Raw genomic sequence first — 144,179 nt, 5'->3', positions numbered from 1 at the left:
GCTTAAGTCCTGATCAATGAACATGGCTGGTCCTGGTAATTTACCCACATATATAAGGCTATTGAAGCTGTGGTTATGGGGGAGAATGTACTGCCCTTTACTTACTTAAGCCAGTATCATGCCTAAAAACAATCAAAGCCATGTGTCCTTATATACAGAATTAATTACAGTCTCTGAAACAAAGATCACAGTAAAAATCTCAGCCATTCAAAATGCAGGATAGAAATTTCAAGCCCAGTCTCAATGGCTCTATCTACAAAATGTCACTTGATTCAAGGTTGAGGAACATTACAGAAGACGGGGCAAGAAGATTGCAAGAGACTAAAGTTTACTATGAGATGGTGTCTCAAAGTAACACCAGAAATTACACTTATAGCATCTCACTAACATGACTGCCTAAACAACAGCTGAGGAAGAGAGGGAATGGGGAAGAATGGAAGTTTAGTTTTCTTTCTGTTTCAATTCCTCCTCCTCCTCCTCTTCCTCCTCCCCCTCCTCCTCCCTCCTCCTCCTTCTTCTTCCTCTTCCTCTTCTTCCTCTTCTTCCTCTTCTTCCTCCTCTTCCTCCTCTTCCTCCTTCTCTTCCTCCTCCTCCTCCTCCACTCTCTCTCTCTCTCTCTCTCTCTCTCTCTCTCTCTCTCTCTCTCTCTCTGTCTCTTTGTTGGATATTTCCTGTTTACATTTCGTTCCCTTTTCCAGGTTTCCAGTCCATAAGCCCCTTAACCTTTCCCTCTACCCTTCTATAAGGGAGTACTCATCTCCACCCACGGCCTCCCCACACCTCCCCACTTTCCCCTACACTAGTATTCCAACCTTGTCAGAAAAAAGTGTTTCTCATTCAATTGTTTTTCAGCAAGACCATCCTTTGCTGCATGCAGTTGGAACCATTGGACAGTCCATGTATAGTCTTTCTGTTGTGGTTTGGTCCCTGGAAGCTCAGGTTAGTTAGCATTGTCATTATTATGGGGTTGCAAATCCCTTCAGGACTTTCAATCCTTTCTCTAATTCCTCCAACTGGGGTCTGATTCTTGGTTCAGTGGTTTGGTGATGCATTGTCTCTGTATTTGACATATTCTGGCTGTGTCTCTCAGGAGGGATCAATATCCAGTCATTGTCAGCCTGCACTTTTTAGCTTCATCCATCTTATCTACATTTGGTGCTCTATATGTATGGGCTATATATGGGCCAGGCTCTGAACGGCAGTTCCTTCAGTTTCTGTTATAAACTTTCCCTCCTTATCCCCTCCCATGGGTATTTTGGTTCCCCTTTTAAAGAAGGAGTGAAGCATCTGCATTTTACTCATCCTTCTTGAGTTTCATGTGGTCTGCATATTACATGATGGGTAATTCAAGGATTTGGATAATATCTACTAATCAATGAAAGCATCCAAGTGTGTTTTTCGTGATTGAAGAATCTCACTCAGGATGATATTTTCTAGTTCTTTCCATTTGCCTATGAATTTCATGAAGTCATTGTTTTGATAGCTGAGTAATATTCTGTAGTGTAGTTGCACCACATTTCTGTATCCATTCCTCTGTTGAAGGGCATCTGGGTTCTTTCCAGATGCTGGCTATTTTAAATAAGACTGCTATGAACATAGTTGAATATATTTCTCTGTTGTACATTGGACCATCTTTTGGGTATATGCCCAAGAGAGGTATAGCTGGGTCCTAAGTTCATGGAATGTCAAATATTCTGAGGAACCTTCAGACTGATTTACCAAAGGGTTGTACCAGTCTGCAATTCCACCAACAATGGAGGAGTCTTACTCTTCCTCCATATCCTTGCCAGCATCTGCTGTAACCTGAGATTTATATCTTTCCATTCTGACTCGTGTAAGGTGGATTCTCAGATTTCTTTTGATTTGAATTTCCCTGAAGACTACGTATGTTGAATATTTATTTAGTTGTTTCTTGGCCATTCGATAACATTCAGCTGAGAATGTTTTCTAACTCACTGTACCCCATTTTTAATAGGATATTTTTGCTTTCTAGAGTCTAACTTCTGAAGTTCATTTTATATTTTGGATATTAACACTCTCAGATATAGGATTGGTAAAAATTTTTTCCCAATATTTTGGTTACAGTTTTGTCCTAATCACAGTGTCTTTTGGCTTACAGAAATTTTGCTGGTTTATGAGGTCCTATTTGTCAATTCTTGATCTTAGAGCATAAGTTAATGGTAATTTTTCAGCAAATTGTCTCCAGTGGCAATGTGTTCAAGACTCTTCCCCACCTTTTCTTCTATTAGTTTGAGTGTATCTGGTTTGATGTGTAGGTCCTCGATTCACTTGTACTTAAGCTTTGTACATGGTCATAAAAATGGGATAATTTGCATTCTTCTACATGATGACTTCTAGTTGAACCAGCACTATTTTTGGAAAATGCTATGTTTCTTCCTTTGGATGGTTTTATCTCCTTTGTCAAATATCAAACGATAGGTATGTGGGTTCATTTCTGGGTCTTCAATTCTATTCCACTGGTCTATCCACCTGACTCTGTACCAATACCATGTAGTTTTTACCACTATTGCTCTGTAATACTGCTTGGGTCCAGGGGTGATGATTCCCCCAGGAGTTCTTTTATTGTTGAGGATAGGTTTAGCTATCCTGGCTTTTTCTTATTCTGAATGTATTTGCAAATTGCTCTTTCTATCTCTATTAAAGAAGTGAGTAGGAATTTTGATGGAGATTGCATTGAATGTGTACATTGCATTTGGCAAAATGGTCATCTTTACTATATTAATCCTGTCAATCCATGAGCATGGAAGCTCTATCTATCTTCTGAGGCCTTCCTCAATTTCTTTCTTCAGACATTTGAACTTCTTGTCATACAGATCATTTACTTGCTTGGTTAAACTTACACCAAGACATTATATATTATTTGAAATTTTTGTGGAGCATGTGATTTCATTATTTTCTTTCTCAGCCTGTTTATCCATTGAGGAGAGGAAGGCTCCTGGTATGTTTGAGTTAATTTTATATTCTGACACTTTGCTGAAGTTATTTATCAGGTTAAGAAGTTCTCTGGTGGAATTTTTGGGATTACTTAAGTATATACTATCCTATCATCTGCAAATAGTGATACTTTCATATCTTCCCTTCCAATTTGTATCCGTTTGACTCCCTTTTGTTGTCTGGTTTCTCTGACTATGACATGGAGTCCAGTATTGAATAAGTAGGAAGAGAGTTGGGCAGGATTGTCTAGTCCCTGGTTTTAGTTGGATTGGTTTATGTTTCTTTCCATTTAGTTTGATGTTAGCTACAGGTTTGCTGTATATTTTTTACAGTATGTTTTAAATGAGCCTTCAATTCGTGATTTTTCCAGAACTTTTATCCACAAGGGTTGTTGAATTTTTTTCAAATGCTTTCTCACCATCTAATGAAATGATCATGTGCTCCTTATCTTTGAGTATGTTTACATGATGGATTACATTTATGAATTTTTCTATATTAAACCATCCCTCCATCCCTGCGTTCAAGTCTACTTGATCCTGTTGGATGATTTTTTTTATGTGTTCTTAGATTTGGTTTGCAAGAATTTTATTGAGTATTATTTCTTCAATATTCATAAAGGAAATTGGTCAGAAGTCCTCTTTCTGTGATGATTTTTTGTGGGGTTTTGGTATAAGAGTAATTGAGGATTCATATAAGGAATGTGATAGTGCTCAGTCTCTCCAATTTTGTGGAATAATTTGGACAATATTAGTATGAGATCTTCTAAGAAGGTCTGATAGAATTCTGGACTAAACCCATCTTGACCTGGGCTTTGTTTGGTTGGGAGATTTTAATATCTGCTTCTATTTCTTCAGGAGTTATGGAGTTAATTAGATAGTTTATTTCTTCCTGATTTAACTTTGTTACCTGGTATCTGTCTACAAAATTGTCCATTTCCTCTATATTTTACACTTTTGTTGAATATAGGCTTTTATAGTAGAATCTGATTTTTTATAGTAGAATCTGATTTTTTTATATTTCTTCACATTCTGTTATGTCTCCCTTTTCATTTCTAATTTTTTTTATTTGGATACATTCTCTTTGAACTCTGATAAGTTTGGCTAAGTGTTTATCTATCTTATTGTTTTTCTCAAAGAAACAGCTCCTGGTTTTGTTGATTCTTTGTATCGTCCTTTCATTTCTACTTCCTTGATTTCAGATCTGAGTTTGATAATTTCCTGATTTCTACCCGTCTTGGCTTTAATTAGTTCTTTTTTTTTCTAGAGCTTTTACATGTGCTATCAAGCTCCTGACATATGCTCTCTCCAGTTTCTTTTCACTAGCACTTAGGTCTATAAGTTTTCCTCTTAGCTCTGCTTTCATTATGTCACATATGTTTGGGAATGTTGTATCTTCATTTTCATTAATTTCTAAGAAATCTTTAATTCTTTCTTTATTTCTTCCTTGACCAAGTTGTCATGGAGTAAAGCATTTTTAAACTTCAATGTATATGTGAGCTTTCTGTTATTATCGTTATTGTTGAAGACCAGTCGTTGTGTGTGGTGATCTGATAGAATGCATGGGATTATTTCTATCTTCCTGAATCTGTTAAGGTTTGTTGAGGGGCCGATTATGTTTATAATTTTAAAGAAGGTTCCCTGAGGTTATGAAAAGAATGTATATCCTTATATTTTAGGATGGAATGTTCTTTAAATATCTGTTAAATCCATTTGGTTCATAACTTCTATTACTTCCTCTACATCTCTGCTTAATTTCTGTTTCCAAGATCTCTCCAAAAACGAGGGTGGGTTGTTGAAATCTCCTACTATTATCATGTCAGGTGCAATGTGTGCTTTTAGCTTTAGTAAGGTTTTTTTTGTGAAACCTCAGGATTTCTCATGAATCATTTTTATTGCACAAATTCAAATGTAAATATAGCATTCTGTGGGTTTACAAGTGACAGAATGCATATATAAGAGTTAGCTAGTGTTAGATAATTAGATTCCGGTAGCTATTTAAGAAGAAAATAAAATAGTATAAAGTTATAATATTGAGTCTTATGAATATAATTAAAGAAAAATATAATTCCATTTAAGGGTGCTGAAAATATGGAAGTCTTTAAAAAATTACCATGACACTAAAACTACAGTATTGTTTTAGGCATGAGTCACCCAAACAGAAAGACAATAATTATATTCTCCTCTGACTCATTATTCTGAGTCTACTTACATGCAGTAAGGACCACTCAGGTCAAAATGTTGGTAAAAAAATGACGAGAAGTTGAAAGCAACGCATAAAGTATTGAAGAGAGACACAGTATTTCCATAGGCATTAAGTTATTCTCTTTTAACTTCTATTACTTTAAAAGGAAATACAAAAGAAAAATATATTAAAATATTTTAACTATGAAAGGAAAATAATTTAAAATAATTTCATTGCTCGATAATTGGGTGTTGATAAGATGACAGGCATCCTCCTAATGTTTAACTGCGTTAAACAAAGCAAGAAACACTTTTTGGTATCTGTGTCAAGTACGTATAATCTCAACCTAAAAGAGAAAAACCACTAGGCAAATCCAAATTTAGAGATATTCTAGCAAAGTTATTATTTATCTTCAAAGGTGTGGCCACAGAAGATAAAAAAAGTAATGAATTATCACAGAATAGAATGACATAAGATATGTAATAACCAAATGTCAACTGGATTTCTGGTTTGCATAATTGCATAGAAAGTGTACAGTTCTAGAAACATTATTGCTATGATTTGGTAAACCTACAAAGTTACTTTTAACATTTTTTTCAATTTTCTAATTTTTTGAGAATTAGTCATTAGATTGATTAAAGTATATAAAATTTAGTAATTAGGTTTCTATATAAAACCACACTGTTTCCTGTCAATTAAATCCGATTTTCCTGTATAGTTTGAATTCTGCTTTATTTTTGTATTTATTTATTTTATTAATTTATTTATGTCTCAAATTCTGTCCTCCTTCCTGTTTTCCCCCACAGAGTACCTTACCCAAAACACCATGCCTTTCTGATTTCTTCTTTCAAAAAGTCAAAAAACAGTAATTATAAGGCATGTTCAGTCCCCGAATACCTGTTCATGTGGCCATCCATTTGAAAATCTACAACAGTGATAATGCAGATATCAGGAAATAGCATCATAAATGATATTCAAAAATTAAATATTCCCAAGTTATCAGCTATCGGCTTGACAAAACTGGAAGAATCCAAGAACAAAAATATCCTTGTAATGTACGTAGAGAAAATTGATCAGACAAAAAGGAAAACAGATAGCAACCTTCCTGGATTCAACACAAGAGGGCATAAGTTCCTGTAGTATATTCTGTATGAGTTTATAGAGTTTATGTGCTAACACCTGGAAATGAAATCCTACGAAAACCAACAACAAACTAACTAGAAGCTGCAATATTTATAAAAGCCAAACAAATATGTGGAAGTATTATTTTCAGCTCTATATGAGAATATTAATGTTTATTAATTTGTATATTAACAAAATATTAATTTAATGACTGCAAATTTTTATTGCAAATTTTTAAATAAATAGATTTTAGGCTACTCATGTGATCATTAACTTTAGTGACTTTTAATGCATTACTGATCAATAAAGTGTTTTTTTGACTGTGATTATCACTATGAATATTCAACAAAATCAAATTATGTGAACCAGGAACTGCTCTTTGTTTTCTATTTTTTGTTGTACAAATGTAAGAGGTTTACCTGCTATTTCCCGTGTGCAACACATCCATGCCTAATGTCCAGGAGGTTGAAGAGGTTGTGAGATTCTGTGATGCTGAAATTACAGCCACTTGTGAACTCTCACTCGGGAGCTAGGGTTCGGTCCTGGGTTCTCTGGAAGAACAGATAGTGCTATTAATCACCGAATCGTTTCTTAATTTTCAGCAAACACCATTTCTTTGTTAATATAGTGCCTAAAGTGTCCTGTCTTCTGCATAGACAACTGTTTTCTCAAATGTGATAATTTAATATTAAACACACATCCACTTGCTTCTTACCTTCATATATATATATATATATATATATATATATATATATGTATATATATATATGTATATATATATGTATATATATGTATATGTATATATATATGTATATATATGTATATATATATTCACACAAACACACATACACACAGAATCACACACACAGTCACACACAGAGACACATGCACTACTGCTCTTACCTTCAAGTTTACTTACATACTTACTTACTTTCTTACACACACACACACACACACACACACACACACACACCTGCTTCTTATCTTCAAGTAGATTTAGTTATTTTCACATTCATTTGTTTATTTATTCACTTTACATGTTGCACACTGCCCCCCCCCAATTCACCCCTCTCACAATTCTTTCCCCAGCACTTTCTCCTCTCAGCAGGAGGGGAACCCTCTGGTATCTCCTCACCTTGCATATCTAGTCTCTGTAATCACATCATCTGACTCTGAGGCCAGACACAGCAATCTAGATGGATAGGGGTGGGGAGGTAGAGGTAATATCCAGAAAGGCAGAGAGCTGGGGTAAGAGATGCCCATGAATCAATGGGGGTTTCCTTAGCTGAGACTCAACGCCTCAGTGATATGGACCTGAAGCAGTCATCTCCTGTAGCCAGAGAGCAAACAAAATGGAGTGATAGAGACACCAACTTTTGACCCAAAATTTATTCTGACCACAAGAAATGAAAGGGCCGTGTATAGAGCACAGAGTGAGGAATGATCATCCAACGGTTAGTGCAGATTAAGGCCCACCCCATGGATGAGCACCAATCCGTGACACTATTAAAGACACTCTGTTATGCTTGGAGAAAGGAGACTATCATGGCTTCCCTCTGAGAGACTCCACTAAGCTGCTGACTCAGACAGAAGCAGACATCCACTAGCAAAACCACAGGTGGAGCTCGGGGACTCTGATGGAAGAAGAGAATGAAAAGAATTATGGACTCTAAGGGCATAGGCACTCCATAGGCTTTGTCTTCATGTGGGTACCGAACAACTAGAATTGGGCTTTCCCAAAACATGTTGTCTGTAAAATGGGATATATGTGCCTTTAAAATTCATTTATTTATTTACTCACTTTACATCCCAATATCGGTGCTCCATCTTCCAGGTACGCCAACACGCATTGTCGGGAAAACCCGTGAAAAGACAAAGCTACACATTTCCTACCTATGTTCTGGGGGCTCAATGTCAGACCATGTTCACTCTCTGGTTGGTGGTTCAGTCTTTGGCAATCCCCAAGAGTCCCGGTGAGTTGACTCTATTGGTCTTTCTGTTGAGTCGCTCATATCAACTGGGCATCAATTCTTCACCTGTTTTTTATTTTTTTTAAAGACTCCCCAAGCTCCAGCAAATGTTTGGTGGTGAATCTTTACACTTCTTTCTCTCAGCTGTTGGGTGGAGTCACTCAGAGGACAGTTATGCTAGGAATCTGTCTGTAAGCATGATAGAGTATCTTTAGTGTGTCTGGGATCAGTGCTTGCCCACGGGGTAGGTCTCAATCTGTGCTAATCATTGGTTGAATGTTCCTTCCATGTCTGCTGTATCTATCTTTGTCTCTGAAGATGTTGTAGGCTGTGTTCATGGTGGATTGAAGGTTTTGTGGGTGTTTTTTTTTCCTTGTCACACCACTGGGAGTCATGCCTGTCTACAGAAGTGGCATATTAAGGATCTGTATCCCCAGTGCTAGAGTCACATCAATAGACACCCTGGGGATTTGCCTTTCCCAGGTCTCTGGCACTTCCTAGAGATGCCCACCCAACACTTGTGTTTTCCATTCCCTTTTCCCTGGATTCACTCTACGTAATCCCTCCAAACCCACTATACCTGATTCCTGCAAAACCACTATACCTATTTCCTCCTACCCATTACTTTCTCTACTTCCCGTCCCATTCAGTTTCCTTCCTCCCTGCATCCACCACAATATCTATTCTGCTAAATGCATTTTAACACAATATTTAGGAAAAAACACTGAGTAAGTATAGAAAGTATCCCATAAGTATTTGCGGTGGATGTTTAGGCAAGTTATGCACATATTAAATTTTATAGAGGTCAAAATTACTACATATATTGTTAGAAGAGACATTGTCTTCATTACATTTACCATGAAGGAAAAGCATTTATATATTCTATTAAGTTATACAAGGGAAACTGTTAAAAGAGTTATACACATCACACAACTTTATTACTTTTAATGCTCTCTTTATTGCAAATATTTACACAATGAAAAGTACAAAGGCTTAAACTCATGGGAGTGTACTTTGTTTCAAAGTTTAATTTTATATATACAGGTTGATGACAACAGTCATACTCAGAGGCGATAAATACATCAGGGAGATCTCTATTACTTTACCTGTCTTCTTTCCTTTATTCCTGATGAAGAGTCATGTCATTTGCAGCCCCTATTGTGAGAGATGGATCATAAAATGCCTGAGAGTCTACAACCCAGAATCCGTCTATAGGAAAGAAAAAAAGACAACATCTCCAAATGGTACATGCAATCAAAACTTTCTTGTAGATCTTAATACTTGAAACAAAATGCAAAGAGAGAACCCATTTCCTAGGATATTACAATATACAGGAAATGATAGCTGTAGGAAGCATTCTCAGGGGATTTTAAACATTTGTACCTAAGAATGAAACTGCCTCCATGAAGTTGATTTATTTCTTTGGCAAGAAAGTCAGTTTGCCTCTTGAAAGTTGTGCCATCTGTCCATCACTAGAGCAATGGCCATCTTTATGAATGTGAACAAATAAACACATACCAGTTTTCACTTCTTCAAACAATTTCAAGAAGGACCTGAAAGAGAATGTATAATGTTTTAGAGATACAATACAGGAATTTAAATTAGCCAGCAAAAATACGTTGTTAAAATTTTCTGCCTTCTATTAATAATTTAGACTATTCTTGCTATGAATAAAAAGATGGCTATGTAATGTCTACCAATCCCCAAAGCCTGAAACATTGTGGAAAACTGTCTTATTCCTCCATAACTTGGTGTCACTCTCATGTAGAAGACCAAGGAAATTTCTGTACTTTAATGTATTTGATATTGGGAGCATGAAAACAAATCTTTCAGTTCCAAGAACAAAGACATGGCCATCCAACGTGACCCATATGAAACAAAATCTTTCTTCCTGACGTCAATGAACTTTAGCACACTGGTAACAATGCAGAGAACAATATGAAGGAATAATCCTGTAATAATAATAATAATAATAATAATAATAATAATAATAATAATAATAATAATAATGGAATAATCCCCTCAAGGGATCACGGAATAAGGATAGTAAATGTTGAGATGTGTTTTTCAAGTGATATTGTATCCAAGAAAGCAAGTTTCAATAGGACAGACTCCTCACACATGAAAATTACTCAACCTGTCATGGCTTCACAGAGAGAGTTGAGAACCAGAGTGGTCTTTTAGGACAAGAGAAACATTCGCCAACCTCCTAAAAATAAAAGCAATCCAGACAGTCTGTGTGAGGATGGTTAGCTTATGCATGACGGACACACACACACACACACACACACACACACACAAACACACACACACACATGCAACACACACAGATACACAGAGAAACACAGAAAGAGACATAGACAGACAAACTGACATACACACAGACACAGACAGACACAGACAAACACACAGACACAGACACACACACATACACAAACACACAGACACATACTCATATACACACATGGAGAGACACAAAAACACATACAGACACACACAGAGACACACACACACATACACACATATACACAAATACAGACACACAGACGATAACCAATATACAGATACACACACACACAAACACACACACACACACACACACACACACAGACATACACTCATCTCTTGTCTCCTTCCTAGAGTGTCCAGGTGCACAACAGGTGTTAAAGGATGGAGTGGACCCAGGAAACAGTCAGCCAGCAGAAGATTGGTCTGCGTGAAAGTGAATTATGGTGTCTTCCAAGGATTTCAGTGTCACAGCTCTGTTAGAAGGTATTCAGGGACACACTATCATTGTGTGTATAATTTCTCAGGGTGAACAATGGCTAAACAAACCTTAGAGTGCAGGAAGGGTTTTCCTGTGCATTTACATCAGTTGCAGGTTTAAAGTACCAGGAAGTCCTCATTTGCTATATCTTTATAATCTCTTTCCCAGCATCAGTCTGTTGTTCAGGGATCTCCATTTTACCTCCTCAGAAATTGACTCCACTGAATGTGCCCCATCCCCGACCCTGAAGTCCTACTTGCTCGATTTCAAAGGATTGCAGGTTCGTACTCTGCATTCTCTGTCAGATTAAATCCTCAGGAACGTGGCCCTCTAGACACCATGAATTAATCAGTGTTTTCATCGAGTTTCCACATTAACTCGTATGTTCCCTATTTCTGGCTGTTTCTCTCTGCACCGCGCTTTCCCTCCATCTTCCCCGCTGACCCTCCCCTTCTGTCCTCAGTCGCCGTCACTCACTCACATAATCTGTTCCAGTTTTCCTTTCAGATAGGTCTATGCTTTTCCCCTCACGGGCCTTCTCCTTTCCTTTGTTCTCTCTGCATTTGTGGATTGTAGATATAATATGATTAATCGCACAGCTGATACAATGCATAGGTAAACGCCTTACATGTTTGTGTCTCTAGGTCTCAGTTCCCTCTTGGGCTGATTTTTTTTTCTAGTTTCATCTATTTTCTCTTAAGCTTCATGATATCATGCCTCGACCACTATGATGTCATTCACCCACCCCTATGATATCATGCCCCAAACCTATGATGTCATGCCCCACCTCCATGATGCCATGCCCCCGTCCCCATGATGTCATGCCTTTGCCCCTTGCTAAAGTGTTTGTACATATTCACCAGGTAACATTCTGAATGCTGCACTGTCAACCACACTCCTCCAGGCTCCCACCATTTATAGTACCTCCTCCTATCCTCTCCCATTCTACACTGAATAAGCAGAGGACCACTCTGGATACATCCCCACCCCGGGCACATCAAGTCTACGCAAGACTAGATTCATTGTCTCCCAGCAGGTCCTGAAAACGCAGCCCGGGTAGGAGAACAGGATCCACAGACTGGCAACGGGTTAGTGAACCCACGTGGTGACCATTGTGCTTCTCTACCTCTCTCAGTCCTTCCCTCAGCTCTTCAGTGAGACTCACTGAGCTCCATCTGATATTTGACCGTGCGCGTCTGCTTCAGTGTCAGTCGTCCCTTGGTGGAGCCTCGCAGAGGAAAATAAACATAAAATGCAAACATAAGAAAGGACCATTAATAATGTCAGTGTTTGTCGTTTGCTCATAGGATAAGTCTCACATCCGGCCACTTATCCTTTGGCCATTCCCTCATTTCCTCTTCCATCTCAGTCCCTGTGTTTCTTACACAGAGGGCAATTTCTGGGTCAAAATTTTGGGGCTGGGTTTGGGTCCTTATCCTTCCACCTTGGGTCCTCTGTGGCTACAGAAAGTGACCATTTCAGTATCTGTATCCCCACTGTTACGAGTCTCAGCTAAAGTCACCCTCATGGACACCAGTGTAGCCTCACCCATCCCAGATTGCTGGTAAATCAGAGATATATCACCCACCCTGGACTGTCACTGATTTCTCTTTATTCTCTTGGCCCTCTTTCCCTCTTGCTCGTCTCTCCCAAGAAATGATTCTCAAACCACATTTCCCTTCCCATCCCCTTAGGCACCCACTCCTTTCCTTCCATCTGCCTCCTCTAATTAGTTTATTCCTTCTTCTGAGTGAAATTCAAGCATTTTTCTTTGCCCTTTCTCCTTGTTTATCCTCTTTGGTTCCGTAAATCTTAGTGTCGGAGGAAGAATGAAGAGGATGAAGAGATTCAAAATGGGGAGGAAGCTGGCCTTCTATCTTGGTATAAAAAACAGGGAAGAAATACATGGTCCTTTGGAAAGCTCAGTTAGTCCTTGGTAGGGGTTGAGTGGTATCGCTGAAGAGATAGCCTTGATCTGAGCCTTCCACATAAGGGACTAAGGAACTGTGAGGCTCTCAGAAGCAAATGAACTTCCCTGTTCTTATGGTTCCTGGAAATTAGAGAGTTTATATCCTTCATTCCTTTATTCCAAAACCCAAGTGTTGTGAAGGGCACGGTTGTTTTCCTGAGAGGTCATGACCTTTACTCTTCTTTTCTTTTTTTTCTTTTCTTTTTTTCTTTTTTTTTCTTTTTTTTTTAACTTGACTATTTCTTATATACATTTCGATTGTTATTCCCTTTTCCGGTTTCTGGCAAACATCCCCCTAACCCCTCTCCCTCCCCTTCTTTATGGGTGTTCCCCTCCCCATCTTTCCTCCATTGCAGCCCACCCCCCAACAATCTAGTTCACTGGGGGATCAATCTAAGCAGGACCCGGGGCTTCCTCTCTTTTTTTCATGAAGAAAAGGTCCTAAGGAAGAAGGGAAAAACAAGTATTGTGTCCCTAACTCACGGTAAACTCCTCCATGCTTTGGATACCTATAGTGAAGTTTGGGTCTGACACTGATATTTGAGAGAGAGAAGTGATTCTAGTGGAGACTTCAATAACTCAGTCGTTCCACTACTATTACTCTGACTACCACTTCAGATTTCCGAGATGTTTCTATATATACATTTTGAATATTATTTCCCTTCCCAGTTTCCTGCACATAAGATTGCTAACTTTTCCATTTCCTTCTACTCTAACCAACCTTTCTGCCTCATGATATTGCCTTGAACTGGGAGACAAACTAGGGATGACAAGAGCTTCTCTTTCCAATGTTGCCGAAAAAGGCCATCCTATGCAACATATGCATTTGTATCCATAAGTCAGTCCATGTACTTTCTATGTACATTGGTCTAGTATTAAAAACTCTGGTTCACTGGCATCGTTGTTCTTATGGGGTTGAAAGCACCTTCAGCTCTTCTAATCCTTTTTCAACATTTACCAACAAGAGGTCCGTTTTCAGATCACTGGTTTGCTACTAGCATTCACTTCTGTATTTGACATGCTGTATCTGTGTCTCTCAGTAAATATCTGTACCCAGTCCCTTGCAGAATGTATTTCCTACCTTCATCAATCTTATCTAGTTTTTTTGTCTGATGTATACATATGTATTTGGTTCCTCTTAAACCTATGAAGTTAATTGGAAAGTTAACATGGATTCTGAACAACTATGTCAAGAATATAGAATTCAAAAATGACAATTTCAAAGAGACTCCCCCTGTTTTTATGAACCTACTGAAGTAGACTTTATTTTTTCTCCTTTTTTCGGAGCTGGGAACTGAACCCAGGGCCTTGTATTGCTAGGCAAGTGCTCTACCACTGAGCTAAATCCACAACCCTGAAGCAGACGTATAACTGGTCCTCAAGCCATTCTTTTCCCTGCATATCACACGGTATGTTACGTTTGGCCTGAAGAAAGAATCATGTAAATCATCCTAAACCCTCATGTCTGGCCATGGGAACATTGGAAGCTAGATAGGGTAGTACAGATATCAAATGGGACAAGAAACAGAATTCAATAGTCCATGTTGTCCTTTGCTTTCCTGATGTCTCGTAATTTTTCGATAAAATAAGAATTTGGGAGATTAGCATTTGAAGTAAGTACACAGAATTTACACTATTATAGTTACTATATAGCTGGGCCCCATTTGTGACCATATCATTGCAGAAAATGGTATTGAAAACAGAATTTTTGTGTGTATTGAGAAATATTTACAAAGTCCCCTAACAAGGAATTTACAATAAGAAATTGAAATACAGGATATTTAAGTTCTTTTTTTTTTCCAGAGCTGGTAAGAGCACCAGTGGAAGGGGAAACCCTGGGTCCTGCTAAGATTGAACCCCCAGTGAACTAGATTGTTGGGGGGAGAGGGGCAATGGGGTGAGGATGGGAAGGGGAGCACCCATTAAGAAGGGTAGGGGGAGGGGGATGTTTGCCCGGAAACCGGAAAAAGGAATAACACTGGAAATTTATACAAGAAATACTCAAGTTAATAAAAAAAAAGAAATTGAAATACAATCAATATTCATTCAATTTTACGTCTGTAGGGAAAATACTGGTCATTGGGAAACAGAGAAAACCTAGAAAATTCAACTGTATGTCACAAGAATGAACCTAGGAATAAAAGTATTATCTAGGAGAATCTCCTACTCTCCATGTTCCTAAATCTTTTTCAACCATGTCAAGCGCCACAGCATGTAACCACTAGTGAAGCAGCAAGAAGTCTCTAGCTTTAGAGAGAAGGAATATATAATGGTTTCCACTGTGTCACAGGAGACATACCTTTAAAGTGCAAACTTGAATCTTGTCAATGTAAGGAAAGTTGTTCATCAGGTAGTCCATGAGAGTTTTCAGTGACATCATCATTAGGCATCATGACCTTCACTCTTTTTGTCAAGTATAAAAGGTCCTAAGGAAGAAGTGAAAAAGAAGTATCTAGCTCTGAGTAAACTCCTCCATGCTTTGGATACCTATAATGCAGTTTGTGTCTGACACTGATATCTGGGAAAGGGAAGTACTTGTAGTTGAGACTTCATCATCTCAGTCTTTCCACTTGTATTATTCTGAATAACACTTCAGATTTCTGCATGAATATGTCTTACTTGGCAACTCTCTTTCTTTTATATCATTCTTTTTTTATTTTTTACCAAAATTTGATTTTTTAACTGAATGTTTCTATACTTACTTTTAAAATATTATTTCTTTTCCCAGTTTCCTGCCCATAAGGTTACTACGCATTCCATTTCCTTCTTTCAAATCAGCCTTTCTGCCGCAATGCATTCCCTTGAACTGGGAGACAAAGTAGGGAGTACAAGGGCTTCTCTTTCCAATGTTGCCCAAAATGGCCATCTTCTGCCACATATGCATTTGAAGGCATAGGTTAGTCCATGTACTTTCTTTTTATATTGGTCTATTATGAGAAAGCGCTGGTTCACTGGCATTGTTGTTCTTCTAGTGTTGAAAGCACCTTCAGCTTTTCGAATCTTTTCAAAATGTACCAACAAGAGGTCTATTTTCAGATCTCTGGTTTGGTCCCAGCATTCACTTCTGTATTTGACATGCTGTATCTGTGTCTCTCAGTAAATATTTATATCTGGCTCCTGGAAGAATGCACTTCTTAACTTCATCATTCCTATCTAGTTTGGTTGTCTGAAGAGTACAAATATAGATTTGGTGGGTCTTACACCTCTTTCGTCAAGTGGAATGTTCACATGGATTTTGCCCAACTATGTCAAGAATGTAGAATTAAAAAATGCCAACGCAAATAGACTCCGCCCTGTTTTTATGAACCTATTGAAGTAGTCGTATAACTGGTCCTCAAGCCATTCTTCTTCCTGCCCATCATCTGGTATCTTCCTTTTGGCTTTAATAAAGAATCATGGTAAAACATCCTAAACCCTCAAGTCTGACCATGGGAAACACTGGAAGACAGATCGCGTAGTACTGATATCAAATGGGTCTAGATAACCAAATCCAATAATCCATGATGTCCTTTGCTTTCCTGATGTCTGGTAATTTTTTGTTAAAATAAGGATTTGGGAGTTTATCGTTTGAAGGAGGTACACAGTATTTACACTGTTATGCTCACTCTATAGCTGGGCACCCTTTGTGACCAAAATCATTGCAGAAAATGGAATTAGAAAACAGAATTATCGAGTACACATTGAGGAATATTTACAATACCCCCCATCAAGGAATTAACCATAATTAATTGAAATACAATATTCATTCAATTAAAGGTCTGTAGGGAAAATACTGGCCTTTGGCAGACAGAGAAAACAGAGAAAATTGAACTGTATATCACAGGAATGAAACTGGGAATAAAAATATTATCTAGAATTATCTCCTACACTCCATGTTCCTAAATCTTTTCTACCCATGCCAAGTCCCTGTCTAATTTTCTCCATTGAAAGCATGTAACCACTAGTGAAGCAGAGAGAAGTCTCTAGCTTTAGAGAGATGGGTTATGTATAGGTTTTTATTGTGTAACAGGAGACATACCAAGAAAGTGCAAACTCGAATCTGGTCAATGTAAGGAAAGGTGTTCAGCAGGTAGGCTATTGCAATTCTCACTGATATCATCATTAGGCCTTCCCTGAAAAAGCTCTTTTATCCTGCAGAGGCCTAGCTTCTTTTGTGATGTCACGAGTGTTGTCCTGACTGCAATTGAATTGATGATATTCCTTCAGTACCTCTAGGGTTTACTAATTCGCTCCAAATTCAGAGTAAAGAGCTATTTGCAAAGGAGAACAAAGAGGAAGATGATATCAGGGATGGGGAGGAGGAAGCTGCCCTTCTGTCTTTGTATAAAAAATGGAAGAAATATGTGGTCTATAGGAAAGCTCGGTGAGTCCTGCGCAGGTGTTTAGTGGATTCGCTGAAGAGATATCCTTGACCTGAGCCTTCCACATATGGGTATTAGTAGTTGGGAGCCTCTCAGAAGCATCTGGACTTCCCTGCTTGTTATGGTTCCTGGACATCAGAGAGTTTATACCATTAATTTCTTACAAAATTCAAGAGTTAGGAAGGGAATAGTTGTTTACCTGAGTGCTCATGACACTTATTCTTTTTGTCACAGATGAAAAAGTTTCTAAGGAAAAGGGAAATGCAGGTATTGTGTCCTCAGCTCACAGTAAATTACTCCATGATGTGGATTCATTTAGTGCAGTTTGTGTCTGACCCTGTTATCTGGGAGAGAGAAGTGATCCTATTCGCCACTTCATTGTCCCCGTCTTTTCACTAGTATTTCTCTGCCTACCATTCCCTGTCAATGACTTTTTAGATTTCTGAGTAAATAGGTGTTATTAGTTGGTTGTACTCTTTTCTTTAATTTCTTTAATTTTTTTATTTTTTACCATATTTTATTCCTTATTATTAATTGGATATTTCTATATTTATATTGAAATGTTATTTCGTTTCCCAGTTTTCTGCCCATAAGATCCCTAACCATGCTCCTGCTCTTGTTCTATTATGCCCCATACTGCCCCTTTACGTTCCAATGAACTGTGAGTCTAACCCAGGGAGAACAAATGGGTTGTCCTTCCATTGATGCTTAAGGAGGACATAACCAGCCATAGTTGTGTCTCTGTACTTACATTGAATATTGGTTTAGTACCAGAGAGCACTGATTCATTTGCATTGTTTTTCATATGAGGTTAAACCCCTTCACCTCTTGTAATACTTCCCCAAAATCTACCAACAAGAGGTCCATTTTAAGTTCACTGGTTTGCCACTAGCACTCATTTATGAATTTTTTCTAAGGAAAGATCTATATCTGGTTACTGACAGAATGCACTTCTTAGCTTCATCAATATTATCAAGTTTTTGTGGCATTCATATATATATATATATATATATATATATATATATATATATATATACAGTTCGATGGCTCCTGCAGTGAGGAAGTAAGGACGAATTTTAACATGGATTCTGCTCAACTAGGTCAAGAATGTAGAAGCCGGGTAGGAGATTTGGCTCAGTGGAAGAGCGCTTGTCTAGTAAGCCCAAGGACCTGTGTTCGGTCCCCAGCTCTGAAAGAAAAAAAAAAGAATGTAGAAAACACAAATGAAAATGGCAAATAGAGTCCCTCCTTTTCTTATGAACCTCCTGAAGTACAGTGTTCCCTGGACTTCAGTCATTCTTCTCCCTGCCCATCCTCCTGAATCTTCTGTTTGGCCTGAAGAATGAATCATGGAAAAGCATCCAAAACCCTCAAATCTGTCACTGGGACACTGGAAGGTTGATACTGTAGTATTGATATCAAAAAGTTCTAGAGAAACAAATTTGATACTCCATGTGGTCCTTTGATTTACTGATGTCTGAAAATTTTTGAAATAAATAAGGACTTGGGAGTTTACTATTTGAAGTAGGTACACAATATTTACACTGTTTTACTCACTCTGTACCTATGCTCCTTTTTTTGCCAAAATCATTGCAAAAAATTGAATTGGAAAACAATTTTTGAGTACACATTCAGGAATATATATTTCCCCTCTCAAGGAATGTAGAAAAAATATTAATACAATATTTCATCAATTGAAGGTCTGAAGGGAAAATACTTGCCTTAGAAAACAGAGAAAACCTGGGAAATTGAAGTGTATGTCACAGGAATGGACCTGGGAATAAAATTATTATTCAAAGACTCTCCTCTTCTCCATGTTCCTAGACCTTTTCTCCCATTCCAAGTCCCTGACTAACTTTCTCCATTCAGACAACGTAACCACTAATGAAGCAAAGAGAAGTATCTAGCTTTAGAGAGATGTAGTATGTAAAGTTTTCCACTGTGCCTCAGGAGAAACTCCTTGAAAAGCCACTTTCGAATCTGTTCAATGTAAGGAAAGCTGTTTAGCAGGTAGTCCATGCAGCTCTCAGTGACATCACCATTAGGCCGTGCCTGAAAAATCTCTTGTAACCTGGAGATCCCTATATTCTTCTGTGATGTCACAAGTGTTGTTGTGTCTGCAACTGCCGCTCAGATATTCCTTCAGTACCTCTAGGGTTTACTAATTGGTCTCTAATTCAGAGTCAATAGCCATTTGGGAGTGAGAAGAAAGAGGGTAAAAAGAACAGTGATGGGGAGAAAGAAGTTGGCCTTCTGTATTTGTCTAAAAAAGGAAGAAACACTTGGTCCATTGGAAAGCTCAGTGTTTCCTGGTTAGGGGTTGAGTGGGTTTGCTGAAGAGATATCCTCTATCTCAGCCTTCAACGTATAGGACTTAAGAACTGAGAGTCTCCCAGAAAAATCTGGACTTCCCTGCTCCTTGAAATCAGAGAGTTTATATCATTAATTTCTTTATTCCAAAAGCCAGGTATTGGAAAGGGCCCAGTTGTTTCCTGAGAGCTCATGGCTTTTATAACTTTTCCGAGAAGAGAAAGATCCTAAGGAAGGAGGGAAAGACAAGTATTGTGTCCTCAGCTCAGAGTACACTCCTCCTTGCTGTGGATTCCTATAGTGCAGTATGTGTTAGACAGTGATATCTGGGAGAGAGAAGTGCTTCTATTTGAGACGTCATCATCTCAGTCTTTCCACTAGTATTACTCTGACTACCATTCCCTGAAAGTTACCCTTTAGATTTCTGAGTCAATAGGTGTGATTTGCTTGCAGTTAACTTTTCTTTTTCTCTCTCTTTTTTATTTTTTAGCAATATTTATTACTTTTCTAATTGTATATTTTTATATTTACATTTCAAATATTATTTCCCAGGTTCCTGTCCATGAGATTCCTAAGCAGTGCCACTAACCTACTTCTATAACCCCCGTTACTGCACGTTGACATTCCCTTGAACTTGTAGTCAAACCTAAGGAGGAGGAAGGGCTTCTCCTTCCATTGCGGCCCAACAAGGCGTTCTCTGCTACCTATGCAGTTGGAGGCATAGGTCTGTCCGTACACAGTCTTTGAATATTGGTTGAAAAAGCTCTTGTATCCTGGAGAGCCCTAGCTTCTTCTGTGATGTCACAAGTGTCGTCTTGACAGCAAATGCCTCACAGATATTCCTTCCTTATATCTAGGGTTTGCTAATTGGCCTATAATTCAGAGTAAACAGCCATTTTGGAGGAAGAACAAATAGGATGAAGAGATCAGAGATGTGGAAAAGGAAGCTGGGCTTCTGTCTTGGTATAAAAGGAAAGAAGAAATATGTGGTTCTTGGGAAAACACCCTGGGAAGATGGCTTTAGTTCTTTTGTTCTCTAGGTGCACCAAGCTCTTGGAGAAATTGCTGAACATCCTAAAGACCTTTGGGCCGATGGTTAAGTTTCTAGATACCCGTTTTTAGATTTCGATGGTCCTGGGGATTGCATGACTGATGGTAAATGTTTCCCAGGAAGAGTTTGAGAGTCAGACTGATTTTTAGATGTTTTAGAAGACATGGAATTTTTCTGATATAAAATAATTTTCTGCATATCCATTAATAAAAAGGACACTAACTGGCAAGCCCCAACACAAGGAGGCAAGTAAAATCATAGATAAAGCAAGAAATTAATCTTTACAACAAAAGAAACAGAAGCACACAAGCATAAACTAACCTCCAATTATGAAAATGAGAGAAAGTGACCATCACTAATCCTTAATATTTCTCAACTTCAATGGACTCAATTCCCCACTAAGAAGACCCATGCTCTCTCTTCCACATGGAGGTAGTCTCTACAAGGTCCCTCTACACACTCCCGGCATTTTACTGAGTCCTGATAGTCTCATACCTCTCAGGTCTCTGGAATATTCTAGAGCCACCAACTACCTCCAACATTTTAGCTCCTGAGATTGCCTGTTTCCATTAATTCTGCTGAAACTCAGGGTTTCAGTCTTACTCCCCACCAATAACTGACCATGTTCCCCTCTTTCCCTTACTGTCTCCTTTCTCACCCGGGTCCCTCACTCTTCCCTCCTGAGGTTCATTTCTTCTCCCTCTCTAGTGGGATTGAGACTCTTCACTTTGGCTGTTCAACTTGTTAAACTTTTATTATTTCTTTTATAAATATTAGATATTTTTGTTTACATATCAAATATTATTCACTTTCCCAGTTTTCCGGTCATAAGAGTCCTATCACTTTGCCCACCAGTTCTTCTATAAAGGTGTTCCCCCTCACCAACCACTCCTTTCCCAGCACCCCCTGACATTCCCCTACACTGGGGTACTAGCTTTGGTAGGTTAAGAGCTTCTCCCCCCATTGATGTCCAACAAGGCTACATATGCAGCTGCAGACATAGTTCTGTCTATGTACACTCTTTGAATATTGTTTTAGTACCAAAAAGCTATGGGTCATTGGTATCGTTGTTTTTATGGGATTGAAAGCCCATTCACTTCTGGTAATCCTTTCTCCAAATTTACTAACAAGAGATTCGTTTACATTCCACTGGTCTGCCAATAACCTTCATTTCTATAATCGGCAGGCTCTACCTGTGTCTCTCAGGAAAGATCTATATCTGTTTCCTGGCAGCATACACTTCTTAGCATCATCAATCTTATGTAGTTTGTGGCAGATCTATCTATCTATCTATCTATCTATCTATCTATCTATCTATTTATCTATCTATCTCTATCATATATATATATACATATACATACTTATACATATATACATACACACACACACATATATATACATATACATATATATATATATATATATATGTATTTATGTATATATTTGGTGGCTCCTACAGCTATGTGGTTAGTTGGAATTTTAGGATAGATTCTGTGCAACTAGTTCAAAAATGTAGAATTAGCAAAGGCCAATGCCAATCAGACTCCCTCCTGTTATTTTTGAACCTACTGAAGTTGAGGTATCTCTGGACATCAAGACATTCTTCTTCCTGCCCATCCTGCTGAGTCTTGTGTTTGGCCTGAATAAAGAATCATGGTAAAACCTCCAAAACCCTTAAGTTTGGCCCTGGGAACAGGAAGGTAGATATTATAGAACTGACATCTAATGGGACTAGACATCCACATTCTATAATCTATGATGTCCTTTTGCTTTAATGCTGTCTCCTAATTTTTGGATAAAATAAGGATTTTGGACTTCATCATTTCAAGTAGGTATACAATATTTACACTGTTATATTCACTCTATATATTGGCATGCTTTGTTGCTTATTAATTGCAGAAATGGAATTGCAAAACAGAATTTTTGTGTACACAATCTGGAATATATATATATAAAGTCTCCTATAAGGAAAGTACAATACGAAAATGAAATACAATACTCAATCAATTAAAGGTCTGGAGGGAAAATACTGGCCTTTGGGAAACAAAGAAAACCTAGGAAATTGAAGTGTATGTCACAGGAATGGACCTTGGAATAGAATTATTATCCAGAATAATCTCCTCCACTCCATGTTCCTAGACTTTTTCTACCCATGCCAAATGCCTGATTAACTTTCTCCATTCAGAGCATGAAACCATTAATGAAGGAAAAAAACTCACTAGGTTTGGAGATGGAATACATAAAGGTTTCCCCTGTGTTACAGGAGAGATACCTGGAAAAGGCACTCTCAAATCTGGTCAATGTAAGGAAATCTGTTCAGCAGGTAGGCCATGGCAGTTCTCAGAGACATCATCATTAGGCCCTGCCTGAAAAATATCTTGCAACCTGGAGATCCCTATCTTCTTCTGTGTTGTCACAAGTGTTGTCGTGACTGCAATTGCCTCTCATATATTCCTTCAGTACCTCTAGTACTTACTAATTGGCCTCTAATTCAGAGTAAACAGCCATTTGGGAGGGAGAATAAAAAGGATGAAAAGATCAGATATGTGGGGAATGAAGGAAGCTGGCCATCTGTCTTGGTACAGAAAAGGAAGGAATACATGGTCCTCGGTATAGCTCAGTGAGTACTTGGTAGTGATTTAGTGGGAATGCTAAAGAGATAGCCTTTATCTGAGCCTCCCACCTATGGGAATCAGGAGATGGTATGCTCTCAGAAGAATCTGGACTTCCCTGATTTTATGGTTCCTGGAAATCAGAGAGTTTATATCATTAATTTCTTTATTCCAAAAGTCAAGTGTTGGGAAGGGCACAGTTGTTTTCCTGAGAGCTCATGACCTTTACTCTTTTTGATAAGAAGAAACATGTCCTAAGGTAAAAGGGAGAGACAGGTATTGTGTCCCTAGCTCAGAGTAAACTCCTCTATGTTTTGGATATCTATAGTGCAGTCTGGGAAGCAGCAGTGCTATTAGTTGAGATTTCATCATCTCATTCTTTCCACTAATATTTCCACTGATTACCAGTTTACTTCTCTGAGTCACTAGGTATGATTAGCTGTCAGTTTTCTCTTCGTTTATTCCTTTCATTTTTTTATGTTTTAGCTTTATTTGTATTGATTTTTTTAACTTGATGTTTCTATATTTACATTTAATGATATTTCGTTTCCCATTTAACTGCCCATAAGATTCCTACCCATATCCTTCCCCTTCTACTTTAACCCCTCTGACTGTGCATTCACATTCCCTTGAACTGGGAGACAAACCTAGAGTGGGCCAATAGCTTCTGCCTCCATTCGTGATGAACAAGGTCATCCTCTACCACATGCAGTTTGAGCCATAGCTCTGTCCATCTACATTCATTGAATATTGGTCTAGTACCAGAAAGCTCTGGGTCATTGACATTGTTGTTCTTATGGGATTGAAAGCTCCTTCACCTCTTGAATTCCTTTCTCAAAATCTGCCAACAAGATGTCTGTTTCAGTTCACTGATTTGCCACTAGCATTAATTTCTGTAGTTGACATGATCTACCTGTGTCTCTCAGGAAATATCTATATCAGGTTGCTGGCAGAAGGCACTTTTTAGCTACATCAATATTATCTAGTTTTGGTGGCTGATGTATATATATATACTTTTGTGGCTCCTACAGCTATGTGGTTAGGTGGAATTGTGACACGGATTCTGAGCAAGTAGTTCAAGAATGTAGAGTTCAGAAATGACAGTGCCAAATAGACTCCCTCAAGTTATTATGAACCTATTGAAGTTGAGGTTTCACTGGTCCTCAAGCCATCCTTCTTTCTGCCCATCCTCCGATATCTTATGTTTGGCTTTCAGTGATAATCATTGTAAAACATCCAACCCTCAAGTCTAGCAATGGGAGCACAGGAAAGTAGATAGTATAGTACTGATATCAAATAGGACTAGAGAACTGAATTCTATAGTCATTATGTCATTTGCTTTGCTGAAAATAAAACTGGAAACAGAATTTTTGAGTACACATACAGGAATATTAATAAAATCTCTTATCATGGAATGGACAATGAGAAAGTGAAATACAATATTCATTCAATTAAGGTCTGTAGGCAATATACTGGCCTTTGGAAATAGAGGAAACCTGGGATATTGAACTCTATGTCACAGGAATGAACATGGGAATAAAATATTATCTATAAGAATCTTCTTCTCTCTATGTTGCTAAATCTTTTCTAGCCATGCTCAACCCCTAACTAACTTTGTCCATTGAGAGCAGGTAACCCCTAATGAAACAAAGAGAAGTCTCTACCTTTAGAGAGATTTAGTATGTAAAGGTTTCCACTCTTAAACAGGAGACTCTTCTGAAAGTGTCACCCTCAAATCTGGTCAATGTAAGGAAATCTGTACAGCAGGTAGTCTACGGCAGTTCTCAGTGACATCATCATTAGGCCCTCCCTGAAAAATCTCTTGTATCCTGGAAGCCCGAGCTTCTTCTGTGATGTCACAAGTGTTATCCTGACTGCAACTTCCTCTTAGATATCCCTTCAGTACATCTAGGGTTTATTAATTGTCCTTTAATGCATTGTATACAGCAATTTGGGAGGGAGAAACAGAGGATGAAGTGATCAGACATGGGGAATATGAAGCTGGCTTTCTGTCTTGGTATAAAAAGGGAAGAAATACGTGGTCAGTGGGAAAGGTCCTTGAGTCTTGGGTAGAGGTCGAGTAGGTTCACTGAAGATATAGCCTTGATCTGAGATTTCCACATATGGAATCAGGAGCTCGGAGTCTCTCAGAAGCATCTGACATGCTTCTCAGAAGATCTGAAAAATAACTTTTTATTTTTCTTGGAAGTCAGATACTTTATATAATTCATTTCTTTATCCCAAAACCCAGGTGTTGGGAGGGGCACTATAATTTTTCCTGAGAGCTCATAGCTTTTATCGTTTTACCTTGAAGGAAAACGTCCTAAGGAAGAAAGATAAGGCAAGTATTGTGTCCTCAGCACAGAGAAAACTCCTCCATGCATTGAATTCTAATAATGTAGTTTGTGTCTGTCACTGATATCTGGGAGGAACAAGTGCTTCTAGATGAGACTTCATCATATCAGTCTTTCCACTAGTATTACTCTGAATACCATTACCTGACAGTAACCCCTTAAAATTCTGAGTCAATAGTTGTGATTAACCGGAAGATTTCTTTTCTTTTATTTCTTTCATAATTTCTTTTTAATTTTTAACAAATTTTATTGCTTTTTTAATTGGATATTTCTAAATTTACATTTAAAATATTAATTCCTTTCCCAGTTTCCTGACTATAATATCTCTTACCAGTCCCCTTAACCTTTTCATTATAACCCCTCTTTCCTGCCCTGGACATTCACTTGAACTGGGAGTCAAACCTAGACAGGACCAAGGGTTCTATTTCCATTGTTACCCAACAAGGCCATCCTCTACAACACATGCAATTGGAGACATAGGTCTGTTCATGTACATTCTTTGAATATTGGTCTACTACTAGAAAGCTCTGTTTCATTGGCATTGTTGTTCTTACAGGGTTAAAAGCACCTTCACCTCTTCTAATCCTTTCTCAACATCTACCAAAATAAGTCTGTTTTCAGTTCACTGGTTTGACACTATTGTTCATGTTGTGGTTTGCCCTGAAGTTATCTGTGTTTGATGCTAATTCCACTGCCCCAAGGTCAGCTGCATAGTCCTGTACTCAGAACTAAGGTTACTTCACCAGATCCACGACCCCATTGAATTTGTAAAGTATATGTGAGTGGCAGGTACAAGATAGAAGGAGGGTTATCATGGGAGGAGAAGGCAGAATGAGCGAGAGAGAAGTTTGAAGGGAGAGGAGGAGACTAGAGGAAAAAAAAAGAGTGAAAGGAAGATGACAGAGTGAGAAGCCATGGTAGGTGAATTTAAGATTCTGTTCTGTGTAATTACACGTCATTATTAATGTTCCTAAGGAATGGATGGTACCTGGTTTGTATGTTTAAATGGACAATTATATCGAATCAACTGGATCAAAGAGTATTGTGTTGTGTGTTTTTTTATGTGAGGGTTTGAGTATTGGAAAATGTGCGGTGGCATGAAACATTGCGCAGCTGAGGAGTGAGGTGTTTCTCCCAAGATATCTAGCAGAGAATCTCAGAAACTTTGGTGCCAGAGTTAGCAGGGTAAAGAAAATTTATTTTTTATTTTTATATTTACAAGAACACATTCACTTCTGTATTTAATATGCTCTAGCTGTGTCTCTCAGGAAATATCAATATCTGGTTCCTGGCAGAATGCACTTCTTAGATTCATCAAAATTACCTAATTTTTGTTATATATATATATATATATATATATATATATATATATATATATATATATATATCCTTTGGGTGGATCCTTCCGCTACATGGATTTTCACATGGATTCTGCACAACTAAGTCAAGAGTGTAGAATCCACAAAGGACAATAACAAATAGACTCCCTCCTGTTCTTGTGAACATATTGATGTTGAGGTTTCCCTGGAGCTCAAGCCATACCTCTCCCTGTCTTCGTCTAGGATCTTATTATTCCTGAAGAATGAATCATAGTATAAGATCCACAACATTCAAGTCTGGCCACGGGAACACCGTAAGGTAGATAAAGCAGAACTGATATCAAATAGTTAGAGAACTGTATTCTATAGTTCATGTTGTCCTCTGCTTTACTGATGTCTGGTAATTTTGGGATTAAATAGGGATTTACGTGTTTATCATTTCAAGTAGGTACATAATATTTGGACTGTTATATTCATTCTATAGCTGGACAACATTTGTTGCCAAAATCATTGCAGAAAATGGAATTGGAAAAAAGAAATTTTGAGTACACATTCAGGAATATTTAAAAAGTCCCATACCAAGGAATGTACTATAAGAAAGTAAAATACAGTATTCATTCAGTTGAAGGTCTGTTGGGAAAAACTTGCCATTGGAAAACAGAGAAAACCTACAAAATTGAACTGTATTTCATGAAAAGTACCTGGGAATAAAATTATTATTCAGAAGAATCTCCTCTACTCCATGTTACAAGATCTTTTCTATCCATTCCAAGCCCTTGAATAACATATTCTTTAGAGAGATGGAGTGCATAAAGGTTTCCACTGAATCTCAGGAGACATACCAGGAAAGGGCACCCTCAAATCTAGTCAATGTAAGGAAAGCTGATTAGCCAGTAGGGCATGGCAGTTCTCAGTGACATCATGATGAGGATCTGCCTGAAAAATCTCTTGCAAGCTGGAGAGCTTTATCTTCTTCTGTGATGTCACAAGTTTTGTCATGATTGCATCTGCCTCTCAGGTATTCTTTCAGAACCTCTAAGGTTTAGTAATTGTCATTTAATTCAGAGTAAACAGCTATTAGGGAGTGAAAACAAAGAGGATGAAGAGATCAGAAATGGGGAGAAGGAAGATGCCTTTCTGTCTTTGTCTAAAAAAAGGAAGAAAGATGTGTGCTTGGAAAAGCTCAGTGACTCCTTGGTAAGGGTTGAGTGGTATTGCTGAACAGAAAACATTGATCTGAGCCTTCTACATATGGGATTCAGGAGCTGGGGTCCTCTCAGAAGCATCTGGATATCTCTGTTCTTATGGTTCCTGGAAGGCATAGTGTTTATATAATTCATTTCTTTATTCCAAAGGGAAAGTGTTGGGAATGGCACAGTTTTTCCCTGAGAGCTCATGGCTTTCATTCTTTTTGTCCAAATGAAAAAGTCCCACAGAAGAATGGAAAGGCAAGTATTGTGTCCTCAGCTCAGAGTAAACTCCTCCATGCTTTGGATTCCAAAAGTGCAGTATCTATCTGACTCTGATATTTGGGAGAGAGATGTGCTTCTAGTTGAGACTTCATCATCTCTGTCTTTCCACTAGTATTACTCTGAATAACACTTTAGATTTCTGAGTCAATAGGCATGATTAGTTGACAGTATTCTTATCATTTATATCATTCTTTTATTTACTTTTTGGGAAATTTTAGTGGTTTCTTAAACTGGATATTTCGATATTTACATGTAAAATAATATTTTCTTTCTCATTTTCCTTCACATAACATCCCTACATATTCACTGTCCCTTCTTTAACCACACTTTCTGTCCCTTGACAATCCCTTGAACTAGAAGATAATCCTAGGTTGGATCAAGGGCTTCTCCTTCCATTGGTGCCCATCAATGCCATTCTCTGCCACATATTCATTTAGGGCAATTGGTCTGTCCATGTAAAGTCTTTGAATATTGTTCTAGTACCAGGAAGCTCTGGTTCATTGGCAAAGTTGTTCTTATGGTGTTGAAAGCACCTTCAACGCTTGCAATCCTTTCTCAAAATCTACCAACAAGAGGGCGGTTTTCAGTTCACTGGTTTGCAACTAGCATTCACTTCTGTATTTGACATGCTCTAGCTGTGTCCCTCAGGATGTATCTACATCCGGTTTCTGGTAGAATGCACTTCTTAGCTTCATCAATTTTTTCTAGTTTTGGTGGTATGTATATATATATATATATATATATATATATATATATATATATATAAATTGTATTTTTGGTGACTCCTACAGTATGAAGTTAGGTGGAATTTTAACATGGATTATGCACAACTAGGTGAAGAAGGTAGAATCCACAAAGGCATTGCAAAATAGACTCTCTCCTGTTCTTATGAACCTATTGAAGTTGAGGTTTCACAGGTCCAGAAGCCATTCTTCTTTCTGCCAATCCTCCTCTATCTTATGTTTGGTCTTAAGAAAGGATCATGGTAAAACATCCTAAACCCTTAAATATGACCGTGAGACACTGGAATGTAGATATTGCAGATGATATCAAAAGCGACTAAAGAAGAGAATTCTATGCTCCATGTGGTCCTTTGCTTTACTGATATCTGGAAATTTTGGATAGAATAGGATTTCAAAGTTTATCATTTCATGTCGGTACACCATATTTACACTGTTATACTCAGTCTGTAGCTGTGCGCCTTTGTTGAGAAATCATTGCAAAAAAATGGAAGTGGAAATTCGAATTTTTGAGTACACATTCAGCAACATTTATAAAATCACCTATCAAGGAATATACAATAAGAAGTGAAATACAATATTCATTCAACTAAAGGTCTGTAGAGAAAATACTGACCTTTGGAGGACAGAGAAATCATAGAAATTGAACTTTATTTCATAGTAATTAACCTGGGAACAAAATATTATCTAGGAGAATCTCTAATATCCCATGTTCCTAAATCTTTTCTATCCATGCCATGTCCCTGACCAAATTTCACCATTCAGAGCATGTAACCAATAATGAAGCAAAGAAAAGTTTGCAGCTTTAGAGAGATGGAGTTCCTAAAGGTATCCACTGTGTCACAGGAGACATACCAGGAAATGTCACCCTTGTATCTGGTCCATGTAAGGAAAGCTGTTCAGCATTTAGGCTATGGATGGTGTCAGTGACATCATCATTAGGCCCTCCTTGAAAACTCTATTGTAACCTGGAGATCCCTAGCTTTTTCTGTGATGTCCGAAGTGTTGTTTCTAATGAAACTCCCTTTCAGATATTCCTTCAGGACCTCTAGCGTTTACAAATAATCCTGTAATTCAGAGTAAACAGCCATTTGAGAGGGAGAACAAAGAACATGAAAAGATCAGAGAAGGGGAGAAGGAAGTTCTGTCTTGGTCTAAAAAAAAAAGGAAGAAATACATGGTCCTTGGGAAAACTCAGTGAGACCTTGGTATAGAATGAATGGGAATGCGGAAGAGATAGCCTTGACCTGAGTCTTCCACATCAAGAGCTGCGAGCCTCTCAGAAGCATCAAGACTTCTCAGTTCTTATGGCTTCTGGAAGTCAGAGATTTTATATCATTCATTTCTTTATTCCAAAACCAAGTGTTTGGAAAGTAAGAGATGATTTCTTGAGAGCTCATGGCATTCATTCATTCTGTCAATTATAAAAAAGTCCTAAGTAAGAAGGGGAAACCAAGTATTGTGTCCTCTGGTCAGTGTAAACTTCTCTATGCTTTGGATGCCAATAGTGCAGTTTGTTTCTTATACTAATGTCTGGGAGAAAGAAGTGCTTCTAGTTGAGATTTCAACATCTCAGCCTTTCCACTACTATTTACACTGACTAACCCTTTAGATTTCTCAGTCAATTGGTGAGATAAGCTTGCAGTTTTCCTTTCTTTTATTTCTTTAATTTTTTAAATATTTTTTAGCAAAACTCTCAAATCTCATCCTGGGTGACGATGTAGATTAGACCCATTAGATGAAATGAAGAATTAAAAAACTCTCCTGATGATGAAAGTGGTAAGGAAATCACATTGATGTATCATAAATGCAGTGCCAAGAGCAATATTCAGACTAGTCTGGGGAGATGCTGCCTTCATCAGAGACCACAGACCTTTAGTGGAGTATGATTCAGTACTAAACTGGGAAGGAAAAATTATGGTTGATATTGTTCTAGTAGATCTCACAACATTAAAAAGTGTTTCTTCCAGATAAATGAATGATTATTGTAAAGCAACTCCCGGAATGAATTTATGAGACCCACAATTAGCCTGTGAAATAATGTGTTAAAGAAGAAATCTGTGTCTCTCCAGGGACAAACTGTTGCTTTCAAACCAACAGTAAAGTGTCCATTCTATGAATGATACATAGATATATACACATTATAACAGGATGGATACAGAGTTTCTTCAGGTCTATGAATGAGGTATTCAGCAGTTGACCTGACTCAGCAATAAAGGTAATTTTTGCCAACACTTGATTCCTGAGCTCCTTCACTAGGAGCCCCATGATTGAAGGAAAGACCAAACTTCAGACTTTTCTCAGATTTTATTTAGTTCAGGTTTCATGGTCTTGGTCCTCAGAAGGAAAGACATCTTGTTTTCCAATTCTTGTTTATCCTATAATCCTTCTCTCTGATGCACTCATGCAAATAAATTACTGTGCATTTCATTGATAGGTTATTATTGCTATTTTAATTCTCTTGCCAAGAACTATAGAAAATAAGAATGACTGTATCAAAGCATCATACGAAAATCAGACTAAGGCAATGTGGCCACTGGAAATTTGTAACTGAGCTGAAACTCTTACTAGAGACAAACTGTTGTAGAAGGTCTTCTATAGATACCTGGTGTAGTACTTGTTGTTCCCCAACAGATACTAAAGGATGAATATCTCTCTACAGAGGAATCAGACTAGTCACAATGATCACAGACTATGGACCACATAATTTAACAATGGCTGACTATTTGTAAAGTCCTAGAATGTTTCATTAGTTTATTAGTCCAATAGGCTAGATGTCTCATCTGGTCATTGGTATATGGATAAATCTTCAGTATGTAGGTTCTAATGTCTGTGAGGGTTTGGTAGCAATGTGACTGCAAGCAGGAAAGGTAAAAGCTTCTTTCTTCCATGTTTTCTATGGGGATTCAAATAGAATGCATGGTTAAGAATACATAGGGATTGCCATTTTCAAACAGACCAGTATCTTCAACTAAACATTCTTTTCTGGGAAGATGCACTTTGTCAGCTTGGCTCATGTGTATGTGAACTGCAAGATCTTGTGTGGGAAGGCAGTCCTGTTCATCAATCCCAATTGCCCCTCTTACAGAAATATCCAAGACTTCCTCAATCAACTCCTTTGCAATCATGGTCTTCTGAGATTTGAAGACATTACATCTACTAACAACACCAATGGGATTCAAGATTACTTACAAAAGCTCACTGGAGTGAGAATAGTTCCTTGGTTCTTTATATGTAGAGAAAGAATGCATAGGCAGACACAGTGATCTAATCTACCTGCAACAGAATGGGGAGCTGATGATGTGCCTGAAGCAGATTGGAGCTCTGCACTTATAAAAGGGGTGGCAGTAAAAGCCCATGCTGACAGGAGACATTCAGCCATCCTGCAGCCAGGCAGAGAGTTGATGTGCGTCACAGAAGATGTCAGCATTTTCTTATGATTGACATTTTCAACAAATTGGCTTTTATTCTATTACTCAGTGCAAAAATCGGTTGCTGTTTGCCTCAAAAATTGTGGTAGGGAAATTTAAGGGGCAACAGAGGTTTGATTATTCAGTCTACATGTGCTGACATGTCTCTACCTCTAAGTCTATGTTCCACAATCCAATGCATTTAAATCTACAGAGAATCAGTTACTGTTTCTCTACCATGCTGATCTGCTGAAGTCATTTTACAGAAGTCCACTTCCTAGTAATTATTAAAGGAATGAATATTGTGAAGTTGTTTATGATCTACACACAGGCCTTTCACACCCAAAGCATGTACCATCCCACTTCTGCATTTGCAGCTCTCAGCCATCCTACAACCCACAGAAGTCCACAATTGTATGAGGATGCTGTTTGAAAAACATATGAATAGATTTATTATAGTTGTTCTTCACTGTACCCATATTAACACAGACGGCAGAGCATATGATGCATTCAGCTCTGTTTGTAGTGTTTAATTGCCCATAAGGTCCCAAACAGTTGTGAGTTGATTCTGTCAGAGTACCAGCAAAGTAAAATATGAAATGCAAAATTTCAGAACTCTCCTTCCAAGACTGTTTGTGAAAGAAGTTGTTTGCAAAACACTGTCCTAATAAAATTATTCCATTCTCAATTTGATATTTTGCTTTGATGTCTTGAAGTGATGTTTATTATTGATATGCAGGTCCCCTCTATTGTCTCCAGTGAGAAGGATTCATTCCTTAAATGAATGTATCTGCAGATGCCTGAAAAAATAAATATAACAATTTGATCTTGATAAAGTTCTAGGTTAAAGATGCAACATCCTACTCCAAAGATCCATATAAGAAATACATTTGACCTTGACCTTATGCAGAAATTTGACACATATTCCCTCTGTCCTTGGAGTTTAATTAATCTCAGATGAATAATTGACAACCAAGAATAGCCTTTAGAATCGTTTTACCCTCTTCACTAATAGTTTTGAGCAAATGGAACACTAAAAGATCACAAAGAAGAAATGGTTATAATCAAAAGATACATGTGGTTCAGCTCTAACTCTCATGGTCTAGGTGACTTTGGACACACTCATTGTGGTCATGGATTGCTCTCATAAGACTCTGCAGAAGGTTGTTCCTACTGCCTCATTTTAAGGTCCAGGAAGACCAAGCCACCAGAGCTGATCAAGTTCCCTTAGAATGCACTTGAAAGCCACATACGCTGAGGAACTTTTGATGTGCTTTAGCTCTATTTTCAGTTTTTTTAAGCCTCTACCAAACAGCAGGCTACCATTTTTACTCCCTACTCAACACCTCTAAATCTGTCCTAGCTCAGTTGCTCAGTTGACATTAGTCATTGCTCACCACCCCAAGTATGCTCTCATCTTACTGTGTTTCTAACATCCTGCCTGCTACACCAATTGCCACTCCATACTAGGTCTCACATGACTGGTAGATCTTACTCCATCTGAAGTACTAAATCCTTTCTCCACCCTTGTGTCTACTAACCTGACTGCAGGAATACTAGATATCCACACAACTGCTTGGCCAAGAGCATCTTTATTGAACTATACAGAATCAATTTGGGAACAGGACATTAAGTGTTCACAGGAAGATTCCCGATCTAAGAATCAAAACGAGACCATACAAGACTCAATCCATGTCTCTGGTTTTGGAAGGGAGATAGAGCAGTTAGAATTTCGGAGTCGAAATTCAAATAATTATAATATATATGTAGTATTAATTATGCCAGGATAAAAGGATCCATGAAAGTGGAAATGGGTAACATTAAAGGCAAAAGAAAAAAAAAACAAAAAAAAACAAAAACAAAAACAAAACAAAAAAAAAAACATACTTTAGCCAACAATGTGGACCTGTCAGAAAGGCTGGGCTTTTTCCGGCCATCTGAATTTGTACTTGAAATTCTTCCGACCAATTATTGATCTCTGCATGTAGAAAAGAATAAAAAGAAAAAGAAAACAAAATAAAATAAAAAAATCAACAAAATGTAACAATAAGCAAAAGCAAATCAACCCCATTTCTAAAAAAAGAGGATCAAGTGAAGATTGTTTAAGGTTCTCATTTTCAACTACAACTACAAGCCACCAATAGCTTTCAATGCAAAAATTATTCATTATTTTATTTGAAACTTCTCTGTCGGTCAAAGAAACAAGGTTTATACGATGCAAAAACAGAAAACAGAAACAAATCATACTGTACAGCTCACCACTGATATTACTATGGTGACTGTGGGCAATGCGGAGAATACGTGTTTGACAACGGGTCTTGTGGTTTTCTATATGCTGGCAATATCTATGACTCTGATATGAGTTAGAGTCATCAACAAATCATCACTAAATGAACTGCTCCTTTTCTTTGGAGCACAAGATCTGGCAAACACTTGACTGACTATGATTTGTAATTTGGACCTAGCATCTGTAGTAAAGCTAAGGCATCTGATGGAAAATCCTCCACCAAAACACTGGATTGTCAATGTTGTTGCCAGCCAAAAACCATGTCCTGAGTCTACCCTGCAATCTCCAGAAGAGGTTTCAAAATGTCAAACTTCACAATATTTTATTTGTGGCTTTGTCTTGTTGTCACTTTTTATTTTAAATAAAGTGTGATTTCTGGCATAATCCTTCTAAATTCTTCCTCATATAGAACTTCACTTTTGATCTCAAATTCCATTCATGAAGGGGTACTCTTATCTTTTGTTGGCTAAGTTTTCTATTTTCCTTTTATGGCTTGCTGTGATTGCTTATTGTGGCTGTCTAAATGATGCATTATTGAGCAACTGACTCCATCAGAATGGCTTGTAGGCATCAGTATTTTGCATTTTCTTGATGGCTAGATGATGTATGGATACATTGCCCACTGTGGATGGTACCAACACTAGTAAGCTGAGGAGGTTATAGAGAAAAGGTAGCTGAGCAGATTAGTAAGCAGAGTTCCTCTTAATTTTCCTGCTGCTTCCGTGTGTCCTTTTCTTGTATTCCATTATGAACTGTAACTTGTGAGGTGAAAAAAACCTTCAATTTCCCACCTTGGCATTTTTATGATTACTATAAATTAGTAGTACTATCAGAAACATTTGGCATTTTCTGGAGATCTGATCTGATAGTCTAGACTCCTGTTGTATGTAACCTCACCTTTTAAATCAATAAATAAATCCTGGACGCTCCAATCCTTTGAAATATTCACTCTGACAACAACATCACACTGTGTATGTAACCCTTACATTTTTTTAATCTGATGATATTTTTCCTCCCTCTTTGTTTCTCTTTAAAATTATCTCCCTAATCATGCTAGCACTTAGCACTTTAAAGTTGTCCTCTGTCCTATAGTAGAATAATTATAGTCAAATTCTTGAGTTTCATATAAGTGGGTGATTTATTGTAGTAAAATTTTCTAATAAATATTTATTGCATTAGATTTATTAATTAATTTACAATTGACATTATTATATTATCTACTTACACTTAAAACTATAAAAGCTTTGATTGATTCAAGTCTTTAAGGTCCTTCAGAACATCAACTGGAACATTTCCTTATATATTCTGGATGGATCTTCATTACTTCATATGTCTTCTAACTAATAGTATGCTTTATAACTTTGCTAATCCAGGGTATTTTGTTATGTATTTTAAGAGTGTTTCAAGTGGAATATTTCCCTGATTTTTCTCCCATTGCCTGAAATTGGAAAACAGTAAAGATAGTGTGTTCTGAGTATTCACTTTGAATTCTACTTTTTATGAATGTATTTTCAACTTTAAGAAACATAATCTTTTAGAGAACAATTGTCTCTATTCAGGATCACTTCTATCTAATTCATAGTGGTCTTTGCATTTTAAATATTTTTATCCACAATATTTAATTTTATATTTTCAGATTATTGTGAGGGGAATTTTACCCATATTTTCTCACAGTATGGTTTGTATTGGCAAAAAGTAAAGCTAAGGAATTTTGTGTGTTCGTATGATGTTCTGCTTTTATGACCCTATTTCTCAGTCTTAAGAGACTGATACATTTTTTGAGTTTTTAAAATGGTATCACAACATCTGCAAATGAGAACATTTTGATTTCTTCGTTTTTCATTTGTATTCCCTGGATCTTCTTCAGTTGTCATATTGTTCTAACTAAAATTACAAATACTTTAATACATAGGTATGAAACCAGTGTATATTCTTGTCTTCTCCTGCTTGTAGTGGAACTGCATTTGATTTTTCTCTCTTTAGCAAGATGATTTTGGTAGGCTTCTTGTACCTTGCCTTCATTATGTTGAACTATATCCTCCATACCTACAGCTTCCCCAGGACTAATCAAACTTGTATGTCTGGGATTTGAAGAAAGCTTATCTGGTTGAAGATTATTTTTAATGTTGACTTGAATCTGTTCACAAGTATTTTATTGAGAATACGTGTGTATAGGTGTAAATTAGTGTGTAATTCTCTCTCTTCCTCTCTTTGTGTCAGTCGTCTGTAACTTTTTCTCCCTCTCTCATTACCTTCCCTTTTGCCTCATTGTCCCATTGTCTCACTCTCTCTCCTTATTTTCTCTGTCATTGTTAGATAAAACCAGATTCAAAAATATAATTTTAATGTATTCAATCCTTTCTCTACTTTATGAAATAGTCTTAGACACTTTAAATGCTATTTAAATGTATATTCATTTCTTTTCAACTGAATACATGTGGTCCTATGATATTTGAGGTGGGAGAAATTAAATACCGATTCTATGTAATTGTTTAGTATAGAGCTGTTTAAATTATAAAAAATGAGCTGATTTAATATTGATAAATGGAATACATCTAGTATTTACTGTCACTTCCAACCCCGACCAGCAGGAAAGGAGTGACACCCCACATTCTTCTCAAAGCAGTATATTCAGGAACCCTTTTGTCTGCAAGCATGAACAATGCCTCCATCCAGCCCCGAGCCCAGTCCCTTATATCCTCCCTCAACCACCTCAACCGTCCAGTCTGCGTGACCTCCATTCATAGGTCCACGTCACATGGCCTGATCTATCGTCATGGTGCGCCTGCGCAGCTCTCACGATTGGGCGTGGCTTAATTTCAGGTGCTAATCTTGAAACTCGGCAGCAGTCCCGGGCTCTGTCTTGGGATTGCCGCTACACCCACTCCCCACAGTAAATCACTAATGCTTTAAAATATATTCTAGATTTTGGACTGTAAATCTAAATAATCTGTGTTTTCTCCATGTTTCCTATATTCTCTTTCATTTTATTAATTCAAACCTTTCATTACCTAACATGGCCAGAGGTTATGACAATCTTGTTAATACTTTCCAGGAGTGACCTCTTCCTTTCATTCATTATATAGTTGTCTACATTTTATTGATTTCAGCCATAACGAGTTGGATATGCATGTTATACCCCAAGGCTAAAAAGCCATCCTGAAACAAGGTGCTAAGAGACTGTAGGTGCCCAAATTGTGGGTGGGATCAGACATAAAGAGCGTCGTCTGGATACAAGAAGTGATACTCTCATGTGACATAGCAGCTGTGGTTTCCTGCTCAGCTTCAAGCCAGTCACAGTCCAGAATGCAGTATAAATGCCTGAAAGCTGTTACTCCTAACTGACACACTGTGGACAGTTAGTGTCTTTTGTTGGAGGATTGAAAAATTTTTTGTAAGGGATTATCATGGGATTATTAAACAGTATTTTACTGTAGAAGTTACAGAAAAGTAGGATTAAAAGAAATAGAGTGATGTTGACAAAATAAATGGGTAAATTGTCCTCAAAATACTTTGGTGGAAATTCTCAGAAAATTAAACAATTAAAGTATATTCTACAATATTATGTACATAGAGTATGTTTTATGATATAGGGATGTTTCATAAAGTGACCTTAATGAATTTTCTTAGCTATAACAGATCTGCCAATTCTGTGAGTTTAATGGGAGCACATTATATGATTTGACCTTAGCATATTTAAATTAAAGTGGCTATTTTCAAAAATACTAAGCATTGGTTACATGTACACGTTGAGCAATGAGCTTCTATAAACCAAAATAAAAAACTAAAGAACTATATATCAAGGAAAAAGAATTAAATTGGGCTACATATCTAAACAAAAAATTCACAATTGAAGAACTCAAATCAATAAGAATCTAATGGCAAATATGTACCATCCATATACATTATGGAAATGCAAAACCAAATTATTCTGAGATTTTTTTCATCATTTCAGAAAACCTAGGTTAATAACACATGAGCCAACTTATCTTTACTGTATAATGGAGAGAGAGGAGCATTCCTATTCTCCTGGTGGGAAGGCAAAATTCTATAACAACTTTTTAAACCAATATGATGATTCTTCAGGAATATGGAAATGGATACGCCTAATGATATAACTCGAGGGTATAAATCCAAATGTTGATTCATCCTAGTATATAGACCCTTCATAATGTGGAAATATTCAAGTTCTTCCTTAACAAATGAAGACATAAAGAGAATGGATGCTTTTACTGATCGGAAAAAGGAAAGCATGGAATTTTCAGGATAGGAATGGATCTTGTGAAAGTCATCATAGATGAGGTAATCCAGATCAAAAAGAAAAAATGGGATACAAATTCGCTATAATCTGAATGTTAATTCTCCAAACTGTGTATCTGTATGACCAGTTTAGTGTAAGTGTCAAGGGACATGGTCCAGACTGTCTCCATTTTGGGAAGTACAAATGTACTTATGGATTGCTGAGGGACACAGTCAGGAACAGGAATGTCAAATGTGAAGAAACAGAGGGCGACAATGGAGGGAATATAGAGAAGTACAGCAAAGACTGAGAGACATTTGAGGCATGGAATGGAAACCTAATGGGATAGAAATACAAAATATGTTTGTTTTTTTTTTTTAATTTAACATCGAGGTAACTAAAGATTTATAGCTATAAGGACAAAAGATAAAACTTTAATTTTGTTTATCTTTGTGAAATTTCAATACTAAGTAATTTATGAAAATTATGGATTTCAACTTTCAGTAAACCTGAAACAGTACAGATAATGAATATAAATCCTTAAGGAGAACAGATGTGAACATCTCTATTGTAAACATAAATATCTTATATTATAAACACTATGTGTGTAAAATAATCTCTTCTTTTTTTATATTTTGAATGTCATTGCTCAAACTGGTCTTTTTCTTGATTCCCCATTCTGATCCTTTGCGTTTCTAATATGGTGCTCCCCCATCTCCTTGCCACTTCACTTTAGCCCTCCAACATCCCCCTTCTCTGGGATATGATGTCTCCACAGGGCCAATTGACTCCCTTCCCAGATATGGCAAATGAGGCAGTTGTCTTCTCCATATGCTCTACGACCTATGTAGCAGAACCCTTTGACTGACCCAAGTATATTCTATTTGGTAATAAATTTCCTGAGCCTCGAAAGTGTAAACTTAATGATCCTGTTGTTATTCATTTTAGGCTCAATCCCCTTCAGATCCTTCAGGCATTCCCCTAACTCTTCATTTCTGGCTATCAGGTTCTTTCAAAAGGTTAGCTGTATCTACATCTGTCATGGTCAGGTGATGGTGGAGCCCCTCAGAGGACATACATATTAGGGTATTATCTGCAAGCACATCTTGAAACAGTAATAAGGCCAGGATTTAGAGTCTGTGAATTAAATGGTTCTTATGGTGGGGAGGTCTCCTAAGGCTCTTCCCTTCAGTCTTTGCTCTGTTTTTGTATTTGCATTTTTGTAGGCCTTGGATATTTATAGGATAAAGATTTTGAACTGTGTGTGCAACACCATTCCTTCACAGGTGTGCATGTCTAGCTATAGGAGGCAGTCTCTAGTGGTTCTACCTCTTTGCTGCTTGGTATTTCAACTACCATTATCCCATTAGGTTTATGGGAACCTCTTGCATTTCTGGCACCTGGGACTTTCCTGGGGATACCCAAGTTCACCACCCACCACTGATATACTTATTGTCATTTATTCCACTTTTCCTCTGGAATCCTCTCGTTTCTCTTTTCATTGTTGCAACTAACCTCACTTTGTTCATCATTCTCTACCTATAAATAAGTCCCGCCATCCCTCTGCCTTTCATGATTATTTTGTTCTCCCTTCTAAGTTGGTTGCATGCATCCACAATTTGACCTTCTGACATGTTACCCTTCATATGATAAATGCTCTGTATAGTGGGCATTCTGAGATATGGGGTTAAAATCGATTTGTCACTAAGTTCATCCCATGTTATTTCCTTTTTGATCTCTGTTACTTCACTAATTTCCAGCTACATCCCTTTGCCTACAAAGTTCTTGGTGTCCTCATTTTTAATACCTGAGTAGTGTTCCTTTGTTTAAATAAAGCACATTTGTTTTCTCTATTTATTCCTCAGTGGAGTTGAGTTAAATCACACTTGTTTCCAGCATTCGACTATTTTAAGTAAGGCTGCTGTGAACCTGTTCAACCTCATGTCCTTGTTGTATGTGGATCAAGTTTGTGTATATGTGTTGAAGTGAGTGGTAAAGCTGGGTCTTCAGGTAAAGCTATTTACAATTTTCTCTGAACCTCCACATTTATATGCAAAGTGGAGTAGTGTTCCACTTTGTCTACATCCTAGCCTACTCTGCTACTGCATCAGTTTTTTTATCTTAGTCATTCTGATTGGTGTAATATAGAATCTCTGGCTCATTTTGATTTGCCTTTTTCTGATAACTATGGATGCTGAACATTTCTTGATGTCTTTCTCAGCTATTGAGATACCTCAGTTGAGAATTCTTGGTTTGGCTCTCTAACCAACTATAAAAGTTTTGATATTTGGTTGTCTGGGACAGTAAGGAAGGGGATATCAATATGGAGGGGACAACCACTATAAAAGGTGAGGGGAAGAGGTTAGGCGTGTGGACAGGAAAGATAAAAACAATTGAAATGCAAATAAATACCCAATTTAGTAAAAATGGAAGAAGAAGTAAACAAATAGAATCCCAGAAAGAGGGAACACAAAAGTACCTTAAAGAACTAATGGAAAAACAAAAAACAAAAAACAAAACAAAAAAAAAAAAACAGGAAAGGAAAATGAACAAAAAAATCCAGGAGTTAAAAATGGAAAAAGAAACTATAAAGAAAGCACAAAGGAAGACAACCCTGGAGATGGAAGACCTAGAAAAGAGACCAGGAGTCATAGATATGAGCGTCACCAACAGGATAAAAGAGATGGAAGACATAATCTAAGGAGCAGAAGATTCCTTAGAAAACATTGACACAACTGTCAAAGATAAAAAACAAAAAACTCCTAGCCCAAAACACAGGAAATCAAGGACACAACAAGAAGATCAAACCTAAGGATAACAGGTATAGAAGAGGGTGAAGACTGCTAACATCAAGGGACAGTAATATCTTCAACAAAATTATAGAATAAAACTTCCCTAATCCAAAGAAAGAGATGCCCATAAACATACACAAAGCCTACAGAACTACAAATAGATTGGACCAGAAAAGGAGACCCTCCCATCACATAATAGTTAAAACACCAAATACACAAAACAAATAAAAATATTAAAAGCAGTAAGTATATGTATAAATAACATATAAAGGCAAACCTATCAGAATTACACCAGAATTTTCACTAGAGACTATGAAAGCCGGAAGATCCTGGACAGATATCATACAGACCCTAAGAGAACAGAAACGCCATCCTAGGCTACTTTATCCAGCAAAATCATCAATTAACATAGATGGAGAAACCAAGATATTCCATGACAAACCCAAACTTACACAATATCTTTCTAAATATCCAGTAATACAAAGGACACTAACTGGCAAATCCCAAAACAAGGAGGCAAGTAAAATCATAAAGCAAGAATTAATCTTTTCACAACAAAATAAAGAGAAGGGAAGCACACAAACATTAACTATCCTCCAATTATGAAAATAAGAGAAAGTGATCATCGCTATTCCTTAATATCTCTCAACATCAATGGATGCAATTCCCCACTAAAAATACACAGATTGACACACTGGATATGTAATGCGGACAGAGCATTTTGCACTAGAGGAAACACATTTCAGAGACAAAGACAGACACTACCTCAGAGTAAAAGGCTGGAAAAAATCTTTCCAAGCAAATGATCTGAAGAAGCAAGCTGGAGTAGCCATTATAATATCATATAAAATTAACTTTCAACCAAAAGTCATCAAAAAGCATAAGGAAGGACACTTTATATTCATCAAAGGAAAAATCCACCAAGATGAACTTGAAATCATAAATATCTATGCTCAAAATAAAAGGGTACCTGCATACATGAAAGAAACCTTACTAAAGTTAAAAGAACATATAGCAGCACGAATAATAAGAGTAGAGATTTCAAAACCCCATTCTCACCACTAGACAGATCACAGAAAGAGAAATTAAACAGAGACATAGACAGACTAACAGAATGAATAAACCAAACGGACTTAAGAGATATTTAGAGAATATTCTATCCAAAACGAAAGGATTTAACTTCTACTCAGCCTTTCATGGCACTTTCTCCAACATTGATCATATAATCAGTCAAAAAGCAGGCCACAAATGATATGGAAATATAGAAATAATTCCATGCACTCTACCAGACTACCATGGGCTTAGGCTGTCCTTCAATAACAATCGGGAAAGAACACCTACATATACATGGAAGTTGAATAATGCTCTACTCAATTATAACTTGGTCAAGGAAAAATTAAAGTAAGAAATTAAAGACTTCTTATAATTCAATGAAAAAGAAGGTACAATATACCAAACTCTTGGAACACAATGAAAGCTGTGGTAAGAGGAAAACTCATAGCTCTGAGTGCCTGGAGAAAGAAACAGGAGAGACTATCCATCAGTAGCTTGACAGCACACCTAAAACCTCTAGAACAAAAAGAAGCTAATACATGCAGGAGTAGGAGAAGGCAGGAAATAATCAAACTCAGTGCTGAAATCAACCAAGTAGAAAAAAGAAAAGTGACAATACAAGGAATCAACAGAACCAATACCTGATTCTCTGAGAAAATCAACAGGATACATTAACCCGTAACCAGACTAACAGGAGGAAACAGAGAGTGTGTCCAAATTAACAAAATCAAATATTAAAAAGGGAGACATTACAGCAGAATCAGAGGAAATTAAAAAAAAAAATCATTGTACTACAAAAGTCTATGTTCAATGAAACTTGAAAATCTGGAGAAAAAGGACTAATTTCTAGACAAATACAAGGGGCCAAAGCTAAATCAGGAAAAGTAAACCATTTAAATAACCCATAACTCCCAAAGGAATACAAGCAATTGCCAAAACTCTCCCAACCAAAGAGTCCATGATCAGATTGATTTAGTGCAGATATCCATCCAAAATTCATTGAAAATAACATAACAATACTGTTCAAACTCTTTAATAAAATTGAAACAGATGGAGTACTACCAAATTGCTTTCATGAAGCCACAAATACTCTAATCACTAAAACACATAAAGACCCAAAAAAGAAAGAGATCGTCAGACGAATTTTCTTATCAATATCGACACAAAAATACTCAATGAAATTCTTACAAACCTAATCTTACAACACATTAAACAATCATCCACTATGATTAAGTAGGATTCACCCCAGGCTTGCTGAAATGCTTTAATATACAGAAAACAAACAACGTAACCACTATATAACAAACTTAAAGATAAAAACCATATGATCCTTCATTAGATGCTGAGAAAGATTTTGACAAACTTCAACATCACTTCATGATAAAAGTCCTTGAAAGTAAAGGAATTTAAGGCCCATACCTAAACATATATAGCAAATGTGTAGTTAACATTAAACTAAGTGGAGAGAAACTTAAAACAATCACACTGAAATCAGGGACTAGACAAGGCTTCCCACTCTCTCACAACTTATTCAATATAGTTCTCGACATCTTAGCCAGAGCAAGCACACACTGAAGGAGGTCAAAGGGATATAGATTGGAAAGGAAGAAGTCAAAATAGCACTGTTTGTAGTTGATATGATAGTATACTTAGTGACCCCAAAAGTTCCACAAGAGAATTACTAAGCCTGATAAACTATTTCAGCAAAGTGGCTGGGTATAAAAATAACTCTGCACAAAAGCTAAACAAGCAGAGAAAGAAACTAGGGATAAGACACTCTTCACAATTGCCTCAAATAATATAAAATATCTTGGGGTGACTTTATCCGAGCAAATAAAAGATATGAGCATATGAGCAGAACCTCAAGTCTCTGAAGAAAGTGAAGGAGATTTCAGAAGATGGAAAGATCTCCCATGTCCATGTCCTGACAGGATTAATAGAATAAAAATGGCCATTGTACCAAAAGCAACCTAAAGATTCATTCCAATCCCCATCAAAATTCCAATCCAATTCTTCATAGAGTTGGACAGAAAAGTTCATAAATTCATCTGGAATAACAAAACACACAGAATAGCTAAAACTGTCTTCAACAATAATGGACTTCCTTGGGAATCATTATCCATGAACACAAGCAGTATTACAGAGCAATAGTGATAAAACCTGTATGCATTGAGACAGAGGCAGCCAAATAGACCAGTGGAATAGAACTGAAGACCCAGAAATGAAACCACACACCCATGATCACTTAATTTTTAAGAAAGGTGCCAAAACCATCCAATGGGAAAAAAGATAGCATTTTCAGAAAATGGTGCTGGTTCAACAGGAGGTCAGCATGTAGAAAAATGCAAATTAATCCATTCTTACTGCCCTGTAGAAAGCATAACTCCAAGTGCATCAAGTACCTCCACATCAAACCAGATACACTCAAACTAATAGAAGAACATTGGGGAATCATCTCGAACACATGGGCACTAAAGAAAATTTCCTTAACAAAACACCAATGGCTCATGCTCTAAGATCAAGAATTGACAAATGTGATCTCATAAAACTACAAAGCTTCTGTATGGCAGAGGACACTGTTGTTAGGACAAAATAGCAACCAACAGATTGGGAAAAGATCTTTACAATCCTACAGCAGATAGAGGGCTAATATCCAAAATATACAAAGAACTCATGAAGTCAGACTAAAGGGAAACAAATAACCCTATTGAAAAATGGAGTTCAGAGCAAAACAAAGAATTAACAGCTGAAGAATTTAGAATGGCAGAGAAACACCTAAATAAATGTTCAACATCTTTAGTCAAAAGGGAAATGCAAAACAAAACAACCCTGAGATTCTACCTCATACCAGTCAGGATGGATAAGATGAAAACTCAGGTGAGAGCAGATGCTGGCGAGGATGTGGAGAAAGAGGAACACTCCTCCATTGTTGGTGGGATTGCAGACTGGTACAACTATTTTGGATATCAGTCTGGAGGTTCCTCAGAAAATTGGACATTGAAATAACTGAAGAACCAGCTATATCTTTCTTGGGCATATACCGAAAAGATGCTCCAACATATAAAAAAGACACATGATTCACTATGTTCATAGCAGCATTATTTATAATAGCCAGAAGATGGAAAGAACCCAGATTCCTTCAATAGAGGAATGGATACAGAAAATGTAGTACATCTTCAAAATGGAATATTACTCAGCTATCAAAAGCAATGCCTTTCTGAAATTCATAGGCAAATGGATGGAACCAGAAAATATCATCCTGAGTGAGGTAAACCGATCACAGTAAAACACACATGGCATACCCTCATTGATAAGAGGCTATTAGCGCAAATGCTTGAATTACCCTAGATGCACAGAACTAATGAATCTCAAGAAGGATGACCAAAATGTGAATCCTTCCCACCTTCTTTAAAACGGTAACAAGAATACCCTTGTCAGAGAATATGGAGGCAAAGTTTACAGAGGCTGAAGGAACACCCATTCAGAGCGTGCCCCACATGTGGCCCATACATATACAGCAACCAATCTAGATAAAACGGATGAAGCAGCAAGGAAGTGCAGGCCAACAGAAACTGAATGTAGATCTCTACTGAGAGACAAAGCCAGAGTATGGCAAATACTTAGGCAAATGCCAGCAGCAAACCACTGAACTGAGAAAGGGATCCCAGCTGAAGGAATCAGAGAATGGCTTGAAAGAGCTGAACAGGCTCAAGAACCCAAGTGCAAAAAAAAAAATGCCATAATTCCTTTTGTTTCTACTTGGTTGATTTCAGTACGGAGTTTGATTATTTCCTGCTCTCTAGTCCTTTTGTTACATTTGGTTTTTATTGGTTCTGAGATTTCAGGTGTTCTGTCAAACTGCTAGTGTACCAGAGCTCCTGTTTCTTTGTGGAATCTCTCATAGCTATGAGTTTTCCTCTTAGCGTTGTTTTTTTTTTTTTTTTTTTTTTTGTGTGTGTGTTCCCAAGTTATGCCTTCATTGTCATTAAATTCTAAAAAGTCTTTACTTTTTTTTCTTTATTTCTTCCTTGAACTAGTTCTCATCGAGTAAATCATTCTTCAGGTACCATGTATATGTGGGTCTTTGGTTGTTCTTGTTGTTATTGAAGACCATTCTTAGTCTGTAGTGATCTCATAGGATGAATGGGATTAATTCAATCTTCTTCTATCTGCTTATGCCGGTTTTGTGATGGATCATAATTTCAGTTTTGGAGAAGGTACCATGTAGGACTGAGAATAAAGTGTCAGGAGCCATAACAGGACAAGCTAAAAACTAGCAGGTGATCATCCTCAGATGGACAGCCTCGGATTATTTTATAATCCACAACTGGTTTGCCCTTATTAAGCAAGGCTGTAAGGGATTCATTTTGGGAAAGTTTCCTGCTATTGAAGTGCTATTGCTGTTGTTATTATTAGATATATATAACAATCCTTGAGTAAGATCACACACATTTGGAGCAGATCTCTGCAGGCCACAAAGTTGTACTGTCCCGCAGTGATGCTATACAGACAAATAGATGAATCTTTAGTCTTAATAATGATCCTACAATAATTCCTAATATTATATCAATGGTCATTTAGCTTTTTATAATGGGACTTCTATAAGTCTCTTTCTAATAGTCAAAATTGCAGTGACAACTCTGCCAGTCTCCCAGGTATCACCAGTTAATTGTTCTGAGATAGTAAACAGTCTTTCCCCTACTTAGGACACATTCCAAGAGGTTGCAAAACAGTTATCAAGAGACATAAAAAGAGAACAAACGATTTGTTACAGGTGCAAGGACAGAGGATAAGATATGACTGGGTTTATCTGTAAATAACTTCTCTATCAACTATGGTTTTGGATATTCAGTGAACCTGTAGAGCTGACACTGGTGATGAAGGTTTAGCCAGATAATTACTCCTGATGGATATTCACGTAAACATTCTCGGTTGTAAAATTGTATATCAATTTATGCTTTGATCTTTAATATGAAATAGTGATAATCATTGTAACACGTGATCATGTATTCTGAAAGATGTTTAGGTGCTGAGGACAAAGAGAAGACACACAGAAGGACTGAGACAGAAGGTCTGAACTGGAAGGACAGAGACAGATGGACTGGGCTCGATAGTGGCTGAGCTGAAAAGTCCGGTTTGAGATAAGGAGAACTGAGCTAAGTAGAGCTGATACAAAAAGATCTGGGCTGAGAAGAAATGTAGAGAGGAATAACTTATGTAACATAAGAGAGCAATCAGCAGAATGCAGAGGAAAAGAGGAAAAAAGAAGAAGCTGGAAAGAAAAGAAGGTGCAGGCAGGTTTGTCCTTACCATGGGACAGAAAAGGTCATTTCTTAGTACTAATGCAGGCTTAGTCTTGTTAAAAGGAAGAAGTCTTTTCTCTTACAAACTTGGGATGAATAAACTTAGCATTAAAAGGGTAGAAGCGATTTCTTTCTCTCTGAAATAAAGATTGGAGTCCATCTTTCTGCACTGGTCCTTGGTCTTTTGCTCAATATGCATATGTAAGTATGGATGTCTGTGTAAGTATGTAATTATGAGTTTTTGTGTGTAAGAATGTAATTGTGAGATTGCATGTAAGTTGGGCCCAGCTGAATTTGAGAGGAAATGTATCAATGCACGTTTATTGAATCCAGGTGTGAAATTATGTTTATGCATATTTGACTATGTAAAAGTTTTACTTCTGTAATTGCTATGCACTTCTCATGGTTTAGTAGAAGTTTATTGCTCCAAGCTTCTCCCTAGCCTGACAAGCAAGAAGCATAAGGACAAAAGGGAAAAGGCTCCAGCAAGTAATCCTCTACTTTATCTCCTGCTGTTTTAGAATGAGGTGGTAAGTGCCAGAGACTGCAGTTTCTGGTCTCAGACGGCAGACCAGTTACAGTAGCAAAGCATAGTGACTGAGACATAGATAAGTAAATCAGGTACAGTAACATAGTAACTTAGACTTAGATAAGTAAACTTATTACTATACAGCAACCAGAAATATCTTGTAAGACAAAAACTTACCACATATATCGTAAGACAAAGTCTCACCGTCCGCTAACACTCTTCCTCCTCAGCTGCCTCAAGAAGAACCAACAGGAGAAAGAAGATCAATCTTAGGGCTGGCCTATGAGGAGGTATATTATTTTTTAAGATGAAATGTTGTATTGATATTTGTTAAATACATTTGGTTCATACCTTGTTAGTTTCTTTGTGTCTTTGCTTAGTTTCTCTTTCCATGATCTGTCTATTTATGAGAGTGGTGTATTGAAATGTTCAACTATTATTGTATATGATATAATATATGTTTTGAGCTTTAGTAAAGTTTCTTTGACAAGTGTGTATGCCCTTCAATTTGTAGCATAGTTATTCAGTATTGAGTTTTTCTTGGTATATTTTTCGTTTGGTGAGTATGAAATGTCCTTTATTACCTTTTTTAATAACTTTTGCTTGAAAGTCTTTTTCATTTGATACTAGAATGGTTACGTCAGGTTCTTTCTTGGGAACATTTGCTGAAAAATTGTTTTACTGCCTTTCACTCTGAGGAAGCATTTGTCTTTGTCATTGAATTGTGTTCAGTTCATGCATCAAAATGATATATATATATATATACATACATACATACATACATATATATATATATATATATATATATATTCAGTTAGTGTTTGTCTTTTTATGTAGAATTGAGTCCTTTGATATTTAGTGTATTTGGGAACAATTGTTGCTCTTTTCTATTTTTTTTGTTAGATGTCAAATTATGTTTCTGTGGCTATCTTATTTAACTTCTTTTGTGTTTTTTAAAAGTAGATTATTTTCGTGCTTTGTGTGGGGTGTAGTTTCCCAACTTGTGCTGGAATTTTGGATCTACTATCTTTTGAAGGACTGGATTAATGGAAATATATTTTGTAAATTTGCTATTTACATGGCATATCTTGGTATCTCCATCTATGTAGTTGAGAGATTTTATAGTAGCCTGGGGTGCCATTTTTGTTCTTTTAGGATTTGTGTGATGTATGCCCAGGATCTGCTAACTTTCATAGTGTCTTTTATGAAGACTGGTGGAATTCTGATAGGTTTGCCTTTTTATGTTACTTGAACTTTTTCCCTTACTGCTTTTAATATTTTTTCTTTGATTTGTGCACTTTATATTTTGACTATTATGTGATGGTAGAAATTTCTTTTCTTGTCCAATTTTTTTGGAGTACTTTATTCTTTTGATATGGTTAAGGTTGTCTCTATCTTTAGGTTAGGGAAGATTTCTAGTATAATTTTGTTGAAGATATTTACTGGCCCTTCAAGGTGGGAGTCTTCATTCTTTTCTATACCTATAATCCTTAGGTTTTGTCTTCTCATTTTCTCTGGGACTTCTGGGATGTTTTGGGTTAGGAGTTTTTTGTGTTTTGCATTTTTGACAGTTGTGTCAATGTTTTCTTTGGTACCTTCTGACCGTGATAATCTTTTCTATCTTTTATATTCTTTTGTTTGATGCTTGCATTCTTGACTCCTAATCTCTTTCCCAGGTTTTCCATATCCAGAGTGTCTCTCTTTGTGTGTTTTTTGTTGTTGTTGTTAATATTGTTTTTGTTGTTGATGTTATTGCTCTTTCTGTTTAAATATTTTTTTCCTGATGGATTGTTCACTTCCTCCACCAGTTTGGTTATTGTCTCCTGTAATTCTTTAAGGGAGTTCTGCATTTCCTCTATAAGGGCTTCTATCTCTTTACATCTGTTGTCCTGTTTTTCTTTGAGGGAGTTACTTATGTCCTTCTTAAAATCCTTTAACCTCATCATGTTAAGTGATTTGAAGTACAAACATTTCTTTTTCTTTTCTGTTGTGTTGAGGATATCCTAACCTTGCGTTGGTGTGAAAACTGGGTTCTGATGATGTCATGTAGCCTTGGTTTATGTTGTTTAGGCTTTTATACTTCCCTCTCGCCATCTCATTATCTCTGGGGTTAGCTGTTTTTACTGTCTCTGACAATGGATTGAACCTCCGGTAAGCCTGTGGGTCAGCACTCGAGGGACACTAAATCTCTCTGGAAGGATCTTGTCTACCAAGAGCTGTGGATCAGGATCAGCTACAAGGAATAGATATAAACCAAAAGTATATTGTAACAGACTGCACCTCTGTTCCTGGTTTCTGAGGGCTCCAGGAAGTTCCCTCTGAAGAGTGTTAATCTCTCTTGTGCTCTTTAGTGTGTCATCACTCCTGGAAGTCCAGCCATTTTCTGGTGGTGTCTGGCCACAGAGAGATGAGGTACAGGTTCAGCTCTGGAAACACAGCTGTATGTCCTCTTGGTTTTTGATCTTCCACTGAAACAGCTCACAAATAAAATTTGACTCCATGACCAGTCAGCCCCTAGGAATGATCATTTCTTTGTATCTTCAGAGATGGGACCACAAATGAATTGCACCTGGCATTTTTAAATGGGTGCTATGAATTAAAATTAGGTATCTTATTCTTTCATGTCAAATGTATTCCTAGCTGAGATAATTGCTCAGTCAACAAAGCATTGCTGTTGAATATGAAATAGACTATCGCTGACAAATAAAAATGTTTAGGCAATGTCATTTAATTCATTGAATTGTAATATATTTATGAACTCACATTATTACTTCATGTTGGTTTAACCAATGCATGGAATGCATATTCATTAAAACGAAGAATAGTATAAAGTTTATTTTTTACAACTTACTAAATCGTGCAATCAATCAATCAATAAATAAATAAATAAATAAATCTCCATTAATGTACCAGGCTCCATAATAGTGGTATAGTTTAGGAATGAATAAAAAGTATTATGAACTTTCTTTTATTAATACTGCTTTATACACAAGGAAAAAGGAAGAAATGAATGCATAAATCAGTATGTTGGAGTCAATATCATGCAAGTAATTGAAGAATCTATTTTAGAAAAAAGGTCATGGAGATTTTCTTAGGGAAGTGACATTTAAGTTAAATAAAATGAAACATAATTGAACTATATTTTGGGCAAAATCACAGTAAATATAAGTTCGATAAAAGGATGAAGACCTTGACATATCCAAAAGTACATATGAGAGAAGTTTGTATTGATTAAGAGATAGAAGAGCAGTCCAAATAAAGCTGATGCTTAGGCAATGTCACATATGGGAATATAGAAACAATATTAGAAATATAATTTTTATTTACAGAAAATGTATTAGAAATCATTGAGTAGGTTTAAATAAGTTTGTTTAACTCTGTATGTATATAGTAAGGGACTCTGGTTACTTATGTATTATGAAATGTTACAGAGAATGATTTGAAGGAAGTTTTTGAAGTCTATCTGGAAGTAGTGTCAATGATAATGAAAAAGAGTCATATCAGAGAGCTATGTTGGAAATTGATGTGTTTTGTAGTAGAATGAGGCTGGGGTGGGCAGGAAGAAAAGAAAGCCAATGTCTTTTTTTTTTTTGAGCAAATGAAAAGATGTTGGTGTTATTTACTAAGATGTGAAATATTTCATGATAAGTGGGTTTAGGAGAATTTTCAAGGAATTTATCTTAGATCGATTTACTTGAAGATGCTTGAAAGAACCTCTAACTCACTAGACATTCCTATTTACTGTTCATGGTTTGGTGATTTAAGTCATTACTCAGACCATAACTAGCTGTTATATAGCAAAAACTTACTTTAATATCTGTATTTTTTCAAGTTATATCCTCATATTTAATTAAGAGGAAACCTATGATTATACTACATGCTTATTTAGTGTATTCAGACAAAGTATTTGCCCATTTACTTATTACAAGCATTTTGGATTGCAATTAGAATTTAATCCAAGTTTATGGGAGCTGACACAGCAGTTTGATTAGAATTTATTAGCTCATGAATGTGAATTTCACCGAAAATAGTCATTTGCTTAGATTTTGTAAATTTGCAAACCCGAGAAGAGTAAAAATAGTAATAAATTCTAGCTCTTATACTTTTTATCTTTAGTATTTTAGTGTGATATGACATACATGCAAAAATTCCTTATCCAGATGATTTTTAACTATAATATCCACTACTATTTAGCATATCAACAGTATTTTAAAAGTATGAATAACATATGCTTTCAGAAAATTTTCATCAAATGAGCCAGAAATTCTTCATGACTTCAAAACATCATGACCATTTTGAACCGAATAAAACACAAATCAGGAAAGGCAGAAAATGATTGACACATGTACTGTTCTTGGTTTTAAATTTAACAATCGTGCGAGTTATAGGATAGAGCTTTGAAAGTAGAATCAATGAGAGGATGAAAAATACTGAGGAAGAGTATTTAAATTGAATTCTTGATACATGAAAGAAAATACTGGATCTGAAGTTAAGGTACATTCTATAAAATGACCCTCTTCTTCTGCCACTATATATTCAATGCTTTGGTATTTGATCGTATAATATGTTCCATAAACCTATCAATGATTCTGGTTATTCTTAATTAAATGAACATGCAGTTCAGCTGATTTAATATTACATATTATCTTAATGTTCTTCTGTATCTTTGGATATTAAAATATAGAGAATTATTTTGATTTGACTAAAATTTTATTGTTTGTTTATCATATAAAGAAGAAATTATTAACAAAGAATGGATACCTGATATTTTCTAAAAAATGTCAATAGAGGTTTAAACCGTATATGTAAGCTCTACCATTTATACCTTCTCCAAATGAAACTCATTGAAATGTCACTACTCATATAGTACATAAAGGGAGTAATATATAGGAATAAAAACATCCCCTATGCATCCAGAACCATCTATTATCCACATGATGAAAGCCAATATTAGGAAGTGAAGATGGTACAGCCACATTGCAGGATAAATCAGCTTCATTCAAAATGAAGATTGAGCTGGAAAGTGATTTGAACTAAGTACAGTTAAGAATATGAAAATGCCAAAAATTGCAATTTTACTAGGTGGTATGTCCTTGTTGCAGGAGGTATGTAGTTAGGGGTAGGCTTTGAGGTTTAAAGGACTGAAGCTATTTCAATCCAGTTTTCTCCACCTTCCGCTTGTGTTCTGAGATGTAATCTTTCAGCAACCTCTGCCTGTGTATCTTTGCTCTGATATCATCCATCACTGATTCTTATATTCTGGAATGTAAGTCCAAATAAATTATTTTTTTATAAAGGAAAGAATAATACAAACGAGTTTAATGTTATGAGAAGCAGACCTGGTTTACCTGATATGGTTGCCTTTTCCCTTTTTGGCTTGGGCCGTCACACTTCTGCTATGTTGAATGAGACGTCTCCACATTCTCTACTCTCACATATTGCAGTTTGTCACCTGGTCCTCAGGACCTCCTTATACCTGGGGCTGTATTTTTTTTCTTGGAAGTTAGAAAGTTTGTAATTTCCTGAATTTGGTGCAGGGTTAAAAGTGAATGGGAAGTGAATGACATACATACCATAACTCTTCTTTATTATTCCCTAAATGGGGGTTATTGGAAGATTTGAATACTGAGGTGAGCAGAAATGAAAGGTGCTGCTTTACTTGAAATGTTTTCTTACCTCATTCTGTGCCCCTGTAAAGGACCAGCCTTATCTCTCAGACCTGGCCATGTTCCTGTCACTGCTCCCCTTCCTTTCTATTGCAGCTCTTAATTCTAGGTCCTGCTTGCCACTCTAGGTTTCATATTGACCAGATTCAGCTCATTTCCCTGTGATCCTGCTCTGAAACATACACAAGTTTGTTTGTTTGTTTGTTTGTTTTTTTCTTTTCAAACTTTCAATTTTTATGTTGGTTTTTGTTTTAACTCTTTTATGGAAGTCTTACAAGAGAATCATTCAGGGATGTCTGTTTTGATTGGAATGAGAAAATAATGAAAAAATCTTTTTTCAAAATTACGGGACATGTTCATGTCTACATTTTTCTCTTACATACACCTGCCATGCTAGTTTATCTCCCTGTCTTCTCCTGAGTTCTTTCCTCCCATTGCTACTTGGATACTGCGTCTTAAGACTTATTGCAGAACCTTGAATGCTGACATACACAAGGAAGGTGTTGATACTTCACAACATTTCTAACCCTTTTTCTTCCTTCTCTCTTGTTTGAATTAATTTGGATCACTGTACTCAATAGTACAGTGCTATAGTGCTTGGGCCTTGAAAATACCTGTTATTATTGCCTTGTCATAGTTTTACAGCTCAGGGTTGGACCTACTTACACTTTGGAATCTTAGTCCAAGAAGTTTGAGAACTTTAATAAAACCTTGTCAGGAGCTACATATGCTTTTAAATGATTCCTTAATAAATTGAGGCATATAAAACCCTTTAGTAAATCATGGAAAAAGGAGTCTGAGATTCTTACTTCTGTAAAGTACTTGAAAAACATGAAAGCGAGAAAGACCATGGCTTGCTCACTCTTGTTATCAGATAGGGCGCTGAAATATGACTTTAGTTTTCCTGCGATTTCTGGTTAGAACATAAAGATGTCTGTTGTAGTTTGCATTAACGGATTGCTTATATTAATACCCCTTTTGCTATTGTTTTGGTTTTCTCTCTTCATTGTTCCCATTAGAGCCTTAGCTCCCCTCTCTGTGTAGATAAAAGGTGGTGCAGTCCAGCTATTATTGTTCTGGCACACAAACTACTTTTTGGGAACAAATGTTCACCATTGTATAGTTGAAAGTGGTTTCAAATTCTTCCCTTGTCCTCACTTTCATGTAACAACATACTTCTTTACATCTTCTTCAATTGACTTTATTTTCCACTCTCTAATCCTATTATGTATCTGTGTGTATGGAAGAAAGTGCTTTTTAAATTTTCTGTGGTTAGTGGGTTTATTCTTCCATAAACTACTACCCAACAGCACATGACCTCAGGCCATTACTGGGAATTATTTTATGCTGGGATTTTTGGGGGAGGATAGTGTGAAATTCATCACTGTCCTTTGTTTCAGAGATTTTTATGTTTGAATAAGTAACCCATACTATACAATTAGCCAACTAACTCTTGTGTTCCCCTTCCTGTATGGCTGCTGGTGTAAATAAATTGCATTTTGTCATTGATAAACAATAATAAAATCACTTAAAGACACAAACACACTTAAAGACAGAAAGTATTCACAAAGAAAAAATCCATTTAAATGGAGATAAAATATAAACAAAATAAAATCAAAAGATTCATTCAGAAATCATGATATTAAAAATGTCATTATCAAACTACAAATTTGTTAGATGAGATAGTAATAATATATATTTAGTAAAGAGGAAAACATTAAATGCACTGTGTGCCCAAAGAATTCATTCAAAATGTAGTATATAACCAAGAATGGAATTTAGCTCTCACTCTTGGTACAATAGAGGCAAAATGGAAGGATTACTGCTAGGCTAAACCCAACCTGGAAGGTGTAGTGCCAAACTATCAAGAAAGATGATGTTTGAAAAATACCACATAAAGAAAATATCGATAATAAAAAAATATATATAAAAATAAGAAAGTATTGAAGACCAGCCCTAGTCCATGGTAATCTGATAAGGTGCATGGGATTATTTGAATATTCTGTTATCTATTGAGACCTGTTTAGTTACTGAGTATATGGGTAAGTTTGGAGAAGTTACTTTGAGGTGCAGAGAAAAAGGTATGTTCTATTGTTTTAGGATGAAATGTTCTTTCAATATCTGATAAATCCATTTGGATAATAATTTCTGTTATTTTTACTGTATCAGTTTAGTTTCAGTTTCCAAAAATGATCCATTGATCTACGTGGAGTATTGAAGTCTCCCACTATTATTGTGTCCGAGACAATATAAGCTTTGAGCTTTAGTGATGTTTCTTTTGTGAATTTATGTGCCCTAGCATTTGAAACATAGTTGTTTGGAATTGATAGTTCATCTTAGTATTATTTTTTTTACAATTATTTTGTCCTTCCTTATCATTTTTGATATCTTTGGTTGAAAGTCAATTTTATTCAATGTTAGAAAGGCTATTCCACTTTGTTTCTTGGGACCATTTGCCTGGAATTTCTCTCCAGCCTTTTACGTTGAGATAGTGACTGTCTGTATAACTAAGGTGTTTTTCCTGTATGCAGCAAAATATGCGGTCCTCGTTATGTATCCAATCCCTTATTTTATATCTTTTTATTGGAGAATTAAGTCCATTGATGGTAAGAGATAATAAATAAAATGTATTGTTTTTCCCTGTTATTTTTATTGTTAGAAATGAAATTACGTTTGTGGCTATCATCTTTTGGGTTTGTTGAAAGATTAATTCCCTACTCTTTCCTAGGGTGTAGTTTCCTTCCTTGTGTTGCAAGTTTCCATCTACTATCATATGTGGGGATGGATTTGTCGAAAGATGTTTTGTAAATTTGGCTTTGTCATGGAATATCTTGTTTTCTCCATCCATGAAGTTTTACCAGATATTATAGCCTGGAGAACCAGAAATGAATGCAAACACCTATGGTCACTTTATCTTTGATAAAGGTGCTAAAATCATTTAATGGAAAAATGACAGAACTTTCAAGAAATTGTGATGGTTCAACTGGAGGTCAGCATATAAAAAAATCAATTGTATAAACAAACTCACAGGGTAGGGGGACAAGTGATCATCTTGTTAGATGCTGACAAAAAATGAAAACAATCAATACCTTTTCATGTTAAAGATTTTGTACAAATCATAAATTCAATGTCCATACATAAACATAGTAAAAGCAATATTACAAAAAATCAGTAGCCAACATCCACTTAAATGGAGAGAAACTTGAAGAAATACAACAAAAATCAGTGAATAGAAAAGGTGGCCCAATCTCCACTTACTTCTTTAATATAGTACTGGAAATCTTATTCACAGAAAGTAGAAAACAAAAGGAGATCAAAGAGAATGCAAGAGGTCAAAATATCATGGTTTGTACATGATATGATAGTATATATTAGTGACCCCAAAAATTCAACCAGAGAATTCATTCAGCCAATAAAAAACTTCAGTAAAGTGGCTGGACATAAAATTAACTCAAACAAATCAATACCCTTCCTCTACTTCAAGCATAAACAGGTTGAGAAGAAATTAGGGATATGACAACTTCACATTAGTCACAAATAATAAAAAATACTACAGTGCCACTCTAACCAAGCAAGTAAAAGGTCTGTATGACAAGAACTTCAAGTCTGTGAAGAAAAAAAAATTGAAGAAAATCTCCGATGGAAAGATTTGACATGCTCAAGGGTTGGTAGCGTTAATATTGCAAAAATGGCCAACTTGCCAAAAGCAATCAACATATTCAAGGCAATCGCCATCAAAATTCCAACTCAATTCTTCATAGAGGTAGAAAGAGAAATTTGAAAACTCATTTGGAAAAACAAAAACCCCATGATAGGGAAAACTATCCTCAACAATAAAAGAACGCTTTGGGAATCACTATCCCTTACTTCAAAATGTATGACAGAAATATAGTGGGGTCGGGGATTTAGCTCAGTGTTAGAGCGCTTGCCTTGCAATTTCAAGGCCCTGGGTTCGGTCCCCAGCTCCAAAAAAAAAAAAAAAAAAAAAAAAAAAAGAAAAAGAAAAGTAATGATAACAATTTAATGGTTATGGAACAGAGGCAGATACCCAGATCAATGGAATAGATTTGAAGACCCAGAAATGAAGGCACACACCAGGCACTTGATATTTGACAAAGGAGCCAAAACCATCCAATGGAAAAAAGATAGCATTTTAAACAAACAGTGCTGTTTAGACTGGAGATTAGCATGTAGAAGAAGGGAAATCAATCAACACTTTTCACCCTGTACAAAGCTCAAGTCAAAGTGTATCAAGGATCTCCACATAAAACCAAATAACCTAACACTAATAAAAGAAAAATGCGAAAGAATATCGAACACTTGGGCAATGGGGAAATTTCCTGAACATAAAACCAATGGCTTATGCTCTAAGATCAAGATTTGACAAATGGAATTTCATAAAATTGTAAAGATTTTGTAAGGCAAAGGGCACTGTCATTAGGAAAAAGGAGCAACGAACACATTAAGAAAAGATCTTTACCAATCCTATATATGATAGAGGGCTAAATTCAATATATACAAAGACTCAAAGAATTATGTTAGAGGGAATCAAATAGTCCTTTCAAAATGGTGTATAGAGCTAAACAATGCATTCTTAACTGAGTAGTATCAACATCCTTAGCCATCAGGTAAATGGAAATCAAGAAAAGTCCTGAGCTGCCACAGCATACAAATCAGAATGGCTAAGATAAAAAATAGAAAATTCAGTTGACAAAACGATGCCTAAAAGGATGTGGAGAAAGAGGAACATTACTCCAATGTGGGAGGGATTGCAGGCTGGTGTAACCACTCTGGAAATCAGTCTGGAATTTTCTCACAAAATTAGTACTACATGGGGTTCCTGCAATACCATTTCTTGGATATATACCCAAAAGATGCTCCAACATATAACAAGGACACATGATGCTATATGTTGATAACAACAATATATATATATATATATATATATATATATATATATATATATATATAAACACACACGTATATATACATATAATATATATACACATAATATACACACACATATATATACATATATATATAATATATATACATATAATATATATACATATAATATATATACATATTATATATATACACATAATATATACACATATATATATACATATATACATATATATATATTCCAGAAGCTGAAAAGAACCCAGATGTCCCTCAACAGAATAATGGATAAAGGAAATGTGGTACATTTACACACCTGTACTTCTAAGCTATCAAAATCAATGTTTGCAGAAAATTCTTAGGATGGAACTTGAAATTATTATTTTGTGTGATGTAAAAACCCAAATAGTATAAATTAATTGGAAGTGTGTATCAACCCAAAAGTGTGGAATGCATAAGAAAGAAGTCACAGGTCATATGAAGCCCAAGCAGAAAGAAGTCCAAAATGTGGATGCTACATTGTTTCTAAGAAGGGAGAACAAAATATTCATGGGAGGAAATACAATGATAAAGAGTTAAGCATGGATTGAAGAAAGGGTCAGCCAGAGACTGCCCCACGTGGGGATCCATCCAATATGCAGCCACCCAATCCAGACTTTATTGCTGATCCCCACAAACCCTTGCTGATAGAAGTCAGATGTGAATGTGTCCTGAGAGGCTCTGACAGATCCCTACTGATATAAAAGGGGATGGTTGCAGCTAAACATTGGATTAAACAAGGGGGTTTCAATGGAGGTTTTAGAGAATATACTTAATCAGCTGAAGGGATTTGCAAAACCCCAGGAAGAACAAAAATATCAACCAACAAGATCCCACCAGAAATTCGGGGGATTAAACAACCCACTAGTGAGTACAGATTGAGGAACCAATGATTCCAGCCACATGTGTGAAATGCACTGTCCAGCATGATTGGAAGGAAAAGCCCTTAATCCTGTGAATACTTGTTTCCCCAGTTTAGTTTAATGCTAGGGCAATGAGGTTGAAGTGGGTGGGTGGGAATGGGAACATCCTCAAAGAAACTGGAGGGGGATTTATGGGAGAGGGAGAAAAGGGGATAACATTTGAACTGAAAATACAAAAAATACTCACGAAAAATTATTAAATAAAAATGACATTTTGTCTCATTAAATTAATAGTAAAATATCATTTCCCATTTCTGATATTGGCACAAATATTAGAGTTTGGCATTAATTTCCTTTGGTCTCTTTTGCTGTCTAGGGCCAATATGTCCCTTTTTATTATGACCTATTTAAACAAAACTATATTTTACTATTTGAAGGAATATGAATTGAAAAAATACTGACTTCATTTTTGATTCAATTTTACTATATTTCCCTTTACTAAAAGTTAAAAAACTCCTTGAAGAAACTGATGGATAATATCAAAATATGTTTATAGGAATGGTACATCAAATGATTTTTGTTAATCGTATCAATCAGGAAATGGTTCTATTATTTATGCATTATGGTAGTTGTTTATGGAAGAAACTGAATGTTCTTAGATTTTGTAATAATGTATATAAATCATTAATTCTTAATGTTTGTTGACAGAAGTTATCAATGAATACATATACATATATATACATATATATTTATGCATATATATATATATATATAAAATGTGGCACACGTTTTTAATATAAATAGACCAAATTAAATATATAATTTATGAATTAAAGCTGAGCAAAAGAATGATATATCATTGAGTCTACCTACAGTTGGTGTTAAGATATGATTCATGCATCCATGAATTTCTTTCTAGACATCTAATGAGATAATATTAGTGTGGAAAAAGCTAAAACTGCAATTAGCAGGTTTGATCTAGTATACATATATAAAAATTGCTTTTAAAAAATACACAGAATATATTTTCAAGGTTATTTATACAGCATATACAAAAATTCACTGCATCCATAAATTATCAATACCACTCAAGCATCTTTCTCTGGTCTTATTAGATTTGAATTATCAAATATACATATATATATATATATGTATGTATACACACACAGGCACACTCACACACACACACACACAAACAAACACACGATATTTCTAAAAATTTAATACAAATTAGTAAATAATAGTCATTCAGAGAAAACTAATGAAAATGAATGACCTAATTTCAAGTATAATGTTCTCCCAAATGTATACTATCTAGCATATAAAACTTTGCCTTATAATTTTTACAACAATACGTATGGGGTCAATATATATAATCAGATCCCATTTGGACTTATCACTCATAATTTAAGTAGAAAATAAAAAGGCATGGGAAAAATATTAAATAACAAGATTTAGCTATACTTTTTCAAGTATACAAAAAAAATCTGAGAAACAGTGAAATGACACAACATGTAAAATTGCTTTCCATTAAGCATTGATATCTAAGTTCAGTCTTCATAGTCTATATAATAGAGAGAATTAAATCTCACAAGTTGTTTCCTGGCTTAAATACAATTTTCTTGGCTTATGAATATACACAGAACCAATCAATAAAATGAAAATGGATAGATGTTGTGTTACAAAAGTAAAAGACATTTTGTTTATTTATTTGGTATAAATTTATTTTTGTAGCATTTATTCCCATGTATCTTTTGGATATTTTATAAATCCTGACTTTGGTGTGGTTGTTGCTTAAATTTAACTGAACATGGCCGAATATGTCAATATAGTAGAAATGGATTCTTGGGGCAGAGAATACCTTTGTGTTAAACCTGGTTAAAATGAAATGGTGGTCACAGTGTGCACAAACAAATAGAAGGTAAGAAACTTTGGCTTCAGGTAGAGGAGTCATTATAAGATTTCACTTTGTAGTATTGGAAGAATTGTTCTGTGATATCATGAGATTGTGCAGTCAGAAGGCCTTTTCTTTATTCCTCTAATGAAAGCAAAATTTTGTTGTTTTCAGTTCCCTCAGAGAGCTTGCTAGGTGACTAGATCAATCAGGAACTCGGGAAGAGGGACTTATATTTGTAAAATACATTTTTGTTATTGGATTTCTTCTAGGTTCTTTAGGGAACTAACTTCATAAGATTTGGAATAAAATCAGACAAGAGCTTGTTAAAGATGTAGAAAATCACGGGGTGTGGTGGCACAGGCCTTTAAACTTAGCACTGGAGAGCAGAAGCAGGCAGAACTCTAAGTTCGAGGCAAGCTTTGTCTACAGAGAGAGAGAGAGAGAGAGAGAGAGAGAGAGAGAGAGAGAGAGAGAGAGAGAGAGAGAGAGGGAGGGAGAGAGAGAGAGAGTTTCTGGTACCTCCAGGGATATAAAAGAAATACTGTCTCAAAAATGTTCAATGATACGTTCTGTACTATACAAAGAAAAAATTCTCATTTTAACTTAGTAAGATGTTAATAATTTGATCTTGATTCTATTGCAGTGTGTTAGCTATAAAATAATGTGAAGGTACCGAAAATGTATGAAAAGTTGTTTTCCATCACTATTCCCCTTAAACTATAAGCTGAATTTGTATTAAATAAACCTATGTAAATACACTTTGAAGGCTTTTCTGTGATTAGCTAGAGGGCTATTACATTGTGATTTAAAAATGGTGGATTTCAGGCCAATCTTGAATGGTCATCACTAAGGTGTAGAAGCATATTAAGCATACAAAATCAAATATAAATTTTGCACAATAAAGAACGAGAACCTTTAATTGTTTTTCTCTAATGTAAACAGCTTCTTTTTGTTGGAGTGAAGATCAGATGATTTGAACTAATTTTTTGAGAAATACCACTTGCTCTCAGAACATAAGAAACAGAGAAACATACGCAATAACATATGCTAAGGAATAAAGAACTGGGAGAGAGTATTCTATGCAATATATAGAACAATAAATTTGACCCGTCTGTTACTGGTTAGCTGGGGACTTCGTTACGCATATCTATGTACTTAAAAATGTTTTCTTTTCCTTCTTAAGTTTGTATGGTTGCTCTGAAAACCCTGGGTTTTGTGTTAAGATCTTTGCATATTTAATCATAGTTTTGAAATATTAGTGTTATATTCAAAGTCCGTGCTTTGTACATACTTTTTAAGCAACAAAATAGAGAAGTGTCTGCTTGGCTTTTATGAAGAAAGTTACTATGTTAAATATGAATTCATTTTTCAGACATATAACTTCTCTTCCTGTACCATGCTAGTTGATGAAACTTAGGACATAGGAATGCATAGTAATCATCTTAGTAGAGTTTCAGGATTTTATTGTATTTTGATTGACATGTGCATTTCTGTTAAAATTCTATCTGTTTTATAAGTCTCTTTATTTAACTGGAGATGTTTTCAATAACTCCTAGTCTGTTGTTTATTCATATAACCAGTCATTGGTGTTGTTATTGAATTTTATGACAGTAACTTCTTAATGTTCTTTATTTTGAAGGTAATATATATATATATATGTAACTAAAATATTTTATAAAAAGATTAAATTTTTAGTGGAAATATCACTTAGTGATGTCCAATTTTATAAGCATTCTCTAAAGTATTGAATATTCTACATTTTTAATTAGTATAAAAATAGTATGAATACCACATCCTTTTTAACTTTAACATACACTGCTCTAGTTCATAGAACCAAAAATATGTTAGTTATTTTTCTCTTTGAAAATTTGTCAGTAATTAATTTTGGCTTTTTTATCTGAGCTTTTTTTTTTTTTTTTGAACTGGGGATAGAACCCAGGGCCTACTGCTGAGCTAAATCCCCAAGCCCTATCTGAGCTTTCACATCATTATTCACAAAGAAATCTATTGCTTTTTTATTGAGAAGAGTAAGGAATGTTTATTGATACGTAGATACATAAGAATGTGAAAATATACACAATGGTATTTCATTCAGCCCTAGGAAAATTAAACTATGATGATTTCAGGAAAATAGATGTAAATAGAAAATATACCGAGTAAGATAAGAAAGACTCAGAATGGCAAAATCATGTGTTCTTTCTCATATATATCAAAGAATCTCTTTTTAATATACTTGTATTTATGTGAAGCTGTGGGTGGATTGAGTTCATTTAACTGGTATAGGTTGCAGAGATTAGAAAGTAGGGTTTTAAACAGTATGGTATGGAAGATATTCAACATGTGGAATACGAGTGTAGAATCAAGAATAATGAAGAGAGACTAGTATAAGTGGTGAGGGACATAGGGCAGGCGGAAAAAAGAACTGAGGAAGCGAGGATGAGGTTGAATGTCTACAAACATAACATAAAGCATCCTATTACTTTATAGGTTAGGTTAAAATAAATATTAAAATTTAAAACTAATACCATAATGTTTAATGCTATATACATGATGTTTGAGGAATAATGCCAGCAAGTGATATCAAAATGAAAACAATATATTTATCTTATTTGATCTTAGTCCTATTATCCATAATTATTTGGTAAAAACATCATTTGTCTGCCAAATTTATGGTATCACTTAAAAAATTGCCTGTGATATAATAATTCCTTACTATAGTAGAGAATTTTTATTATTAAATCAATTTTTATAATCTGTGATTTGATATATGTTTTAAGTTTCTTTTTACTTAAATTTGCTCCTCCTGACATTCACTCATAATAAATTATAATTTTCAATGTTAACATACTACTATAAAAATATGATTCAGCAGGGTTGTTGAAATTGATCAATTAAAAGTTCATATTATCCATAAACTACAGAACATCTTCCACAAAGGTCATAGATACAAAGATGATAAACAAGAAGAATGACCCAAGTGCATATGATTGACTCTCATTTAGAATGGGGAATAAAATAGTCTAGGAGGCAGATTGAGGGAAGGAACTAGATGGGAGATGGAAGGAAGAGGAGAATGGATGCTGTGTGGGAAGGGACAAAAGCTATGACACGATGGTCATGAGAATGAAAGGAAATCTGGAACTTTTAGAGATGAGGAGGTAGGGGAAATCTCCAGGATGAGTAAGAGACCTGGGATAAGGGAGGTACCCACGAATCAATGGGGGTAACCTAAGCTTTGACTTACATTGGTGTTATGGAACATTAAGAGGCCAACTCCTGTAGCCCTGATGGAGCACCAGTGGAGGGATAAAGACACATATACACCCACAAAACTTTCTAGGCAAAATTTTTCAACCCTAAAGGAAATTCAGAACTGAATTTTCGGGTCCATGTTGCCCTTTGCTTTATTGATGGCTGGTAATTTGTGTATAAAATAAGGTTTTGGGAGATTATAATTTGAAGTAGATATACAATATTTATATTGTTATATTAATGCTTTAGTTGGGGCCACTTTGTTCCCAATATCATTGCAAAAAATAAAATTGGAAAACAGAATTTTTGAGTACACATTCAGGAATATATATAAATTCCCCTTTCAAAAAATGTACGATAAGTAAATGTAATACAATATTCATTCAACTGAACGTCTGGGGGGAAAATATTGGACTTTGGGAAAGAGAGAATACCTAGGAACTTGAACTGTATGCCACAGGAACGGACCTGGGAATGGAATTATTATCCAGAAGATTCTCCTCCACCTAATGTTCCTAGATCTTTTTACCGATTCCAAGCCCCTGAACAACATTCTCTATTCGGAACATGTAAGTACAAATGAAGCAAAGAGAAGTCTCCAGCTTTAGAGATATATAGTAAGTAAAGGTTTCCAGTATGTCACAGGAGACACTCTTGGAAAGGGCACCCTCAAATCTGTTCATTGTAAGGAAAGCTGTTCAACAGTTAGACGATGGCAATTCTCAGTGAAATCTTCATTAGGCCCTCCCTGAAAATTCTCTTGTATCCTGGAGAGCCCTAGCTTTTCTGTGATGTCACAAGTGTCATGGTGACAGCAACTGCCTCTTGGATATTCTTTGAGGACCTCTAGGGTTAACTCATTGACCCCTTATGCTGGCTAAACAGCCATTTGGGAGGGAGATAAAAGAGAAGGAAGCTGGCCTTCTGCCTTTGTATAAAAAAAAGGAAGAAATAAATGGTCCATGGGAAAGGTCAGTCAGACTTGGGTAGGGTTTGAGTTGGATTGCTGAAGAGATAGCCTTAATCTGAGCCTTCCACACATGGGAATCAGGAGTTGAAATCCTCTCAGAATCATCTGGACTTCACTGCTTGCTGTGGTTCCTGGAAGTCACAGAGTTTATACAATCAATTTCTTCATTCCAAAAGCCAGTTGTTGGGAAAGTTGTTCTACTGAGAGCTCATGGCTTTTACTCTTTTTGTCCTGAAGAAAATGGTCTGAAGAAACAAAGGAAAGACAAGTATTGTCTCTTCAGCTAAGTGTAAACGCCTCCATGCTTTGGATACCTGTAATGGAGTTTGTGTCTGACATTGATAATTGGGAAAGAAGAGCTTCTAGTTGAGACTTCATCATCTCAGACTTTCCACTAGTATTACTCTGAAAACCATTCCCTGAGAGTGACTCTTCAGATTTCTCTGTCAATGGGTTTGATTAGCTGGCAGGTTTCTTTTCTTTCTTTCATTTTTTTTAATTTTTTATTAAAATGTATTGCTTTTTTAATTGGATATTTCTACATTTCCATTTCAAATATTAATTCCTTTCCCAGTTTCTTTTTCATAATTCTCCTATTCGATTTCGCTTTCCGTCTTCTATAACCCACCTTACTGCCCCTTGACATTGCCTTGAACCTGGAGTCAAACCCAGGGAGTACCAAGGACTTCTCCTTCCATTGGTGACCAACAAGGCTATCTTTTCCACATATGCAGTTGGAGCCATAGTTCTGTCCATGTACAGTCTTTGAATATTAGTTTAGTACCAGAAATCTCTGGTTCATTTGCATTGTTGTTCCTACGTGGTTCAAAGCACCTTCAGCTCTTCTAATCCTTTCTCAAAATCTACCAACAGGATGTCCGTTTTCAGTTCACTGGCAGCATAGACTCCTTAGCTTCATCACTCTTATCTACATTTGGTTGCTGAGTGTGTGTGTGTGTGTGTGTGTGTGTGTGTGTGTGTGTGTTTGTAGAACTAAACAATAAATTCTCAACTGAGGAATATCAACATCCTTAGCCATCAGGTAAATGGAAATCAAAAAAAAATCCTGAGATTCCACAGCACAACAATCAGAATGACTAAGATATATTTTGAGCCTCATTCAGTTATGGTGTTTGGTGAATTTTTAACATGGACTTTGTGCAACTAGGTCAAGAATTTAGAATCCACAAATGACGAAGCCAAATAAACTACATCCTATCCTTATGAACCTATTGAAGTGGAAGATTCACTGTACCGCAAGCCACTTTGCTCCCGTCCCATGTCATGAACCTTATGTTTGGACTGAAGAAAGAATCATGGTAAAACATCCAAAACCCTCAAGTCTGGCCCTGGAAACACAGGAAGGTAGATATTAGAGAACTGCTATCTAATGCAACTGCAGAAGTACATTATATAGTCAATGTTGTTCTTTGCTTTCTTAATTTCTGGTAATTTTTGGATAAAATAAGGATTTGGGAGTTTATCATTTAAGTAAATACAAAATATTTACACTGTTCTATTCACTTTAGAGCTGGGCCCCCTTTGTTTCAAAATCGTACCAAAAAAAAAAAAAGTAATCGGATAATAGAACATTTGATTACACATTCAGCAATATATATATATATATATATATATATATATATATATATATATATATATAGTCCACTATCAAGTAATGTACAATAAGAAAATGTAATAAAATATTCACTCAATTAAAGGTCTTTAGGGAAAATACTGGCCTTTAGAAAAGAGAGATATCTGAGGAAATTGAACTATAGACCAGAGGAATGTAACTAGGAATAAAATTAGTATCCAGTAGAATCTCCTGCACTCCATATTCCTAGATCTTTTCCACCCATGCCAAGCCACTGACTAACTTTCTCCATTCAGAGCATGTAACCACTAGTGATGCAGAGAGAATTCTGTATATTTAGAGAGATGGAGTACGTAATGGTATCCACTGTGTCACAGGAGACATACCTGGAAAGGACACCCTCGAATCTGGTCATTGTAAGGAAAGCTGTTCAGCAGGTAGGCCATGGCAGTTCTCAGTGACATCATAAATAGGACTTCCATGAAAAATCTGTTGTAACTTGGACAGCCCTACCTTCTTCTGTGATGTAACAAGTGTTGTCCTGACAGGAACTGCCTCTCAGATATTGCTTCAGTACCTCTCCCCTTTACTAATTGGCCACTAATTCAGAGTAAATAGCCATTTGGGAAAGAGAACAAACAAGATGAAGAGATCACAGGTGGGGAGAAGGAAGCTTGACTTTTGTCTTAGTATAAAAAAATGAAGAAATAAGTGGTACTGGGGAAAGCTCAGAGAGCCCTTGGTAGGGGGTGAATGGTATTGCTGAAGAGATAGACTTGATCTGAGCCTTGCACATATGGTAATCAAGAGTTGGAAGCTTCACAGAAGCATCTGGACTTCCCAGTTCTTATAGTTCTGGGATGTCAGAGGGTTTTTATCATTCATTTCTTTATTCCAAATCCAAGAGTTGGAGAGTGCACAGTTGTTTTTCTGATAGCTATGGCCTTTATTCTATTTGTCCAAAGTAAAGGTCCTAAAGAAGAAGGGATGGTCAAGTATTGTGTCCTCAGCTCAGAGTAAACTCCTCCAAGCTTTGGGTACCTATAGTGCAGTTTGTGTCTGACACTGATATCTGGGAGAGAGAAGTGCTTCTAGTTGAGACTTCAACATCTTTGTCTTTCCACTAGTATTACTCTGAATACCACTTTATATTTTCGAGTAAATAACTGTGATTAGTTGATAGTTTTCCTTAATTTTATATCTTTATTGTTTTATTTGTTTTATCAAATTTTAGTGTTTTTAAACTGGATGAGTCTATATTTACATTTAAAATATTATTTCCTTTCTCAGTTTCCTGTCCATAAGATCACTACCTGTTCATAATCCTTTCTTCTCTAACCATACTTCTGCCCCTTGACATTCCCTTGAGCTGGGAGACAAACCAAGGTAGGACCAAGGGCTTCTCCTTCCATTGGTGCCAACAAGGCCATCCTCTGCCACATATCCATTTGGAGCCATACATCTGTCTGTCCATGTCATTCTTTGAATATTGGTTTAGTACCAGAAAGCTCTGGTTCATTGACATTTGGTGTTAACAGCACCTTCAACTATTGTAATCCTTTCTCAAAATCTACCAACAAGATGTCCATTTTCAGTTCACTGGTTTGCCACTAACATTCACTTCTGCATTTGACATGCTCTAACTGTGTCTCTCAGGAAATATCTATATATCCAGTTCCTGGTAGAATTCACTTCTTAGCTTCATAAATCTTATCTTGTTTGGGTGGCTGATATATATATATATATATATATATATATATATATATATATATATATATATACTTTTGGTGGCTCCTACTGTATGAAGTTAGGGGGAATTTTAATATGGATTCAGTGCAACTAGGACAAGAATGTAGAATCCACAAATTACAATGGCAAATAGATTCCCTCCTGTTCTTATGAAACTATTGAAGTTTAGGTTTCCCTGGTCCTGAAGTCATTCTTATCACTTCCCATCCTTCTCTATCTAATATTTGGCCTCAGGTAAGAATCATGGTAAAACATCCAAAAACCTCAAATCTAACCCTGAAACAATGGAACAGAGATATTGAAGAACCGAGATCAAAAGGGACCTGAGAACCAAATTCTATACTCTGTGTGGTGATATGCTTTACTGTTATCTGGGAATTTTTGGATGAAATAGAAATTTGGAGTTTACCACTTGAAGTAGGTACACCCTATTTACACTGTTATAATCACTCTAGAGCTGGGCGCCTTTGTTGAGAAAATCATTGCAGAAAATAGTAGTGGAAAAGAGAATTTTTGAGTACACATTCAGGAATAAGTATAAAGTCACCTATGAAGAAATATACAATAAAAATTGAAATACACATGCATTCAATTAAAGGTCTGTAGGGAAAATACTGGCCTTTGGGAAACAGAGAAAACGAAGAAAATTGAACTGTGTGTCAAGGGAATGAACCTGAGAAAATATTATCTAGAAGAATCTTCTCAACTCCTGTTCCTAAATCTTAGACCATGACTAACTTTTCCATTCAGAGCATGTACTAATGAAGCAAAGATAAGTCACTAGCTTTAGAGAGATGGAGTACGTAAACATTTCCTGTCATGCACCCAACCTCTCGCCAGCAAGAACGACGTGCGGACACCAGTATCCTTCTGCAGCAAAGTGTTTATTGCATCTTGAAGAGGAAGAGACGGAGCCACAATATGGTGCTGCTTATATACACCCTAATGTGGTGTGTCCACCCCTGATTGGTCGCTTACCCATGATCTCATTGGCATGCCCTGGGGTGGGCAAAGTCTTGGCATGAACACACTCTTGCACATTCGCACACAGCTAGTTTCCTGAAGGGAAGTCTGGATGGCGCAGCGAAGCCAGCACCATCTTGTAATGGCGAATGCTTTTGCCGCTTTCCACGTGGGGCACAGCGGAAGCCAGAGCTATCTTGTGATGGCGAATGCTATCGAGGCTTTCCACATCTTCCACTTTTTGTTTTACTAGAACGAGGCTTGTCTAGGCCTCTGCAGTTACATTCATCTGTTGTGGCTCCTGTCTTAGGTCATTCCTCTAATGTCACAGCCATATCCGTCGTAGGTTAACCCTTTGGCCACCGGGCTCCATGTCTTAGATTGGTCTGTGCATAAGGAAAGTTGCCTGTCTCTGGATACCGCAGTGCTGTGTGACAGTAACTGCTAAACGACCTACGGCGAACTCTACAATAGAGGTCAGCCAGAAAATGAGTTATTGGGGAAATCATGATCACCTTATCGTGTGCAATGAGGAAACCTCAGCAATGTAGAAGGGCTGATTAAAGAATCATTGAATCTCTCTTATCCTAGTGCAATGGATCCACAAATCCATGGATTGCAAGAGCAGAGAACTCAGACGCTGACTAATTCCTGAGCATAGATAACCAAATTCCAGTGGAGGCCCCTTGCTCAATGGCCACAAGTGCTTGAGTGACAATGACCTTGTCATGTTTCTGTTGAGATCTGAGTTTGTAAACCAAACATAGCATGAACACTAATCCACAGCATATGGCTGTACCAAACAGAGCAACCCCCACCCATTCTTTGAAGTACTAGGAACCCAAATCCAAAGAGGCAGTGTGAGGGCTAGAGGTAGTTTCCGAGGGATCCATCCGCGAGTCATTTCTAGGCGTCAGAATTATTTGTTTCAGTCGTTCCAGTAGCCAGAATGGGTTGTCTTCTTCATGCAGGAAAACACAAACAGCTCCCCTGGATCTTATTAAAATAGGTTCTAGGCCTTTCCATAGACCAGTCAAAACATCTTTCCATTTTACCATCTCTTTTGGTCTATCAGGCTCTGAACAGTGATGTTCAGCCGCAGTATGGCCTTGGGCATCAGTATTTAAAAAATTAAGGGTGAAGAGTGCCATGGAAACTGTTACTCTTGGTACTGGGGGTAGAGCCTCCTTGACTCCCCCTTTTTGTTTAATTAAATAGGATTTGAGAGTGCGATCGGCACTTTCTACAATTCCCTGTCCTTGAGGATTATACGGGAAACCAGTCAGATGAGTCACATCCATCTGGTGGCAGAATTGTTGAAATTTTTGAGAAGTATAAGCTGGTCCATTGTCTGTCTTAAGGAGTTTGGGTTTACCCCAATCACTCCACGCCTCGAGGCAATGTTGAATTACATGCGAGGCCTTTTTCCCCTGTTAGAGGTGTAGCAAACATGATGCCAGAGCATGTATCAATAGAAACATGCAGATACGGAAGTCTTCCAAAAGAAGGGATATGAGTAACATCCATTTGCCAGACCTGTAGCAGTCGGATTCCTTGTGGATTAACTCCCACATGGGGTACAGGCAGGAATTGACAACAACTTTGACATTGGGTAACTATCTCCCTAGCTTCTTTTCTAGTCAAAGCAAATCGGAAGCGTAAACTTTCAACTGTCACATGTAATTGTCTGTGAAATTCTCTTGCTACCTCTAACCGGAGGGACAAGGCTACTGCAATCACTCTTGTAGCTTGGTCTTCTAGGTCATTTCTGCGGGACATTTGACCAGGAAGGCCCGAATGAGCTCTAATAGGTGTATATAAATACAGGGGATCTACTGCCAAAAAGGGTAGATTGGATTTGTTGAAATATCTGAGCAAGTTTACTGGAAGGCCTGAGTAGTCCAGCCACCTCAAGAACCTTAACTGCATTAACCACATAGGAGGAATCTGAAACAATGTTAAGCGGGCCTGGGAAGGCTTCAAGGACCTCCAGCACCACTAAATATTCTACAACTTGGGGTGAGGTTTCATTATATTGCTTATATTCTACCTTATTATTGACCACATAAGCACCTACACCAGTTTTTGACCCATCTGTATACACTACAACCCCATCAACAAGTGGTTCCTGAAACATTATGTGTGGGAACACAATGGCTTGGCTTAAGGCAAAGTATAGGATCAGGTGTTTTGGATAATGATTATCAATCTGTCCAGTAAAGGAAGTAACTAACACTGCCCAAGCATTTGAAGTAGAAGCTAATGTTTGAACCTAAATTGCTGTGTATGATATTATCAAACTTTTGGGTTCTTTCCCAAAATGTGTAACAGCTGGTTTCAACCCACGGAGTGCAAGCTGAGCAACCGCATCTGGATACCAGTCAATAATCTTAGCAGGAGATGCATTGAGATGGATCCACAATAAAGGCCCATTCTGCCACAAGACAGCAGTTGGTAATTGTATAGTTTTGAAAACACATAAATCAAAAGGCTTGGTTTCATCAATGCGCTGTAATTGAGCATCCTGTAAGCCACTTTCTACAACTTGTAAGGCCTGGTTTGCGACTGGCGTCAATGTTCTCGGAGAGGAGATGTCAGGATTCCCTTCCAATATATCAAATAAAGGTTTCAACTCATCAGAGGGAATCTTTAAAAATGGTCTCAGCCAATTTATATCTCCCAATATTTTTTGGAAATCATTTAAGGTATGTAAATGGTCTCTGCGAGTCTCTAATTTCTGAGGAACTATTTTTCAGGATAAATGACCGATCACAGAAATAAGCCAATTTCTGGAATTTGAACCTTTTCTGTAGCGACTTGTAGTCCCCATGAGCCAATGTTTTGATTAAGATGGGATATGAGGTCTGTAAGGCTGTTAAATCTCTATGGCACTTAAGAATATCATCCATGTAATGGATCAAAAGCAAAGATGGAAATTGCTTCCTTATAAGTTCAAGAGCTAGTTGCACATATAGTTGCACATAGCAGGGCTATTGGACATGCCTTGAGGCAGGACCTACCACTGAAATCTCTTATCAGGTTCAAGATGATTAACAGCTGGTATAGTAATTGCAAACCTCTGTCTGTTTTGTGGGCACAAGGGAATGGAAAAGAAACAGTCTTTAATATCTTTAAATATTATCTTCCATTGTTTAGGTAAGGCAGAGAGCAAGGGTAGGCCTCGTTGGATTGAGCCAAATAAACGCATCAGTGCATTAATAGCTCTCAAATCATGGAGAAGTCTCCACTTTTCTGATTTTTTTTCTTTATCACAAAAATAGGAATATTCCATGGTGAAATAGAGGGTTCTAAATGACCAAGCTGCAATTGTTCATTAACTAACTTAGTGGCAGCTTCCAATTTTTCAGAGGATAGAGGCCATTGAGGAATCCATGTGACTTCCTCTGTAAGCCAGGGTATGGGCATAGAACCCTCAATGGCCCCTAGGAAAAACCCAGGCCATGACTTCCTACATTACCTTCTTGTGGGACTGGTTCTAATCTTCCTTGTTCTTTTTTTCCTAATCCCTTCCCTTCCTTGTAACCCATTCTCTTCATAATCTCAACAGCTTGTTGAGAATACTCATTGGTCAATGTCGGTCCTAGATCCTGTAAGATGTCCCTCCCCCACAGGTTAACAGGAAGAGGGAGGACGTAAGGAATTAACCTTCCTGATTGGCCTTCTGGAGCATGCCAGATCAAGGAACGTGAACAGATAGTGGGGCTGGCCTCATACCCTAATACTTGTAAGGAATAGGATGATTGAATGACAGGCCATGCCTTAGGCCACCAGCTGGAGGAGATAATACTCTTATCAGCCCCTGTATGTAGAATCCCCATAAAAGTTTCCCCTTCTATATTCAACTCTAAAGAGGGTCTGGAATTAAGGTCCATCATTAAATAAGCATAATCCGTCCCAGAAGAGCCAAACTTCGCGGTGTCTCTAGGGACGCCAGAAGAAGGAAAATGATCATGTAAACTTGAAAGGATAATCAATTGAGCAATCCTGTCACCTGAGGAGATGGAAAAAATGCCTTGAGGGCAAGAGCAGAGAACTTGAAGTTCGCCCGTTTAATTTTGATATATTCTTCCATAGTGAACAATAAGTCCCTTTAAGGTTAAAGACGATCGACCCAAAATAAGGTCGACACTTCCCACGGATAAGGGGCCTTTGTAGTCAGTGGGGACAGGTTGTACACCCATCTGTGGCTTTAGCTTGTATTGGGTGGTGGAACGGAGGTCCTCTCCTGTTGAGCCTATTGTAGCTCTGTGGACCAAGGTGTCCACTTGCTGTGAGGTGGAATCCCATATGTTTTGGGGCCCTGAGATTTGGGGGCCAGATACTCGTTTTTTCACCCCATTCTGCCTGGGAAGGACCAGGCTGAATTAGCCTGCCTCTGATATCTTTAACTGAGCAACACTCACTGGCCCAGTGATAGCCTTTCACACACTTAGTACACAGTCCTGGTGCTCTCCTCTTTGTGAGGGCCTGACACTCTTCTTTCAGATGTCCTGGTTTCCCACAGTTATAGCAGACCCTCCGATCACCTGTATCTGAGCGCTTTTGGCCCTGTAGGATAGCAACCGCGAGGCCAGCATTAGTAAGCAGGCCTCCAAGTTCTTGGCAAACTCTCAGCCAGTCCTGTAACCCTTTGAAATTACTAGGTGTAATAGCTTCTCTGCATTCCTGTGTGGCTTGTTCATATACCAACTGCACCACTAAAGGTTATTGCCTGTTCAGGGTCTCCAAAGATCCTGCCTGCTGCCTCTGTCATCCTAGCCACAAAGTCTGAGAATGGGCTCCTGGAGGCCTTGTATAACTTTGTTAAGTGTCCCCCAGACTCTCCCTTCCTGGAAAGTGCCTTCCATGCCTTAATGGCAGCAGCGAAGATTTGAGTGTATGCTCCCAGTTATAATTTGATTATTGGCATACTGCCCTTGTCCTGTTAACAGGTCAAGTCTCCAATCTCTCTGATCGCCTTCAGCAATGGCATTGACTTTGGCCTGTCCCTGAGAGTCGTCATACCACAAGGCTTTCCATTCCATATATTGTCCCATATTAGGGAGCGCAGACTTCACTGTTGTCTGCCAGTCTCCTGGAGTCACGGCCAGAGTAGCAAGCCTCTCGACTTGAGAAATGGTGAAGTAGGCACTAACTCCATTGTTATGGATCGACTTGGCAAGTTCCTTAGTTTGAATATATTCTACTGGTGCGTGAACACGGCCTCCATCAGCATCCTCAAACACCAGAAATGCCTGCTGTATCTTTTCTGTTCATCTTTAGTGAGAAAGGAATCTGAGTGAAATCTTTCCATATAAAGTGGAGGGGCGCTGGGGCTTATAGGCCAGAAAACTGCATGGTTTCCACCTCCCACTTTCTTCTGTCTTTTACACAACCTGTTAGCTCATCGTTCATCTGGGTGGTATCTTTCTTCTTCATAGACATCTGGCTCATCTTCTAAATCCTCTTCCTCAGAGGGCCTAAGCTCGTCTGTTTCTGAACTATCAAGCCCCAAAGCCTCTAACTCCTTTACCAGATAAAGGCTTTTCTTTTTCGGGGCTTTCTCCTCCTTTCCCTGTTTCTCTCCCGGGGCGTCCTTTCCCCTATTTCTCGATTCCTTGGATCTAACATCCTAGAAAGGGCCTTTTTTCTTAGATGTACATTTTCTCTTTGAGCTCTTTAATCTTTCATTCCGCTCTATTTGTGACATGCTGTCCTGTAACCCCCCTAATGCTCCCTGTCCTGCTATTACTGTTGAGTGGCATTTCTCAATTTCTAGGTACGACTTCTGACTGTTCCTAGTGGCAGCCGCAAAATTGAAAACCAAAAGAGAAAGAATGAGCGCTGCCAAAACGATAACAAAAGCTTCCACCGCATCTTCTAATGGGGGAGACAGATGAGAGAGATGAAGACCAAACATGCCTCTCAGATCTTACCTTCTCATCCTGCAGTTCTGGACCCTCTCCGCAAACGGAGGGTCTCCTCGGCCCCGGCAATGGTGAGGCATTATCTCCGGGTTTCGGCACCAAATATCGTACGCCCAACATCTCGCCAGCAAGAACTACGCGCGGCCACCAGGATCCTTCTGCAGCAAAGTGTTTATTGCATCTTGAAGAGGAAGAGAACGAGACCCAGAATGGCACTGCTTATATACACCCTAATGTGGCGAGTACATGCCTGATTGGTCGCTTACACATGATCTCATTGGCATGCCCCGGGGTGGACAAAGACTTGGAGTGAACACATTCTTGCACATGCGCACACAGCTAGTTTCCTGAAAGGAAGTCGGGATCACACAGCGGAAGCCAGCACCATCTTGTAATGGCGAACGCTATCGCGGCTTTCCACATGGAGCAAAGCAGAAGCCAGCGCCATCTTGTGACGGCAAATGCTATTTTGGCTTTCCACAATTTCCGCTGTGTCACAGAAAACATACCTGGAAAGGGCACCCTCAATCTGGTCAATGTAAGGAAAGCTCTTTAACAGATAGGCCATGGCAGGTCTTAGAGACATCATCATTAGTTCATTCCTGAAAAATCTCTAGTTTCCTGGAGAGACAAAGCTTCTTCTGTGATGTCACAAATATTGCTGTGACTGCAACTGATATGTAGATGTTCCTTCATTACCTCTAGGGTTTACTAATTGGCCTCTAAGTCATTTGGGAGTGAGAAAAATGAAGATGAAGAGATATGAGAAGTTAATTAAGCTGGCTTTCTGTCTTTGTAAAAAAAAAAAAAGAAAGACATATGTGGTCCTCGGAAAGTTCAGTGAGGCCAAGATAGGAGTTGTGTGGTATCGCTAAAGAGATATCCTTGATCTGAACCTTCCACATATGGGAATCATGAGCTGTGAGCCTCTCAGAAGCATCTGAACTTTGCTGTTCTTATGGTTCCTAAAATTCAGAGAGTTTATACCATTCATTTCTTTATTACAAAAGCCAAGTATTTTCAAGAGCACAATTGTTATCCTCAGCTCATGACCTTTACTGTTTTTGTCAAGAAGAAAGGTACTAACGAAGAATGGAAGTACAAATATTGTGTTGCTAAACAACATGCTTTGGACACCTATAGTGAAGTTTTTGTCTGACACTAATATTACCGAGACAGAAGTGCTTCTAGTTGAGACTTCATCATCTCAGTCTTTCCACTAGTATTACTCGACCACTTCAGATTTACGAGTCAATATGTGTGATTACTTGGCAGCTTTTACTTTGATTTATATCTTTCTTTTTTTTATTTTTTAGCAAATTTTATTGCTTTTTTTAACTGGATGTTTCTATATTCAAATTTCACATATTTTCCTTTCCCAGTTTTCTGCCATAAGATCCCTACACATTCCCATTTACTTCTTCTCTAACCAGCCTTTCTCCTGAATGACATTACCTTGAACTGAAAGATGTACAAGGGATTACAAGGGCTTCTCTTTCCAATGTTGCCCAAAAAGTCCATCCATTGGCACATATGCATTTGGAGACATACCTCAGTCCATGTACTTTTTTGTATATACGTATAGTACGAGAAAGCCCTGGTTCATTGGCATTGTTGCTCTTATGGGGTTGAAAGTACCTTCAGCTCTTCTAATCATTTTTCAAAATTTACCAATAACAGGTCCGTTTTCAGTTCACTGGTTTGCTACTAGCATTCACTTCTGTATTTGACATGCTGTATCTGTGTCTCTCAGGAAATAACTTTTTCCAGTTCATGGCCGAATGCACTCCTTACCTTCATCAATCTTATCTAGTTAGTTTGGCTGATGTATATACATGATTTTGGTGGCTCCTACACCTATGTAGTTAAGTTGAAAGTTAACATAGGTTCTGCAAAACTATGTCAAGAATGTAGAATTCACAAATGACAGTTTCATATAATTCTCTTTCTGTGAACCTATTGAAGTAGATGTTTTACTGCTCCTCAAGGCATGTTTCTCCCTGCACATCATCCAGTATCTTAGGATTGGCCTGAAGAAAGAATCATGTTGAAACATCCTAAACCCTCAAGTCTAGCCATGGAAAACTGGAAGCTACGTAGTGTAGTACTGTTATCAAATGGGACTAGAGAACCGAATTCAATAGTGCAAAATGTCCTTTGTTTTCCTGATGTCTGGAAATTTTTCGTAAAATAAGGATTTGGGAGTTTATCATTTGAAGTAGGTTCACAGTATTTACACTTTTATAATCACTGTATAGCTGGACTCACTCGTGACAAAAATCAAGAAAATGGAATTGGACAACAAAATTTTTGAGTACACATTGAGGAATATTTACAAAGTCCCTCATCAAGGAATGTACAATAAGAAATTGAAATACAATATTCATTCTATTCAAGGTCTGTAGGGTAAGTGTTGACCTTTGAGAAACGGAGAAACCCTAGAAAATTGAACTGTATGTCACAAGAATGAACCTGTTACATATAGATTAAAAATATTATCTAGAAGAATCTCCTACACTCCATGTTCCTAGATCTTTTCTACCCATACCAAGCCCCTGACTAACTTTCTCCATTCAGAGAATGTAACCACTAATGAAGCAAAGTGAAGTATCTACTTTAGAGAGATGGAGTACATAAAGGTTTCCTCTGTGTCAAAGGAGACACACCTGAAAAGGGCACCCTAAAATCTGGTTAATGTAAGGAAATCTGTTCAGCAGGTAGGCCATGGCAGTTCTCCCTGACATCATCATTAGGCTCTCCCTGAAAACTCTCTTGTAACCTGGAGAGCACTGGCTTCTTCTGTGATGTCACAACTGTTGTCATGACTGCAACTGTCTCTCAGATATCCTTCAGTACCTCTAGGTTTTACTAATTTACCTCTAATTCAGAGAAAATTAGAGAGTGATAACAAAGTGGATGATGAGATTGGAAATGAGGGGAAGGAAGCTGGCCTTCTGTCTTGGTATAAAAAACAAGGAAGAAATATGTGGTCCTTTGGAAAGCTCAGTGAGTCCTTGGTAGGGATTGAGAGGTATCTCTGAAGAGATAGTCTTGAAACAGGGAAACAGGAGTTCTGAGACTCTCAAAAGCTTCTGGACTTCCCTGTTCTTATGGTTCCTGTATGTCAGAGGGTTTATATCATTCATTTCTTTATTCGAAAACCAAGTGTTATGAAGGGCACAGTTGAATTCCTGAGAGCTCATGACTGTACTCTTTTTGTCAAGATGAAAAGGTCCTAAGGAAGAAGGGAAAAACAAGTATTCTGTCCATAACTCAAGTTAAACTCCTCAATGCTTTGGAAACCTATGGTGCATTTTGTGTCTGACACTGATATCTGCGAGAGAGAAGTGCTTCTAGTTGAGACTTCATCATCTCAGTCTTATACTAGTATTATCTTGAATACCACTTCAGATTTCTGAGTCAATATGTGAGATTACTTGGCAGCTTTCTTTTCTTTCATATCATTCATGTTTTTTTTTATATTTTAGCCATTTTTTTCTTTTTTAACTAGATGTTTCTACATATACATTTAAAATATTTCCTTTCCAAATTTCCTGTGCATAAGATCCCTAACCGTTCCATTACCTTCTTCTCTAACCAGCCTTTCTGCCGCATGAAATTCCCTTGAAGTGGGAGACAAACTGTGGAGGACAAGGCCACTCTTTCCAATGTTGCCCAAAAGGCCATCCTCAGGCACATATTCATTTTAAGCCACTGGTCAGTCCATGTACTTTTTTTGTATGTTGGGCTAGTACGAGAAAGCTCTGGTTCATTGGCATTGTTTTTCGTACGGGTTTGAAAACACCCTCAGCTCCTCTATCCTTTTTCAACATTTACCAACAAGAGGTCTGTATTCAGTTCACTGGTTTACTACTAGCATTCAATTATGTATTTGACATGCTATATCTGTGTCTCTCAAGAAATATTCATATCTGGATCCTGGAAGAATGCACTTCTTACCTTTGTAAATCTTATCTAGTTTTTTTTGACTGATGTATACATATATACTTTTGATGGCTCCAACACCTAAGTGTTTAAGTGGAATGTTAAAATGGATTCTGCCCAACTATGTTAAGAACATAGAACTCACAAATGACCATTTCAAAAATACTCCTTCCTGTTTTTATAAACTTATTTAAGTAAATGTTTTACTGGTCCTCAAGCCATTCTTCTCCCTGCCCATCATCTGGTATCTTATGTTTGTCTTTAAGATAGAATCATGTTAAAACCTCCTAAAACCTCAAATCTGGCCATAGGAATTCTGGAAGCTAAATAGTGTAGAACTGATATCAAATTGGACAAGAAACCAAATCCAATTACATGTTGTCCTTTGCTTTACTGATGTCTGGTAATTTTTTGAAAAAATAAGGATTTGGGAGTTTACCATTTGAAGTAGGTACACCATATTTACAATGTTATACTCACTGTATACCTGGGCCCCCTTTGTGACCAAAATCATTGCAGAGAATGGAATTGGAAAACAAAGTTTTTGTGTACACATTGAGGAATATTTACAAAGTCCCTTGTCATGCCCAACCTCGACTAACAAGACATGACCAACGAAGATCTTCTTCAAGCAGTTTTACTCAGGACCCTTGATACAATCTTCAGATCCCAGGGAATCCCCGGAGCACACTTAAATAGCTAGTGCTGGCCAATCCTAGCAAGCAATGTGGGTCAATCAGATAGGCTGTCACTATGCAGAAGCTAGTAGGCCAGGCAGGCATAGACAAATAAGGACTTGCTTACTACAAGGATAGTGCACCATTGGGAGGGTGGAAGGCGGAAACCAGTGCCATCTTTGAGGTCCACCACGTCACAGTGGCCTAGAATTCCCCCTTTCTGTTTAATTAATGAAGCGGGCAAAGGCACCACTGATCGTGGTGACCCCCACCCATCCCCCTGTCTTAGGATCATCTGTTCATTAAACCAGTCTTAGTACACCTCATCTCCCACAAGTTTCCATGCCATAGATAGAAGGTAGGTTGCCCATCACTGGGCAGGGTCACTCACACATACTCTGGCATGAGGTACAACAAGGTTTTCTGAGTGACCATAAGAGAGGCTTGAGGGGACTGTCCTGCTTCAATGGCTGCAAATACCTGTACCACCATAACTGTGCCGCCTCTGAACAAACCTCATTCTACATAGACACCACTGGCACACTAGGGAGACTAGCAGCAAGAGTCCAGCTAGGGTTCCCATACCCACCCACTCCCTCAGATGATTCATAGCAGCAGCAATCCAAGGTGACAATCTTGTAGCCAGTCTAGCATCTGCATGTGTGGAGTTCATCTTCAGGATGGCTACATGTAGCTGATCCATTAAGGAATCAAATTCTCCTGGCCAATTGCCTAGAAGATAACTTGACAACTGTTTAACCAAATTAGAAGAGTGGGCTTAAAGTCATGACGTATTGTCATGAGTCTCGGGAACACCGATAGTATCCCCCACCGGGGCTCTGTTTGGACCAGCATTTGGGTCACACCGAGAAGTGTCAGCAACAGCAGGATCATCATTCTTGTAGCACCTCCTTGTCAATCTTTCAGGGACCCACAACGGATCTTGCCGATCCTGAGGAAACACACAAACAGACACTCTTGCCCATGCCAACATGGGATCTGGTCCATGCTATAAGCCAATGATCACATCTTTCCATTTCACATAACTTTCAACGTGCCCGCCCGACACTGATGTCGGTCAGCGGCAGAAAGGCCGTCATCAACCAAAATTAAAAAAAAAAAAAATAAGAGTAAAAGTGTCTAAGGATATCTGTTCCTTGGGGATTCTACCATGGCCTAATCCCCCTTTTTGTTTAATTACGCATTCCTTCAAGGTACAATGTACTTGCTCAACACCACCTTGACGTTGGGGATTATAAGGCAGGTCATGGCACATCCATCCATTTATAAAAGAATTTGAAAGATTTGGCAGTTTATGCTGGGCCATTATCAGTTTTTAAATGTTGAGGCTTTCCCCAAGCAGCCCAGGATTATAGGCAGAGTCCAACATTTCGTGCATTTTCTCCACTCATAAGGGTAGCATGAATGACACCTCAACAAATATCCACAGAATCATGAATGTATTTTAGAGTCCCAAATCCAGATATGTGAGTTACATCCATTTGCCAAAACTTTAGGGGCAAGAGGCCTCTAGGATTAATCCCTACACTAGGGGGATGGTGAAAAGTGATACACTGTTGACATCCTAAAACTATCTGTACAGCATCTTCTCAGGACAGATGAAACTTCTGCTCTAAGGTCTTCGTAGGAACATTAAATTGTTTATGAAACTGTTGGGCTTGATCCAATGATGAGCTAAAGAATATGAACTCCATGAGGGTACATCTATCCACAAGATCATTTCACTAACTGAGAGGAATAGGCAAAGCTTTATGAGCTCTAATATTTTGGACAAAAAACTTGTGACCTCTTTCTCAGATCAATTCCTGAAGTTCCCACAGCAGCTGGCATACCGTGCTCCTAATTTTAATAGGGCCATCCACTTCTAATATTTTAACTGCATTATGAAGTATCATGAATCAGAGAGCAAATTAAAGGCAAAAGAACACTTTTTATACACTTCCTGCACAATCTTGAGTTCAATTATTTGTGGAGAGCTGGGTTGATATTGACACAAAATTGGCTCTTGATGGTTAATCACATAAGCTCCACAGCCATTTTTGGATCCAACTGTAAAAATGTTTGGCGCCCCCTGTATAGGAACACTGAAAGATCACGGGATTTTATTTAAAGAAGGATAGCAAAGAGTGTTAATGGATAATGATTATCTATCTCTCCATGGAATCTACAGCATAATATAGACCAATCATCCACAGTGCCACACAAGATCTTCATCTGCTGACCTGAATAGGGCACAATGATTGAGGATGGCGAAACACCAAATTATTGTATGCACTGTTGGATCCCATTCAGGGCTAATCATGCAACTGCTGAAGGATAATTCTCTACTGTTCTAGCTGGAGAAGCATTGGGATAAACCCAAAGCAGAGGGCCATCTTGCCACAACAACCCTGTGGGCTGCATGTAGGTGCCTAGAATACATAGCACAATGTCTGCCCCCTCCTTTCATCGATGTAAAATTGTGCCTTGTAATCCTTTTTCAACCTTCTTTAAAGCTTCCCTTGCTTCATCTCTCAATTCCCCTACTCAATTGTGTAGGAGAATCACATAAGAAGAAAAAAAAAAAAAACAAAACAGCCGCCACAAATACATAAGAGCACCAGTGGAAGGGGAAGACCTTGGTCCTGACAAGACAGAAGTCCCCATAAAAGGGGATTGTTTTGAGGAGGCACAAATGGGGGAGGAAGGGGAGCTAACACTCATATAGAAGGGGATGTGTAAGGGATTCGGGGATGTTGGCCCAGAAACTGGGAAAGGGAGTAACAATTGAAATGTTATAAAACAAAATAACCAAGTTAATAAATATGGAGAAAAAAATAAATTTTCAACATGTTTAGTCATAAGGAAAATGCAAATCAAAACAACCCTGACATTCCACCACACACCAGTCTGAATGGATACAAAAAAAAAACTTAGGTAACTGCAGATTCTGTCAAGGATGTGGAGACAAAAAAGAACACTCCTCCATTGCTGGTGGGATTGCAGACTGGTAAAAAACATTCTGTGATTCTGTCTGAGAGCTTCTTTAGAAAACTGGACATTGCACTATCTATATACCCAATTAAATCTCCCATGTGCATATACCCAAAACATTCTCCAACATACAACAAAGACAAATGCTCCACTACATTCACAGAAGAAGCTGGAAAGTTCCCAGATGCCCTTCAAGAGAGGAATAGATACAGAAAATGTGATACATCTACATAATGGAATACTACTCAACAATCAAATATAACATCATATAATTCATAGGAAAGTGGGTGGAACTAGAGAATATCAACCTGAGTGAGGTACGACAATCACAGAAAAAACACACATGGTATGCAGTCAATGATAAGTGGATAGTAACCCAAATGCTCGAATTACACAAGATGCACAGACCACAGGAATCTCAAGAAGGATGAGCAAAATGTGGATGCTTCACTCATTCTTTAATAGGGGAACGACAATACCCATAGTAGGGCATAGGGTGGCAAAGTTTAGAGAATGAAGGAACAATAATTGAGAGACTGCCCCACATGGGGCCCATACATTTACAGCCACCAAACTAGATAAGATGGATGAAGCAGCAAAGAAGTGCAGGGCAACAGGAATCGGATGTAGATATCTACTGAGAGAAAAAGTCAGAGTATGGTAAATACTTAGGCAAATGCCAGCAGCAAAGCACTGAACTGAGAAAGGAATCCTGGCTGAAGAAATCAGAGCAAGGCCAGAAAGAGCTGAAGGGGCTTGAGACACCATATGAAAAGAAAATGCCAACCTACCAGAGCTTCCAGAGACTAAGCTACTACCCAAGGACTTTACATGAACTAACCCTGGTCTCCAAAATCATAGATATCACTGAATGCCTAGTAGGGACACCAGTGGAAGGGGAAGTCTTTGGTCCTCCCAAGACTGAACCCCCAGTGAATGGCATTGTTGAGAGTAGGACAGTAATGTGGGGGTGGATCGGGAGAGGAACACACCTATAGAAGGGGAGGGGGAGGTGCTAGGGAGATGTTAGCCTGGAAACCTGGAAAGGGAATAACATTTGAAATGTAAATAAGAAATACCCAACTTAATAAAGATGGAAGAAAAAAAGACACTCTCTCTGGAAGAGTAGAATGGATGATTTTCCATTCAGGATCTGTGGGAAGAATTGTGGACACCTATGCAAATGTGGAATAACCCTAGAGAACATTGGAAACATTTGGTTATTTCTGGATACTCCTGTGTTGGTAGGAACATCTTGGGGAAAATTGGGAGATCCAAGTTCTCCATGTCTAGATAGGGAAGGATGTTGGGAACCTGGAATTTGTGGGGAAAGTACCTGTCCCAGTTTGTCAGTAGAAGAGTCAGCAGAAGGTGGCCCAGGCAGAGTGTGATATTTGAGTCTTTCAGTGTTCTCTCCAGTACAGTGTTTTGTAGATGTTACAGGCACTCTGGCTACCAACTTGTCAAAGTCCATATGTTCTTCAAACCTAGTAGACATAACCCGCTTTTTTTTTTCATCTTCCCAAAAATGGGCACTAAAGATGAGGCCACTCTTTTAGGTAGCAGGCTGTAAACCAGATGTTCTGGTAACCCTGGTCAGTGGGTTACGCAGTGATCTGCTATCCTTGGTCAGCGGATTACTCATGCCCTCAGGAAACATCAGAGGAAGTGGAACTGTCCATTTCTTGTTTTCCGTCAGTTCCCTTCTGGGGTCTTGGACCCCCTTATTGACTGAAGCCTTTATATGATCTTTGAGTTCCTGTAGCTTTTCTGTACCACGAACATCAGGTTTTCTGAATCTCTGGTCTTCATAGGGTTTTGGGCATCTGAACATGTGCCAAGTCCGTCTAAGTAGTCCCGGAGTTGCAAAGTCGCTCGGGTCTCTGCTGTTCAAGTGCTTCCCCCGTTGGGGTAGGATGATGTAATCTGGTTGGGGGACACTGAAGGGGGTCCCCCGCGGCGGAGACTGGGAACCCTTCAAGTGCTTCCCCCATTGGAGTCCGGTGTTATAATCCACTTGGGGGACACTGAAGGGGTTCCCAGGCCATGGGGGCTGGGAAATCGGCGGTGCAAGGTCAGAGGGTAAAATCCGGGATGAAGCTTTTGGCCTCTCTCCACACATCTGGCCTTTTAGTCGTTAATTGAACAAGAAATGGCGAATGGGCTACTACTCATGAAGGGGCAGTGAATGTACTTGGTAGTGGTGAGTCATGGTGAGCATCAGTTGAGCTGTATCATTTGAGTATGGCTCTCTCCCCGAGAAATGTGGACAAGTCTGGAAGGCAAAACAGGGCAAACTCGAGTAACCATTGATTTCAGTAACAACCGAAGCTCGAGAGGGGCTGTCCTCGACTCTGCCCGAGCCATTCGCGAGGTCTGCACGGGGCAATGACGAGGTCTGCACGGGGCAGTTGCGAGGTCTGCATGGGGCAGTCGCGAGGTCTGCATGGGGTAGTAGCGAGGTCTGCACAGGGCAGTCTCGAGGTTTGCACGTGACAGTCGAGAGGTTTGCACAGGGCAGTGACGAGATCTGCACGGGACAATAGCGAGGTTTGCATGGGGCAGTCGCGAGGTCTGCACAGGGCAGTCCCGAGGTTTGCACGGGGCAGTCGCGAGGTCTGCACGAGGCAGTCGCGAGGTGTGCACGGGACACTCGTGAGGTCTGCACCGGACAGTCAAGAGCTGCCTCACTTTACAGTTCAGCTTGTAATAGTGGGCGATCATCCAAGCTTTCTGAATGAGGAGGAACCCTGTCGACTCTCTTCCTTTGAGTCCAGAGTGCTACCTGCTCTTGTGCCCACTGTCAGGAGCCAAGACAAGGGATTCTGGAAGGAGCAACATGAATGAAAAGGGCAAGGTGTGCTTAGGACACTGTGCGGTCAAGCGACTCAGTGTAGATCCCTCTAACCAGAGGTCATCAGTGGTGCAGTGATGTGTCTTGGAGCCTCATAACCGAAAGGGAAAGACTGATCCAGACCCTTGCTCCTCAGAGACTGCAGGGACTAGAAAATCACTGGTGGACTGTGTTAGGGAATGAACATGTGATAGGATTTGAATAGAGCATAGAGTGCATGGGATTGATATTCCATGTGACTTCCAGGTGTTACTGTGATGCTTCTGCCTTGATGTCTCACTCACTATTTTTTCTTGTCCTAAAGCTCTTAATATTCTTTCCATGATGATATTTTTGAAATATTGAGTATGCTACACAATGGAATGTATTTCCTTTAGTCACGTATATTGAAATTCTAAATGTCTCTTTTTTTTTTTATTAACTTGAGTATTTCTTATATACATTTCAAGTGTTATTCCCTTTCCCGGTTTCCGGGCAAACATCCCCCTCCCCCCTCCCCTTCCTTATGGGTGCCCCCCTCCCAACCCTCCCCCCATTGCCGCCCTCCCTCCATAGTCTAATTCACTAGGGGTTCAGTCTTAGCAGGACCCAGGGCTTCCCCTTCCACTGGTGCTCTTACTAGGATATTCATTGCTACCTATGGGGTCAGAGTCCAGGGTCAGTCCATGTATAGTCTTTAGGTAGTGGCTTAGTGCCTGGAAGGTCTGGTTGCTTGACATTGTTGTACTTTTGGGGTCTCGAGCCCCTTCAAGCTCTTCCAGTTCTTTCTCTGATTCCTTCAACGGGGGACCTATTCTCAGTTCAGTGGTTTGCTGCTTGCATTTGCCTCTGTATTTGCTGTATTCTGGCTGTGTCACTCAGGAGCGATCTACATCCGGCTCCTGTCGGTCTGCACTTCTTTGCTTCATCCATCTTGTCCAATTGGGTGGCTGTATATGTATGGGCCACATGTGGGGCAGACTCTAAATGGGTGTTCCTTCAGTCTCTGTTTTAATCTTTGCCTCTCCCTTCCCAGCCAAGGGTATTCTTTTTCCTCATTTAAAGGAGGAGTGAAGCATTCACATTTTGATCATCCGTCTTGAGTTTCGTTTGTTCTAGGGATCTAGGGTAATTCAAGCATTTGGGCTAATAGCCACTTATCAATGAGTGCATACCATGTATGTCTTTCTGTGATTGGGTTAGCTCACTCAGGATGATATTTTCCAGTTCCAACCTTTTGCCTAAGAATTTCATAAACTCGTTGTTTTTGATAGCTGAGTAATATTCCATTGTGTAGATGTACCACATTTTCTGTATCCATTCCTCTGTTGAAGGGCATCTGGGTTCTTTCCATTTTCTGGCTATTATAAATAAGGCTGCGATGAACATAGTGGAGCACGTGTCTCTTTTATATGTTGAGGCATCTTTTGGGTATATGCCCAAGAGAGGTATAGCTGGATCCTCAGGCAGTTCAATGTCCAATTTTCTGAGGATCCTCCAGACTGATTTCCAGAATGGTTTTACCAGTCTGCAATCCCACCAACAATGGAGGAGTGTTCCTCTTTCTCCACATCCTCGCCAGCATCTGCTGTCACCTGAGTTTTTGATCTTAGCCATTCTCACTACTGTGAGGTAAAATCTCAGGGTTGTTTTGATTTGCATTTCCCTTATGACTAAAGATGTTGAAAATTTCTTTAGGTGTTTCTCAGCCATTCGGTATTCCTCAGCTGTGAATTCTCTGTTTATCTCTGAACCCCATTTTTTAATAGGGTTATTTGTTTCCCTGCGGTCTAACTTCTTGAGTTCTTTGTATATTTTGGATATAAGGCCTCTATCTGTTGTAGGATTGGTAAAGATCTTTTCCCAATCTGTTGGTTGCCGTTTTGTCCTAACCACAGTGTCCTTTGCCTTACAGAAGCTTTGCAGTTTTATGAGATCCCATTTGTCGATTCTTGATCTTAGAGCATAAGCCATTGGTGTTTTGTTCAGGAAATTTTTTCCAGTGCCCATGTGTTCCAGATGCTTCCCTAGTTTTTCTTCTATTAGTTTGAGTGTGTCTGGTTTGATGTGGAGGTCCTTGATCCACTTGGACTTAAGCTTTGTACAGGGTGATAAGCATGGATCGATCTGCATTCTTCTACATGTTGCCCTCCAGTTGAACCAGCACCATTTGCTGAAAATGCTATCTTTTTTCCATTTGATCTTTTGGCTCCTTTGTCAAAAATCAAGTGACCATAGGTGTGTGGGTTCATTTCTGGGTCTTCAATTCTATTCCATTGGTCTATCTGTCTGTCTCTGTACCAATACCATGCAGTTTTTATCACTATTGCTCTGTAATACTGCTTGAGTTCAGGGATAGTGATTCCCCCTGAAGTCCTTTTATTGTTGAGGATAGCTTTAGCTATCCTGGGCTTTTTGTTATTCCAGATGAATTTGCAAATGGTTCTGTCTAACTCTTTGAAGAATTGGATTGGTATTTTGATGGGGATTGCATTGAATCTGTAGATTGCTTTTGGTAAATTGTCCATTTTTACTATATTAATCCTGCCAATCCATGAGCATGGGAGATCTTTCCATCTTCTGAGGTCTTCTTCAATTTCTTTCCTCAGTGTCTTGAAGTTCTTATTGTACAGATCTTTTACTTGCTTGGTTAAAGTCACACCGAGGTACTTTATATTATTTGGGTCTATTATGAAGGGTGTCGTTTCCCTAATTTCTTTCTCGGCTTGTTTCTCTTTTGTATAGAGGAAGGCAATTGATTTATTTGAGTTAATTTTATACCCAGCCACTTTGCTGAAGTTGTTTATCAGCTTTAGTAGTTCTCTGGTGGAACTTTTGGGATCACTTAAATATACTATCATGTCATCTGCAAATAGTGATATTTTGACCTCTTCTTTTCCGATCTGTATCCCCTTAATCTCCTTTTGTTGTCTGATTGCTCTGGCTAGAACTTCAAGAACTATATTGAATAAGTAGGGAGAGAGTGGGCAGCCTTGTCTAGTCCCTGATTTTAGTGGGATTGCTTCAAGTTCCTCTCCATTTACTTTAATGTTAGCAACTGGTTTGCTGTATATGGCTTTTACTATGTTTAGGTATGGGCCTTGAATTCCTATTCTTTCCAGGACTTTTATCATGAAGGGGTGTTGAATTTTGTCAAATGCTTTCTCAGCATCTAATGAAATGATCATGTGGTTCTGTTCTTTCAGTTTGTTTATATAATGGATCACGTTGATGGTTTTCCGTATATTAAACCATCCCTGCATGCCTGGGATGAAGCCTACTTGATCATGGAGGATGATTGTTTTGATGTGCTCTTGAATTCGGTTTGCCAGAAATTTATTGAGTATTTTTGCGTCGATATTCATAAGGGAAATTGGTCTGAAGTTCTCTTTCTTTGTTGTGTCTTTGTGTGGTTTAGGTATAAGAGTAATTGTGGCTTTGTAGAAGGAATTTGGTAGGGCTCCATCTGTTTCAATTTTGTGGAATAGTTTGGATAATATTGGTATGAGGTCTTCTATGAAGGTTTGATAGAATTCTGCACTAAACCCGTCTGGACCTGGACTCTTTTTGGTTGGGAGACCTTTAATGACTGCTTCTATTTCCTTAGGAGTTATGGGGTTGTTTAACTGGTTTATCTGTTCCTGATTTAACTTCGATACCTGGTATCTGTCTAGGAAATTGTCCATTTCCTGAAGATTTTCAAATTTTGTTGAATATAGGTTTTTATAGTAAGATCTGATGATTTTTTGAATTTCTTCTGAATCTGTAGTTATGTCTCCCTTTTCATTTCTGATTTTGTTAATTTGGATGCACTCTCTGTGTCCTCTCGTTAGTCTGGCTAAGGGTTTATCTATCTTGTTGATTTTCTCAAAGAACCAACTTTTGGTTCTGTTGATTCTTTCTATGGTCCTTTTTGTTTCCACTTGGTTGATTTCAGCTCTGAGTTTGATTGTTTCCTGCCTTCTGCTCCTCCTGGGTGTATTTGCTTCTTTTTGTTCTAGAGCTTTTTGTTGTGCAGTCAAGCTGCTGACATATGCTCTTTCCTGTTCCTTTCTGCAGGCACTCAGCGCTATGAGTTTTCCTCTTAGCACAGCTTTCATTGTGTCCCATAAGTTTGAGTATGTTGTATCTTCATTTTCATTAAATTCTAAAAAGTTTTTAATTTCTTTCTTTATTTCTTCCTTGACCAGGTTATCATTGAGTAGAGCATTGTTCAATTTCCACGTATATGTGGGCTTTCTTCCCTTATTGTTATTGAAGACCAGTTTTAGGCCGTGGTGGTCCGATAGCACGCATGGGATTATTTCTATCTTTCTGTACCTGTTGAGGCCCGTTTTTTGACCAATTATATGGTCAATTTTGGAGAAAGTACCATGAGGAGCTGAGAAGAAGGTATATCCTTTTGCTTTAGGATAGAATGTTCTATAAATATCCATTAAGTCCATTTGGCTCATGACTTCTCTTAGTCTGTCGACATCATTGTTTAATTTCTGTTTCCATGATCTGTCCATTGATGAGAGTGGGGTGTTGAAATCTCCCACTATTATTGTGTGAGGTGTAATGTGTGTTTTGAGCTTTAGTAAGGTTTCTTTTACGTATGTAGGTGCCCTTGTATTTGGGGCATAGATATTTAGGATTGAGAGTTCATCTTGGTGGATTTTTCTTTTGATGAATATGAAGTGTCCTTCCTTATCTTTTTTGATGACTTTTAGTTGGAAATTGATTTTATTTGATATTAGAATGGCTACTCCAGCTTGCTTCTTCTGACCATTTGCTTGGAAAATTGTTTTCCAGCCTTTTACTCTGAGGTAGTGTCTGTCTTTGTCGCTGAGGTGTGTTTCCTGTAGGCAGCAGAATGCAGGGTCCTCGTTGCGTATCCAGTTTGTTAATCTATGTCTTTTTATTGGGGAGTTGAGGCCATTGATATTGAGAGATATTAAGGAATAGTGATTATTGTTTCCCTTTATATTCATATTTGGATGTGAGGTTATGTTTGTGTGCTTTCATTCTCTTTGTTTCGTTGCCAAGACGATTAGTTTCTTGCTTCTTCTAGGGTATAGCTTGCCTCCTTATGTTGGGCTTTACCATTTATTATCCTTTGTACTGCTGGATTTGTAGAAAGATATTGTGTAAATTTGGTTTTGTCATGGAATATTTTTGTTTCTCCATCAATGTTAATTGAGAGTTTTTCTGGATACAGTAACCTGGGCTGGCATTTGTGTTCTCTTAGGGTCTGTATGACATCAGTCCAGGATCTTCTGGCCTTCATAGTTTCTGGCGAGAAGTCTGGTGTGATTCTGACAAGTCTCCCTTTGTATGTTACTTGACCTTTTCCCCTTACTGCTTTTAATATTCTTTCTTTATTTTGTGCGTTTGGTGTTTTGACAATTATGTGACAGTAGGTGTTTCTTTTCTGGTCCAATCTATTTGGAGTTCTGTAGTCTTCTTGTATGTCTATGGGTATCTCTTTTTTTAGGTTAGGGAAGTTTTCTTCTATGATTTTGTTGAAGATATTTACTGGTCCTTTGAGCTGGGAGTCTTCACTCTCTTCTATACCTATTATCCTTAGGTTTGACCTTCTCATTGAGTCCTGGATTTCCTGTATGTTTTGGACCAGTAGCTTTTTCCGCTTTACATTATCTTTGACAGCTGAGTCAATGATTTCTATGGAATCTTCTGCTCCTGAGATTCTCTCTTCCATCTCTTGTATTCTGTTGGTGAAGCTTGTATCTACAGGTCCTTGTCTCTTCTTTTGGTTTTCTATATCCAGGGTTGTTTCCATGTGTTCTTTCTTGATTGCTTCTATTTCCATTTTTAATTCCTTCAACTGTTTGATTGTGTTTTCCTGGAATTCTTTCAGGGATTTTTGCGATTCCTCTCTGTAGGCTTCTACTTGTTTATCAATGTTTTCCTGTGTTTCCCTAAGTGTGTTCATGTCTTTCTTGAAGTCCTCCAGCATCATGATCAAATATGATTTTGAAACTAGATCTTGCTTTTCTGGTGTGTTTGGATATTCCATGTTTGTTTTGGTGGGAGAATTGGGCTCCGATGATGGCATGTAGTCTTGGTTTCTGTTGCTTGGGTTCCTGCGCTTGCCTCTCGCCATCAGATTATCTCTAGTGTTACTTTGTTCTGCTATTTCTGACAGTGGCTAGACTGTCCTATAAGCCTGTGTGTCAGGAGTGCTGTAGACCTGTTTTCCTCTCTTTCAGTCAGTTATGGGGACAGAGTGTTCTGCTTTCGGGCGTGTAGTTTTTCCTCTCTACAGGTCTTCAGCTGTTCCTATGGGCCTGTGTCTTGAGTTCACCAGGCAGCTTTCTTGCAGCAGAAAATTTGGTCTTACCTGTGGTCCTGAGGCTCAAGTTCGCTCGTGGGTTGCTGCCCAGGGGCTCTCTGCAGCGGCAGCAACCAGGAAGACCTGTGCCACCCCTTCCGGGAGCTTCAGTGCACCAGGGTTCCAGATGGTCTTTGGCTTTTTCCTCTGGCATCCGAGATGTGTGTGCAGGGAGCAGTCTCTTCTGGTTTCCCAGGCTTGTCTGCCTCTCTGAAGGTTTAGCTCTCCCTCCCACGGGATTTGGGTGCAGAGAACTGTTTATCCGGTCTGTTTCTTTCAGGTTCAGGCGGTGTCTCAGACAGGTGTCCTGCCGCTCCTGGGCCCTCCCCCACGGGAGCCCAGAGGCCTTATACACTTTCCTCTTGGGCCAGGGATGTGGGCAGCGGTGAGCAGAGTTGGTGGTCTCTTCCGCTCTGCAGCCTCAAGAGTGCCAACCTGACCAGGCGGTTGGGTCTCTCTCTCGATATGATAGTATAATTAAGTGATCCCAAAAGTTCCACCAGAGAACTTTTTAACCTGATAAACAACTTCAGAAAAATGTCAGGGTATAAAATTAACTCAAACATACCAGGAGCCTTCCTCTCCTCAATGTATCCATAGACAGGCTGTTAAAGAAAATAGTGATTTCACAAACTTCACAATAGTCCAAAATAATATAAAATATCTTGGTGTGAATTTAACCAAGATAATGAATGATCTGTATGCAAGAAGTTCAAGTATCTGAAGAAAGAAATTGAAGAAGGTCTCAGAAGATAGAAAGAGCTTCCATGCTCATGGATTGACAGTAGTAATATAGTAAAGGTGACCATTGTGCCAAAAGCAAACTACACATTCAATGCAATCTCCATCAAAAATCCAACTGAATTCTTTAATAGAGATAGAAGAAACAATGTTAAAATTCATTTGGATTAAGAAAAAGCCAGGAAAGTGAAAACTATCTTCAACAATAATAGAACTTCTGGGGAAATCTTCAACCCAGAATTCAACAAGTATTACAGAGCAACAGTGATAAAAAGTGCACGGTGTTGGTACAGAGACAGAGAGATCGACAATGAAATAGAATTGAAGACCCAGAAATGAACCCACACACCTATCAGTTGATCTTTGGCAAAGGAGATAAAATCATCAAAGGAAGAAACATAGCATTTTTCAAAAATAGGGCTTGTTCTACTGGAAGCCAGCGTGTAGAAGAAGGGAAAATATCCCATTCTTTTTTTTTTTTTTTTTGGTTCTTTTTTTCGAAGCTGGGGACCGAAAAATATCCCATTCTTATGACCATGTACAAAGGTTAAGACCAATAAGGGGGAGAGAGAGAGAGAGAGAGAGAGAGAGAGAGAGAGAGAGAGGAAGAGGAAGAAGAAGAAGAAGAAGAAGAGGGAGGAGGTGGAGGAGGAGGAGGAGGAGGAGTTGAAACAGAAAGAAAACTAAACTTTAATTCTTCCCCATTCCCTCTCTTCCTCAGCTGTTGTATAGGCAGTCATGTTAGTGAGACATTATAAGTGTAATTTCTGGTGTTACTTTGAGAACCCATCTCATAGTACTCTTTAGTCTTTTACAATCTTCTCGCACCCTCCTCTGTAATGTTTCTCAGCCTTGAATCAAGTGACATTTTGTAGATAGAGCCATTGAGACTGGACTTGAAATTGCTAACCTGCAGTTTGAATGGCTGGGGTTTTTCCTGTGATCTTTGTTGCAGAGACTGTAATTAATTCTGTATATAAAGACACATGGCTTTGATTGTTGTTAGGTAAGATACTTGCTTAAGTAAGTAAGGGGCTTTTCATTCTACCCCATAACCACAGCTTCAATAGCCTTCTACACATGGGTAAATTACCAGTACCATCCATGTTCATTGAACAGGACTTAAGCAAAATTAGAGAGTTTTTTTGCTATTACCAAGCTATTTATGCCACTGCCCTGCCATCGTGGATATTCTGCCATGTTGATCATTGTGTTCTCCAGGCATGTTGTGAACAATCACTTAAAACTGACAAGACTGATGATTGTAATTACAGGTTATACTAGAAATTCGACCAGTGCCTGGCACATCTTCCTGTAATAGAATATTGACTTTCTGATAGGCAGGAGGATGTAAAAGTTAAATTTAGTCTTAACTAATAAAAGGAAATTAAATTTTCCTGCTATAGCACATTTACTTAATTGAAGCAAAATAAAATCTATTTACTTGATGTTGGGGAAATAAGATTTAACAATATAATCCTAAATCCTTTTAAGTGATTAAAAATCACAGATAGTTATTAGCTGTCATACTGTGTAAGATTGGCATCAGGATTGTGACTTTGAAATATCCTGTTTTATGCAAATGCATAGTAATAATGAACAAAATTATGTACCAAGCTTCATGCTTTAGGTAACTAATTGCATGTATTCAATTGTATCTAAGATAATTTTACATTATCTAGGTATCAAATGCATAATTATGATTAAAATAATTAAATATTAAAAAAAGCATACTAGAGTTACTAAGTGGACATGGAAAATAAAATATATTAGAATAATCAAAAATATTTATTAAAAGCCAAATGATGAAAACATTGTATATATAAAAGCAGCCTGGAGCTATATGTCACCTTAAAGTGTTAGAGTGTGTTCCAGTGAGGTGGTTTAGCAGATAAAATTTCATGGCATGAAAAGCCAAGAACCTAAATTAGATACCTACTCATATATGTTTGGAAGACTTCTATATTCACTATATGACCAGAACACATAAAAGCTTACACAGAATATTAATAATGAGACTAATGAGAACAATAATACTAAGAAAAAAAAAACAAAACTCTAGGAATATTTTAAAAATTAATGTATTGCCCTTCAAATAGAAAATTCAACACATTTTCTTAGTACATTAACTATTCAAAGAACAACTAAAAAGCTCTTATTTCATTCTATATGAAAGCAAAAACACATCAGATGGACTGTGTAAAGAGAGAACTGCAAGGTGTAAAATTAATATAGTCATTGCAGAGGAAAGAAACAGACACTAACCCAAGGTTTTGTAAGTAAACATTTGAAGGATTTAGTGCATAATATTAACATATTTTATCCAACACATCTTAAGATGATAAAGAAAAGAAAGCTGGAAAAAATAATGCTTGTATGTAGTCATAGCACTTAAAACGTGGCAAGATGTCTCAAGTTCAATGATACCCTGAAATACATCAGAAAATTATAAATAGGTTGATTTTATTATGGAGTGAGTACTGTAGTATTAGCTTAGTGGTTAAGAGTACTTACTGTTCTTAATAGCAAACACGTTCGGTTTCCAACACCCATGAAGCCACTTGTGACCATCTACAAAAGCAGCTCCTGGTCTCCCCATGTACCTGTGTTCATATGCACAAATCTATACATAGACATTCACACATAACAGATCAATAAAATAAAAAGATTCATAAATCTATTTTCTGCACAAATTATAAAGAGTAAGCCTTCTACATATGCAAACAGAATTGATGCAATGTAATAAGAAAGAAAATTCGCAAATAGTATGAAGAGGAAGTTAAGGATTAAAGCTTACACAGTTCAGTAAGCATAAAACGCTAAACTTCATGATTGAATTGCAATGTAGATGTTAAAAAGAATCTAGCATTTGAATTTATAAGTGAATCTATTTATAAATTATTTTATTTATTTACATTCTTTCCATTGTACACTCTCCTGGTCTCCTCCCAGAGTTCTTTATCCCATTCCACCTCTTCCTTCCCTGACTCCAAGAGGATTTTCCCCAAATCCTGCCAGACACCATAACCCCTGTGGCCTCAAGGCTCTCAAGGATTAGGCCAGACCAGTCAGTCCTCTGCTATACATGTGTCAGGGCATCAGACCAGCTTGTGTATGCTGCCTGGTTGGTGGCTCAGTGTCTGGTAGATCTCAGAGGTCCGGGTTATTTGAGACTGGTGGTCTTCCTATACAGGTTGCCCTCTGCTTCAACTTTGTCAATACTTCCCCTATTCAAAATATGACAGAAGTCAGAGACTGATACCCTTTAAAATATATGTCTCATTTAATTTTGAATGGTATACTATGGGTTCTTTCACATAAAATTGATTACTATATGTATTTATTATAGTCTCTGAGATGGAAATTGGCAGTATTTATACAAATATTACATTACTTAACAGCCTTGACATCATTCCAACAACGTGTTTTGTAATTTATACAAAATATAATGTAAATAATCACCACTGAGTACAGTGCCTGAGTCAGTGTCCATGCTGATTTTGTGTAGCTAACTTTAGTTAATGAAAATGAAAATAATATGAAAGCCACCATGAGGTTATTATTTAAACAAATGAGTATACTACCATTTATTAAATGGATGATGTTCCATGAAGAAATTCCCCATGCACATGTATTCAAGATATATTGTTAAAAGAAAAACACATGACAGAATATTGCATTATGTAATCAAACTTCATAAACAGAAGATTTACACATATTCTATAATTTTGTCAATGTAGAGTAAACCTGCTACAAGAGCATGGGAAGCAGTAGATAGAACACTGGGAGTTCTAGTTCAATTTGAGCTACACTATGAGACCCAATTTTAAAAACAAATAGAGTAGATTTGAAAGAATGTCTGCCAAACCGTTCTTAGTGGTTACATTTGAAAGTTTTAAGAAAGCAAGTTATTCTTTGACAATTCCACACTTGCACAACACATGTATGGAAGCCCTCTACACTCTCAATCTAATATCTTTCCCAATCAACATACTCTCTTTACACCAAATCCCATAGAACGTGCATGTCTTTTATCTTTTTTGCTTCATGACCCCCTGGATATAAACTGAGCCTCTTCTGTGAACATGTGCATGAAGCTATACATGTAACATCTGGTAAGACACCCGTAGCTACATCATTTTCTATTTCCAGCACTGCGCTTAGTTCCTTTGAATAGGCAGTATCAATATTGTATAGAGTCTGTTCAGATAGATGTAACTATTGTGAGTTCCTGAGTGCCACAAATGTATCATGCTCAGAGGACAGCATCTCACAGATCTCCTTACGTATTAATTAGCCCTTGAAAGAAGCCAAGCCCTGCATCTCACCTTCTCTCTAAACTGGAAGTTATCTTCAATGGGTTATCATTAGAAAATGAAAACTTAGTTTTCTCCAAGGCAATTTCACTGGGTAACCAAACTAATTTTAAGGGTAGACTGCATATAAAGCACTAAGGGAACTCAATATTATCTTTGGAAAATCCTTGTTAGGACTTTTTCTTCAGAATGTTTTTTTTTCCTTTTGTTATTTGTTTATTTATTTATTAATTTTTTCTCTGTATGTTTTGTGTATATATTTTTTCCTGGTTTTATGTTTCCATGGAATTCATGAGTATGTGAATGGAAGTCTGGGTCTCTGTGTCTGTATCTGATTCTTGTAGCATGCATTGGCTCTTTTCTATCTGCTTGTTTTGTTCTACTCCAGTTCATTAACTTTCATTTTATTTTTATCCCATAGATGACTATTTTCTACTGAGAGTCAGAAGAATGTAGAAACAGATGACTAGAGAGGCATAGAAGAATGGGGTAGTAGAGGGAAGGGAAATCATAATTCAAAAATATTGCAAGAGAAAGTCTAATTTTAAGAAAATAATTTTGAAAACATACTTTCTAGGGCCTGTCTGTCTCCTTTTCTCAAAGTCCTAAGTAGTTCCACATCAAAAGTTAATGAAAATATTTAAAACCCTTTCGAAGACACAGCAAATGATTTATTTACAGCCAATCTGGAACGGCCAATATGGGAGTGAAGCTTCTGTAGAGTTGCAATAATGCAGTAGGAGAGTCTTTAAATGCTTTCAGAGACATCAATCCACAGAGGTTCAGTGGGAGTTTCACATGATGGATGTTACAAGTTTTGAATGGGAAGGTATACATTTTCGATACTTCAGTTTTCATGAAACTCTTCAAGATCAAATTAAAAGTTCTATGGGATACAATCATGGCATAGGTATGTTCCTTTTAAATTTTCAAAATTAAACCAAGTGATACTAAAATATCATTAATAAATAGAACATAATGTATCCTAAGCCCATATCAACATGACAATTAAGAAATAGAAGTAAATGCATATTAGTGGATAAAAGCTGTTTCTAGAGAGGCACTATCCTATTTCTGGGACAATTTCACTTCGTTGTCAGATTTGTTGAGTCAAAATCTGATAATGAAGGCCTTGCTGTAAAGTACCATTCTCTCACTAAGGGACTCCCAAACCCTGTTGTATAGGGCACTAGCATTTTATTCAATCATCTGAAGCAACTTTTGCAATATCTTTATAACATTAAAATGAGTGTACAGGACTTAGTATTCATTAATATATCTTCTTCAAGCACAATACTTCTCATTTTATTCTTTGGTGTATCAAAATTCCAAATTCAATTTCATGTAAATTAGATAATGATGGTGTTGATGATGTTGATGATGGTGGTGTTGGTGTTGGTGTTGGTGTTGGTGGTGGTGGTGGTGGTGGTAGTGGTGGTGGTGGTAGTGGTGAAGATGATGAAGAAGTGGTCAAAAACGATCTGTTGGGACAGAGTACAAAGCACATACTATATTCAGTGTTTTTCCTTTCTTTAGTGTGACTAGGATCTACAGTGAGAAATAATCTATTGTCAGTGCTATGTTGGGAAGGAGAGGTTTAAACTCATCAAAACCCCACAAAACACCAGAAGAGAAAGTAAAATTTGTCATGAGAAATTTATTTCTATTTTTAAAAGAAACCCTTGTCATAACCATAGCAATGAATCAATATAATTTTGTGAGGCAGCAAATTGCCTTTCATAGTTTAGCTAATTAATATAAAGTGATAATGTACAGAGTGCAATCCCTGGCTGTCAGAACCAAAGCCCATGGATTTTATTTCTTGTTGTCCTAGGATTTTAAAAATGAATGACATAATTGATGGCAATGTGCCACCCTAAAAGTCTTACCAAATAAGTCACAGAGACACCATAATATATGCTGAGTATCAGGTTAGAACTTTTATATTCATAAGAATTTGGAGTTTCAAAGAGTAAAATTGTTGAGGTTACGAACAGGACATTTTTCGATTTGGATTTCAATCTCTAGTGTGCAGTTTGGTTTTGGTGGATCATTATGCAGTTTTTTTCATTTTATTTTATTTGAACAGGTGATATAAGTTAACTGTACAGATTAATGAGCCTCAGTTTGATATTTCCATAACGCAGACAGCATTCACTGAACTAAGGTAACTAAATTTTTTCACTGAATTTTCTGCAACTTACAAAAAGTTAGGATACTCTATTCTATTTTTGAGAAAAATGACTTCCATAGGATATAGAAATCATTAATATATTTTCAGAAATTTTTTTATTTTAGAATTTTTATTTATTCCTCATACATGTATACAATGTACCTTGATCACACCGATCCTTAACTTGGTTCTACACTCTCTGGATACATTCCCTTTTCAGCTTCATGTTCTTTATGTTTTCCTGTTTTATTTTCTTTATAATCCATTGGTTCACTGAGTACTGCCTGCTTGGATCTTCCCTAATCGATTGTCTTAATTATGTACAGGACTTTGTCATATGACTGTAGATGCAGTGAGCCCATAGGTCCAATAACTGTGTCATGTCTAGATGGGACAATTTCATCTTCTCGTTCCTCAAATTCTGCCTTCTCCTTTTCTGCAATGTTTCCCTAGCCTTATACTCAGCTCCCTTCTTCTCACTTTCTTAGCACTTATACCAGTTACACAAATCTACAGTAATTGCTGCACAGTACACCTACTCATTTCTCTGACCAGAGCTCATAAAAGCAGTAATGTATGGACAAAAACAATAAGAATTGGAAGGCAGTTTGACAACATGGATATTTAGCAAAACAGGAATAGTAGAATCCTCTCTATGGCCATGTGAACCATGGGAAAAATGTGACCATGATAATAACATGACATCTGACTTTCCTTCTATAGAAGAGGCTTCAAAGTCAAACAAACAGCAGTTGGCCACTTTAATAAGATTTAGATAATTGTCTTCATACTTCTGAATTTTCAACTGGCACAATGATATCTATTTTCATCAATATCCATGCCAATGATATAATGTTGCTCTTTTGTTGGTTAAATAAAGGTCTAGTGCCTATATAATTTATTTTTCCAATTTTGTAACATGGATATTGTGAAGAGCTAGAAGGTAAAGACATTCATGGAATTAAAACTGGAGTAGACAGATACCTTCAGGTAGATATTCCAAAAGTGGTACTATTGGATCACAAATAATTTCAGTTTTCAGGTTTATATTAATTTCTTTAATAACTATATTAAATTTTAGACCCAACAAACTTATACCAGGGTTCTTTGTTCCAGCAACACTATACAAACACTGTTATTTGTAATTGTACTTCAGCAATGATTTGTGGGTTTAGTATTTTTCATGTAATTTTTGATAATTACTGTGCCATTATTTTAAGCATTTATTCAAATATATAGCGTATTTAATTGCATTACTTTATTTATGAAGCATAAGGTATTTTGTGTCTAAAAGATATGATCCATACGTCAGATAAAGAGCCAGTAAAGTTTTATTTTCTCCATTGATATTAACTTGGTATCTCTTAATGACACTCCATTGTGAGGATGTACCATATATCTGTGTCCATTCCTCTGTTTAAGAGCATTTGATTTCTTTCCAGCTTCTGGCTATTATAAATAAGGCTGCTATGAACATAGTCGAGCATGTGTCTTTGTTAAATGTTGGGGCATCTTTTGGGTATATGGCCAAGAAAGGTGTAGCTGGGTCTTCAGATATCTCAATGTCCAATTTTCTGAGGAAACTCCACACTGATTTCCAGAATTATTGTTCCAGTCTCCAATCCCACCAACAATAGAGGTGTGTTCATCTCTTTACACATCCTTGCCACATTTGCAGTCACCTGAGTTTTTGATCATATCCATTCTGAGTGGTGTGAGGTGAAATCTGAGGGTTGTTTTGATTTGCATTTCCCTTATGGACTAAAGATTATACATTTCTTTAGGTATTTCCCTGCCATTCGATATTCTTCAGCTGTGAATTCTTTGTTTTGCTCTGAACCCCATTTTTCAATAGGGTTATTTTTCTCATACAGTCTAACTTCATGGTTTCTTTGTATATTTTGGATGTAAGTCCTCTATCTGTTGTAGGATTGGTAAAGATCTTTTTTCCAATCTGTTGGTTGCCGTTTTGTCCTAACAGCAGTGTCCTTTGCCTTACAGAAGCTTTGCAGTTTTATGAGATCACATTTGTCGATTCTTGATCTTAAGCATGAGTCTTTGGTGTTTTGTTCAGGAAATTATATTCAGTACCCATGTGTTCGAGATGCTTCCCCACGTTTTCTTCTATTGGTTTGAGTATATCTGTGATGAAATGGATGTCTTTAATCCAGATGGACTTAAGCTTTCTACAGTGTAGTAACACTGGTTCGATCTTCATTCTTCTACATGTTGACCCCCAGTTGAATCAGCACCACTCTATAAACATGCTATCTTTTTTTCCATTGATGGTTTTGGCTCCTTTCTCACAAAATAAGTGACCATGGGTGTATGGGTTGATTTTTGGGTCTTCAATTCTATTCCACTGGTTTATTTGCCTACCTCTGTCTTAATGCCATACAGTTTTTATCACTGTTGCTCTGTAATACTGCTCGAGTTCATGGATAGTGGTTCCCAGGGAAGTAATTTTATTTTTGAGGACAGTTTTAGCTATTATGTGTTTTTTCTTATTCCAGATGAATTTATTAATTTTTTTCTCTAACTCTATGAAGAATTGGATTGGAATTTTGATGGGGATTGGAAAGAATCTGTAGGTTGCTTTTGGTATAATGGTCATTTTTACTGTATTATTTCTGCCAGTCCATGGACATGGGAGATCTTTCCACCTTCTGAAGTATGCTTCAGTTTGTTCAGAGACTTGAGGTTCTGCTCATATGCTTATATCTTTTACTTGCTTGTATAAAGTAACCCTGAGATATTTTATATTATTTGGGGGGTATTGTGAAGGGTGTCATATCCCTAGTTTCTTCCTCTGCTTGCTTAGCTTTTCTGCAGAGTTATTTTTATACCCAGCCACTTTGCTGAAATTGTTTATCAGGCTCATTAATTCTCTTGTGGACTTTTTGAGGTCACTAAGTATACTATCATATCAACTACAAACAGTACTCTTTTGACTTCTTTTTTTCCAATCTATATCCCTTTGACCCCCTTCAGTGTCTACTTGCTCTGGCTAAGATGTCTAGAACTATATTGAATAAGTTGTGAGAGAGTGGGCAGCCTTGTCTAGTCCCTGATTTCAATGTGATTGTTTTAAGTTTCTCTCTACTTAGTTTAATGTTAGCTATGGATTAGCTGTATATGTTTAGGTATGGGCCTTAAATTCCTGTACTTTCCATGTCTTTTGTCATGATGGGTGTTGAATTTTGTCAAATGCATTCTCAGCATCTAATGAAAGGATCATTGGGTTTTTATCTTTGAGTGTGATTATATAATGGATTAGGTTGAAGATTTCCACATACAAAACCATCCCTGCATGCCTGGGATAAAACCGACTTGATCATGAGGGATGATTGTTTTGATGTGTTCTTTGACTTTTTTTTGCAAGTCTTTTATCGAGTATTTTTGCATCGATATTCATAAGGGAAAATGGACTGAAGTTCTCTTTTTTTGTTGGGTCATTTTGTGGCTTAGGAATTAGAGTAATTGTGGCTTCACAAAAGGAATTCAGTAGTGCTCCATCTGTTTCAATTTTGTGGAATAGTTTGGACAGTATTGGTATGAAAATTTCTATGAATTCTGGATAGATTTTTGCACAAAACCCATCTGATCCTTGACTCTTTTTGTTAGGGAGGTTTTTAATGATTGGTTGTATTTCCTTAGCAGTTATTGGTTGTTTAAACATTTTTTTCTGTTCCTGACTTAGCTTTGGTACCTGGCATTACTCTAGAATATTGTCATTTTTCTCCAAATGTTCAAGTTTTGTTGATTATAGGCTTTTGTAGGATGATCTAATTACTTTTTTAATTTTCTCTGATTCTGTATTTATGTCTCCCTTTTCAATTCTTTTTTTGTTAATTTGGACACACCCTGTGTGCCCTCTTGTTAGTCTGGCTAAGGGTTTATGTATCCTGTTGATTTTCTCAAAGAACCAGCTTTTGGTTCTGTTCATTCTTTGTATAGTCCATTTTGTTCTACTTGGTTGATTTTAGCCATAAGTTTGATTATTTCCTGCCTTCTACTATTCCTGGGTGTATTTGCTTCTTTTTGTTCTAGAGATTTTAGGTGTGCTCTCAAGCTGGTGACATATGCTCTCTCCTGTTTCTTTATACAGACACTCACAGCTATGAGTTTTCCTTTTAGCACAGCTTTCATTTTTTCTCAAAAGTTTGGGTATATTGTACCTTCATTTTCATTACATTCTATGAAATCTTTAGTTTCTTTCTTCATTTCTTCCTTGACAAAGTTATCATTGAGTAGAGCATTGTTCAACTTCCATGTTTATGTGAGTAGTTCTTTCCTAATTGTTATTGAAGAAGAGCCTTAGCCCATGGAGGTCTGATAGGGTGCATTGGATTATTTCTATTTTTCTGTATCCTTTGAGGCTTGCTTTATGACTGATTATATGATCAATTTTGGAGAAAGTGCCATGAAGTGGTGAGAAGAAGTTGTATCCTTTTGTTTTATGATAGAATATTGTAAAATATCTGTTAAGTCCATTTGGTTTATAACTTCTGTTAGTCTGTATATGTCTCTGTTTAATTTCTGTTTCTGTTATCTGTCTAGTGATGGGAGTAGTGAGATTAAATCTCCTGGATTATTATTTTCGATGCAATATGTTTTTTTTTTGAGGTTTAGTAAGGTTTCTTTCATGTATTTGGAGCATAGATATTTATAATTTCTAGTTCATCTTGGTGGATTTTTGCTTTGATGAATATGAGATGTCCTTCCTTAAGCTTTTTGATCTCTTTTGGTTGAAAGTAGATTCTATATGATTTTAGAATGGCTACTCAAGCTTGATTCTTCAGACCATTTGCTTGGAATTTATTTTTCCAGCCTTTTTTGCTGAGGTAGTGTCTGTCTTTGTCTCTGAAGTGTGCTTCCTGTAGTTCAAAACGCTGGATCCTCATTGTGTATCCAGTTTGTCAGTCTGTGTCTTTTCTGTGGGGAATTGAGTCCATTGAAGTTGAGAGATATTAATGAATAGTGATGGCCACTTTCTCTTAATTACATAAATGGTGGTTACTTTAGGATTGTGTGGTTCTCTTTGATTTGTTGTGAAAATTAATTCTTGCTTTATCTATGATTTTACTTGCCTCTATGTGTTGGGGCATGCCAGTGAGTGTCCTTTGTATTACTGGATATGTAGAAAAATATTGTGTAAATTTGGTTTTGTCATTGAATATCTTGGTTTCTTCATCTATTTTAATTGAGAGTTTTGCTGGATACAGTTGCCTGGGCTGTCGTTTGTGTTATCTTAGTGTCTTTATGTCATCTGTCCAGGATCTTCTGGCTTTCATAGTCTCTGGTGAGAATTCTGGTGTAATTCTTATAGATTTGCCTTTATATGTAATTTAATCTTCCCCTTACTGCCTTTAATATTTTTATTTGTTTTGTGCATTTGGTGTTTTGACTATTATGGGATGGGAGGATATCATTTTCTGGTCCAATCTATTTGGAGTTCTGTAGGCTTTGTGTATGTTTATGGGCATTTCTTTCTTTAGATTAGGGAAGATTTCTTCCTTAATTTTTTTGGAGGTATTACTGTCCATTGACGTTGGCAGTCTTCACTCTCTTCTGTACCTGTTATCTTTAGGTTTGATCTTCTCATTGTGTCCTCGATTTCCTGTATGTTTTGGGCTAGGAGCTTTTTCTGTTTTACATTATCTTTCACAGTTGTCTCAATGTTTTCTATGGAAACTTCTGCTCACTAGGTTATGTCTTCTATCTCTTTTATCCTGTTGGTGATTCTCACATCTATGACTCCTGGTCTCTTTCCTAGGTTTTCCAACTCCAGGGTTGTCTTCCTTTGTGATTTCTTTATTGTTTCTATTTCCATTTTTAACTCCTGGATGCTTTTATTCATTTCCTTCTCCTTTTTTGTTGTTTTTCCAGTAGTTCTTTAAGGTATTTGTGTTCCTTCTTTTTGGGATTCCACCTGTTTACTTCTGTATTTTCTGTTATCCTGTATTCTCTTAAGGGAGTTATTTATGACCTTCTTAAAATCCTCCATCGTCATGATAAAATGTGAACTTAAATCTAGATCTTGCTTTTCTGGTGTGTTTAGATATCCAGTGTTTGCTTTGGTGGGAGATTTGGGCTCTGATGAACCCAAGTAGTGTTGATTTATGTTGTTTGATTTCCTGTGCTTCCCTCTAGCCATCAGGTTGTCTTTGGAATTTGCTTGTCTTGCTTTTTCTGTCAGTGGCTTGACCGTCCTGTAGGTTCATGTGTCAGGACTGCTGTAGACCTGTTTTACTTGTTTTTTTTTCCCCAGTCATGGGAACAGAGTATTCTGCTCTCATGCGTCCAATTGCTCCTGTGTACTGGCTTTCATCTCTCCCTGTGGGCAGGAGCCAGAAAGAACTTCCCATACTTCTCCTAGGTCCTTCTGTGGCGGTAGATGACACAGAAGGCCCAAGGTGTTTTCCTCTTTAGTCAGGAATCTTGGCAGAAAGTAGTCTCCTCTGGTTTCCCAGGAGTATCTGCTCCTCTGAAGATCTAGTTCACCCACCCTCAGGATTTGTGAGCAGGGAGGTGTTTGACCAGTTCACAGTCTAGAACTGCTCCTGCAGTTTTACTCCTCCTATATTCCTGGGTCCAGAGGCACTATGGAGTTTTTTCAAGGGCCAGAGATGAGAGTATGGGTGGGCAGACATGGCAGTCTCTGTGCCTTCTAGGCTCAGTATTGCCCACACTCCTGGGTGTTCATCTCTCTCCCACAGTGTTTAGGAGCAGGGAGCTCTGGGCTGGGATCAGCAAGGTTCAGGAGCTTGCTAGGAACTGGAAGTGCCTGGTACCAGAGATGTTGTTTCTTTGCTTGTCCTGAGTCCACCACTCAGGTCACTTAGAGGAAAAAAGTTGGATTCACTTCTGGTCTGAGGCCTGAAGTTGCTTCTCAGGCTGACTTTCAGCTCACTATGAGAGCCTCAGCGAGAAAGGTCCTGCCCCTACTGCACGTAGGTCCCTATGCGCAGGATGCCCAGATGGAGCTAGGTGGTTTTTTTTTTTTTTTTTTTTTGAGTCAGGAATGTGAGCAGAGTTCTGAGGAGTTTCTGCCTCTCAGACAGTCTAAGTCTTCCCCACCCCACATGAGAATTGGTAGTAGGTGCAGTTTGGACTACAGGGCTCCTTCAGCTTAACTGCTCCTATATTCATGTGTCCAGAGGCATTATGCAGTTTCTTCTTGGGCTAGGGATGTGGGCACAGGTGGGCAGAAGTGTCAATCTTTCCTTCCCTGAGGTCTCAGTATTGCCAGCTTGTAAAATTACAAGACTGATTTCCAGAATGGATATACCAACTTGCAATCTGACCAAAAAAGGAGGAAAGTTCCTCTTTCTCCACCTCCTTTTCAGAATCTGTTGTGAATTTCTTATCTTACCATTCTGAGTGGTGTGCTGTGTAACCTCAGAATTTGTTGATTTGCATTTACCTGATGGCTAAGGATGTTGATATTCCTCAGTAGAGAATTCTTTGTTTAGTGCTATTCACCATTTTTGAAAGGACTATTTGATATTCTGGAGTCTAACTCCTTGAGACTTTTATAGATAGATTTTAGTCCTCTATCAGATGGAAGCTTGGCAAAGATCTTTTCTTAACCTATTTTATTACCTTTTTCCAAATTCCAGTGCCCTATGATTTTCAAAAGCTTTATGAAGTCCCATTTGTCAATTCTTGATCTTGGAGCAAAGACATTGGTGTTATGTTCAGTAAATTTCCCCACTTTTTCTTCTATTAGTTTTAGATTATATGTTTCTTGTGGAGATACTTGATCCACTTCGACTTGATCTTTGTACAGGGTGATAAGAATTGTTTGATTTCCATTCTTCTATATGCTAACCTCCAGTCGAATGAGAACCGTTTGTGGACAATTTTATCGTTCCATTGGTTGGTTTCGGTTCATTGTCAAACATCAAGTGGCCATAGGTGTGTGCCTTCATTTCTGGGCCTTCAATTATATTACATTGATCTACCTGACTGTCCCTTTACCATTCCGTTCAATTTTATCATTATTGTTCTGTAATACAGCTTGAAGTCATCAATAGTGATTACCCCAGAAGTTCTTATATTGTTGAAGAACTTTTTCTCTATCATGGGGTTCTTGTTATTCCAACTGAATTTTCAAATTGCTCCTTCTAACTCTTTGAAGAATTGAGTTGGAATTTTGATGGTGATTGCCTTGAATCTGTTGATAACTTTTGGCAAGATAGCCACTTTTATAATATTAACCCTGCAAATGCAAGAGCATGGGAATTTTTTCCATCTTCTGAGATCTTCTTCAAAATTTTTCTTCAGAGACTTGAAATTCCTGTCATACAGAGCTTTCACTTGCTTGTTTAGAGTCAAGATGAGGTATTTTTTATTATTTGTGACTATTTTGAAGGCTGTCATTTCCTTATTTTCTCCTCAAACTGTTTATCCTTGAAATAGAATGCTATTGATTTGTTTGAGTTAAGTTTACATCCAGCCACTTTGCTGAAGTTGTTTATCAGATGAACGAGTACCCTGGTGGAATTTTGGGGTCTAAAATATACAATCACATCATCTTAAATCATGATATTTTAAGTTCTTGCTTTCTAAATTTTTCCGTTTTCCTACATGTTTTTGTCTAATTTTTGTGGATAAGACTTCCAGTACTATATTGATGGGGTAAGTAGATATTGGGCAAAATTTTCTAGTTCGTGATATTTGTGGTAGTGCTTCAAGTCTCTCTTCAGTAAGTTTGTTGTTGGCAACTTTTTTTATGTAATTTCTATTACTATGTTTAAGTATGGGCATTGAATTCCTAATATTTTCCAAGACAATTAACATGAAGAAATATTGATTTTTCAAAATATTTTATCAGCATCTATAAAGATGATCATTTATTTCCCCCCCAGGAGTTTATTTACATAATTGATTCTTCTATGTCCTGAAATCCAGTTGAACCATAATTTCTTGAAAATTCTGTCTTTTTTCCATTTCATAATTTTAGCACCTTTGTCAAAGACAAAGTGACCATAGGTGTGTGCATTCATTTCTGCATCTTCAGGCTAGTGATCATTTCTTTGTCCCACAGAGTTCCCAAAGGAGTTTCAAATGTTCATTCCCTATCCTACAGGTCTCCAGTCTTTGCACTTATCCTCCAAATGTGGTGAAGAAGACAACTCTCGTCAAGGGGAGGTACAACAGGCCCCATAATACAAAGATGATTGCAAAACTTCCTATCTTAAAGGTAATCTCAGTGATTTCTCATAATCCACAAATGGATTAAGTCCTGCCCCCTCTCCACATGAGACTGTATTACCTTCACCAGCTGCCAAAGTAGGGCAGAGAGCTATGTCCACTCACGAAGACAGTCAAATGTGTCCCCCATCTCCAACAAAGTGCGTTATGCAATCTGCTTTGGGTAAAATGAGTTTGAAACCTGATTCTGCTGACAAAGGGGATTTCAGAACTTCCCTATTAAATCTAGAGGACCTTCCAAGTACTCCACTATTAAAAAATGTGCTTAAATCATCACTTATGTTCCAAGAGGGACAAAATACAGTCACAAATCCCCAAGTGAACCTCATAACACACATACCAGCCCTGGCAGAGACAAAATTTTCTGCATGTACACCTTTAGATCAAGGACCATTGCCAGCTTCAGAAGGTGCTCTTGAGAGTTCTATACCAAAGGAAGATGTGGTAGAAAATTCTGAGTCCACCCAAGGGACTCTTGTGCATTCTGTACATAAAAAATATGATTAGCACACTCTCCATCTCCCCCAGTACATCCAATGTCCCTATACAGAACATTATTCAAATATCCTCTAAAATTGAAAAGGACCTTCTTGACTTGTCATCAGGCCCAAAACGAGACAAGTTTATCTAAACACACAGTCAATGAGCCATGCACTGTCCATATTTATACAATGTACAGAGAAGATAAAAGACCCCCTACCTCGTCAGAGAACTCTAGGTCATTCTGACCTGAAAGGAGATGCTCCAAAATTTTCCACATATACATCAGAGATGCTAGAATTTCCCAAAACTGAGCAGGATTTTCTGAGTAGTACTCTACCTCATAAAGAGATTGTGGGACAAGAAACATCTACAAAAGGATATCTACCCACAGCCACATCTTTAGAAATGACTTGTGGATGTGACACAAATAAAAAAAGATGTTGTAGGACATTTTCTATCTTAGAGAAGGTTATGGATTCAACCATATGTTAACGAGGAGTGGGGGAACATGATATGCAAACACCAGTGTTTGCAGCATCCTTGATAACTGACGAAAGGGATTCCTTCTTTTCCATTTGGGCAAAAGAATGCATACAACCTCTGCAAACTTCACAGGGGGCTATAGGACCTTCCTTATCTCCTCAAGATCAGCCATCTTCCCCAAATACAGAAGATGCTACACACTCTTTCAAATATGAACAAGGGGTTTCCAGTCCTTCTTTATACCCACAAGCTGGCCCAGAACATCTGCAAAATACATCAAAGACTTTGGATTTTACCTTATATTCTGAAGGGGCCTTGGAACCTGTTTTGCCTATCAAGCAGGCTATGGAACCTAACACTTCTACACGAAAGTCTGTTTCCACTTCTCCAGCAGAAGAAATTTTTTTGGAACTTCCTCAATTACACAACAATATCTAGAAACATCGTTATCTGCTCATGAGGCTCTCAGCCCTCTCACATATGTCCATGATGGTCTAGGAGAGGTCACATCTTCTGAGGTCGCTCTAATACCTACACCACATTCTGACGTCACAGTCAGTATTTCTACACGTATACACGGTACATTAAGACCTTCCTCGAGAGAGACCCAACCGCCTGGTCAGGTGGGCACTCCTGAGGCTGCAGAGCAGAAGAGACCACCAACACTGCTCACCCCTGCCCACATCCCTGGCCCAAGAGGAAACTGTATAAGGCCTCTGGGCTCCCGTGGGGGAGGGCCCAGGAGCGGCAGGACCCCTGCCACAGACACCGCCGGACCCTGAAGGAAACAGACCGGATAAACAGTTCTCTGCACCCAAATCCCGTGGGAGGGAGAGCTAAACCTTCAGAGAGGCAGACAGGCCTGGGAAACCAGAAGAGACTGCTCCCTGCACACACATCTCGGACGCCAGAGGAAAAAGCCAAAGACCATCTGGAACCCTGGTGCACTGAAGCTCCCGGAAGGGGCGGCACAGGTCTTCCTGGTTGCTGCCGCTGCAGAGAGCCCCTGGGCAGCACCCCACGAGCGAACTTGAGCCTCGGGACCACAGGTAAGACCAAATTTTCTGCTGCAAGAAAGCTGCCTGGTGAGCTTGGGACACACGGAAGCAGAATTTCTCTAGAACCGGGCACGTTCTGTGTTTACCGGAAGTCCCACACCCGCGGATCCCGGCCCGCAGCAGCTCTCTGCTCCCAGACCCGGTGAGAGAGAGACCCAACCGCCTGGTCAGGTGGGCACTCCTGAGGCTGCAGAGCGGAAGAGACCACCAACACTGCTCACCCCTGCCCACATCCCTGGCCCAAGAGGAAACTGTATAAGGCCTCTGGGCTCCCGTGGGGGAGGGCCCAGGAGTGGCAGGACCCCTGCCGGAGACACCGCCAGACACTGAAGGAAACAGACCGGATAAACAGTTCTCTGCACCCAAATCCCGTGGGAGGGAGAGCTAAACCTTCAGAGAGGCAGACAGGCCTGGGAAACCAGAAGAGACTGCTCCCTGCACACACATCTCGGATGCCAGAGGAAAAAGCCAAAGACCATCTGGAACCCTGGTGCACTGAAGCTCCCGGAAGGGGCGGCACAGGTCTTCCTGGTTGCCGCCGCTGCAGAGAGCCCCTGGACAGCACCCCACGAGCAAACCTGAGCCTCGGGACCACAGGTAAGACCAAATTTTCTGCTGCAAGAAAGCTGCCTGGTGAACTCAAGACACAGGCCCACAGGAACAGCTGAAGACCTGTAGAGAGGAAAAACTACACGCCCGAAAGCAGAACACTCTGTCCCCATAACTGACTGAAAGAGAGGAAAACAGGTATACAGCACTCCTGACACACAGGCTTATAGGACAGTCTAGCCACTGTCAGAAATAGCAGAACAAAGTAACACTAGAGATAATCTGATGGCGAGAGGCAAGCGCAGGAACCCAAGCAACAGAAACCAAGACTACATGCCATCATCGGAGCCCAATTCTCCCACCAAAACAAACATGGAATATCCAAACACACCAGAAAAGCAAGATCTAGTTTCAAAATCATATTTGATCATGATGCTGGAGGACTTCAGGAAAGACCTGAACACACTTAGGGAAGCACAGGAAAACATTAATAAACAAGTAAAAGCCTACAGAGAGGAATCGCAAAAATCCCTGAAAGAATTCCAGGAAAACACAATCAAACAGTTGAAGGAATTAAAAATGGAAATAGAAGCAATCAAGAAAGAACACATGGAAACAACACTGGATATAGAAAACCAAAAGAAGAGACAAGGAGCTGTAGATACAAGCTTCACCAACAGAATACAAGAGATGGAAGAGAGAATCTCAGGAGCAGAAGATTCCATAGAAATCATTGACTCAACTGTCAAAGATAATGTAAAGCGGAAAAAGCTACTGGTCCAAAACATACAGGAAATCCAGGACTCAATGAGAAGATCAAACCTAAGGATAATAGGTATAGAAGAGAGTGAAGACTCCCAGCTCAAAGGACCAGTAAATATCTTCAACAAAATCATAGAAGAAAACTTCCCTAACCTAAAAAAAGAGATACCCATAGACATACAGGAAGCCTACAGAACTCCAAATAGATTGGACCAGAAAAGAAACACCTCCCGTCACATAATTGTCAAAACACCAAACGCACAAAATAAAGAAAGAATATTAAAAGCAGTAAGGGAAAAAGGTCAAGTAACATATAAAGGGAGACCTATCAGAATCACACCAGACTTCTCGCCAGAAACTATGAAGGCCAGAAGATCCTGGACTGATGTTATACAGACCCTAAGAGAACACAAATGCCAGCCCAGATTACTGTATCCAGCAAAACTCTCAATTAACATTGATGGAGAAACCAAGATATTCCATGACAAAACCAAATTTACACAATATCTTTCTACAAATCCAGCACTACAAAGGATAATAAATGGTAAAGCCCTACATAAGGAGGCAAGCTATACCCTAGAAGAAGCAAGAAACTAATCGTCTTGGCAACAAAACAAAGAGAATGAAAGCACACAAACATAACCTCACATCAAATATGAATATAACGGGAAGCAATAATCACTATTCCTTAATATCTCTCAATATCAATGGCCTCAACTCCCCAATAAAAAGACATAGATTAACAAACTGGATACGCAACGAGGACCCTGCATTCTGCTGCCTACAGGAAACACACCTCAGAGACAAAGACAGACACTACCTCAGAGTGAAAGGCTGGAAAACAACTTTCCAAGCAAATGGTCAGAAGAAGCAAGCTGGAGTAGCCATTCTAATATCAAATAAAATCAATTTCCAACTAAAAGTCATCAAAAAAGATAAGGAAGGACACTTCATATTCATCAAAGGAAAAATCAACCAAGATGAACTCTCAATCCTAAATATCTATGCCCCAAATACAAGGGCACCTACATATGTAAAAGAAACCTTACTAAAGCTCAAAACACACATTACACCTCACACAATAATAGTGGGAGATTTCAACACCCCACTCTCATCAATGGACAGATCATGGAAACAGAAATTAAACAGTGATGTAGACAGAATAAGAGAAGTCATGAGCCAAATGGACTTAACGGATATTTATAGAACATTCTATCCTAAAGCAAAAGGATATACCTTCTTCTCAGCTCCTCATGGTACTTTCTCCAAAATTGACCATATAATTGGTCAAAAAACGGGCCTCAACAGGTACAGAAAGATAGAAATAATCCCATGCGTGCTATCGGACCACCACGGCCTAAAACTGGTCTTCAATAACAATAAGGGAAGAATGCCCACATATACGTGGAAATTGAACAATGCTCTACTCAATGATAACCTGGTCAAGGAAGAAATAAAGAAAGAAATTAAAAACTTTTTAGAATTTAATGAAAATGAAGATACAACATACTCAAACTTATGGGACACAATGAAAGCTGTGCTAAGAGGAAAACTCATAGCGCTGAGTGCCTGCAGAAAGAAACAGGAAAGAGCATATGTCAGCAGCTTGACAGCACACCTAAAAGCTCTAGAACAAAAAGAAGCAAATACACCCAGGAGGAGTAGAAGGCAGGAAATAATCAAACTCAGAGCTGAAATCAACCAAGTAGAAACAAAAAGGACCATAGAAAGAATCAACAGAACCAAAAGTTGGTTCTTTGAGAAAATCAACAAGATAGATAAACCCTTAGCCAGACTAACGAGAGGACACAGAGAGTGCGTCCAAATTAACAAAATCAGAAATGAAAAGGGAGACATAACTACAGATTCGGAGGAAATTCAAAAAATCATCAGATCTTACTATAAAAACCTATATTCAACAAAATTTGAAAATCTTCAGGAAATGGACAATTTCCTAGACAGATACCAGGTATCGAAGTTAAATCAGGAACAGATAAACCAGTTAAACAACCCCATAACTCCTAAGGAAATAGAAGCAGTCATTAAAGGTCTCCCAACCAAAAAGAGCCCAGGTCCAGACGGGTTTAGTGCAGAATTCTATCAAACCTTCATAGAAGACCTCATACCAATATTATCCAAACTATTCCACAAAATTGAAACAGATGGAGCCCTACCGAATTCCTTCTACGAAGCCACAATTACTCTTATACCTAAACCACACAAAGACACAACAAAGAAAGAGAACTTCAGACCAATTTCCCTTATGAATATCGACGCAAAAATACTCAATAAATTCTGGCAAACCGAATTCAAGAGCACATCAAAACAATCATCCACCATGATCAAGTAGGCTTCATCCCAGGCATGCAGGGATGGTTTAATATACGGAAAACCATCAACGTGATCCATTATATAAACAAACTGAAAGAACAGAACCACATGATCATTTCATTAGATGCTGAGAAAGCATTTGACAAAATTCAACACCCCTTCATGATAAAAGTCCTGGAAAGAATAGGAATTCAAGGCCCATACCTAAACATAGTAAAAGCCATATACAGCAAACCAGTTGCTAACATTAAACTAAATGGAGAGAAACTTGAAGCAATCCCACTAAAATCAGGGACTAGACAAGGCTGCCCACTCTCTCCCTACTTATTCAATATAGTTCTTGAAGTTCTAGCCAGAGCAATCAGACAACAAAAGGAGATCAAAGGGATACAGATCGGAAAAGAAGAGGTCAAAATATCACTATTTGCAGATGACATGATAGTATATTTAAGTGATCCCAAAAGTTCCACCAGAGAACTACTAAAGCTGATAAACAACTTCAGCAAAGTGGCTGGGTATAAAATTAACTCAAATAAATCAGTTGCCTTCCTCTATACAAAAGAGAAACAAGCCGAGAAAGAAATTAGGGAAACGACACCCTTCATAATAGACCCAAATAATATAAAGTAACTCGGTGTGACTTTAACCAAGCAAGTAAAAGATCTGTACAATAAGAACTTCAAGACACTGAGGAAAGAAATTGAAGAAGACCTCAGAAGATGGAAAGATCTCCCATGCTCATGGATTGGCAGGATTAATATAGTAAAAATGGCCATTTTACCAAAAGCAATCTACAGATTCAATGCAATCCCCATCAAAATACCAATCCAATTCTTCAAAGAGTTAGACAGAACAATTTGCAAATTCATCTGGAATAACAAAAAACCCAGGATAGCTAAAGCTATCCTCAACAATAAAAGGACATCAGGGGGAATCACTATCCCTGAACTCAAGCAGTATTACAGAGCAATAGTGATAAAAACTGCATGGTATTGGTACAGAGACAGACAGATAGACCAATGGAATAGAATTGAAGACCCAGAAATGAACCCACACACCTATGGTCACTTGATTTTTGACAAAGGAGCCAAAACCATCCAATGGAAAAAAGATAGTATTTTCAGCAAATGGTGCTGGTTCAACTGGAGGGCAACATGTAGAAGAATGCAGATCGATCCATCCTTATCACCCTGTACAAAGCTTAAGTCCAAGTGGATCAAGGACCTCCACATCAAACCAGACACACTCAAACTAATAGAAGAAAAACTAGGGAAGCATCTGGAACACATGGGCACTGGAAAAAATTTCCTGAACAAAACACCAATGGCTTATGCTCTAAGATCAAGAATCGACAAATGGGATCTCATAAAACTGCAAAGCTTCTGTAAGGCAAAGGACACTGTGGTTAGGACAAAACGGCAACCAACAGATTGGGAAAAGATCTTTACCAATCCTACAACAGATAGAGGCCTTATTTCCAAAATATACAAAGAACTCAAGAAGTTAGACCGCAGGGAAACAAATAACCCTATTAAAAAATGGGGTTCAGAGCTAAACAAAGAATTCACAGCTGAGGAATGCCGAATGGCTGAGAAACACCTAAAGAAATGTTCAACATCTTTAGTCATAAGGGAAATGCAAATCAAAACAACCCTGAGATTTCACCTCACACCAGTGCGATTGGCTAAGATCAAAAACTCAGGTGACAGCAGATGCTGGCGAGGATGTGGAGAAAGAGGAACACTCCTCCATTGTTGGTGGGATTGCAGACTGGTAAAACCATTCTGGAAATCAGTCTGGAGGTTCCTCAGAAAATTGGACATTGAACTGCCTGATGATCCAGCTATACCTCTCTTGGGCATATACCCAAAAGATGCCTCAACATATAAAAGAGACACGTGCTCCACTATGTTCATCGCAGCCTTATTTATAATAGCCAGAAGCTGGAAAGAACCCAGATGCCCTTCAACAGAGGACTGGATACAGAAAATGTGGTACATCTACACAATGGAATATTACTCAGCTATCAAAAACAACGAGTTTATGAAATTCGTAGGCAAGTGGTTGGAACTGGAAAATATCATCCTGAGTGAGCTAACCCAATCACAGAAAGACATACATGGTATGCACTCATTGATAAGTGGCTATTAGCCCAAAATCTTGAATTACCCTAGATCCCTAGAACAAACGAAACTCAAGACGGATGATCAAAATGTGAATGCTTCACTCCTTCTTTAAATGAGGAAAAAGAATACCCTTGGCAGGGAAGGGAGAGGCAAAGATTAAAACAGAGACTGAAGGAACACCCATTCAGAGCCTGCCCCACATGTGGCCCATACATATACAGCCACCCAATTAGACAAGATGGATGAAGCAAAGAAGTGCAGACCGACAGGAGCCGGATGTAGATCGCTCCTGAGAGACACAGCCAGAATACAGCAAATATAGAGGCGAATGCCAGCAGCAAACCACTGAACTGAGAATAGGTCCCCTATTGAAGGAATCAGAGAAAGAAGTGGAAGAGCTTGAAGGGGCTCGAGACCCCAAAAGTACAACAATGCCAAGCAACCAGAGCTTCCAGGGACTAAGCCACTACCTAAAGACTATACATGGACTGACCCTGGACTCTGACCCCATAGGTAGCAATGAATATCCTAGTAAGAGCACCAGTGGAAGGGGAAGCCCTGGGTCCTGCTAAGACTGAACCCACAGTGAACTAGTCTATGGGGGGAGGGCGGGAATGTGGGGAGGGTTGGGAGGGGAACACCCATAAGGAAGGGGAGGGGGGAGGGGGGAGGGGGATGTTTGCCCGGAAACCGGGAAAGGGAATAACACTCGAAATGTATATAAGAAATACTCAAGTTAATAAAAAAAAAAAAAAAAAAACTTAAAAAAAAAAAAAAAAGACCTTCCTCATCTGAGAAGGATGTCTTAGGATCTACTGCATCTCAACAGCTTGCCTTACAACTATCCCCATCTACCCAAGTAGATTTATTTCACATGTCCACTCTGGGGAGAAATTGTCACCATTCTCCCTCTACCAAAATGGACCTCAGGAATCCAGTTTCTAGAAACAAAGGGTTAAGATTTGTCCCTTCTGATGGAGTCTTGAGAAATTTCTCCTCCAAAGAAGACAGTTTCAACCTTACCCCTTCTGCCAAAAGGTATCCTTTGCCATCTTATGCTGCCAAAGAGAAACCAAAAGGTACAACTATTCCTCAGGAGAGTCGCACAAATTCTCCATATGTCCAAAGGGCCTTGTAATTTTCCAAAAATGATGAAGGAATTGTGGAAAGTTGCCAATCCTTACAAGGGCATGCTAGATATTCCACATTGTCCCAAAATGCTCAAGTACCTCCTCCTTCTACCAAAAAGGCATGTTCACCGTCTGCCCTAGGATTTCAGGGAATTTCTTCACCCCTCTCTAGGGTTACAGAAACTGTTCTCCGTCCTCAAAGTAATTTGTAATTGTGAAAATTAGACTTCAAAAATACAAAAACGTTTTTTATATTTCCAAAGTTCTGATGGAAACTCCACATCGAAAAAAACTCATTTATACCTTGTGCCATTAGCCCAAGTGTATCAGAAAAATTCCATGTCTTCTAAAGCATCAAAAAAATCAATCTGTTTCTAGCACTCTTCCTGGGAAACATTTACCATCAGCCATACAATCCCCAGGATCATCAAAATCTAAAAAAGGAGTATCTAGAATATTTATCATCTGCCCAAAGGTCTTTAAGATGTTCAGCAACTTCTCCATTAGCTTGGTTAACCCATAGAAGAAAAGAACAAAAGCCATCTTCCCAGGGTGTTTTCCCAAGAACCACATAGTTTTTCTTTTCTTTATGCCAAGATATAATGCCAGCTTCCTTCTCCCCATCTCTATTCTCTTGACCCTCTTTCTTCTCCCTCCCAAATGGCTGTTTACTCTATATTAGAGGCCAATTAGTAAACCCTAGAGTTACTGAAGGAATATCTGAGAGGCAGTCGCTTTGAGGACAACTCTACAAACATCAAAGAACCTTCTAGGGCTATCCAGGATACAAGAATATTTCAGGCAGGACCGAATGATGATATCACTGAGAACTTCCATGGCCTACATGCTAAACAGCTTTCCTTACATTGACCAATTTCTAGGGTGTCCTTTCCATGAATGTCTCCTGTGACACAGTGGAAACCTTTACATACTACATCTCTCCAATGCTAAGTATTTCGATTGTTTCATTAGTGGTTTCATTCTCTGAATGGAGAAAGTTAGTTAGGGGCTTAGCATGGGAAGAAAAGATCTAGGAATATGGAGTGGAGGAGATTATTCTGGATAATAATTTTATTCCCAGGTCCATTCCTGTGACATACACTTCAATTCCCTAGGTTTTCTCTGTATCTCCAAGCAAGTATTTTCCCTACAGACCTTCAAATGAATAAATATTGTATTAATTATTTTATCTGCATTCCTTGAGAGGGGACGTTATATATATTCCTGAATGTGTACTCAAAAATTCAGTTTTCCAATTAAATTTTTTGCAATGATTTTGTCTAAAAAGGGGGCACAGCAATAGAGTGAGTATAACAGTATAAATACTTTGTGCCTTCCTCAAATGATAAACTCCCAAATCCTTATTTTATCCAAACATTACCAGACATCATTAAAGCAAAGGACAGCATGAACTATAATATTCGGTTCTCTTGTCCCATTTGATATCAGTTCTGCATTATCTACCTTACTGGATTCCCATGACGAGACTTGAGGGTTTTGGATGTTTTACCCTGATTCTTTCCTCAGGCCAAACATAAGATTCAGGAGGATGTGCAGGATGAGGAATAGAGTGTGGTCCAGTGAAACCTCAGCTTCATTAGGTTCATAAGAACAGGAGAGAGTCTATTTGGCACTGTCATTTGTGGATTCTACCTTCTTGATCTTGTATCCCAGAATCCATGACAAAATGCCATCTAAATTCATAGCCTTATCATATATATATATATATATATATATATATATGTGTGTGTGTGTGTGTGTATGTGTGTGTATATAGATGATATATATATATATATATATATATGATTTATAGACATATAGATATATAGATATATAGATATACGGATATAGATTTATAGATATATAGATATACAGATATATAGATATATAGATATACAGATATATAGATATACAGATTATAGATATGGATATAGATAGAGATAGAGGTAGATATATTAGCCAGCAAAACTAGATAAGATGGATGAATCTTATTATTGCATGATTAGAAGAAACGGATATAGGTCTATCCTGAGAGACACAGTTAGAGCATGTCAAATACAGAAGTGAATGGTGGTGGCCAACCAGTGAACTGAAAACCGATCTCTTGTTGGTAGATTTTGAGAAGGGTTACAAGAACTGAAGGAGCTTTTAATCCTATAAGGAAAAACATGCCATCAAACCAGAGTTTTCTGGTAGTATACAAATATTCAAAGGTTGTACATGGATAGACCTATGGCTCCCACTTCATATATAGCAGAGAATGGTCTTGTTGGTCACCAATGGAATGAGATGCCCTTGGTCTAAACTAGGTATTATTACCAATTCAATGGAATGTCAAAGAGCAATAAGAGGGATTATACAAGAAGGGCATGGGGACCGGTTAGGGATCTCATGGAAAGCAATCTGGGAAAGGAAAATATTTGAAATGTAAATATGGATAATCAAATTAAAAAAGCAAAAAAAATCTTGCTAAAAATAATAAATATTAACTAAGTTAAAAATAAGAAAACTGCCATCGAATCATACATATTGAATGAGAAATCTAAAGGGTCACAATCAGACAATGGCTGGCAGAGTAATCCTAGCGAAAAGACTGATATGATGAACTATAAACACATCTCACTCCCAAATCCCAGTATCAAACACAAACTGCACTATAGGTATTCAAATAATCAAGGAGATTCCTCTGAGCTGAGGACACATTAATTGTCTTTCACTTCTTCCTTAGGACCCTTTTCTTTTGGGAAAAAAATAAAAGGCATGAGCTGTAAGGAAAAGGACAGTGCCCTCCCCTACACCTGGCTTTTTTGATAAATATATTAATGATATAAACTCTCTGACTTAAAGGAACCATTAGAAGGAGAGAAGTCCAGTTAGTTTTGACAGGTTCCGAGCCCCTGAACCCATGTGTGGAAGGGTCAGATCAATTGTATTTCTTCAACATACCTACTCAACTCCTAGCAAAGAGTCAGTGAGATTTTCCGGGGTCAACATATTTCTTCCTTTGTTTTACACCAAGAAAGAAGACCATCTTTGTTCTCCCCATCTCTGAGCTTTTCATATTCTTTGTTCTCACTCCCAAATTGATATTTCCTCTGAACTACAGGAGAATTAGTAAACCTTATAGGCACTGAAGGAATATCCAAGAGGCATTTGCAGACACTTGTGACATCACAGGAGAAGCTAGGGCTCTCCAGGATACAAGAGATTTTTCATGGAGGGCCTAATGATGAATGTCTCTGAGAACTGCCATGGCCTACCTGTAAACAGCTTTCTTTACATTGACCAGTTTCAAGAGTGCCTTTCCAGGTATGTCTCCCGTGACATAGGGGAAACCTTTATGTACTCCATCTCTCTAAAGCTAGAGTCTTCTCTTTGCTTCGACAGTGGTTACATGCTCTGAATGGAGAAAGTTAGTCACGGTCCTGACATGGGTAGTAATGATGTAGGAACTTGGGAGTGTAGGAGATTCTTCTGGATAATATTTTTATTCCCATGTCCATTCCTGTGACATACAGTTCCATTTTCTAGATTTTCTCTGTTTTATAATGGCCAGTATTTTCGCTATAGACCTTTAGGTGAATGAATATTGTATTTCACTTTCTTATTGTACATTCCTTGATAGGGGACTTTATAAATATTTCTGAATGTGTACTCTAAATTACTGTTTTCCAATTCCATTTTCTGCTATGATATTGGAAACAAATGTGGCCCGGCTATAGAGTGAGTATAATAGTGTGAATACTGTGTACTTACTTCAAATGATAAACTCCCAAATACTTATTTTATCCAAAGATATCCATACATCAATAAAGCAAAGGACCACATGGACTATACATTTCGGTTCTCTAATCAAATTTGATAACTGTACTACATTATGTACCTTCCTGTGGTCCAATGGCCAGCCTTGAAAGTTTTAGATGTGTTACCATGATTCTTTTAAAGCCCAAATAAAAGAAACAGGGGTATGGGCAGGAAAAGGAAGGCCTGAGGGACAGTGAAACCTCAACTTCAATACCTTCATAAGTATAGGAGTGAGTCTATTAGACATTGACATTAGTATTTTCTACAATTTCTACATTCTTTACATAGTTGCACAGAATCCATGTTGACATTCCACCTAACCACCATATATATATATATATTTTTTTTTCTTTTCAGACACCAAAACTAGATAAGAGTGATGAAGCTAAGTAGTGCTATTGCTATTGGCCAGGAAACTGATATACATATGTCCTGAGAGAAACAGCTAGAGCATTTCAAATAAAGAATAGAATGCTAGTGGCAAACAGGTGAACTGAAATGGACCTCTTGTTGGTAGATTCTGAGAAAGAATAACAAGAGCTGAAGGAGCTTTCAACACCGAAAGAAAAAAATGCTAATGAACCAGAGCTTTCTGGTACTAAACTGATATTCAAAATCTGTACTTGGACAGACCTATGAATCCAACTGCATATGTAGCAGAGGATGGCTTTTTGGGCACCAATGGAAGTAGAAGGCCTTGGTCCTTCCCTTGGTTTGACTCACAGTTAAAATAAATGTGAAAGGACAGTAAGGTAGTTTATAGAAGAACAGGAGAGGGACCAGTTAGATATCTTATGGTAGTAAACTCTTGAAAGAAATAATATTTTAAATGTAAATGTACATATTTATTTGTTTAAAAAAACAAATAAAATTTGCAAAAATAAAAAAAAAATATAAGAAATAAATGAAAAGAAAACTGACAGCTAAACACAAACACAGATGTTGACTCAGAAATCTAATGGATCACTGTCAGGGTATGGTAGTTACAGATATAATAGTGGAAAGACTAGGATGGTGAAGACTCAACTAGAAACACTTCTCTCTCCCAGATATCTGTATCAGACACAAACTGCACAATAGATATCTAAAGCATGGAGGAGTTTACTCTGAGCTAGGGACACAATACTTGTCCTTCCTTTCTTCCTTAGGTCCTTTCTCTTCTTGTCAAAAAGAATTAAGGCCATATGCTCTCAGGAAAACAACTGTGCCCTTCCCATCACTTGGCTTTTGATATATATGAATGATATAAACTCTCTGATTTCCAGGACCCATAAGAACAGGGAAGTCCAGATGCTTCTGAGAGGACCCCAAATCCTGATTCCCATTTGTGGAAGACTCAGATCAGTGCTATCTGTTCAGAAATATCACTCAACCCGTACCAAGGAGTCACTGAGCTTTCAGAAGCACACATATTTCTTCCTTTTTTTTAGAGCAAAACAGAAGGGAAGCTTCCTTATCTCCATATCTGATCTCTTCATCCTCTTTGTTCTCACTCCCAAATGGCTGTTTACTCTGAAATGGATGCCATTTACTAAACTCTAGAGGTACTGAAGGAATACCTGAGAAGCAGATGCAGTCATGACAACACTTGTGACATCACAGAAGAAGACAAAGCTCTCCAGGTTACAAGAGATTTTTCAGGCAGGGCCTAATGATGATGTCACTGAAAACTGCCATGGCCTACCTGCTGAACAGATTTCCTTACATTGACCAGAGTTGAGGGTGCCCTTTCCTGGTTTGTCTCCTATGATTCAGTGGAAACATTTACTCCATCTCTCTAAAGCTAGAGATTTCCCTTTGCATTATTAGTGGATACATGCTCTGAACGGGAAAATTTAGTCAAGGTCCTGGAATTGGTAGAAAAGATCTTGTAACATGGAGTGGAGGAGATTCTTCTGGATATTAATTTTATAACCAGGTACATTTTGTGAAATACAGTTCAATTTTGTAGGTTTTCTCCGTTTCCCAAAGGCCAGTATTTTCCCTACAGACCTTCAATTGAATGTATATTTTATTTCACTTTCGTATTTTATATTCCTCGATATGGGACTTTATAAATATTGCTGAATGTGTACTCAAAACTTTTTTTTTCCAATTCCATTTTCTGGAATGATTTTGGCAACAAATGTGGCCTAGCTATAGAATGAGTATAAGAGTGTAAATATTGTGTACCTACTTGAAATGATAAACTCCCAAATCCTTAATTTATCCCAAAATTATCAGGGATCAGTCAAGCAAAGGACAACATGGACTATGGAATTCGATTCTCTAGTCCCATTTGATATCAGTTCTGCATTATCTACCTTACTGTGTTCCCGTGGCCAGACTTGAGGTTTGCGGTTGTTCTACAATTATTCATTCTTCTGGAATAATAAGATACAAGAAGGACAGGGAGAGGAATGGCTTGAGGTCCAGGGAAACCTCAACTTCAATATGTTCATAAGAAAAGGAGGGAGTCTATTTGACATTGTCCTTTGTGGATTCTAAATTCTTGACTTAGTTAAGCACAATCCATGTGAAAATTCTACTTATCCACGTAGCGGCAGGAGCCACGCAAAGGATATATATATATAAGATAAGATTAGATAAGATTGATGACGCTAAGAAGTGCATTCTGCCAGGCAACAGATATAGATATTTCTTTTTTTTTTTTTTTTTTTTTTTGGAGCTGGGGACCGAACCCAGGGCCTTGCGCTTCCTAGGCAAGCTCTCTACCACTGAGCTAAATCCCCAACCCCAATATTTCTTGAGAGACACAGCTAGAGCATATTATGTACAGAAAAGAATGTGTTTTGTAAAAATATGAAAATAAAAAAGTAAAATTTCCTGTTACCCTGCTAACTCTGGCACCAATATGTCTGAAATTCTCTGCTAGATATCTTGGAGGAAACACATTCCCACTCCTCGGCTGCACAGTGTTTTTTGCCACCACACACTTTCCTATACACAAACCCTCACATAAAAAACACACAACACAATAATCTTTGATCTAGTAGAATAGATATAATTGCCCACTTAAACATACAAATCTGGGTACCATCCATCCCTTAGGAACATTAATAATAACATGTAAATACACAGAGCAAAATCTTAGATTCACTTACCATGGCTTCTCACTCTGTCATCTTCCTTTCTCTCCTTTTTCCTCTAGTCTTCTCCTCTTCTTTCAAACTTCTCTCCAGCCCATTCTTCCTTCTCCTCCCATGACAACCCTCCTTCTATCCTGTTCCTGCCACTCACATATACTTCACAAATTCAATAGGCAGGTGGTTCTGGTGAAGTAACCTGAGTCCTGAGTACAGGACTATGCAGCTGACCTTGGGGCATTGGAATTAGTATCAAACACAGATAACTTCAGGGCAAACCACAACATGAACCCTAGTGGACAAAAAGTGAACTGAAAATGGACTTCTTGTTGGTAGATTTTGAGAAAGGATTAGAAGAGGTGAAGGTGCTTTCCACCCCTTAAGAACAAGAATGCTAATGAAGCAGAGCTTTCTGGTAGTAGACCAATGTTCAAAAAATGTACATGAATATATTTATGTCTCCAACTACGTATGTTGTAGAGGATGACCTTGTTGGACAACAATGGAAGGAGAACCCTTGGTCCTGCCTAGGTTTGGCTCCCGGTAAAGTAAATGTCCAGGGGCAGTAAGGGTGGTTATAGGAAAAGGGTAAGGGGACCGGTAAGGAATCATATAGTCTGAAAACTGGGAAAAGAAATAATATTTTAAATGTAAATTTAGAAATATCCAATTAAAAAAGCAATAAAATTTGTTTAAAAACTAAAAAAAAAATGATAGAAATAAAAGAAAATAAATCTGCCAGCTAATCACACCAATTGATTCAGTATTTTAAGGGGTCACTGTCATGGAATGGTATTCAGAGTAATACAAGTGGAAAGACTGATATGATTAAGTTTCATCTAAAAGCACTTCTCCTTCCCACATCTCCGTGTCAGACACGGACTGCATTATTAGAATCCAATGCATTCAGGAGTTTACTCTGTGCTGAGGACACAATACTTGCTTTACTTTCTTCTTTAGGGCCTTTCCTTCTTAGCAAAAGGATAAAAGCTATGAGCTCCTTGGAAAACCTAGAGTGCCCTACCAAAACCTGACATTTGGGATAAAGAAATGAAATACATAAACTGTCTGACTCCCAAGAAAAATAACAAGCAGGAAAGTCCAGATGCTTCTGAGAGGCTCCCAGCTCCTGATTCCCATAAGTGTGAAGCTCAGATAAATGTTATCTCTTCAGTGAACCTACTCAACCCCTACACAATACTTAAAGAGCTTACCCATTGACCACGTATTCCTTCCTTTTTTTATACCAAGACAGAAGGCTAGCTTCCTACTCCCCATGTCTGGTCACTTCATCCTTTGTGTTCTCCCTCCCAAATGGCTGTTTACCCCCCATTAGTTGCCAATTTGTAAACCCTAGAGGTACTGAATGAGAATCTGAGAGGCAGTTGCAGTCATGACAACACTTGTGACATCACAGAAGAAGCTTGGGCTCTCCAGGATACAAGAGATTTTTCAGGGAGGACTAATGATGATGTCACTGAGAATTGCCATAGCCTACCTACTAAACAGCTTCCCTTGCAATGACCATATTTGAGGGTGCCATTTCCAGAAGTTTATCCTGTGACACAGTGGAAACCTTTACATACTAATTCTCTCTAAAGGTAGAGACTTCCCTTTGCTTCATTAGTGGGTACATGCTCTGAATGAACAAAGTTAGTCAGGTGCTTAGCATGGCAAGAAAAGATTTAGGAACATAGAGTGGAGGAGACTCTTCCAGATAATATTTTATTCCCAGGTACATTCCTGCGACTTACAGTTCAGTATCCCAGGTTTTCTCTATTTCCCAAAGTCCACTATTTTGCCTACAGACCTTAATTGAATGAATATTGTATTTCACTTTCTCATTGTACATTCCTTGAAAAGAGACTTTAATATTCCTGTATGTGTACTCAAAAATTGTTTCTAATTCCATTTTCATCAAAGCAAAGGACAAAATGACTATAGAAATCACTTTTTTAGCACTTTTTGGAATCAGTACTACACTATCTATCTTCCTGTGTCCCCATTGCTAGACTGGAGGGTCGGATGTTTTACCATCATTGTCTCTGAAGGCCAAACATAAGATAAGAGAAGATGGGTAGAAATAAGAATGGCTTGAGGACCAGTATAACCTCAATTTCAGTAGAAACATAAGACAAGAGGGATTCTATTTGTGTCAATTCTCAACTCTACATTCTTGAACTAGTTGCGCAGAATCCATGTTACACTTCCATCTAACCACATAGCTGTAGGAGCCATCAAAAGTATGTACATACATATACATATATATATATATATATATATATATATATATATATATATATATATATATATATACCTCTGCCACCAAAACTAGATAAGATTGATGTATCTAAAGAGTAAATTCTGCTAGCAACCAGATATAGATATTTCCTGAGAGACACAGGTAGATCATGTTAACTGCCTAAACCACACAAAGATCCAACAAAGAAAAAGAACTTCAGACCAATTTCCTCTATGAATATTGACGCAAAAATACTCAATATAATTCTTGTGAACCGAATCTAAAAAACAATCATCCATCATGATCAGGGATGCAGAGATGTTTTCATATACAGAAAATCGTCAATGTTATGTAACATATAAACAAACTCAAAGATAAGGACACATGGTCATTTCATTAGATGCTGAGAAAGCATTTGACAAATTTCAACAACACTTCAGTGTAGGGAGCGTTGAGGAAAAGCATAAATGGTGCCGAAATCCAGTCCCGTCTGGAAGTAAACGATTTATTGCATATGCACAGGCTTGTCTCCTTGCCAGGGTGGCTGTAGGGTAATTAGGTGATCCGGTGCCCTCCTGTTGTGACCAAAGATACTGCACATGTGCGGGTTTTGCCCCTGGCATCAGTTTGACGGGATGGTAATAAGCTAATGAGGAATTCATGCGCAGCCAATACCTGAAGGAAAAGTAGCAGGGGTGATAGTGGGGTGATTCATTCTCCGCCAATCCCTGAAGGACAATTAGCATAGCCACAGCCTGTTGTGTATAGAAGGCAAGTGCTTTTGCCGCTAGAGTTCCCTGTATCACCAAAGAGGTGGTATTGCCATAAAGGCTGTAGAGAAGAATCCGACAATGTTGTGTCTTCCTTGCCAGATGAGGTGTATACACTTATTGACCCCAATAGTTTAACCAGAGAACTTCTTAACCTGATAAACAACTTCAATAATGTGTCAGGGTATAAAAATAACTCAGACATACCAGGACCCTTCCTCTCCTCAATGGATAAACAGGCTAAGAAAGAAAATAATGAAACCACACACTTCACAATAGTCCCAAATAATGTAAAATATCTTGGTGTGAGATTAACCAAGCAGGTGAATTATCTGTATGACAAGAAGTTCAAGTATCTGAAGAAAGAAATTGAGAAAGATCTCAGAAGATAGAAAGAGCTTCCTTGCTCATGGATTGACACGATTAATATAGGGAAGATGACTATTTTCCCAATAGCAATGTACACATTCAATGCAATGCAATATCCATCAAAAATCCAACTGAATTCTTTAATAGAGATAGAAATAGCAATTTGCAAATTCATTTGGAATAAGAAAATGCCAGGACAGCTATAACTATCCTCAACAATAAAAGAACTTCTGGAGGAATCATCACTCCTTAACTCAAGCAGTATTACAGAGCAATAGTGATAAAAACTGCTTGGTATTTGTAAAGAGACAGATGGATGGACTAGTGGAATAGACTTGAAGACCCAGAAATGAACCCACACACCTATCATTTGATATTTGGCAAAGGAGATAAAACCTTCCAAAGGAAGATACATAGCATTTTCCAATTAGTGCTGGTTCAACTGGAAGTCAGCTTGTACAAGAATGCAAATTATCCCATTTTTATGACCATGTACAAAGCTTCAGTACAAGTGAATCAAGGACCTACACATCAAACCAGAATCACTCAAACTAATAGAAGAAAAGGTTGGGATGAGTCTTGAACACATGGGCACAGGGAAAGTTTCCTGAACAAAACACCAATGATGTAGGCTCTAAGATCACAAATTGACAAATAGGACCTAATAAAACACGAAAGCTTCTGTAAGGTAAAATACACCATCATTTGGGCAAAGCTGTAACCAACAGATTGGGAAAATATTTTTACCAATCCTTTATCTGATAATGGGTAATATTCAAAATGTACAAACAACTTAAGAAGTTAGACTCTAGAAAGCAAAAAAAAAAAAAAAATTAAAAACATACGTTCTAGGGCCTCTCTGCCCACTTTTCTCAAAGTCCTAACTAATTTCATATCAAAAGTTAATGAAAATATTTTAAACCCTTTCCAAGGCACAGAAAATTATTTGCTTACAGCCAATCTGAATCAATCAGGCTGACTTTCAGTTCTTTATGAGAGGCACGAAGAAACATCCAGCCCCTACTGCTCCTATGTCCCTATGCACAGGAGGCCCAGATGGAGCTAGGTGTTTTTTTTTTAAGTCAGGAATGTGAGCAGAATTCTCAGGGGTTTCTGTCCCTCTGATGGTCTCAGTCTGACCACACCACACGAGATTTGGGAGTAGGATGCTGTTAGGACCAGTTCAGATCCAGTTGCAGTTTGGACTGCAGGGCTCCTGCAGCTTGAATGCTCCTATATACATGTGTCCAGATGCACTATGCACTTTCCTCTTGGGCTAGGCCTGTGGGAACAAGTGGGCGGAGGTAGCAGTCTCTCCTTCCCTGAGGTCTCAGTATTGTCCACTCTTCTGTCTCACAGAGTTTCCAAAGGAGTTTCAAATGTTCATTCCCTATCCTGCAGGTCTCCAGTCTTTCCAATTCTCCTCCAAATGTGTTGGAGAAGACCCCTCTGGTCGAGGGGAGGTACAACAAGCCCCATCAAACAAAATGGTCTCCACATCTTCTTCTCTTAAAGGTAATCTCAATGATTTCCATATTCCACAGATGGATTAAGTCCTGCCTACTCTCTGCATGAGACTTTAATACCTTTGCCAACTGCCAAAACTTGGCAGAGAGCTTTGTCCACTCACAAAGACACTCAAAGATGTCCCCCATCTCCACCAAAGTGCCTTATGCAATCTGCTTCGGGTAAAATGAGTTGAAAATTGATTCTGCTGACAACGGGGATTTCTGAAATCACTATTAATCCAAGAGGAACTTCAAAGACCTCTACTATTAAAAAAGGACTTAAATCATCACTTATGATCCAAGGGGGGCAAAATACAGTCACAAATTCTCAAGCCAACCTCATAACACACATAACAGAAGAGGAGTGACAAAACTTTCTGCATGTACACCATTAGATCAAGAATGACTGCCAGTTTTTGAAGGGGCTCTTGAGAGTTCCACACCCACACAAGATATGTTAGAAAATTGTGAGTCCACCTAAGGAACTCTTGTGCCTTCTTCACATAAAAAATATGATCTAGCACCCTCACCATCACCCCCAGTACTTCCAATGTCCCTATAAAACAGAGAAATATTCAAATATCCTCTACCACCAAAAAGGACCCTCCTGACTTGTCATCAGGCCCAAAAAAGACAAGTTTATCATAACACATTGTCAATGAGTCATGCAGACTCCATATTGATACAATGTACAGAGAAGATAAAACATACCCTTCCTCCTCAGGGGACTCTATGTCATTCTGTCCTGAAAAGAGGGGCTCCAAAATTTTCCACATGTACATCAGAGATGCTAGAATTTCCCAAAACTGAGCATGATTCTCTGAGTAGTACTCTATCTCAAAAAGAGACTGCAGGACAAGAAACATCTACAAAAGGAGTTCTACCCACAGCCACATATTTAGAAATGGCTTGTGGACGCAACACATGTACAAAAGATTTTCTAGGACACATTGCATATGTAGAGAAGGTTATGGATCCAACCATATATGAACGAGCAGTAGGGGAACATGATATGCAAACACCAGTGTCTGTAGCATCCTTGAAATCTGAGGAAAGGGATTCCTTGGATTCCATTTGTGGAAAGAATGGATATGACCTCCGCACACTTCACAGATGACTATAGGAACGTCTTAATCTCCTCAAGATCAGCCATCTTCCCCAACTACAGAAGATGCTACACACTCTTCCAAATATGCACAAAGGGTTTCCAGTCCTTCTTTATACCCACAAACTGACCCAGAACACCTGCCAAATACCTAAAAGCCTTTCAATTTTACCTTATCTCCTGAAGGGGCCTTGGAACCTGTTTTGCCTATCAAGCAGGGTAGGGAACCTGACACTTCAATACTTCAATATGAAAGTCTCTTTCCATTTTTCCTGCAGAGGGAATTTTTCTTGGAACTTACACAGTTACACAACGATGTCTAGAACCTCCTTATCTGCTCATGAGAGTCTCAGACCTCTCACATATGCCCCTGTTTCTGTAGGAGAGGTCACATCTCAGAGGTAGCTCTAATATATTCCCCCCATTCTGACATCACAGTCAGGATTTCCACATATATACACGATACATTAAGACCTTCCTCATGTGAGAAGGATGTCGTAGGATCTACTGCATCTGAACAGCATGCTTTACAACTATCCCCATCTACCCAATTAGATTTATTTCACATGTCCACTCTGTGGAGAAATACTTGACATTCTCCGTATACCAAATTGGACCACAGGCATCGAGTTTCTAGAAACAAAGGGTTAAGATTTTATCCTTTTGATGGAGTCTTTAGAAATTTCTCCTCTAAGGGAGACAGTTTCAACCTTCCCCCTTCTGCCAAAAGGGATCTTGTGCCATCTTCTGCTGCCGAAGAGACACCAAAAGCTACAACTACTACTCAGGTGCGTCTCACACCTTCTCCATCTGCCCAAAGGGACATGGAATTTTCAAAAAAGACTAAGGAATTGTGGAAAGTTGCCAATCCTTACAAGGGCATGACGGACATTCCATATTGTCCCAAGATGCTCAAGTAACTCTTCCTTCAATTGAAAAGGCATGTTCACCATCTGCCCTAGGTTTCAGGGAATTTCTTCACCCCTCTCTAGTGCTCCAGAAATTGTTCTCCATGCTCAAAGTGATTTGTCACTGTGCAAATTAGACTTCAAAGATACAAAACCTTTTTTTTATATTTACAAAGGTCTGAAGGGCAGTCCACATCGAAAAAAAATCATGTAGACCTTGTGCCATTAGCCCAAGTATATAAAAAAATTTCCATGTCTTCTAAAGCATCTTAACATCAACCTGGCTCTAGCACTCATTCTGGTAAACATTTACCATCAGCCATACAATCCCCAGGACCATCAAAATCTAATAAGGGGTATCTAGAAACTTTGCCATCTGGCAAAAGGTCTTTAGGATGTTCAGCATCTTCTCCATGAGCTTGGTGAACCCATAGAACAAAAGAATTAAACCATCTTCCCAGGGGGTTTTCCCAAGATCCACATATTTCTTCTTTACTTTTATACCAAGACAGAAGGCCAGCTTCCTTCTCCCCATCTCTGATATCTTCATCCTCTTTGTTCTCCCTCCCAAATGGCTGTTTACTCTGAACAGAAGGCTAATTGGTAAATCCTAGAGGTACTGAAGGAATTTCTGAGGTGCAGTTGAAGACACGACAATACTTGTGACATCACAGAAGAAGCTAGGGCTCTCCAGGATGTAAGAGATTTTTCAGGGAGGGCCTAATGATGATATCACAGAGAATTGCCATGGACTACCTGCTGAACTGCTTTACTAACGTTGAGTAGATTCAAGGGTGCACTTTACAGGAGTGTCTCCTGTGACACAGTGGAAAACTTTACCTACTGTATCTCTAAAGCTAGGGAATTCTCTTGGCTTCATTAATGATTACATGCTCTGAATGGTGAAAGATAGCTAGGGACTTGGCATGGGTAGAAAAGATTTAGGAACCTAGAGTGGAGGAGATTAATGTGGATAATAATTTTATTCCCAGGTCCATTCCTATAGCCTATAGTTCAATTTTCTCAGATTTATCTGTTTTCAAAACACTAGGATTTTCCCTATAGTCCTGTAATGGAATGAATATTATATTATATTTTCTTATTGTACATTCCATGATAGGGGACTTTATAATATTCCTGAATGTGTAGTCAAAAATTCTTTTTTCCAATTCCATTTCTGCAATGATTTTTGGCAACAGAGGTGGCCCAATTATAGAATGAGCATAACAGTGTAAATACTGTATACATACTTTAATGACACACTCCCAAATCCTTATTTTATCCAAAAATTACCAGACATTAATAAAGGAAAGTACCACATGGACTATTTAATTCGTTTCTCTAGTCCCACTTGATATCAGTTCCACAATATCTACCTTCCTGTGTTTCATTGCCATACTTGAGGGTTTTGGATATTTTACCATGATTCATTATTAAAGTCAAACATAAGATATAGGAGGATGGAAAGTGAGAGGAATGACTTGAGGACCAGTGAAGCCTCAATATAAGTAGTTTCAAAAGAACAGGATGGAGTCTAATTTGTCTAATTGGTGTTGCCATTTGTGGATTCTACAGTCTTGACCTAGATGCGCAGAATTCATGTTAAAATTCCAGCTAAAATTATAGCTGTAGGAGCCAACAAAAGTACATATATATACATCAGCCACCGAAACTACACAAGATTGATGGAGGTAAGAAATGCATTCAAGTTAATAAAAAAAAAAAAAGATAAATGCCTGTCGATTTTAAATTTATACAAAGATAAAGGGGAATATAGGTATAATTATTCACATAAGGCATGTTTATAATTTCAATTTGAAAGATAATGCTTTTTCTGTTGCCACAAAGCATTTTGCTGTAGAAAAGATATATTCTGCTAGTCAGTGTAAGGACCCAACGTAAAGGTTTCAGTAGGGCTGTTTGCTCGTATCTTTCCAAAAGGAAAGCACCCAACTAAGGAATCCAGAGACCACTGGACAAAAGAATAAAAATAATACTGTTAGGATTATTAACTGTGTTGCATATTAATCATCAGCTTGACAATAGAGAATATGAATGCCTTTTGTCAGAAGGGATGAATAAATCAAATAAATACACATGAAAAAAAAAAAGAAATGCATTCTGTCAGATATAGATATTTCCTGAGAGACACAGCTAGATTATCCAAATACAGAAGTGAATGCTAGTGGCATACCAGTAAACTGGAAATGGACTTCTTGTTTTTAGATTTAAAAAAAAAGATTACAAGAGCTGAAGGGCTTTAACACTACAAGAACAACAATGCCAATGAACCAGAGCTTTCTGATACTAGAACAATATTCAAAGAATGTACATGGACAGAGCTATGGCTCCAACTGCATATGTGGAAGAGGATGGACTTGGTGGGCACCAATGGAAGAAGAAGTCCTTGGTCCTCCCTAGCTTTGACTCCAAGTTCAAGGTAATGTCAAGGGGTAATAAGGAGGGTTATAGTAGAAGGGCAGTGTAACCAGTAAAGGATTTTTTAGGCAGGAAACTGGGAAAGGAAATAACATTTTAAATGAAAATATAGAAACATCCAGTTAAAAAAAGCAATAAAATTTGCTAAAAAATGAAAGATATAAAATAAAAGTAAACTGCCAACTAAGTATACCTATTCACTTGGAAATCTACAATGATAGTCAGAGTAATACAAGTGGTAAGACTAAGATGATGATATCTGAACTAGAGCACTTCTCTCTCCCAGATAGAAGTATCAGACAGAAACTGCACTATAGGTATCCAAAACATTGAAGAGTTTACTCTGAGCTGAGGACATAATGCTTGTCCATCCCATCTTCCTTAGTAACTTTCTCTTTTTGACAAAAAGTATAAAGTCCATAACCTGTCAGGGATACAACTGTGCCATTCACAACACTTGGCTTTGGAATAAAGAAATGAATGATATAAACTCTCTGACTTCCAGAAAGCAAAAGAACAGGGAAGTCCAGATGCTTCTGAGAGGCTCCCGGCTCCTGATTCTCTTATGTGGAAGACGAAGATAAAGGCTATCTCTTCAGAGATACCCCTCAACACCTAACAAGGACATACTAAGCTTTCCCAAGCACCACATATTTTTCCTCGTTTTTTTTTTATACCAAGACAGAAGGCCAGCTTCCTTGTCTCCATTTCATATCCTTCATCCTCTTTTTACTCACTTCCAAATTGTCTCTGAATTAGGCCAAATAGTAAACCTTAGAGGTATTGAAGGAAAATATGAGAGGCAGTTGCAGTCATGACAACAGAAGGAGCTAGGGGTCACCAGATTATAAGAGAGTTTTCAGGGAGGTTCTAATGATAATGTCACTGAGCACTACCGTGATCTACATGCTGAACACTTCCTTACATTGACCAGATTCAAGAGTGCCCTTACCAGGTATGTCTCAGGAAACACAGTGGAAACCTGTATGTACTACATCACTCTAAAGTAGAGACTTCTCTCTGCTTCTCTAGTCGTTACATGCTCTGAATGTAGAAAGTTAGGCAGGGGCTTAGCATGGGTAGAAACTATTTAGGAACCTGGAGTGTAGGAAATAATTCTAGATAATATTTTTATTCCCAGGTTCATTCCTGTGACATAAAGTTCAATTTTCTGTGTTTTCTTTCTTTCCCAAATGCCAGCATTTTCTCTACAACCTTTAATTGAATGAATATTGTATTTCAATTTCTTACTGTAAATTCCTTGATAGGGGACTTTGTAAATGTTCCTTATTGTGTAATCAAAAATTCTGTTTTCCAATTAAATTTTCTGCAATGATTTTGGTCACAAAGGGGGCACAGCTATAGAATGAGTACAACACTGTAACTACTGTGTACCTATTTCAAATGATGAATTCCCAAATTCCATTTTTTTATCAAAAAAATTACCAGACATTAGGAAAGCAAAGTATAACATGGATTTTTTATTCGGTTCTCTACTCCCATTTGATATCAGTACTACCCTATCTATCTTCCAGTGTTCCCATGGCCACACTTGAGTGTTTAGGATGTTTTACCATGATTCTTTCTTAAGGCCAAATGTAATCTACCAGATGATGGGCAGGGGAGAAGAATGGCTTGAGGACCAGTTAAATGTCTACTTCAATAGGTTCATAAAAACAGGAGGAAGTCTATTTACATTGTCATCTGTGAATTCTACGTTCTTGACATAGTTGGGGAGAATCCTTGTTAACATTCCGCTTAACAACGTAAGTGTAGAAGCCTCCAAAATTATTTATATACATCAGCCACCAAAACTAGATAAGATTGATACAGCTAATAAGTGCATTCTTCCAGGAACTGGATAAAGATATTTACTGAGAGACACAGATACAGCATGTCAAATACAGAAGTGAATGCTAGTAGCAAACCAGTGAACTGAAAACGGACCTCTTGTAGGTAAATATTGAAAAAGGTTAGAAGAGCTGAAGGTGATTTCAACCTCATAAGAACAACAATGCCAATAAACCAGAGCCTTCGGATACCAGACCAATAAACAAAGAACGTACATGGACTGATCTATGGCTCCAAATTTATATGTGGCAGAGGATGGCCTTTTTGGGCAAAAATGGTGATGATGCCCGTGGTCCTCCCTAATTTGTCTCCCAGTTCAAGGGAATGTCAATGGACAGAAAGTCTGGTTATAGAAGTAAGAAAAGGGAACAGGTAGGGATCTTAAGGGAATAAACTGGGAAAGGAATTAATATTTTAAATGTAAATATAGAAAACATCCAGTTTAAAAAAAGCAATAAAATTTTCTAAAAAATATGAATGACATAAAAGAAAAGCAAGATGCCAAGTAATCACATGTATTTCCTAGGAAATTGAAGTGGTAGTCTGAGTAATACTAGTGGAAAGACTGAGATGATCAAGTCTCAACTAGAAGCACTTCTCTCTCCCAAATATCAGTGTCAGACACAAAGTGCTCTATAGATATCCAAAGCATGAGTTTACTTGGAGCTAAGCATACAGTACTTGTTTTTCCCTTCTTCCTTAGGACCTTTTCTTCTTGACAAAGTATAAAGGTCATGACTTATCAGGAAAACAAATATGCCCTTCAAACACTTGGCTTTTGGAATAAAGAAATGAATGATATAAACCCACTGTCTTCCAGGAACCATAAGAACAGAAAAGTCCAGAGTGTAGGAAGTTCTTATAGACAATATTTTTATTCACAGGTCATTCCTGTACACTCTATCTAGTTTTCAGTGTTTCCATGCCCAGACATAAGGGTAGGATGATTTATCATGATTCTTTCTTAAGTCCAAAAGTAAGATACTGGACTAGGGACAGGGAGAAAAATGTCTTGAGGACCAGTTAAACATCTTCTTTAATAAGTTAATAAAAACAGGAGAGAGTCTATTTGAAATTGTCATTTGTGAATTTTACACTATTGACATATTTGGCCAGAATCCATGATAATTTTCCACTTAAACACTTAGGTGTAGGAGCCACCAAAAGTATATATGTATACATCAGCCAACAAAACTAGGTAAGATTGATGAAGGTAAGAAGTGCTTTCTGCCAGGCACCAGATATAGATATTTACTGAGAGACACAGATACAGCATGTCAAATACAGAAGTGAATGGTGGTAGTAAACCAGTGCACTGAAAACGGACCTATTGTTGCTAAATCTTGAAAAAGGATTAGAAGAGCTGAGGGTGCTTTCAACACCATAAGAACAACTATATCAATGATACAGAGCTTTATTGTACTAGAATAATATAAAAAGAAAATACATGTACTGACCTATGGCTCCAAATGAATAAGTGGCTAAGGATGTCATTTTGGGCAACATTGAAAAGAGAGGCACTTGTCCTTCCTAGTTTGTCTTCCAATTCAAGGGAATGTCACGAGTCCGAAAGGCTGTTTAGAGAAGAAGGAAATGGAATGCGTAGGGAACTTTTAATCAGGAAACTGGAAATGGAAATAATATTTTAAATGTTTATATCTAGTTAAAAATCTAGTTAAAAGGAATTAATTTTGCTAAAATATAAAAAAATGAATGATATAAAAGAAAATAAATGTGCAAAGTCATAACAATTATTGGCTCAGAAATTTAAAGTCATAGTCATAGTAATACTAGTGGAAAGACTGAGATGATGAATTCTCAACTAGAAGAACATTCTCTCCCAAATATCAGTGTCAGACACAAACTGCACTATAGGTATCCAAAGCACAGAGGAGATGATTACCTTGAGTTAGGGACAGAATACTTGTTTTTCCCTTTTCCTTAGGACCTTTTCTTCTTGACAAAAAGTGTAAAAGTCCTTAGCTCTCATTAAAACAACTGTGCCTTTCACAACACTTGGTTTTTGGAATAAAGAAATGAATGATATAATCCCTCAGGAACTATAAGAACAGGTAAGTTCTGTTGTTTCTGAGTGTCTCCAAGCTCATGATTCCCTTATTTATAAGGCTCAGATTAAGGCGATATCACTCAAGCCCTACAAAGGACTCACTGAACTTTCCAAAGGACCACATTTTTCTTCCTTATTTTTTATACCAAGACAGAAGGCCCGCTTCCTTCTCCCCATTTCCAAACTCTTCATCCTCTTTGTTACCACACCACAATTTGCGCTGATTTAGAGAATATTAGTAAAACCTATTGGTGAAGGAATAACTGAGAGGCAGTTGCAGTCACGACAATAGTTGTGACATCACAGAAGCTAGGACGCTCAAGGTTACAAGAGAGTTTTCAGGGAGGTCCTAATGATGATGGCACTGAGAACTGCTGTGGACTACCTGCTGAACACCTTTCCTTACATTGACCAGATTCGAATTTTCACTTTCCAAGTATGTCTCCCGTTACACAGTTGAAACCTATACATAACCCATCTCTCTAAAGCTAGAGACTTCTCTCTGCTTCACAAGTGGTTACATGCTCTGAATGGAGAAAATTAGACAGGGTAGAAAAGATTTAGGAACATGGAGTGTAGGAGATAATTCTAGATAATATTTTTTTGGTTCTTTTTTTCGGAGCTGGGGACCGAAGCCAGGGCCTTGCGCTTCCTAGGTAAGCGCTCTACCACTGAGCTAAATCCCCAGCCCCTCTAGATAATATTTTTATTCCCAGTTTCATTCCGTTGATATAAAGTTCTGTGTCTTCTCTGTTTCCCAAAGGCCAGTATTTTCCCTACAGACCTTTAATTGAATGAATATTGTATTTCAATTCCTTATGGTTAATTCCTTGATAGGGGGTTTTGTAAATATTCCTCAATATGTACTCAATAATTCTGTTTTCTAATTCCATTTTCTGCACTGATTTTGGTCACAAAGGGGGCCCAGCTATAGAGTGAGTATAACAGCATAAATACTGTAAAACTACTTCAAATGAAAAACTCACAAATACTTATTTTAACAAAAAAAATACCAGACATCAGGAAATCAAAAACAACATGGACTATTGTATTTGGTTATCTAATCCCATTTGATATCAGTACTACACTATCTAGCTTCCAGTGTTCCCATGGTCAGACCTGAGGGTTTAGGATGTTTTACCAAGATTCTTTCTTAAAACCAAATGTAAGATACCAGATGATGGGCAGGAAGAAGAATGGCTTGAGGACCAGTTATACGTCTACTTCAATAGGTTCATAAAAACAGAACAGAATCTATTTGCATTGTCATTTCTTAATTCTACATTCTTCACATAGTTTGGCAAAATCCATGTAAACATTCCACTTGACAAAATAGGTGTAAGAGCCACCAAAACTATATTTGTACTCATCAGCCAACCAAACTAGATAAGATTGATGAAGGTAAGAAGTGCATTCTGCATGAACCAGGTATAAATATTTACTGAGAGATACAGATACAACATGTCAAATACAAAAGTGAATGCTGGGACATACCAGTTAACTGAACACAGACCTCTTGTTGGTAAATTTTGAAAAAGGATTCGAAGAGCTGAAGGTGCTTTCAACCCGAGAAGAATAACAATGCCAGTGACCAGCGCTTTCTCATAATAGACAGATTTACAAAGAAAGTACATGGACTAAGCTATGGCTCCAAATGGATATGTGGCAGAAAATGGCCTTTTGGGGCAACATTGGAAAGAGAAGCTCTTGTATTCCCTACTTTGTCTCCCAGTTCAAGGGAATGCATTGCGGCAGAAAGGCTGGTTTGAAAAGAAGGAAATGGAACGGGTAGGAACATTATGGGCAGGAAACTAGGAAAGGAAATAATATTTTAAAAGTAAATATAGAAACATCCAGTTATAAAATCAATAAATTTTGGTAAAAAATAAAAAAAAGAATGATATGAAAGAAAGAAAGCTGCCAAGTAAAAAGACATCTTGACACAGAAATCTGAAGTGTTATTCAGAGTAACACTAGTGGAAAGACTGAGATGATGACGTCTGAACTACAAATACTTCTCTATCCCAGATATCAGTGTGAAAGACAAACTGTAAGATAGGTATCCAAAGCATGGAGGAGTTTATTCAGAACTAGGGATACAATACTTGTTTTTCCCTTCTTCCTTAGGACCTTTTCTTCTTGAAAAAAAGTGTAAGGGTCATGAGTTCTCAGGAAAACAACTGTGCCCTTCACAACACTTGGCTTTTGGTATAAAGAAATTAATGATATAAACTCTCTTATTTCAAGGAACCATAAGAACAGAGAAGTCCAGATATGAACAGAGACGTGCAAATGCTTCTGAGAGTCTCCCAGCTCCTGATTCCCTTATGTGGAGGACTCAGATCAATGCTATCTCTTCAGCGACATCACTCAAACCCTACAAAGGACTCACTGAACTTTCCAAAGGACCACATATTTCTTCCTTGTTTTTTATACCAGGAAAGAAGATCAGCTTTTTTCTCCCTATTTCTATTCTCTTCATCGTCTTTGTTATCACTCCCAAATGTGCTCTGAAGTAGAGACCTGTTAGTAAACCCTAGAAGTACTGAAAGAATATCTCAGAGGAAGTTGCAGTCACAACAACACTTGTGACATCACAGAAGAATCTAGTGCTCTCCAGGTTAGAAGAGAGTTTTCAGGGAATGCCTAACAATGATGTCACTGAAAACTGTCATGGCCTACCTAGTGAACACCTTTCCTTACATTGACCAGATTCAAGTTTGCAGTTTATAGGTATGTCTCCTATGACACAGTGGAAACCTTTATATACACCTTCTCTCTAAAGCTAGAGACTTCTCTGTGCTTGACTAGTGGTTACATGCTGTGGGGCTTGGCATGGGTGAAAACGATTTAGGAACATGGAGTGTAGGAGATTTTCCTAGATAATATTTTTAATCCCCGGTTCATACCTGTGACACACAGTTAAATTTTCTAGGTTTTCTCTGTATCCCAATGACCAGTATTTTCCCTACAGATGTATAATTGAATGAATATTGTATTTCAATTTCTTATTGTAAATTCCTTGTTAGGTGACTTTGTAAACATTTCTCAGAAATTTATCTCAAAAATTCTGTCTTCAAGTACCATTTTCTGCAATGATATTGTCACATATGGGGCCCTGATATAGAGTATATATAATAGTGTAAATTCTGTGTACCTACTTCAAATGTAATCTCCCAAATTCTTATTTTATCGAAAAATTACCGGACATCAGGAGAACAAAGACAACATGGACTATTGAATTCTGTTTCTTGTCCCATTTGATATCAGTACTACACTCTCTAGCGTCCAGTGTTCCCATGGCCAGAATTGAGGGTTTAGGATGATTTACAATGATTCTTTCTTCAGGCCAAATGTAAGATACTGGATGATGTGTAGGGAAAAGAATGACCTGAGGACCAGTTAAACGTCTACTTCAGGTTTGGGATTTACCTCAATGGAGAGTGCTTGCCTAGCAAGCGCAAAACCCTCGGTTCCGTCCCCAGCTCTGAATAAAAGAGAAAAAATAAAGTCTTCTTCAATAGGTTCATAAAAACAGGGGGAGTCTCTTTGAAATTGTCATTTTTGAATTATATATTCTTGACCTAGTTGGTCAGAATCCATGTTAACTTTCCAATTAACTTCATAGGTGTAAGAGCCACCAAAAGTATATATGTATACATCAGACCAAAAAAAAAAAAACTAAATAAGATTGATGAAGGTAGGAAGTGCATTCTGCAAGGAACTGGATATAGATATTTACTGGAGACACAGATACAGCATGTCAAATACAGAAGTGAATGCTAGTAGCAAACCAGTGAACTGAAAACAGACATGTGGTTAAATTTAAAAAAAAAAAGGATTAGAAGAACTGAAGGTGCTTTAAACCACATAAGAACTATGATGCCAATGAACCAGAGATTTTTATAACTAGACCAATAATCAGAGAAAATACGTAGACTAGCCTATGGCTACAAATGCATATGTTGCGGAGGATGGTCTTTTTGGGCAACATTGAAAAGAGAAGCCCTTGTGCCCTCTAATTTGTCTCCCTGTTCAAGACAATGTCATGCGGCAGAAAGTTTGGTTAGAGAAGAAGTATATGGAACAGGTAGGGATCTTATGTACAGGAAACTGGGAAATGAAATAATATTTTAAATGTATATATATAGAAACATCTAATTAAAAAGCAATAAATTTTGTTTAAATGTAAAAAAAATGAATGATATAAAAGAAAAGAAAGCTGCAAAGTCATCACAAATATTGACTCAGAAATCTGAAGTGGTAGAGTAATACTAGTGGAACGACTGAGTTATTGAAGTCCCAACTAGAAGCACTTCTCTCTCCCAAATATCAGTGTCAGACACAAAGTGCATGTTAGGTATACAAAGCATGTATGTGTTTACCTTTAGTTAGTGACACAATACTTGTTTTTCCCTTCTTCCTTAGGACCTTTTCTTTTTGCGAAAAAGTGTAAAGGTCATGTGTTCTCAGGAAAACAACTGTGCCCTTCACAACACTTGGCTTTTGGAATAAAGAAATAAATGATATAAACCCTTTGACTTCCAGGAACCATAAGAACAGGAAAGTCCACATGCTTCTAAGAGCCTCACAGTTCCTTATTCCCTTATATAGAAGCTCAGATCAAGGCTATCTCTTCAGCCATCCCACTCAACCCCTACCAAGGGCTCTCTGAGTTTTCCAAAGGACCACATATTTCTTCCTTGTTTTTTTATACCAAGATAGAAGGCCAGCATCCTTCTACCCATTTCCAATCTCTTCATCCTCTTTATTATCACTCCCCAATTTCTCTGAATTACATGCCAAACAGTAACCACTTTCAAAGTATGTCTCCTGTGACACAGTGGAAACCTTTATGTACTCCATCTGTCTAATTCTAGAGATTTCTCTCTGCTTCACTGGTGGTTTCATGTTCTGAATGGAGAAAGTTGTTCAGGGGCTTGGCATGGGTAATAAAGATGTAGGAACATGGAGTGTAGGAGATTCTTCTAGAGAATATTATTATTCTGTGTGTCACAGATTTTTTTCCTGTGACATACAGTTCAATTTTCTAGGTTTTCTCTGTTTCCCAAAGTCTAGTATTTTCCCTACAGACCTTTAATTGAATGAATATTGTATTTGAATTTCTTATTGTAAATTCCTTGAAAAGCAACTATAGGCAGCTGCGACGTGCCAGGACTCTAAGTTGGTGCTAGTTTCTGCCTTCCACCCTCCCAATGGTGAGCTCTCCTTTTAGTAAACTATTCCTTATTTGGC

This window comes from Rattus norvegicus, unplaced genomic scaffold (genome assembly GCF_021556685.1).
Source record: "Rattus norvegicus strain SHRSP/BbbUtx unplaced genomic scaffold, alternate assembly SHRSP_T2T haplotype1-0000019, whole genome shotgun sequence".
In the NCBI taxonomy this organism is placed as follows: Eukaryota; Metazoa; Chordata; class Mammalia; order Rodentia; family Muridae; genus Rattus; species Rattus norvegicus.
The sequence above is the reverse complement of the archived record's forward strand: the minus strand, read 5'-3'. Positions refer to the sequence as shown.